The following is a 144,179-nucleotide window of genomic DNA, read 5'->3' as shown; positions in this document are numbered from 1 at the left end:
AAAGACAGTGCTGTGTACTTTATCACTACCGTGGATGTACAGGGGAAAGATTTGACTTTGACCGATCCCCGCTTTTACTGGTGAACTGTTCCTGAGTTTAGACTTTAAAATTTGCAAGGAGGGTTTCTCTTGGCCTTTTCTTCAAGCTACTGAACTTTGGGGTAGTTAGTCAGAGTCAGTCACTAGGCTGGCTATCCCGAGGCATGGAAACGAAAGGAGTATTCCGAGGTGGTTGGGTGCCGTCTCCAATTCGGGAGAGACCCAATTGTACTTCAAGCATTCCAGGGGAGTACTCTTCAGAAGAACACCACGTTTGAATTTTGTTTTCTTAACAAGAGCCTGGAAGGGCTGAAGTAACCGAGAGAATCCGGTCTTGTGGATATTGCCAAGCTGGCTGAAAGATCCAGGTATTCTACAAGTATTCTACAGCTTAGTTGTCTATGTGTTCTGCAACAATGTCGGTGACAAAGACTTTGTTCCTGAGTAAGCACCTTGTTGGCTGCTAGGCCTTGTGAGATGGACTGTCCAACCTGAGTGTTCATCCAGCTGTAAATGGCTATTCTCTGGATGCAGTCAAAGTAAGCAAGTTCCTTAATTACTTGGTGGGAGCTCTCTACTGCTGAGTGGACGTTCCTGAACGTCCATCAGAAGTAAGGGGATCGCGCGCACGATGCGCCCGTGTCACCCGGACACGGCGCATCTCGGATCGGCAGGAGGGTTCTGTGATTGGCCCTCCTGATCACATGACGACCGTGTCCAATCACAGCCGTCATATGATGTAAACAAACAGCCAGTTGCTAGGCAATCAGCTCCTCCTCTCCTCACATGTAAGTCATCGCTGAGGAGAGGAGAGCAGATCGCTGCAGTCGGCTGATGATCAGGGAGTATGAGTTGCTTTTTACAGCTTTTTACTCACTGATCACCAGTCTAGTGTAAACACACAACACACCACACAGTATAAACACAACGTCCCCACATATACCCCCAAAACACACATGTCCCCAAAACATACATGTCCCCAAATAATAAAAACACATGTCCCTAATAATAAAATCATGACCACCACATATGTCCCACTAAAATTACATGTCCCAATGATTTATCTGTACACATGTCCGTGATCACCTGCACACATATGTACATGATTATTTGAGTACATATGTCCGTGATCACACAAACCAATTATTATACATTTAACCAATTTTTTTTTACCAAAGACATGTAGCAGAATACATTTTGGCTTAAATTTATGACAAAATTTGAGTTTATTGGATTTCTTTTAAAATAGAAAGAAGAAAATATTGTTTTTTTTCCAAATTTCCGTTCTTTTTTCGCTTATATCACAAAAAATTAAAAACTGAGTCGTTAATAAATAACACCAAAATAAAGCTCTATTTGTGAAAACAAAATTATAAAAATTTAATCTGGGTACAGCGTAGCATGACCGCGCAATTGTCATTGAAATTGCGAGAGCGATCAAAGCTGAAAATTGGGCTGGGAAGGAAGGGGGCGAAAGTGCTCTGTATTGTAATGGTTAAGGTTTATAGACTTTGACATTGAGAGTACCTGAATTCCTTTCCAACCCTCTGATCCCAAGTTGAAAGACTGTTCAATGGTTGAAGTTTGCAAATAAAATCCATTCAATTGGATCTATTCTCAGTCAGTTACTGGGTCACCTACCACGGGACATCCTCTAGATGTGCAACAAGAAGAAGCAGAAGGTAATGGTAAGCCCAAAAATAACCAGCAGCTTCTTTGGGAATTAGTGCTACATAAATATAAAAGTTAAAACTGTATTGAATTAATAAATGACAAATATTTGTGCATTTAAAATTAAAAATTTTTGTGAAATGGTGAAAACTGAAGGTACTCAAAACTGTAAATAAAAAAAATTGACTCTAAAAATCTGAAGGTTGCCATTTTTCACTTACAGCTTTCAGAATTTGAAAAGACCCACGAACCATACATTTTCCGAAAGCACATGAAAGACCTGTAGAATAAAAAAAGTCCTACCGATTTTTTTGGGCCCCGCAATAATTGCGCAAATGTTCATCTAATCGCTATTTTCACAAACAATACACTAAAATCATTAATAGCACACATAAACACAACATAAGTTACAAAATTTCTGCTAAATTTCGACTAAAACATCATTCACATGTGGCATACTAAAGTGTGTGTCCATGGTGGGACATGTTTATCCACACAGGGATGCACAGGCATTCCGTGCATCCCCGTACAGGCAGTCCTGTTTTTACGTTCCTATAAACTCAGGACGTAAAAGCATATAAATTCCTGATGGACATCAGGCGTAGTGACAAAGAGAGCAGCAGTCTCTTGTGTAATGGGACCAGAACCAGGCAGGGTACCATTAATAGTTGTATCCTATCCTCTAACTGAAGGTATCCTTCCTGTAGTCTTTGGACCACTTGAGTAAGGGTAGTGGCCTGTTGGCATAAAGCCTCTATTAGGGATGCAACTCTGTTGGCCTCAGACATGGCTGGATTATACTTCCAAGTCCTGGGTGCAAGGTCGGTTTGCTGAGAGGGCGCCCCTTGCAGCTAAGTGCAGCGTACCCCTGGGAGTGAGACAGGGAGTATGGTGCCCAAAGGTGCACAGATTGCCGAATGCTGCTGCTAGGTAGCTGATAGCAGAGGGCAGCTGGGGTGTGCTGGTTAAGCTGATTGGGCAGCCGTGCAAGGAGAGATCCCAGTGGAGAAACCAGAAACAAAGTCAACAGCCAGGCCAGGGGTCATACACGATCAGTCCGAGAAGAGGTACAGCAGGAAAAACCAGGAACGGAGTCGGTAACCAGGCCAGGTCAAACACAGTGCAGACAAACAAAGGTACAGTTGCTGAGACTGGGGAATAGTCAAGTCCAAGCCGGGGGTCAATGCAGGCAGAGAGCAGGAGAGAGGCAAGCCAATTAGTGAACAAGAATCAGATGCAGATAGTAAGTACAGGAGACACAGGAAGCTGACAATAATCCAGCAACCTGCATGCATCTGCAGCAGGCTTAAATAGGCCAGAGGGTTCTAACAATTGTCACAGTGTGCGCACGGGCATTAGCGCATGTGTCTGCACACACCTGTCGTTGCGCACTTGTGCACACCTGCCGTTGCACCTGTCGTAGCGCACCTGTGTGCGCGCATGTGCATGGGGATTCGCCTTGCGTGACCATGATGGGTACTGGCAAGATTTCCAGTCCTACGGCTATTTCCCTGACACTTACATATAACACTCCAATGGACAGTAGACAGTGACAACATAACATATAACCAATAGGGATGAGCCGAACAACCCCCGGTTCAGTTTGCACCAGAACTTTCGAACGGACCGAAAATTCGTGCAAACTTTAGAACCCCATTGAAGTCTATGGGACTCGAAAGTTCGAAAAAAAAAAGTGCTAATTTTAATGGTTAATATGCAAGATATTGTCCTAAAAAGGGTTCGGGGACCTGGCTCCTGCCCCAGGGGACATGGGTCAATGGCAATTTTTTTTTTTTAAACTGACGTTTTTTAGGGAGCACTGATCTTAATGGCGATTGAAGTGAAAAAAAAGTGAAATATTCCTTTAAATATCATGTCTGGGGGGTGTCTATAGTATGCCTGTTAAGTGGCATGTGTTTCCCATTTTTAGAACAGTCCCTGCACAAATTAACATTTAAATGGAAAAAAAGTCATTTAAAACTGCTTGTGGTTTTAAAGTGGTTGTAAACCCTTACAAACCACTTTGACCTACAGGTAAGCCTAGATTAAGGCTTACCTGTAGGTCCAAGCAATATCTCCTAAACCTATATGGTTTAGGAGATATTTGCCCGAAAACGGGCACCGCTGTCTACGGCGCATGCGCCGTAGACAGCGGCGTGCAGGCGCACTGAGCGCGGCATTTCCAAAAATGGAGCTGCCGCGCGTGTCGACTCCCGTGCGCATGCGCGGGAGTGACGTCATTGCGGCTTCGCCGAATGACAGCGGCGGAGCTGCGAGACGCCACCAGCAAGATGGATACGGCGGACTACAAGGGACAGCGGCGACTTCGCTGGCTCCTGTGTCAGGTAAGTGACACATAATGGGCTACTATGCGATGCATAGTAGTCCATTATGCTTTGCCTTTGCAGGGAATGAAAGAGGAAGTAAACCCATCAGGGTTTACTTTCTCTTTAATGCAATGTGGATGAAAATCATTGAGAAAAATGGCATGGGTAGCCCCCCCTTCCCATTACCATCCCCTTTGGGTCTTGTACGTATATTAAGGGGAACCCCGTACCATATTAAAAAAAGGAAAGGCATATACAGGCGGTGCAAACAAGACAGGGACTGTGTAGGTTTGTTATGATAAGTAGAATCTGTTTGCAATTTTGAACTGGTACATTTTTAAAGTGTAGCTCCAGTAAAAAAATCTATTTCTAAGATTTTTGGAAAACATAGGGAAGGGTTTTCACCCCTGTATAATTTTTTTTGCCATCCATCTTTTTTCACCTCACTTCCTGTTGTCTCCTTCCGTTTGCAAGTAGGAGACGTTTGTAAGTTGGATGTTTGAAAGTAGGGGTGTGCCCTATATGCTCTGCAGAAATGGGGGCCTAAGGTGTTGGTGCTGCCACAACACTGTAAGCCCTCAAAGTGACTCTTGGTGGGCACTGGAGCACCCTGTTGTGAAAAATTATATCAAGAATTGTAATTACATGCCATTGTTCAACAGTGGTATAAAAATTGGGCCTTTGGTGGTTTTGGTGGTGGTGCTGGTGCCACAACACTATAAGTTCTCACAGTTACTCTCGGTGGGCGCAGGAACCGGCCCTGCTGTGAAATATTATATCAAGAATTGTAATTACATGCCCCTATTAAACAGGGGCTGAAAAATTGGGCCTTAGGCACTGCTTGCTGGTGCCACAACACTGCAACCTCTCCCAGATACTCTAGTTGGAGTGCAGAAAGCATTGCATCAAAAATTGTATTACATGCCCCTGTTAAACAGGGGCTGAAAAATTGGGCCTATACACTACAACCTCTACCATATACTCTAGTTGGAGTGCAGGAATGAGCCCTGCTGCAAAGCATTGTATCAAAAATTGTATTGCATGACCCTGTTAAACAGGGGCTGAAAAATTGGTCCTCAGGCACTGGTGCTGGTGCCACGACACTGCAACCTCTACCATATACTCTAGATGGAGTGCAGGAATGAGCCCTTCTGCAAAGCATAGCATCAAAAATTGTAATTACACGCCCCTGTTAAACAGGGGCTGAAAAATTGGGTTGGTGGCGTCACCCAGAACCAAAAATGTTCTTCCAAGATATCAGCGGGATCATTGAGGAGGAAGAGGATAGTCAGTCAACATAACAGGACAGTCACTCAGCATCGGCATAGGCAGTCTTGAAGGAATGTGACATTTCCAAAAAAAATATTCGGTTACATCAGCTTCAGGTGCTTGGTAGTTGGTGGTTATCCAAGACTGATTCATCTTTATAAAGGTCAGTAGATCAACTGAGTTGGTGGACAGGCGCATCCTGTGATTGGTTACAAAGCCACCAGCAGAACTGAAGGTGCGTTCCCGAAAAGAACGCTGGATGCAGGACAGGCCAGTAGCTTGCATACTGTGCAAGCTCTGGCCAGTGATTCATCCTCAAGACCCAGTAAGCCAGAGGATTTTTGGTGGGAAAGGTATCCAAGTCTGACCTTGCCCCTAGGTATTCTTGCACCATGTAAATCAGACGCTGGAGATGGTTGCCGGAACCGATCATACCTTGGGGCTGTGGACTAAAAAATTGTCTGAACGCATCAGTCAGACGGCCACCTTCTCCACCGTTCCCTCTGTGACTGACGAAGCCTCAGCAACACGTCGTCCAGGACCAGGAGTTTAGTAATCGCCCAGTCTCTGGGAACGCGTTGCACAGACCTTTCTGCAAGCCCTCCTGGAGATGTCTCATCCTCTGCTCCCTCTGCGATGGCAAGATAAGGTCCGCAACCTCACCCTTGTACCGTTGATCAAGGATAGTGGCCAGCCAGTAATGGTCCCTCTCCTTGATCAGAAGAATATGAGGATCCTTCCACAGGCTTTGTAGGATCAGGGAGGCCATGCAGCGTAGGTTAGCTGAGGCATTCAGTCCTGAGTCCTCGGAGTCACGAAGGACAACATGATCCGCAGCCATCTCCTCCCAGCCACGTAGAAGTCCACGGGTTTCTTGAGACTGTAAATCATCCCCAAAAGACTGCTGCTGCTGAGTGCCAGACTCCACCTCCATGCTGACATAATCCTCCTCCTCCTCCTCCTCTTCCTGTGTGATGGGTGGGACAGCAGGAAAACTGTCTAGATAAAGGGGGCATTGAGAGGCAAGGAAGTCCTCCTCTTCCTGCCTCTGTTCTGCCTCAAGTGCCCTGTCCATTATTCCACGCAGCGTATGCTCCAAGAGGTGGACAAGAGGTACAGTGTCATTGATGCATGCACTGTCACTGCTCACCATCCTTGTGGCCTCCTCAAACAGTGACAGGACAGTGCATGCATCCCTGATCATGCCCCACTGGTGTGGTGAGAAAAAAAACTCCTCTGACCCTGTCCTGGTGCCGTAGTCACACAGGTACTCATTGATAGCCCTCTGCTGCATGTGCAGTCGCTGCAGCATGGCCAACGTTGAGTTCCACCTGGTGGGCATGTCACATATAAGGCGGTTCTTGGGCAGGTTCATCCCCTTTTGGAGCTCAGCCAGCCGAGCACTGGCATTAAATGATCGGCGGAAATGCACACAGACTTTCCTGGCCTGCTTCAGGACATCCTGTAAGCCCGGGTACCTGCCCAAGAACTACTGCAACACCAGGTTAAGGACGTGAGCCACACAGGGCACATGGGTCAGTTGTCCCTGTCGGAGGGCAGAGAGGAGATTGGTGCAATTGTTGCAAACCACCATTCCTCGCTTAAGCTGGCATAGAATCAACCACCTGTCAGCCTGCCCCTGCAGAGCTGACAAAATATCTGCTCCAGTGTGGCTCCTGTCCCCCAAACAAGCCAGCCCAAGCAAGGCATGGCATCTTTTTGCCTGTGTACTTGCGTAGCCAGTTGAATGCCTATGGAGCATCACTGGTTTCCCGAGGACAGAGCACTGGAAGAGGCCATGGAGGAAAAGAAGAGGAGGGGGTGGGGGAGAGATGTGTGTCACAACCAGTAGTAGCATTTTGGAGGCGTGGTGGCGGAACAACCTCCAACAATACTGCACCTTATCCGACATCCTTCCCAGCTGCCAGAAGAGTGACCCAATGGGCCGTGAAAGATAGGTAACATCCCTGTTCATGTCTGCTGGAACATGAGTCAGCGGTAATATGCACCTTACCGCTGACTGCCCTGTCCAGTGAGACAAGGACATTGCCTTCCACATGCCGGTAAAGAGCCGGAATCGCCTTCCATGAGAAAAAGTGGCGTTTGTGGACCTGCCACTGAGGAACTGCACATTGCACAAACTCACGGAAGGGGGCCGAGTCTACTAACTGAAAAGGCAGCAGTTTAATCGCTAGCAATTTAGCCAAGCTACCATTCAACCGCTGGGCATGTGGATGGCTGAGAGCGAACATCTTTCAATGGTCCAGTAGCTGGGGCAGGGAAATTTGTCTGCTACAATTGGACGTGGGTGTACTGCTATCAGAGTGCCCGCAAGTACTTGGCTGTGACACACCTAATTCTACACCTTCATTCCTCTCAGTGCAGGTTTCAGAGAGGACTGAAGGTCTAGTGGGGTTGGAGATCCCAGCTGATGAGGAGCAAGGAGAGGTCCACTTTGTTCTTTGGTGTGGGTCTTTATGGTCTCAACAAGCTGCATGGCAGGTCAACATATGTCTGATCAAGCATGTGGTGCCCAAGTGGCTAATGTTTTGACCACGCAAGATACGCTTGAGACATATGTTGCAAATAGCAGCAGTGCGATCTGATGCACTCGTCTCAAAAAAGGCCCACACCAAAGAATTTTTGGAATAACGCGCAGAGGCATCGCCCTGCACAGGCGAAGCTCTGCAGTGTGATGCAGTCGGTGTGCTGCTCCTAAGCTGACCCCCGGAGGGCATCATGCCTCATTGGAGATGTGCCTCCTCCTTCTCTCTCCTATCAGGCACCCACGTGGAGTCAGTGACCTCATCATCCCCTCCCTCTTCATCACTGGAGCAAACCTGGCAGTATGCTGCAGCTGGTGGAACATGACTTCCAGATTGCTGTCCTTCTTGAGCATTCCCTCTCTCTGGAGGCACACAACACCCACTAACTCCTGCAGATGGCTATATTAGGGAACACCAGCAATAAAGGGTATATACAGGTGTATACTATGCTGTGCTGGAGGCACACAACACCCACTAACTTTTGCAGATGCCTTTATTAGAGAACACCAGCAATAAAGGGTAGATACAGGTATATTCTGTGCTGGAGGCACACAACATCCACTAACTCCTGCAGATGGCTGTATTAGAGAACACCAGCAATACATGGTAGATACAGGTGTATATTGTGCTGTGCTGGAGGCACACAACACCCACTAACTCCTTCAGATGGCTGTATTAGAGAACACCAGCAATAAAGGGTAGATACAGGTGTATACTGTGCTGGAGTCACACAACACCCACTAACTCCTGCAGATGCCTTTATTATAGAACACCAGCAATAAAGGGTAGATACAGGTGTATACTGTGCTGGAGTCACACAACACCCACTAACTCCTGAAAATGCCTTTATTATAGAACACCAGCAATAAAGGGTAGATACAGCAATGCACTGCAATGGCACAGTGCATTATGGGCCGTGAGCGCCACATGAATTTGGCGCGAACAGCCCATAGAGTTCTGGCTTCGCCAAACGGGTGAACAGCCAGTTTTCGAGTCAAACATGCGTTCGACTCGAACACCAAGCTCATCCCTTATAACCACCAATCAATAAAGTTTGATTAAGGGGAGTAAAATAGGTACCCTTTGTCACGAAAATTCCTTACTGATCAAGGAAGTCTGATAACTCAAATGCAAGCAAAATGCTTACCTCAGCCGGCTGATTATCAGAAATTTCTGGATCGTCTGAAGCTCCTCATTTCAGATTCTCAGGGTCATCTGTAAATCCACTCCTAGGCAAAGCTCGCCATCTAACATGGAATTGTATAGATAGGCAACTCCTATCCTCATATTGATTAGTGGTTCCAAATTAATAATAGCTACTGCAGTAGGGAACAGACACAAAAACATTGGCTTTGTTTTACTAACCTTAGTTTTATCTTGTAATATATTATACATGAAGGATGTTCCTTTGATAGATTTTGGGGGCTTTGAGAAGATAATCCTTTGGTAGATTTTGGGGGCCAAATTTTGGGTTGTATGTTAATAGTAGGTGGTGGAAAGGCAGTTAAAAAATGGTAAATATGGTATAAAGTGGTGTATTGGAGTACATACAGTATTTGGTGAAGAGGGTCTGCGGAGGGCCTAGTGAAACCCCTGAAATGAGACCTTCCAGAGAGTGGATACCAATTATTTTTTCAGCTTTCCAATGTGATGTCTGGGATAAGATGTTTTTGTGTTGCAAGCAATACTTTTATGTCAGGATAATTTGAGGGTGGATAAGGGAGATTTATGATTGTCCTCCAAGCTTGGATGGATGCCCTAGTGGAAGGTAGGCTAGCAGATAAGTCTAATGCTTTCCAAGAATCAGCATACAGTAAAGAACAGAGTTTAGAGGTTTTTTTTTTACCCACTTTTTCTATATCTAACCATAAAGGTTCTGCAGATGGGTTGAACCTATGTTTCTGGTGGTCTAGGTGAACTGTCATGAAATAGTCTTGTAAATCTATCAAACCCATACCACCCACTGCTCTGTGCTTTGTCAGGGATACATGGGACCAGCGAGCCCTCTTACCCTTCCAGATAAAGCCTCTCAATAAAGATGTAAGAGCTTTCATATATGACTGGTATGAGGGATATGGAGGGACCTAGATATGTACAGGATTTGGGGGAGGATCTGCATTGCGTAGGCCGCTAACTTGCTCACCCAGGACAGCTCTACTTGTACTAGTCTCTTCAATTCTGCCTCTGCTTTGGATATTAGAGGTTTATAGTTAGCTTCTTCTAGTGAAGCATAAGAAGGAGTGACTGTTATATAAAAGTATGAAATATTTGATTCGTCCCATGTGTACGGCATGTTCTCTTTTAATTTGGCTATGACAGGTTTGGGGATGTTTAAATCCAATATTAGAGACTTATGCCGCGTACACACGATCAAACAAACCGGTGGAAAAGTCTCAAGTCCGCCGGACAATCCGCCCGTGTGTAGGCTACGGCGGACTTTTTTTACCCAAAAGTCCGGCAGACTAAGATTGGAGTTTTGCACACCAATCTGTCCGCCGGACTCGCATTTTGGCAGACAGTACGGCCGTGTGTGTGCCAGTCCGCCGTACTTTTGAAATGAACAGACTTTTCCTGCCCGGAGAAAAGTCTGCTCATTTTGAGCGTGTCTCCAGGTAGCCGGGACCAGTGAAGGAGGCGTCACTGGCCCCATCACCTGGTATGGAGGGGGAATGAAGGGGAATCCTTACACCAAAAAAACGGAGCTTGTGAGCTTGTGGGAGAGAGGTTTGAGGATTTGTCAGCATTAGGATCATGTCGTCTGCAAAAAGATTGATAAAATGAGGTCTGTCTGTCATGTTATCAATGGGTGAGATAGAATCCTAGAGGTTTAATCATCAGATTGAAGATCATCAGGGAAAGTGGGCACCTCTGTCTTGTGCCATTGATTATGGCAAATGGTTTAGAGTGGGGGTTGGCAACCCGTCCATCGTGTTCTACTTGTGGACTGCAAGCAGGTGACAGGCAGACCATGAACAGGTTCCTGCACTGCTGATCCCCGCCTTCTAAGTGCCAGTCCTCATCTCTCCTCCCAGCCTCAAGCCTCCTCTGAGGTTCCGCTGCACCTTCTATCTCCTGGTCCTTTTCTCTCCCTCCCGCCCTCAGCCTCCTCCGCCACTGTGATCAGTGAACAGCAGAGACCGAGAGGCAGAGCACCTCAGGACAGGGGGTGGGAGGAAGAGCTGGCCAAATGAACTTTTTATGTTAAACCACAGGTGATTGTTTGCTAGGACACAGGGTGGTTCTAAGAAAATAATCACCAGCTTGTTAATATGAAAAGTCACTCTGCCAGCTCCTGCCCTCTGTGTTGCCCTCTGTCCAGAATTGTGCTGTCTCCACAGGGCAAGGGTTGTAGGGATGAGACTCTTGTCCCCATCAATATGGGGACAAGTTGCTTTGGGGAGGACCCCAAAGCACACTTCCCATGTTGAGTCACCCGTTATATAACCGGGTGACCCCACCCCCTCTGACGCCACAGTGAAACCCATAGGGAAGTCCCCATGAAGTCCCCGTGCATCAGAGGGCGAGAGGTCACCGGGTGGTGGCCCCACCCTCACTTATATAAGGAGTGTCAGAAGAGCAGAAGCGTCACACATCGGGAGACTCCCATTAAGGTGGATCATCCGAAGAACGGGGAAGATGAAGCCATGGAGGAAGATGCAGACAAGAAGACTGGAGCAAGAAAGCAGAGGATCAAAGGATGAAGCAGGGAAAGAAGCGGGGAAAGAACAAGATGGAGGAAGAAAACTGAATAAAGACCAGAAGAAGATGGAAGCGGGGGAAAGAAGAAGATATTAATAAAGCAATTGTCAAAAACTGTCTCTTGTCTTTTTTAACATTTTTGACACTCTTTTTGTGAAATGGTAGGGGTACATTTGTACCCCATTACCATTTCACACAGGGGGGCTGGGATATTGAGGTCCCCTTGTTAAAGGGGGCTTTCAGATTCCGATAAGCCCCCCGCCCGCATACCACCACAACTACCGGGCAAGGGTTGTGGGGATGAGGCCCTTGTCCCCATCAACATGGGGACATCCTCCCCATGTTGAGGGCATGTGGCCTGGTACAGTTCAGGAGGGAGGGTGTTCTCTCATCCCAACCTCTTTTCCTGTGGCCTCCCAGGTTGCGCGCTCGGATAAGGGTCTGGTATGGATTTGTAGGAGGACCCCCATGCTATTTTTTTACATTTTGGCATGGAGTTCCCCTTAAAATCCACACAAGACCTGAAGGGACCTGAAGAGTTTCACATATCAATAGACAGGCATCATTGGTGGGCACTGACAGGCATTAGTGATGGGGCCCCTGTGAAGAAAACCGCTTATCGGCTCTCCTCACATGCTGTTAGTTTTAATCACTAGTCTATTGGTAGTGAAAGTGATAGTTTTAATCACTAGTTTTCATGAATACAGAAGCTGGTGATATTGATAAAAAGTTTGTATTATGACACTTTGAATTATGGGGTGACAATGCTCTGACCACAAATCCTGCCTGTAAATCCCCCTGTTACATGCTTTCCCAAAGAATCTGTACTGATGGAACCTGCTCAGGAATCTTCTAATGTTTCCATTTATAGCGAACCTTCACCCTTAAGCCACAATTCCTGCAAAGGAGTTTTAAAAATAAAGTAGAGAACATTTTTTTAAAATTGAAATAAAAAAAAGACCTCAGTTCCGGCTTCCAAGAGGAGTGGGTGACATTACTGTGCCTCACTGCTGCCCCCTGGGATAGCTGGACACCAGAAATCCAGTGAGAATTTCCCCTACAATGGACCTCTTGCCCCCCCCCCCCCATAATCCTCTATGCTGTAAGCTTGCACAGACAGAGCTCTCTATATTACATGTATATATTGTACAGGGCCCGGGTTACAGCTGTGTTCATCATTCTACACACCCCCGGAAGAATTTGTAAGATGTGGATCTTTTTTTTAGGAAAACACATTTATTTTATTTGAACTTGGAATGAAACAATCAGACATCCCAGAATAGCTCAATCCTAATCAGTGCGGGAATCAGTAGACAGACGTCTTTATTATCATAATGCACTTCCTGACCTTTGAACTCAGGTCATCTGACTTACAAGACCAATAAGGAAGGTTTTTGGATGACCCAGCCTCCCTCTATAATAGGGTGAGGTCACAGTGGCCAGAGGGACATGTGCTTTATTTGTGATAGGGAAGATATAAGGAGTGCTGCTGACAACCAAATCCATCTGAGTAATTCTGGAAGAGGTCCGGAAGTGATGTTGCATACACACGGTTGGACTAAGTTGTCGGAAAATCCAATTGCACATAACGTGATGACGTTATTTTGTTACGAGGGGACTACATTCAGGCTAGTAGCCAATATCTTTGGTCTAGGAATTTGATCTGAGCATGCGTGGCACCTTGTCCATCGGAGTAGGCTACACATGATCGGAGTATGTCCGATCGGAGCATTTTGTCGGAAAATTTTACTGGCAAGTTGGAAAAATTGGTCCGCCAGATACTCCTACGGAAACAGTCCGATGTAGACCACACACAGTCGAAATATCCGACAAAACGGTCCGATAGGAAACATTCCGACGGAATCTCCGACCGTGTGTACAAGGGCTAAGACATGTGCGCTTCATTTCATTCCCAATCAAAATTTGGAGGAAATTTCTGTTATTTGGAGATTCGGATGTGTCTGAATTTTTGGAATTACAATAGTAACACATTTTGACCAATCCAAAATAAGGAAATACATTTTTTCTGAAATAACAAATTATTCAAATTGAATTTTAATAGAATCAAATTTGAATTGAATTGGATTTAAATTTAAAAACAAATGTGAATGCATTGCTTGCTGAATATTAGGCCGGGTTCTCACATATGTGGGTTTCCCTGCATCCAATTCACATAGTTACATAAAGACACCGTCCATCCAGTTCAACCTGAGTGAGTGTCTAAAATTGGCCCTACCCCTGTATATCACACACTCACATCGGTCCCTACCCTCAAGGAGCCCACAATCCAAGGTCCCCATTCATATACTAGGGCTAATTTTGGACAGAAGCCAATTAACCTACCTGCATGTCTTTGGAGTGTGGGAGGAAACCGGAGTACCCGGAGGAAACCCACGCAGGCACAGGGAGAACATGCAACTCCAGGCAGGTAGTGTGGTGGTAGGGATTTGTACCAGCGACCCTTTTTATTGCTAAGTGAGAGTGCTAACCACTACACCACTGTGCCACCTTCAGGAGAGTGTGACCGGCTTTCAATGGAGCTCCGGGAGGGGCCGCGCTCCACATATAAAAAGGGTCCTGTGTGTCTTCGGTTTCTGATTCAGGTGCAAATTCAGACAGAAATGTCGGATCCGATTCACACCTGAATTGGTGAGTGGAGACGCACCGCACCCCATGCCGTGCTCCGCGGCTGCAGCTTATGTGACCCAGATTACTGATCTCCTCCATAGATGGGGTGCGGATTGGTGAACCTAAAAGGTCTGAGGATGTTTTGGAGACAAAGAAGATTCAAATATTGATGTGATTTGGATTTTTCGTCTCCTCGCTCACTCTGTATTTTATAAATTGATAAAAATAAAGAAGTAAATCTGTAGATATGAAATCATTTGTACTTTACATTATTTCTTCACACCTGCCTAAAACTTTTGCACAGTTCTGAGACACAAAATGTTGAATTCGGATGTTTCTTTTAGAACTTAGAAGACGTCACATATTGGGAATAAATCTTCTTATTAATACAAATAAGGTGAACGTGTCTCGGATGAAACTGACAATTTTTCTGGTGAATGGATCATTTTCTCATCATTTGTGTGCCGATCATCATACAGATCATTCATAAATCCCCCTTCACTCCTCTCAGGGTTGTTATGTTGCCCCCGGATGATACTACAGATGTTCCATTCATTGTTTTCTCATTCATCTACACTCAGCATCCCATAATGACAAAGTGACATCACAGTATTAGGCAGAAGTCTTCACACCCTCTACATCAAGACTTGGGATTTATCTCAGGAGCCTCCCGATTCTGCATGGTCGGTGAGATGTTTCTACACCTTGATTGGAGTCCATCTGTGGGGAACCGATGATCTGGAAAGGTGCACACCTCTCTATGAAAGGGATCACAGCTGACAATGTATTCTGTATCAGAGCAAAGGCCATGAGGTCACAGGAAGTGCCTGCAGAGCTCAGAGACAGGATTATTGCAAGGCACAGATCGGGGAAGGGTACAAAACATTTCTGCAGCACTGAAGGTTCCAATGACCTCCATAATTCTCACATGGAAGACGAAGGACACAACCAGGACTCTTTCCAGAGCTGGTCACCTGACCAAACTGACCAATCGGGGGAGAAGGGCCTTGGTAAGAGAGGTGACCCCGATGGTCATTCTGACTGAGCTCCAGAGATCCTGTGTGGAGATGGGATGAAGTTCCTGAAGCCCTCCCCCTTTCTGGGCTTTATGGGGGAGGGGCCAGTAGAGATCTACACAATGGAAAGATTTGTTTTGTTTGATTTTTGGATTCGTTGATTCGATTCCTCATTTAATTTCTTCAGATTTGTTATATTAGAATCATTTGTTTTTGGAATTTGTTTTGTATATTCGCTATTTTGAAATTGATTTGGCATTCAAATTTCAAAGGTCGGCTAAATATTGTTTATATTTAATTCTGTTCTATTTAATTTGATTTCCAATTAGAATTTTGAAAGATAGCTATATTCATTCTATTCTATTTGAAATTTCTAATTTTGAACTCTAAAAGACAGTTAGAGCCTTTCTTATTGTATTCTATTCTATTCAAAGATTCAAATTCTTAATTTCAGATGACAGCTATATTATTTCTATGTTATTCTATTCTATTCAAAATGTGAAATAAAAAAAAAAAATACATTTTCGAAAAGCTGCCTATTCTATTCTATGTGAAATAAAAATTTAGGAAGGTGGCTATATTCTTTCTATTTTATTCTGTTCTTTTCTGTTAAATTTAAAATTAGAATTTCAAAATTTGAACTTTTTAAAATGGTTATATTCTTTCTATTTTATGCTATTATATTCTATTCCAAATTCTAATTTCAAAATTAAAATAATTTTATTCTGTTCTCAAATTTGAATTTCGGAAGATGTCTATATTTTTCCTATTCTATTCTATTGTATTGTGTTTTAAATTAAAAATTTAATTTCAAAATTTGAATTTTGAAAGTCGAATGCATGCTTTATTTGTTGGTTCATTTTATTCAAAATTCGAATTTTTAAATTTGACATTTTTGTAGTGCCCACCCTATTTAGGTGGGTGCTTAGTGTGTTTATGTAAATAGTGATAGGTAAATATGGCCAGGGCCTTGCACTTTTCTAGGCCTGGTTGGTTGTTTGGGAGGTGGGAGTGTTTGAATAGTGTGGCCACCTACACTATGGCTCAAGGAAGTCCCCTCAGCATTTCAGTGAAATGTTCTGGAAGGGAGGCAGGACTTGGGACATGAGTGACAGGTGGCTTATTTGGAGAGCTCTGGACCAATCATTAAATTGTATTGGCAGGGGCAGGACTTGCATATAAGCTGGGGGTCACATGCTTTCGGGGAGGTGGAGAGAATTCAAGATGTAGAGAGTGCAGCAGGAGCAGGCTTGAAGGCCTGTGGGTTCAGAGACCCCAGTGCTGGATATCGGGAGCAGACGTTGCCATGTAGACCAGAGGGGAAACTGGGCGTCCCAGTCAGGGATGCCCCGGACCATGCGGAGGAGGAAGTAGGAGTAAAGCAGATGGAGGAAACTGGGAACTTACCTTCTGTGGGTAACATGGACTGTCAATTGGGAGTGAGCAAAAGGAGTGCAACCCAGTGGTGCTTATCCGTAAACTTGCCATGTGTCAAAGGACCTAGTGAGGGACACTTTCCAGAACTGACTTGGGCTGATTGCAAGAGTCAGGGAATTAGGCGGTGAGGCCTGGGACTTTGGAATCTACACCCCACAGTATTATCCAGAGTCATGCCGGTCAGTTCACAGAAGGAGAGTACGCAGGATCAGAGACAGGAACCAGAATCAGCAGAGGTATCTCATATCTTCTATCTACTTGTTTCACCAACACAAATTCAAGAATAAAAGCTTTACAGACAATAAAGACTGTCTGATGTTTGCGAAGGATGCACGGGAAGGAAGAACGGGGGCCATTGACAGAAAAGTAATGAACAACTTTGCAGCTCCCAAGGGAGTAGTGCGCTACATTTTAATTTTGGATGACAGTTATATTCTATTTTATTTTCTTTTATTCTATTCAAAAATTTTAATTCAAACTTTGAAATTAGGATTTTGGAAGTTGGCTTGATATTTTTTTTCTATTCTATTATATTCTATTTTAATTGAAATTATGGACTTTAGAATATATCTATGTAGTTTCTATTCCATTGTATTCAAAATTTGAAACTCAAATTTCTAAATTTTAATTTCAGTAGATGGCTAAATTCTAATTTTTAAATTGAATTTTGAAAGACAGATATATTTTTTCTATTTTATTTTATTCTATTTGAAATACAAATTTTGGAAACTGGCTACATTCTTTCTACTTTATTCTATTCTATTATATTCAAATTGTGAATTTCAAAATTAAAATCGAGAAAGTTAGCTATGTATGTTTTCTATTTTATGTATTCTATTTAAAATTTGAAAATCATAAGATGGCTAGATTCCTTGTATTTTACTCTATTCTGTTCAATTGAAATTTTGAAAATCAAATTTCAAATTTAGCATGAAAGCTATATTCTTTCTATTTTATTCTATTATATTCTTAATTTGAAATTAGAATGTCAAAAGATGGATACTGTATTTGCTGGCGTATAAGACTACCTTTTACACTTAAAAAAAATGTCTAAAAATCGGGGGTCGTCTTATACGCCGGGTATACAGGTATACAATGCTGCCCGATGGATGTCAGCCCCCAAATGTCTGCTAATACTGTATGTGGCTTCAGCTACAAACTGTATACGCCGTTGAGCCTGGCTTTTAGGAATAAACTCAAGACCTTCCTCTTTTAGCAGATGATCAAAGCTCGCCACAGCGCCTAGAGGCGATTCAGTTCGCATTGTGCGCTATACAAATATTTCATTCACTCATTCATTCATTCAATCCCAGCGAGCGATGTATTCTATTAATGAATACAGAGCCTGCTTGGATTGGAGTAACAACATCTGCCAATCCGAGCAGGCTACATAGAGTAGCCTGCTCGGATTGGCTTTGAGAGAGAGAGAGGCAAGGGCTGATGATGCTACAGCCTCTGCTAATCCAAGCAGGCGTTGTATTCATTAAAATAATACACCGCTCACCATACTTCCCTGGGTAAATCCATTCACTGATCTCCTACTACTATACATCCTGCTATTTGCCTTTGAGGTCCCAGGCACCCAAGAGGGACAAGTAAATCTGGGACATATGACAGGGGGGTTATTAAATGCATTTTGGTGGACAATTCCCATAGAATGTAACCCAAAAGTGGTATAGGTTTGGTTAGTGAAAAATTCTACTTTTCAGAGTTGTGGCATTCAATAGATCTCTGTTTGTGTTATTATTGTTTGATTTACTTTATGACATAACACAGCATGGCGGATGAGTAGTTGGCATTCTTGCTTTGTCTTTTTTAATCGTTCTAATGTTTTTTTTAAATGGTGTTGCCTCAGAAGGGGGGTAGTCTTATACCGTGAGTATTGCCCAAAACCTATGTTTTCACTTGAAAAATAGGGGGTCGTCTTATACGCCCAGTCGTCTTATACGCCGGCAAATACGGTATATTCTTTCCATATTATTCTTTTCTTTTCTATGCAAAATTCATATTTGAGAATTTGAATTTTTGAAGACAGATATATATTTTAATATTTTATTTTATTATCCATTGTATTCAAACTTTGAATTTCAGAAGAATTATATATTTTTAAGTTATTAAATTATATATTATTTTCTATTCTATTATTTTCTGTTTCAAATTTTGCATTTCAGAAGAGGGCTATATGCTTTATATTTTATTCTGTTCTATTCAAAATTTGAAATTCACATTTCAGACAGCTGCATTCTTTCTTTTTTATTCTATTCTATTCTATTCTATTTAAAATTCAATTTCTTAATTTAAATTAGACAGATGTATTTTTGCCTATTTGTTTTATTCTATTTGAAATACTAATTTTGGAAACTAGCTACATTCTTTCTATTTTATCATATTCTATTATATTCAACATTCAAAATTTGAATTTCTAAATTATAATTGTGAACGTCACATAATATTTTTCTGATTTATTCTATTCTATTTAAAATGTGAATTTCGGAAGAAGGCTATATTCTTTTGATTCTATTCGAAATCTGATTTTCTAAATTAGTTTTTTGGAAGGTGGCTATATTTTTTCTCTTTTATTCTATTCTATTCAATTCAAAATTCAAACTTTGAAATTCGAAATTCAAATTTTGTTAGGGCTAGCTTAGCCCTTCCTTCTCTGGGCTGGCTGCTCAGCTGTTGGCTAATTGCCAGGTCTCATCTCTCTCCACAGTTACCAACTGTTCCTGATCCTGCTCGTCTGACCTGCCTACTTAAAGCTGTCCAGCTCACTTCATCTCTGCCTTTGCCTTGGTCACATCACAAGAAACCATCTCCTGCAGTTCTGTTTAAAGACTGGCTTGCTGACATCCCTTCTGGCCTAGCTGATTACCCGTTCTGGTTACTGGACTCTGGCTATGCTTTGACTATGCTTTCTCTATTTACTTTTTTATTTTTATTTAATAAACATGTGTGATTTAATTGTACTTCTGTCTTGGTCTGATTCATGGTTTCTGACAAATTTTGAATGAAAGCTATATTCTTTCTGTTTTTTTTTCTATTCTATTCAAAATTTTGATTTGGGAAGGTGACTATATTCTTTCTATTTTGTTCTAGTCCATTCTATTTTAATCTATTCAAATTAAATTTTTTTGAAAGATGGCTATATTCTTTCTATATAATTTAATTATATTCAAAATTTGAAATTCAATTATTGGAAGATAATATTTTTTAATTTTTCATTTTTTATTTAGTGGTATTGTGACATAAACAATGAAAAGATAACTTCACAGAATAGGCGGTCCAAATAAAATAGCATATAAATGAACAGTATCGGAATGCATCCTACCAAATATTGGGTCACTCAGGGTAATTACCAGAGAATAAAGTTGTGGGTGTGCAGGGAACCCAGGTACCTAGGATGTGTAAGAATAGGGGTCAGCATAGGAGGATTGTATAATCACTCACACTTCAATAGAGGTAAGTCTCATTATTCTTTAAAAAGAGTTATTCGTATGTGGGGGAAGTGTTATCCATTGGGGTCAAAACATAGCAATATTTTAATTAAAATGGTGAAAATAAAATAAAAGGAAGGACAAAGAAAGAAATAGAGAGAAAGAGAGATAAAAAGGGGGAAGTAGGGGGGCTATGTAGAAAAGGGAAAGGGGGTATTCTATTCTGTTGTAATCTATTGTCTATTGTATTCTATTATTTTCTATTCTAATCTATTGTTTTTTTCTATTCTTCTTTATTCTTTTATTTTTTTATATTCTGTTTTATGCTATTATTTTATATTATATTCTATTTGTTATATATTTTTATTCTATTATATCTTAACCAATCAGATTCTATTATATTCTTTTATTTTCCATTATATTCTGTTCTATTCTTTTTTATTCTATTATATGTTTGTTCTGCTTTATTCTATTCTTATATATTTTATTAAATTGTATTCTGTTTTACTCCATTATTTTCTATTTTATTCTATTCCATAAAGCAGCCCAAGTAGGAATCAGCATATTTTTCTTTTAAACCTTAATGTTATTGCTTTGAACTACAATTTTGAGAAATGATCACCCTCCGAGATAAAATGTGCTAATTCTTACATTTTTGATTAGATGAATTAGAAAACAAATGATAAAGGGACTTGTTAGCTAAAGTTTTCAGGACATTTCACAATGAAGATTTATACACAGTTGAATGTATTTTCCTACAAGGGAGGGAGGTATCTGATTGTCATGATGCCTCATAACTTCTCCACAAATTAAGGTAGAACAATGAAAATTATACCACATGGACGTATATAACCGTCACTGTGAGACTAAAGATTATTACCTGACTGTAATTTATTATATTGTTCTTTTATTACAAGGTATATTTGTCTTGGTCAGATCTACACCTCATACAGTTACATCTGGTGACTTGTGAAAATGTCATTGTCTCACATTTCCAAGGAATATTTGTGTGATATTTTCCCTCAGAAGCCAGATTAGATATGAGCAATTTGTTTGGTTGCAAATTAGTTTTTTAACAAATTTCGACAAATTCCTTATTTTGGAAATATCCACATTAATGAAAACCTGTTTAACTACTTTTTTCAAATATTCTTAAAGTTGAAAATTCAAAAATTTGTAAATTCTTAAATTCATAAATTCAAAAATTAATAAATCGGTAAATTCAAAAATTTGTAAATTTGTAAATTTGGAAGTTTGAAAATTCGGAAATTCAAAATTATCAAATCTGAAAACCTGAGAAATTGAAAAGCTGAAATAATAACTAACTAATAATAACTTACCAATTACTAACTATTAAATTATAGGTATTGGAATTTCCTTTCAAATTTGGCTGTTAGGGAAGGAAGCCAATACAAATTTATCCAAAGTTATGAATTATCCGAAACAATGAATGTTGTATCTAAACAAATGGAATGTAAGTAATTAAAAAATACTAAATAACAATAATAATAATATAAAAACATTATTATTATTATTATTATTATTGCTATTATTCATTAATAATTATTTTTGTTCCATTTGTTTAGATGCAGCATTTGTTATTTAGAATAATTCGTAAATTTGGACACATTTTTATTCACTACATTCACTAACAGCCAAAGTTGAAAGGAAATTCCAATGCCTATAATTTAATAGTTAGTTAGTTATTCTTTTGAATTTTCAGATTTTCTCTCTTATTTTCAGATTTTCAAATATTATAAATTTATAATGTACGAATTTTACATTTTTACAAATTTTTTCATTTACAAATGTATACGAATTGTGATCATGACAAATGACCTGAAAAAAAGTAATGAAATGAATGCCTCCAAACTGTGTAAACAACACAGATAACTTCTGATACATTTGTGACAATGTGACAGCAGTGGTAAAAAGACATAATAATTATATTTTGGATACAAAATAGGGGATCTGGACAAGAATCGGGGTCCTCATTATTGCTGCATAACATGTGCAACATATTTACATCATTGGTTAAAAGAAAGAAAGAATAAAGTCCATGCCTTTCACAGTCCCAATGGTGTGGAGGGAACCCACCAGTCATAGTAGTGACTGCTAGTTTTGGATGGTTCCCCTAATTGCAAAAGGGATCTCAAAAAAGAATATCCAAACATTCCATCCACATTGCGTCTTTTACCCCATGGTACATAATCGCACATCCCTTTCATAATTTAGAATTACAATTTTACCCTGAAGCTGTATCTTGGAAACTGGAGCCAATGAATACTCAGGACTTAGTTTTCCTTTATTAGTGACCCAATTCTGGTACAATTTATCTACTTTCCTTTCCTCTCTACTCTTTGTAGACCAGAGTTATTACAATATGTTTATAATTAAAATTCATTTGAAAATTTGTAGAATTCATTTTGTTATCATTTATTTCAGATTAGTTGACATTTGTTATGATTGTGGTTAGGAAATTCAGATACATCCGAATCTCCAATAATGAAAATGTTGTCTGAATTTTGATTCATAACGAAATGAATTGCACATGTCTACTGGCTGGATGGAAGCCTCTCCTCCATACAAATCACATAAAGATCCTCTTGGAGTTTGTAAAAAAATCCCCTGAAGAAATCTCAGACTGTGAGGACCAAGATTCTCTCATCTGATGAAACCAAAATGGAAGTGTTTGGCCTCAATTCTAAATGTTATGTTTGGAGAAAACCAAGCAGTGCTCATTAGACATGTGCGATTTGTTTCAGAACGAATATTGAATACCAAATACAAATTTTGGGTTTTTCAGAGATTTGGTTGTATCTGAATCTCTGAATAAAATTGTAACAAATGGTAACAAATTTTGTTGAAATTCATAAAATTTAATTTTGTTATTCCAAATTTTCTGAACAATTACAAGTCAGTTGCAACAGTCAAAAAATGATCGACCAATTCTAATTCTGTGTGAAAAATAGCTGGTTGTTAAGCAGCAGGTCATGAAGCCGGCCACCACATCCTTAACAACCGATGACTCATCAGCTGCCAGCGGGCTTCCCCATTGACAGCTGAAATGAAAACAACAAAATGTCAGCAAAACAAAAATGTCTAAAAAAATGGCATGGGGTCCCCAAAAAAACATACCAGGCCCTTATCCGATCATGCAGCCCCCAGGTGAGTAAAGAGGGGGACAAGCAAGTGCGACACCTCCTGAACCATATACCAGACTGTGACAGACCTAGCCAGGATATCGGCTTTTGGAGGGGGCTGAATGCTAGCCTCTTGTATAACCGATCATGGGCTCTGGCATTTGGGGGAACTGTGCTCTTTGTGAGCCGGCATTTGGGGGAACTGTGCTCTTTGTGAGCTGTATGCCTGGGGACCCTTGAGGTGGTGTTACTTTGGATTCAGGTCCATGTCACCCCCAAGACACACATACTCTGGGAACCGTTTATGTGCCATACTGTAAATAGTGACTGATTCATAATGTTGGGGCTCATAGAAGATGCTGATGTCATCAACACCAGCCACCTGTCTGTTGTCTGCTATAATGTGTTTATTGTGAATCAGGCTAGTGTGGGCTCTAAGAGTCTTTCACCCATTATTGTTTGTGTTTATTAACTCTGCTATTGTGAGAAGGTTTTCTTGGATTTGCCCAAAGACTATTCTTGGTTGTTAATTCTGAACAATACATGATCATTGAAAGAGCTGATCACATTGACCTCCAGAGACTGTCTGGTCACCTAGGCTGCCTTAAGTGCTGTGTTAATTAACATGTTAATTATATAATTGTCTTTTAAGTTGTTGCTAGAGGGGAGGGGGTATCCACGAGCCAGCCCTACCTCGTTATCTAACCCCTTGTGTTAAAAGTGTATAAAAAGGCTGTATTCTGTCCAATAAATCATTTAAGATTCTACAAGCTATTTTCGGCTAGACTTGTATTCATTGCAGCTAATATATCTCTCTCGTGGTCAGACTGGAGGAAGTGGTATTACTGACTGAAGCACTCAGTGGAGTGTGGGATATGATCCTTCACACCTATATGGGCTGATTGGGCATCCCATTTCAAAATGATGGTCATTAATATGAGCCGCCCCATTTCTGTGCCTATAACTGTCTCCTATTTTCTGGGAAGACTGTTCGCAAGATTTTTGAATGCATCTGTGGGGATTTGTACCCATTCAAACAAAAGAGCCTTAGTGAGCAGGGATGAGCCGAACACCTCCCAGTTCGGTTCTAACCAGAAGTTGCGAACAGGCAAACAAAATTGTGCAAACATGAGGACACCATTAAAGTCTACAGGACACGAACATGAAAAATCATAAAGGCCTTTATGCATGTTATTGCCATAAAAAGTGTTTGGGAACCTGGGTACTGCCTCAGGGGACATGTATCAATGCAAAAAAGCTTTAAAAATTGAAGTTTTTTCAGGAACAGTGACTTTAATAATAAAACAACCTGGGGGATGTCCTTAGTCTGCCTGTAAAGTAAGGCATCTGTCCCGTGTTTAGAATAGTACCACAGCAAAATTCAATTTTTAAAGGAAAAAATGGCATTTAAAACTGATTGCGGCTGCAATGAATTGTCAGATCCCGGCAATATAGATAAAAATCATTGAAAAAATTGCCATGGGTACCCCCAGTCCATTACCAGGCTCTTTGGGTCTGGCATGAATATTAAGGGTAACCCCGCACCAGAATTGTAAACAAAATGGCGTGATGGTTCCACCAAAATCCATACTAGACCTGATTTTAAGGGGAATCCTGTGTCAAAATAAAAGTAAAATGGCGTGGGGTCCCCCCAAAATCCATACCAGATCCTTCTCTGTCAATCTGGAAAAAGAGGGGGCAAGATATCTCCTCCTCCTGAACCCTTACCAGGCCACATGCCCTCAACATGGGGAGGGTGTTTTGGAGGCCCCCCAGAACACCCAGTGCAGTCACAGTACTTTTCTTGTGCATGCTAGGGGCATGTAAGAGCAAGAAGAAAGTGAAGCTCTAATATAACATCCAATCCTGTAACATCCACCTTCCATCCACTTATGTACAATAGGCAGACAGAAGGCAGTCAATGTACCCAAAAAAATCATAATGCTGATGATAATGTCATTCATAATGATGACAATGATGATGGTAGCAATCTGACTGAGTTTGTTTAATCTGATCTACAGCATTATACATTCAATCAATGTGTTACATTTACAACATTCTTTTCCCCAGCATTGTCCCTCTTGTGTTCAGTTCAGGTTTTAAAAGCAAAATGTAGAGTTTTGGAGAAAACATACACAATAATATTCCAGCACTGGAGGTCAGTATGGCGAATATCTCCACAGCCACCATGTATTTCCCTCTGGTGCTCAGATAGGCCGGGATCATGGCAATCCAGACACTGCAGAACACCAGCATGCTGAAGGTGATGTACTTGGCCTCATTAAAACTGTCCGGTAATGTCCTCACCATGAAAGCCAGAACAAAACTCACAGCTGCCAGAAACCCCATATAACCCAACATAGAGTAGAAACCGATAACTGACCCTTCATTACACTGAATGAGGATCTTCCCAGGATAGGAGTCCATGTCATACTCCTGAAATGGTGGAGAGATGGACAACCAGAGAATGCAATTCATAACTTGAATGGATGAGCAGAATAACATGACTGTATTGGGAAGTTTGACTCCCACCCATTTTCTACAAGAGCTTCCAGGTCTGGTGGCTTTAAAGGCAACACAGACCATGATGGTTTTGGCTAGGATAGAAGATGCTGAGATGGTGAAGGGAATTCCAAAAGTGACTTGTTGCAGCATACAGGTAATATCCACAGGACGGCCAAGGAACAGGAATACAGAAAGGAAGCTCAGTATGAGGGAGAGGAGCAGAATGAAGCTGAGGTTCCGGTTATTGGCTCTGACTATGGGAGTGCTCCGAAACCTAACAAATAGTCCAAGTATAAGGAAAGATGTTGTAGCAAATATGACTGAAGTTATAGAAAAAAATAAAACTAGAATATCCTCCTCATATGATAAATACTCGATGAACTTGTCAATACAAATAGTTTTAGCTTTGTTAGGCCATTCATTTTCAGGACATTTCTTGCAGAGTTTACTGTCTGTAGAGTAAAAATAAGTGGAAATAACATTAGACATGGTAGCTATTTGACAGTATTAAATATTTTTTTTCTGTATTTTTCCTTAACCACCTGACCTCCGGAAGATTTACCCCCCCCCCCCCCCCCATGACCAGGCCAATTTTTGTTTTTTGTACTTTAAACAAAAAAAGACCAACAATCTTGAACAAAAAAACATATTTCTGCTTTAAAATGTTAAGAAAAGCACATTTTTTTCATAAATGTAAGCCAATATGTATTCTGCTACATGTTTTTGGTAAAAAAAATATATATTCCAATAAGCATATATTGATTGGGTTATGTGAATTGTGGTAAACAAACTGTGGTATATATTTTTGGGATTTAATTTTAATTTTTTTTATACGCGTAATGGCCAGTAATCAGTGACTTATAGAGGGACTGTGAATGTGTGAATGTGTTTTGCGGGAACCAGTGACACTAATACAATAATCTGTGCTAAAAATATGCACAGTCACTGTATTAATGACATTGGCTGGAAAGGAGCAATAAACTGATTATCTGTGTGCCTAGCCAGTGTTTTTGTGTATTGTGTGTGCTGCTTTTACTAGGGGAAGAGATAGATTTATTCTGCGCTTTGCAGGGACACATAATTAATCCCTACTCCCTTATCAGAACAGAGATCTTCATTGTTTACATAGGCAGGTCTTGATTCTGTGTGTTTTACTGATGATCAAAGGAGGCCAGCAGACATCCAGTACCCAGCACCCGCAGATCAGCTTCTGCTGTGATCAATCACAGCAGAAGCAGACCGGTGGTGGGGAACGTGCACCCCCTGCAGGTGGAAATGCAGAATAATGTATATATACGTGATTCTGCACAGGAGGGCTGCTCTTCAGCCTGCAAAGTGTGTACAGAATCAATTTAAAGGATTTTAAATGTTTTAATTTTCTAATTAAATATCAGAGTTAAATAAACATAAAGCTTACCAGAATGGTTTGATATTTCTCCTTCTGAACATGGAGCACAATTATAACAACATGGGTGATTTCCTTCTCTTACAGATTTTCGGAACCCTGGAAGACATTCCTCAGAGCATCGACCCCTTGGGACCTGAGATAATATAGAACTATATGATCTATTCAAGAGCAAAAGTACAGATATAATAGTGTAGGTAAGCCAAGATTTCCTTGGTGGAAACACATGGACCATTCCAGAAGGTGACCCTTCATTAGTCTGGATACCACAGCACATGTTCTGACCCAGAAGACAGAAATATACATCTAGGATTACCAGCAGAATCCTTTCATTAGAAAGGTTACAGCAACAAAACTCTCAGTACAAGCATAAACACTGCTTTAAAAATCCAAAGAGAAAATCAACCACATTTGACCACATTTTAGGAGTCACTCATACAGAAATCCAGGTAGCTCCATGTTTTTTGTTTTAATGTATATACAGTAACTGCAAATTTCTGATCGGGGGAATTACTACTCTAAACTGTTTGTTTTTTTCCTTCTTTTTACAGTCATATGAATTCAGAAGTTCTGGGTAGAATCTGGCCATGGGTAATACTGGCGGTCATTCTACTCCAAAGTCTTTTTTTTTAACCACTTAAGCCCCGGACCAATTTGCAGCCAAAGGACCAGGCCCCCTTTTGCGATTCGGCACTGCGTCACTTTAACTGACAACTGCGTGGTCCTGCAACATGGCTCCCAAACAAAATTGGTGTCCTTTTTTCCGCACAAATAGAGTTTTCTTTTGGTGGTATTTGATCACCCCTGCGGTTTTTATTTTTCGTGCTATAAACAAAAATAGAGCGACAATTTTGAAAAAATGCAATATTTTTTACTTTTTGCTATAATAAATATCCCCAAAAAATATATAAAAAACATTTTTTTCCTCAGTTTAGGCCGATACATATTCTTCGATATATTTTAGTAAAAAAAAAGAGCGATTATTGATTGGTTTGCGCAAAAGTTATAGCGTTTACAAAATAGGGGATAGTTTTATAGCATTTTCATTAATTTTTTTTGCTAGTAATGGCGGCGATCAGCGATTTTTATTGTGACTGCGACATTATGGCGGACACATCGGGCATTTTTGACACACTTTTGGAACCATTGTCATTTATACAGCAATCGGTGCTATTTAAATGCACTGATTCCTGTGTAAATGACACTGGCAGTGAAGGAGTTAACCACTAGGGGGCAGCGCAGGGGTTATGCTTTCTTTTATTGTAGGGGGCGTGACCTGGCATGTGACATCACTGATCGTCCTTCCCTATAAAAGGGAAGAGACGATCGGTGACAGCCACACTGGGAAGCACGGGGAGAGGTTTGTTTATACAGACCTCTCCTCGTTCTTCAGCTCTGTGACCTGATCGCGGGTCACCAGAGGCAGTCGGGTCCGCTGGTCCCGCGGCCACGGTTATGGAGCACAGGACCGGGTAGACATAAAAATCAACTTATCTAACAGGCTAAGGTTATAGATTAGCCCGATTATTAACAGCGGTACGGGGGAAGGTAAAAGAGGTAGGAAACATAAAAAAATAAATAACAAGGGGGGGTGTTTTCCAAAGTCTTTTTTCTTCTTCTGTACACAGGAGTCTGTGTCCTTCTGTGAGTGTCTATGTCCCGGTCTGTGTGATGAGGAGGGGGAGGTAAAAGTAGTCAGTCACGTTCAGCTGGACTTGTTTTGTAATGTAGAAGATGTTTTGTAGTTTATCCACTTCTTCAGTTATAATGAGTGATGGGAACATATCCCGGCATTTATATCCACATATCTAGACCTGACACCTTCATCTAATCACCATGGAATAAGTCAGGGAAGATGTTGGCCATCTATGTACAGGATGGGGGGGGGGGGGTTGGGTTTTGTCTGGAGATGGGCTTTAGGGTTAAAACTAGTATGTTTCTTGTATAATGGAGTCCCCAGTGTAACTCACCTTGTCTCCTTTCCATGATATTCGCTCTGGCTCTAATGTAAGTTGCTGACCCTCTGAAAGGGACCCATCAAAGTGACCCACAATCATCCAATCAGTGATATTTCTACCTTTAATTCTTGTAATCCAATTTACAATTTCCATTGGGCTGGGCAGTTCTCCTTTATCATTAAAAATCATGACCTTGCCATTCGGATCCTTGTACTGGACTTCTTTTACATAGCGGGACAGCTTAAAAAATTACAGAAATGATCATAGGTAACAAATATATAGAACATTTAGTCATTTTTTTGGTTTATAGATTGTTTATCTAGTTATATAACTTATAATCAGATACATTTTATTTGGACTATTTATAAACAATTTGCTTTGCGAATGTGAATGTTGAAGAGATAAATCAATAATTCTCCCCCCTTTACAATACACTGGCTCAGCCTCATCTTGGATATACAGTTCAGTTTTGGTCACCAATCCTCAGGAAAGATGTTGATGAATTAGAAAGAGTTCAGCAAAGGGCAACATAATGAAGAAGGAGGACAGAAGATCTCAGCTATGAGGACTGATAGATTACAGGTATTCACTCCAGAGAAGAGGCACGTAATCCTTTTGCCGCCGGGTTTATATGATGTATGGACCTGACAGCAGGGGTATTGCACACAATCCGGTGGCTGCAGCCACCAGGTTTGTGTGTGAAAGTGACAGGGGGCGTCGTTGCAGCCCCGACTGCTCTCACACCCCCCAGTATCAGTGCTCCCCCCTGTCGCCATGCCCCGCCATGCTTATAGGGCTCCGCTTGCCCATCTGCAGGCCTGGGAGCTCCATGGCGGGTGCTGGTGCCTGGAGGGGAAGGAGAAGAGTGGACGCACATCCAATCTCCTCCCCTTCTTTTTGTGACCCAGAAAGCAATGTCTCTGACATCACTTCCGGGTCAGCCAGGAAATAATGTTTTGCAATGCAGATCACATTTAGTGGAGCACAGGGGAGACAACAGAGGTCTTTTAGACCCTTCATATGTCATTTAAGAGAACCTGCCACCAAAAAAAAAATCACATAGGAGATTTTTGTCCTCTATGTGAATAAAAAAAAGTTAAGTAAGAAAAATGTTTCTTTTTTTTTTCAAAAAAATAAAGTTACGGCCAAGCACATAATTCCCTCCCAAAAATAATATGTGAGGCCTCCCACCCCCACATATACATACGTACAAATGTAAACGCATACATTGGGGGCGCCTACACATAAAAACATTGATCGCAATAAATATGTTACATATTGCAGCACATGCCGGAGTGAAAGCAATAATTCTAATACAAGACCTCCTCCTTAACACTAACCTGATACCTATAGGGGGCTTTTAAAACGTTGCCTATATAAAATATAGGGTACTGAAGTTTGACGCCATTTCATGGGCTCACAATAACATAAGGTTTGGCATGTTGGGTATCTATTTACTCATGAAACCTCGTCTTTTATATTTTACAAAGGTGTTTGTTTGGCTTAAAATTCATGTTAGTGTGATTTTTACTGAAATGTTGCATTTCCTTAACCTTTGCAGTAATATTGTATGACATAAAAAGTTGGAACCACCACTATTTCATTCTCTAGGGTGTCTGCTTTCAGAAAATATATATATTATGTTTGTGTAATCTTCAGGCCTAAATATATATATTATGTTTGTTTAATCTTCAAGCCTAAAACTATTTTTTTAAACATGTGTGCAAAAAATAAAAATAAATGGTTCTGGCAGCGAAAAGGTTAAAGGGCAATTTCACTTTCATGAGAAAAAAATGAGAAAAAATAATAATAATAATAATAATCTAGTGAATAAAATAACTTAAGTCATATTGTAATCGAATGTTATTAAAAATGAAATTTTCTATTCAATCTGCAGCTCTGTAATGTTCTGTAAAATGCAATATGGCCACCTGGAGGTGTTCTTTACACAGATGATGTACAGAACGCCCCTCCCCCAGAAATATAATTTCCTGCTTGTGTAAAAGTGTCTGCTGATAGGGTGGGGGGAAAAGGGGCGGTGTGTAGACCTGTGGATTGGGTGGATCTGGAGACAGGGTTATGTAGCTGAGACTCAATTGGGGTGTAGTCTTTCAAGGGCACATACTTATATATCACATTGTGGGAATGAGAGAGATTGGTAATACAAGTTTGGGTCCAGCTTCAGGGCATTGGAAGATGATGAAGAATATATATGAGCCGGTGTTCATGCAATATAGTATTAATATTAAAGTGCAGCACGTTGAACATGAGAGGGTTTTGTTTAACAGTGTAATGAGATGGAGGCGTTTGTATATATATATATATATATATATATATATATATATATATATATATATGTAGCGGGGTCTCTTTAAGAACTATAAAACTACTGTTCCCAGAACCCCGCTGGTTCCCAGGATGCTTTGAGTTATGCCCCAGAGACTTATGGGGGAAGAAATATAAGGAGGGGGAGAGGCCTAGTTCGCTCTCTTTGGACACCCCCCTCTCTTCAAGAAAGAGGAGATCTGTGCTGAACTGCTGAGGCACAAGGCCTGAAGCCTGGGCCTTGTGCTCTTTTCCAAAGAGCTCTCTGCCAGCCTAGTTGCACCTGAGAGACATTTTCTCATTCCTTGCTGCTGTACACCAGAAGGATTGAAGACTCGGAGGTCGGTGGATTCCTGTTCCTAGACGAAAAGGCAGAGAAACCGGACTTGGACTTGTCCGGGTGGTAAGAGGTGTTTAAAGACAGATGCTTTATCTTTATTATTCGTTTGGATTACAAAGTTGTTCTTCAAGTGCACCACCGAAAGATTGCTAGCGAATATTGTTTTACTGGACTTCCATCTAGATCAGTCAGGCCTGACTGCATAGGTAGACAGTGCTGGGTGTTTACCCATGTGGGGAAGTAGCTGAAAAAGGGCAGCGCTAGAGTTGCATAGCAATACTTTATTATGCTGATTACTCTGTTTATCTTTATTACTGGTTACTGCAGGGACCTGATTATGTGTTGCAATCCAAATGTTTGATTCATGTTATTCCTTTTATAAAATCAATAAGTAAAGTCAGTTATATACTTTTAAAGATTGTCTATGAGCTTGAGTTACCCACGCACGCACACACACATATTTAGAGTATAAGTGATTTAATGTGTATTGCTAGATACTAACTGTGCCAGAGTGGGTAGTGCAGATTGCCGGGGGGTTGGCGGAGCTGTGCTCAGGACCCAAACCAAACTTGCGGCCCTCTTAAGTGAGGGTATCGCTATACGTGGGGGCTCGTAAATCCGGGATTTCTGAGACAGCGGTGAACACGCCAGAGGTACCGGCATGGACCCACAGGGAGTCAGAGCGTGGTGTGAAGCGGCTAAGGCCGACCCAAGTCAGTCAGTGGTCATTAGCCTCCCAGGGGAGAAATGGTCGACAGTGACCGTAGAAGAGTTAATGAAGTCAGTGTCCCCAGACCATGAACCATGCGTGATGGAGATAAAATCAGACCCAGACATCTCATATCAGTATGCGCTAGTGGAATACTGGGATGGGATGCCGGAGGCTTGCAAGCGCAACCGTGTACGGACACAAGACAACAGATCCTATAGGTTGGCGCACGCAACAAAGGAGGAGCCATCGCCAACGGGATCACCGCAGGCTGCGGCCCGTACCTCACCCGAGAGTCTCAGATCAGCACCGGCCACCCTTAGCGCAGAACTGTGTGCTGTCCTGGGGGAGATTGTGGCCCAGTGCAAGAAGGATCCCACAGATTACCCGATGTCGGGGTACAGAAAACTCCGGATGTTTTCAGGGAGGAAACCTGTACCTTCGGAAGAAGAGGGATTTGAAGATTGGTTAGATAGCGCAACTCAGGCACTAGAGGAATGGGAAGTTCCAGAGCGCAGAAAGAAGCAGAGGATTGTGGAAAGTCTAAAGGGGCCTGCCCTAGAGGCCGTTTGCAACCTGAAGATGAGCAGGACAGACTGTAATGCGCAGGAGTACCTAGATGTACTACAGACTGTGTTTGGTGGGACAGAGAAAATCTCTGAGCTTGCTTATCAGTTATAGCATTGCTACCAGAAGAAAGGTGAAAAACTATCAGACTACATGGGACGTTTAGATAAAATCCTGCATAGGATGATCCTAAAGGGGGATCAGCCCAGGAAAAGTAGATGAGGCCCGTGCTCAACAGGTACTGAGGGGAGCTCAACCCATGGAACCTATTGCATGGACACTGCGTGCCCGACTGGATGGGAAGAATCTGGAGTACACTGACCTCATCCGAATGATCAGAGAGGAAGAGGCCCTACTGGAAGAGAAAAGGGAAGCACATCTCACCGAGCCCGTCAACCAACCGGTAGCAATAGTTACACCGGCCATGACTCCCGCTAGAGATAAGGAGGTGGACACTTTGAAGTTACAGATGTCCCAGGTGATGGAGATGTTGACTGCTATGATGGCGAAAGGTCAAGGGGGAGCCGAGAAACCAAGTCCTAGGAGGGAGTTGTTTGCAGATACACCAACACCAAGCCCCACTCGAGACTGAGAAGAGATGCTATGCTACAACTGCAGGGGCAGTGGCCACTTCGCCAGTAGATGTTCCAGTCCCAAGAAGAAGAAGATAGATAACCGCCAGCTGGCGGGAAACTTCAGAGGGCCCCGGTGAGGGAGTCAACCGGGTGCCCATGCCTTTCAGTGAACTCCAAACTGAATAGAAGGAAGAGAGAGAGAGGAAACCAGACCCCTCAGAAGGAATGTCTACAAATAAGAGACAATAACATCCCTCAGCGGGTTTGTACTCCCATTACTGTGGGGAGGGTCAATGCATACCAGGCTCGAAAAAGAGTAAAGTCAAAAACCAACTGGATGAAGACGGGTCCCCAGAAGAGGGTGGCCTCAACCCGGCCCTTCCCAGAAGAATTAGTCGGCCCGTCCCCCACTGTCTCCATCCAGGTGGAAGGAGTCTACACGAAGGCCCTCCTGGACACTGGAGCTCAAGTGACTTTGTTGTACAGAGACTTCTATGATAGGCACTTGAGCCATTTGCCTATACAGAAGATAGAAGAGCTGGAGATATGGGGCCTGGGAACTCAGAGTTTCCCATACGATGGTTACCTGCCCATAAAGCTGACCTTCGATCCATCTGTGGCGGGGAAAACAGAGGTGTTTGACACCCTGGCAGTTGTGTGTCCTAGACCGCCCGGGGCCAGCAAGATGTCCCTCATCATAGGGACCAATACGGATCTGGTGCAAAGACTTCTGACCCCTCTAGTGGAGGCGAGTAACCATCAAGATCCCAATATCCATCCCATGCTGAAGACAGCCTACCAACGGTTGGTCCTAGAGCAGAAGACCCCAGGAGAGGGGATAGGGAAGGTGTGGAGACTTGGGAGAGAGGGAGTGGTGCTGCAGCCCGGAGAGGTAGCCTGCCTCAGGGCCACGGTGAAGCTTACCTGGGAGCAGCCTGGCCCCTTTGTCATGCTGGAATCCGATCCAAGGGAGGATCACTCAGGCCTGGAAGTGATAACGGAAGTGATTTCAATCAAGGCCCTGAAGAAGGCTCGAGGAAGAGTCCCAGTGAGTGTGAGAAACCCTACGGAGAGACCCATAGAGATCCCTGCCAGAATGCTGTTGGGGCAGGTGAGTCCTGCGGCCCCAGTCAGCTGGTCTGAAGTAAAAGGAACGGGTGAAGGAGGAGATGTTTGGGAAAAACTTTCCATGGAGAACCCGGACCTACCTGGAGCCTGGAAGGAGAGAGCCAAGGCCCAGCTGACTAGATGGGAGAGGATTTTCTCATAGGATGAGTTTGATGTGGGATGTGCCAGGAGTGCCACCCACCGAATCCGCCTCCAAGAAGACAAACCCTTCAGGGAAAGGGTTAGGCGGGTCCCTCTAGCTGATCTGGAGGATCTGAGGGAGCAGCTTTCGGAGTTGAAGAAGACTGGTGTGATTCGGGAGTCTAGAAGTCCCTACGCCTCCCCCATAGTGGTGGTCAGAAAGAAGAATGGGTCGTTGAGGCTTTGTATCGACTACAGGACTCTCAACAGGAGGACCATCCCTGACCAGTATACCACGCCGAGAATAGAGGATGCCCTACAGAGTTTGTCTGGTGCCAAGTGGTTCAGTGTAATGGACCTCAAGAGTGGGTACTATCAAATCCCCATGCACCAGGAAGATCGAGAGAAGACAGCTTTCATAACCCCAGTGGGATTCTTAGAATTCAACAGAATGCCTCAGGGCCTGTCTGGAGCCCCTGCTACCTTTCAACGCCTCATGGAGAAGACCGTTGGAGACATGAACCTCATAGAAGTCCTTGTGTACTTGGACGATGTCATTGTCTTCGGGAAGACTTTGGAAGAACATGAGGCCAGGTTGGAGAAGGTGTTGAGAAGACTCAGCGAAGAGGGACTCAAGCTTTCTCCCGAGAAGTGCCGGTTTTACCAATCCTCTGTGAACTATCTGGGACACATAGTGTCTGAAAAGGGAGTGGCTACAGACCCTGAGAAGTTGGAGGCAGTTACCTCTTGGCCAAGACCGACAAGAGTCACAGAGCTCAGATCTTTCCTGGGGTTCTGCTCCTATTATAGAAGATTTGTGGATGGGTTTGCCCGGATTGCCAAGCCACTAAACGAATTGCTCAAGACTGAAGGAGAAGAGGATGGCTTGGGACCCAGGGGGGGCGGTGAGTCGGTTCAAGATCAGTGGAGCCCAAGGTGTGAAGAGGCTTTCCGAACCTTGAAGAGGAGCCTTACCACGGCCCCAGTCCTGGCCTATGCCGACCCCACCAGACCATATGAGCTACATGTCGATGCCAGTCATGAGGGCCTAGGCGGAGTGCTCTATCAAGAGCATGAAGAGCAGCTGCGACCAGTGGCCTATGTGAGCCGGAGCCTGACTCCCTCGGAGAAGAACTACCCCACTCATAAATTGGAGTTCTTGGCCCTCAAATGGGCAGTAGTAGACAAACTGAAGGACTATCTCTATGGGGCGGAGTTTACCGTAAAGACAGATAACAATCCTCTGACCTACCTCTTCACTACTGCAAAGTTAGATGCAACCGGACACAGATGGTTGGCTGCATTATCCGGATTCAACTTCAGTCTAAAGTACAGACCAGGGGCTGGAAATAGGGATGCAGATGCCCTGTCCCGAAGATCTCATGTCATGGTCAATGACTGGGAAGACTGGACCCAGGTAGCACCGGAAGGAGTGCGAGCACTCTGTCAGGGTGCTGAGTTTCAAGCAAGAGGGGGCCCCAGAGCAGAGGAGATAGGAGTCACCGCAGTGGGAGTCCCTCGACCCTACTGTGGGGTAACTCAACTAGCAGAGGAACTCCTGCCAAAGCTGTCCAGAAAGGAGCTGAGCTATGACCAATTGGAAGACCCCATGGGGAGATTGGTCCTTGAAGCTTTGGAGAACGAGAATCCAGAGGGACTTCGACATCACCCTTCCAAGGAGGCTCGCCTGCTGAGGAAAGAGTTGGATAAGCTACAATTGCATCAGGGAGTGGTCTACCGAAGGGGCCCCTCTGATAACTCAGAAGATAAGTGGCAGTTGTTTCTCCCAGAAAAGCACTGAGAGACGGTACTAATTGCCTTACATGACCAGCATGGCCATCTAGGGGTGGAGAGAACTTTCCAGCTTGTCAGAAGCCGGTTCTATTGGCCCTGTATGAGGGCAGAAGTGGAGGAATATTGCCGTTCTTGTGCACGATGCATCCAGAGGAAGACTCTACCCCATCAAGCTGCCCCAATGGGCCACCTACAGAGTCAGGGTCCAATGGATCTGGTGTGCATTGACTTTCTCTGCCTCGAACCCGATTTGAGTGGATTGGGAAATGTTCTGGTGGTAACCGATCATTTCACCCGTTATGCCCAGGCTTTCCCCACCAAAGACCAAAAGGCCTCCACTGTGGCCAAGGTGCTCATGGAAAAATACTTTGTCCACTATGGATTACCACAGAGAATCCACTCAGACCAAGGAAGGGACTTTGAGAGTCGTCTGATCCGGAACCTACTGGACTCATTGGGAGTAGAGAAGACCAGGACTACACCTTATCATCCACAAGGAGATGCCCAACCTGAGAGGTTTAATCGGACCTTACTAAACATGCTTGGAACTCTAGAGACAGAGAAGAAGCAACACTGGAGCCAACACATATCAGCTCTGGTGCACGCTTACAACTGCACCACAAGTGATGTGATGGGTTACTCCCCCTACCGGCTCATGTTTGGGAGAGAAGCAAGATTGCCGGTGGATCTGGCCTTTGGCATTTCCCTAGACCATGCCTCTGCTACCTCCCACAAGGGATATGTGGACCGACTTAGACACAATTTGAAAGGGGCCCATGAACGAGCTTAGGCGGCCTCGGACCAAAGGGGAGCCCGCAACAAGAGGAACTTCGATCTGAAGGTTCGAGTGCAAGACCTGCAGCCTGGAGACCGTGTACTGCTACGCAATCTGGGGATCCCTGGGAAGCACAAGCTTGCTGATAGATGGAGATCGGAGCCCTATGTCATTTGCAGAAAGCTACCTGGATTGCCTGTGTATAAGCTAAAACCAGAGGGGAAAGTGGGGCCCTTGAGGACTTGGCACAGGAATCATTTGCTCCCGCTTACTGAAGCAGTCAGAATACCTCCAGTGAGAAGTCCACCTGAATCTGTTTCCATTCTGGATACCCCGGGACCTAGCACTCGGTCTCAGACATCCCGGGTTAGAGATGGACAAGATACCCAACGAGGTGAAGGTGGAAGAGGAGAGCTTGAGTGGCTGTGGCCTTCATCAACTCCAGGAAATTCTGCCATAGATCTCCCACCTACTGAGGATACACAGGATGAGACACTGAACCCAGAAGCTACAGAGTTCATTCCATCTAGTGGTGTGCCTGAAGGCTGGGAAGATATCCCTAGCATTTACTCAGAAGAGGAAGGAACCGATGTTCCAGAACCAGTGATGCTGTCAGAATATGTTCCTGAAGTAGAGCCTGTGGCACCAGAGCCTGAAGTCCCAAGAGAACAGAGAGCTCGCAGAGTTGTGAGACCCCCCAAGAAGCTAACCTACTCTCAAATGGGGGAGAGCTCTGAGGACTCTGTTGTGACTGCTAGAAGAAGTGCTGAACGCTCTAATCCTTCCACTGACCATTTGGTGGAGGGCAACCCCAGCTCACTCTCTGGCACAGTTAGGCAGGCCACTCATGTCAGTGTGACCTGTGGGACAGGGAATCCCACCTCTGAGTTCTGGTGGAAATTCCCTGTACCAACATCATACTCAGCACTTTCAAAATTGGTACAGGATATGTGTTAAAAGTTTATCTTTGGGGACCAAAGAGTTTAAGTGGGGGGAGTGTGTAGCGGGGTCTCTTTAAGAACTATAAAACTACTGTTCCCAGAACCCCGCTGGTTCCCAGGATGCTTTGAGTTATGCCCCAGAGACTTATGGGGGAGGAAATATAAGGAGGGGGAGAGGCCTAGTTCGCTCTCTTTGGACACCCCCCTCTCTTCAAGCAAGAGGAGATCTGTGCTGAACTGCTGAGGCACAAGGCCTGAAGCCTGGGCCTTGTGCTCTTTTCCAAAGAGCTCTCTGCCAGCCTAGTTGCACCTGAGAGACATTTTCTCATTCCTTGCTGCTGTACACCAGAAGGATTGAAGACTCAGAGGTCGGTGGATTCCTGTTCCTAGACGAAAAGGCAGAGAAACCGGACTTGGACTTGTCCGGGTGGTGAGAGCTGTTTAAGGACAGAGGCTTTATCTTTATTATTCGTTTGGATTACAAAGTTGTTCTTCAAGTGCACCACCGAAAGATTGCTAGCGAATATTGTTTTACTGCACTTCCATCTAGATCAGTCAGGCCTGACTGCATAGGTAGACAGTGCTGGGTGTTTACCCATGTGGGGAAGTAGCTGAAAAAGGGCAGCGCTAGAGTTGCATAGCAATACTTATTATGCTGATTACTCTGTTTATCTTTATTACTGGTTACTGCAGGGACCTGATTATGTGTTGCAATCCAAATGTTTGATTCATGTTATTCCTTTTATAAAAACAATAAGTAAAGTCAGTTATATACTTTCAAAGATTGTCTATGAGCTTGAGTTACCCACGCACGCACACACACATATTTAGAGTATAAGTGATTTAATGTGTATTGCTAGATACTAACTGTGCCAGAGTGGATAGTGCAGATTGCCGGGGGGTTGGCGGAGCTGTGCTCAGGACCCAAACCAAACTTGCGGCCCTCTTAAGTGAGGGTATCGCTATATATATATATATATATATATATATATATATATATATATATATATATATATAGAGCTCTTGTCCATACATACATATAGGGGAGGATAGATTACAACCAAAGTTACTTAGTTGGGTGATAAAGGAAGTCAAGTGCATTCAATGTTAAAAATATTGTGTACATTCAATGTTGAATGGAAAAAGTTTGGTAAAGGGGGACCACCTGCCCACAAACCTGACCCAGTAGTTGTGGGAGTCTGTGGGTGGGGGGCTTATGTTGCTCTTGGAGACTCTTTAAAAATAAAGAGAAAAAATATTATCTTCTAAAAGGGAAAAGTATGGTTGCAAGTTTTTACATGTTTGTGCTTGAGGTTTGTTATTGAAAAATGTAAAGTAATACACTTGGGGGCTAAGAATATGAACACAAGTTACTCATTAGTGAGAGAACCTCAGGAGGAATTGAGAATGCAAAAGGATCTGGAGATGCTTGTAGACCTCAGGCTCAGCAATAGCGTGCAATGCCAAGGTGCAGCAATCGAGGTCAACAAACTATGAGAATGCATTAAAAAGGGTATCTACTCAAGAGAAAACTCTGGTTCGGCCACATCTGGAGTATGCCGTCTAGTTCTGGTCACCAGTCCTCAGGAAGGATGTGCTGGGCTGTAGAGAGTCCGGAGAAGGGGAAAAAAGCCAATAAAGTGGCTGGAGGATCTCATTTATGGAGAATGACTACAAATATTAAACCTATTAAGCCTATTCTCCTTGGAGAAGCACTTAAGCAGATATGGTCTCAGTTTTTTTAAGAAGATATGCAGCCACTTAAAGAAGTTAAATGAGAAGCGGTTTAACCTTCAACTCTGTAAGGGTTTTTTTACCATTAGATTGTTAAGGATGTGGAACTCCCTTCCACAGTTGGTGTCAGAGAGTGTTGATAAAACTTTGAGATGGACATCTTAGCGAATGCAATATACAGGAATATGGTAGTGACATAAACACACACAGAGGTTTAACTGGATAGACTGGTGTCCTCATTCAACCTTATTAAATATGTAACTATGTGCTGAGGTTTATGTGTCTTTATAAGACTGTGGTTTGTGGCAAAACAATTTTGCCACAAATCTTGCCATGTTGGCAAAATTTTGCCATTTTGCCCACATTTTTGGGGTGCAAAGTACAGCAAGTAGGTTCAGGTCCTGTTTAACAATTGTCTCTTTAAAACACAGTTGGCAGTGCAAAGTTATGTGTATTGAATCATTGTGTCCCTCTGGGTGCCCCAGGTCCTTCCCAATACCAGAAATCCCCTGGCTTTCTAGAACAGAATGTGGATCTCCTGCTCTTCATTTAACATTTTTTGGTTGCCAAACTATTAACTTAACTTTTCCAGCCAGCCTACTGCATATATACATCCCGGTCAGACAAGTGTCATTCTGGAAGGATGGACCCACATGGCCCCCCAATTTGGGCATTCCTAGCAATCACAGTCAGAAGTATTGGTCACAAAACTATATGGTTCAAGGCAAATCGCAGCAAGAATGTACTATGTGATAGCTGCAGCCAATCACAGCTATCACAGTAGTAAACAATAGACATGTGCATTTGTTTTCGTCCGAATGCATTTTGGTCCGAATTTCAGCTATTTTCGTTTTCGTTTTGACAAACGCTAACGAAAGCACAGAATCCGAAAAATGAAAGATCCGACATAAATAAATGCTTTATTTTCGTTTTCATTGTTACAACAGTTCGATATAGAATAGGAGGTTCGACGTGACTCTGACAATAACAATCTGTGTCTATAGAACCTGTGGTCGAATATGCCTAACCTTACCTCTGTTAGTCCAAGATTATATAGAAAAAATATTTGACAGAGAGAAAAGATTCTGCAAGTTACTGTCCTAAAAAGTGTTTGGGGACCCGGGTCCTGCCCCAGGGAACATGTATCAATGCAAAAAAAAGTTTTAAAAACTGCCGTTTTTTCGGGAGCAGTGATTTTAATAATGATTAAAGTGAAACAATAAAAGTGTAATATTCCTTTAAATTTCGTACGAGGGGGTGTCTATTGTATGCCTGTGAAGGGGCGCATATTTCTGGTGCTTAGAACTGTCCCTGCACAAAGTGTCATTTATGCAGGAAAAAAAGTCCTTTAAAATCCCTTGCAGCTATTATGAATTGTCGGCTCCGTAATACAGAGAACACTAATTGAAAGTCATTGATAAGAAAAAAATAAAAAATACAAAAAAATGTGGGGGTCCCCCAAATTCAATTACCAGGCCCTTCAGGTCTGGTATGGTTATTAAGGGGCACCTTGCATCAAATTAAAAAAAAATTTGATGTGGGGTTCGGCCTAAATATCCATACCAGACCCTTGAGGTCTGGTATGGATATTAAGGGGAACCCTGCGTCAAATTTAAAAAAAAAATTGACGTGGGGTCCCCCTAAAAATCCATACCAGACCCTTTATTCGAGCATGCAACCTGGCAGGCCGCAGGAAAAGAGGAGGGGATGAGAGAGTGGCCCCCCTCCCTCCTGAACTGTACCAGGCCACATGCCTTCAACATTGGGAGGATGCTTTGGGGGTCTGTAGAAAACAAAAAATAAAAAGATATCCCCTGGAGTGTTTTTTTTTTTAGCAGCAATATATATCTATAAAAGCTTATATTTATACACAGTAGAAATAACTACTGAAATGTAGCAAGTAGTTTGTTATGTAAATATTTATTAATATAAAAAGAGAATTGAATAGATGACAAGGTAGTCAAGAATCGAACTCCACTTGGTGAATAAAAAATATAAATGTACATATATGGACACAACTTGATTATATCACGTGAACACTATACACCTGTATATACAGTGAAAAATTAGTAATGATAACCCTGCCACGTTTCGACCCTCCCAGGGGTCTTCTTCAGAAGTAGTGATGGACGAACTTCCGACGGGATGTTTCGCGAACGTGGACCGCGAACGGGGCTGACCGTTCGCGAAACCGAACGTTCGCGGCGGGCTCCATTGACTTCAATGGGAGGCGAACGTTTTAAACCTTTAGGGCGAATTTGCTGCCACAGGATAATTATTAGGTGGGCAAACACAGTGCCACCACATGGCCAATGACATAACACATGTATGGAGTGAATTTGGGATCTACAACCATTCTTTTTTTATATGGGAAATTGTTCTGACAATTCAGGACTGTGGAGCGCATGAAGGCAATGGAGGAGAGGGAAGGTCAGGGACCAGGGTAGGCAGAGAAGAGGGTGCAGGAGATGATCACCAGCAGCGTGACATACAGCAATGACACATGCACCGTGATAGAGGCATCTGACAACAGCACCGTGATAGAGGGCACTGACATCAGCAGCGTGACATAAAGCATTGACACCAGTACCGTGACATACAGCATGGACAGCAACACCGTGATAGAGAGCACTGACATCAGAAGCGTGACATACAGCACTGACATCAGCACCGTGATATACAGCACTGACAGCAGCACCGTGACATACAGCACTGACATCAGAAGCGTGACATACAGCACTGACATCAGCACCGTGATATACAGCACTGACAGCAGCACCGTGACAGAGAGCACTGACATCAGAAGCGTGACATTAAGCACTCACACCAGCACCGTGATATGCAGCACTGACAGCAGCACCGTAAGCAGCCCCAGGAGGAAGTCAGCACAGCACAGGGATGGTGGGAGCCCCTCATAATAAGAACCCCCAGGAGGAAGTCAGCACAGCACAGGGATGGTGTGATCCCCTCATAATAAGAACCCCCAGGAGGAAGTCAGCACAGCACAGGGATGGTGTGATCCCCTCAAAAAGCAGCCCCAGTAGAAATATGACACCGCTCAACCTCTTCAAAGAGGAGGGTAGGGGCATATAGTACGGTGTGCTTTTTTGGGACAAGGAAGTGAGCCAAATGAAGAAAGAAGGTCTCTGTGCTTGATTTAAAAAAATAGTTTATAGACATATACATGGTCTACTGGTCACATGTGTTGAATTCCTCCGAGATCCATGCCTCATTCATTTTTAGAAATGTGAGGTAGTTAACACTGTCGTGAGCTAGGCGAGTACGCTTATCGGTCACGATCCCCCCTGCTGCGCTGAACGTCCTTTCGGACAGGACACTGGATGAGGGGCAAGCCAACAGTTTGATTGCAAATTGGGCAAGCTCTGGCCAGAGGTCAAGCCTGCCCACCCAGTAGTCCAGGGGTTCATCACTCCTCAGAGCTTCCACATCGGCCGTTAACCCAATGTAGTCGGACACCTGACGGTCTAGGCGTTCCCTGATGCTGGATCCGGATGACACCTGTCGATGGGTCGGCTGAAAGAATGACCTCATATCCGAAGTCACCAACACATCTTCAAACCGGCCTCTTCTTGCAGGCGCTGTTGGATTGGTACCCGCAACTCCTTCTCTGGGAGTGGGAATTGCTCCTCTGCCAGCGCACGCAAAAGCAGAATGCAGCATTTCTCGAAGCAAGGCCTGGAAGTGCTGCATTCTGACAGCCCTCTGCGACGGCGGTAACATTTCCGCCATTTTGTGTTTGTACCGGGGGTCTAAGTACGTTGCCACCCAGTACTGGTCCTTGACCCTTATGCTTTTTATACGGGGGTCCCTATTAAAACACTGGAGCATGAAGGCCCCCATTTGCACTAAAGTGGAAGCGGTGTGGTGGCCTGGCTCCTGCTCATCATCCAGGATAATGTCGTCCTCTTCATTCTCCTCTCCCCATCCACGCACAACAGGGATCCCAGAAAGGTTTAAAGCACGCTCTTCTTGCTCCTCCTCATCCGCCCCAGCACCATCCTCCTCTGACTCCTCTTCAGACTCCTGTTGTTGACTTGTCTCAGATAGAGTAGCCCCCCCTGGGAATTCATCCAGCATTGCGACTTCCTCATCTTCCCGCTCCTGCTCCTCCACAGCCTGATCAATGACACGACGCAATGCACACTCCAGAAAGAAGGCATAAGTTACCATGTCACTGATGGCGCCATGGCTGCGACTGACCAGTTTGGTGATCTCCTCAAATGGCCGCAGAAGTCTGCATGCATCGCGCATGAGCAGCCACTGGCGCGGTGAAAAAAAACCCAGCTCCCCAGAACCGTTTCTTTCGCAGAGTTCATACAGGTAGACGTTAACTGCACGTTTCTGCTGGAGCAGCCTATCAAGCATATAGAAGGTTGAGTTCCATCGCGTTGGGCAATCGCAAATAAGACGTCTGCCGGCAGATGGTGTCGCCGCTGAATGTCAGCAAGGCGAGCCATGGCCGTGTAAGATCTTCTGAAATGGGCCGAGATTTTCCTTGCCTGCCGCAAGATGTCCTGGACCCCAGGGTATTTGACAAGGAATCGCTGCACGTCCACGTTTAAGACGTGTGCCATGCATGGCACGTGCGTGATTTTGCCCTGTTTCAATGCGCTAAGCAGATTGGCACCGTTGTCACACACCACTTTACCAACTGTCAAATTGAGCAGTGTTAGCCACTGATCTGCCTGTGAACGCAAAGCTGAAAGGAGTGCCGGGCCAGTGTGGCTCTTGGCTTCCAGGCACAACAGACGCAGCACGGCATGGCAACGTCTCACCTGGCATGTGGAATAGGTTCTGGGGAGCTTGGGTGGTGCAGCGGAAGAGACGCTAGCAGCGGAAAAGGAGGAGCCAGCTGAGGAGGAGAGGGAGGAGGATGGAGTAGGAGGAGGAGGAGAAGAAGAGTCAGGCCTGCATGCAATCCGTGGCGGTAAAACCAAATCTACACGGGTGCCACGGGTTACATGCTTGACGGCCGTCAGAAGGTTCACCCAGTGGGCAGTAAAACTGATATACCTTCCCTGCCCGTGTTTGCTAGACCACGTGTCTGTGGTCAGATGTATCTTGGCACCGACACTGTGTGCCAGAGATACATTCACTTGCCGCTGAACATGACCATATAGCTCTGGGATGCCCTTCTCCGAGAAATACTTCCTTCCTGGGACCTTCCATTGTGGTGTTCCAATGGCCACAAATTTGCGAAAGGCCTCCGAGTCCACCAGTTTATATGGCAGTAGTTGGCGGGCTATCAGTTCTGACAAGCCAGCTGTCAACTGTTGGGCAAGAGGGTTATCCGGCGTCATCATTCTTTTACGCTCGAACATTAGGCCCATGGAAGCCTGCTTTTTTGCAGAAAAACGTGAGCTTGGCGTGATGGAAGGTGGAGTGGAGGACAATTGTGAGGAGAGAGGAGAAGGAGAAGACGAGGCTGGACGGTGAGAGCCTGCAGTGTGGCTTTGAGTGTTCCGTTGCTCCCACTGGGCTCGGTGATGGCTGCTCATGTGCCTTCTTAAGGCGGTCGTCCCTAGGTGAGTGTTGGGCTTACCGCGACTAATACGTTGACTGCAAAGATTGCAGATGGCAACGCTATTGTCAGCAGCGGATACGTTAAAAAAAGCCCACACTGCGGAGCCATGTGCCGGTGTCCTGGGAGCGCCAGATATGACCGTACATGGTCGATGACTCGCTCCTGATACATTTGCAGTCTGCTTTGTCCCTCCTGTGCAATGTAAGTTAGTCCTGCTTCTCCTCCCTATCTGCTGGTCCATATCTCCCTCTGAACTCCCCTCCTCTTCCTCTCTTGTGGGCACCCACGTGACATCACTAGACACGTCATCATCAACGTCACCTTCCCCACCGCTATAAGTAGAGATCTCGGAGTAGGCAGCAACACCGGGGACCAACCTCCTCCTTGGGCTGATCTGGGTACTGTCGTCAGACTGCTGAGTAGCGGTTGTTGCTACCTCCTCTTCCTGATCCAATAACAAGAGTGGCTGCGCATCAGAAATGTCCTCTTGATATGGATCGGAAAATAATTCCAGTGACTCAAGCGGAAGGTATGTGGTGGTGGTGGGGGTGGTGGTGTTGTTGGTGATAGTGTCTTTGGGGGTGCACATAGCAGAGAGTGAAGAAGAGGGTGCAGATCGAGAGGATGAGGAGGGTGCAAAAGAGTAAGGCTGAGTGAGCCACTCAACCAAGTCTGGTGCGTCCTTTAAAGTAATTGAACGCACCTTCTGCAACTTCCCACTTTGGCTCAAGCCTGTTGCTCCTGCCCTACCCCTAGCACCCCTGCGGAAGGGCCTGCCTCTTCCTCTGCCTGTCATTTTTTAAATGACCCTGTGACAAAACTCTTAGTCCCTATACCGATGAAGGACTGCTGCAGTATAGGGCAGCGGTCAGCAGTGGTGCACCTCAACCCTATGTATTGTGGACCGATAACAGTCCTTATAGAATAGCAGACTGTACCACACTCAACCCTATGTACTGTAGCACCCTAGACCAAGTTACCAGTCCTTATAAGAACTTTTGTGGACCAAGCAGGTTGTGTGTTAGTGATTAGCAGACTGTACGTCAGTCCCTATACCGATGAAGGACTGCTGCAGTATAGGGCAGCAGTCAGCAGTGGTGCACCTCAACCCTATCTATTGTGGACCGATAGTGGTCCTTACAGAACAGCAGACTGTACCGCACTGGCGCACTCAACCCTATGTACTGTAGCACCCTAGACCAAGTTACCAGTCCTTATAAGAACTTTTGTGGACCAAGCAGGTTGTGTGTTAGTGATTAGCAGACTGTACGTCAGTCCCTATACCAATGAAGGACTGCTGCAGTATAGGGCAGCAGTCAGCAGTGAGGCACCTCAACCCTATCTATTGTGGACCGATAGCAGTCCTTACAGAACAGCAGACTGTACCGCACTGGCGCACTCAACCCTATGTACTGTAGCACCCTAGACCAAGTTACCAGTCCTTATAAGAACTTTTGTGGACCAAGCAGGTTGTGTGTTAGTGATTAGCAGACTGTACGTCAGTCCCTATACCAATGAAGGACTGCTGCAGTATAGGGCAGCAGTCAGCAGTGGTGCACCTCAACCCTATCTATTGTGGACCGATAGCGGTCCTTACAGAACAGCAGACTGTACCGCACTGGCGCACTCAACCATATGTACTGTAGCACCCTGGACCAAGTTACCAGTCCTTATAAGAACTTTTGTGGACCAAGCAGGTTGTGTGTTAGTGATTAGCAGACTGTACGTCAGTCCCTATACCAATGAAGGACTGCTGCAGTATAGGGCAGCAGTCAGCAGTGGTGCACCTCAACCCTATCTATTGTGGACCGATAGCGGTCCTTACAGAACAGCAGACTGTACCGCACTGGCGCACTCAACCCTATGTACTGTAGCACCCTACACAGACCAAGTTACCAGTCCTGATAAAGAGCTTTGTGGAACAAGTGAGTTGTGAATGTTTAGCAGACTGCAGCAGAAGGGCAGCAGTCAAGTATAATATCCTTTCTATATTTGGAAGAAAGAATATTATACGTGTACAAGCCTATTACCATACCACTGATACCAGTCCTGAAAAGAACCTTTGTGGAACTAATAGTAACAGCAAGTCTTTAATCTGACCCTCACTGCCTGACAACACTGCTTCCTTCCTGTCCCTATACAAAGTGGCAAAAAAGAGTAGACTGGAACGATTAGTGGTTACTGGAATAGCTCTTTTGTGGACCTGATAGTAACAGCTAATGATGATGATGATGATGATGAAAGACTAATCTGGCTGTCCCTGTAGCACACACCGTCCTTTCCCTTTCTCTAAACTGACAAAAGACACTCAGGCTGCTGCAAGAATCAGTAGCACAGCAAACCTATATACACCTAACACCTATACCAGTCCTGAAAATAACTTTTGTGTACCAAATAGCTAGCGTTTTATCTCTCCCTACTCCACACAGCAACCTTTCCCTATAGTGACAGAAGAAAGAATGTAAAATGGCCACCGGATCGGGTGTATTTATAGGTTAGGGGGAATGTCCAAGTGTCCATGTGCTGTCATGTCTCAATTGGCTGGCCTGTACCCCATGACAGACGTGTCATCATAGGTCAAAGTTCTTTTACACATTAAACACGTAAGTCCGCCGTGGCGAACGACGGGAAAAGGCGAGCGAACGCGCGGACCGCGAACGACCGAAATTCGCCGCAAAACGACCGCCGGGCGAACCGTTCGGCCATCACTATTCAGAAGGTTTATCTATTATAAAGGAGAAAAGACAAACATAAATAGATATCCATACAATTATTCATTGTGGTATACTGAGAGCAATCTGCTGTAAACAGAATGTATGTCTGATACAACAATGTTATATAGTTACCAATTGGTGTGCATCACAGGTGATACAGATATGGTCCACAGTGGGGTTCCTCTTTAGAGGACATAAGTAGTCTCAACCACCTCTCTCCTATCCTGTATAAATGTGCCCAGAATTGAACAGCTGGTATTAGTCGCTGTGCCCTACCAACAAGGAAGGGAAGGGAAACGGAGTCCAAACCGGGATGACTTACGAGGGATCACATCCCTAACTCCACCTCCAGTGTGATGCACGGAGGGGCATATAGACGTAGACAGCCGAGGGTCAAAGGGGACACACCTGCAGCAAGATAGAATGTAAATGCGCTAATTAACTACTGCCCGTCCCATAGGTAAGGGAGAGGGCTCCACCCTAGTAGTGTGTAAAGGGGTATTTGGAAACTAATAAACTGGTGCCAACAGAGGAGTATACTGACCAATCCCAAGTGATGCATTGAGGTGAAGGGCATAGGTAGACAATAAGTGAATGTGAATAGGGTCCTTATTAACATCACCACTTAGTGAAAAGCTGAAACCGTGAGATACAAACAAAAGAAGAGAAACCAAACAGAAACAAAAACGACCACATGCAGAAATAAGCACAAACCAAAAGTGAGTGTGCAGAGTGTTAATTAGAGATATATATATATTACCTATGTACGTCTTCCAGGTGAATAAAAATTTGCTGGAAGATAAGCCCAAAAAGAAATTGTTGATAAAATAAATAATAAAAGCTTGTAACCCCAACCTCAGGGGTCGTGCATCCCGCTTTGTGCTCCTGAGTATTATTTATTTTATCAACAATTTATTTTTGGGCTTACCTTCCAATTAATTTTTATTCACCTGGAAGACGTACATAGGTAATATATATCTATCTCTAATTAACACTCTGCACACTCACTTTTGGTTTGTGCTTATTTCTGCAGGTGGTCGTTTTTGTTTCTCTTTGGTTTCTCTTCTTTTGTTTGTATCTCACGGTTTCAGATTTTCACTAAGTGGTGATGTTAATAAGGGCCCTATTCACATTCACTTATTGTCTACCTATGCCCTTCACCTCAATGTATCACTTGGGATTGGTCAGTATGCTCCTCTGTTGGCACCAGTTTATTCGTTTCCAAATACCCCTTTACACACTACTAGGGTGGAGCCCTCTCCCTTACCTATGGGGCGGGCAGTAGTTAATTAGCGCATTTACGTTCTATCTCGCTGCAGGTGTGTCCCCTTTGACCCTCGGCTGTCTACGTCTATATCCCCCTCCGTGCATCACACTGGAAGTGGAGTTTGGGATGTAATCCCTCGTAAGTCATCTCGGTTTGGACTCCGTTTCCCTTCCCTTCCTTGTTGGTAGGGCACAGCGACTAATACCAGCTGTTCAATTCTGGGCACATTTATACAGGATAGGAGAGAGGTGGTTGAGACTACTTATGTCCTCTAAAGAGGAACTCCACTGTGGACCATATCTGTATTACCTGTGATGCACACCAATTGGTAACTATATAACATTGTTGTATCAGACATACATTCTGTTTACATCAGATTGCTCTCAGTATACCACAATTAATAATTGTATGGATATCTATTTATGTTTGTCTTTTCTCCTTTATAATAGATAAACCTTCTGAAGAAGACCCCTGGGAGGGTCGAAACGCGTCAGGGTTATCATTACTAATTTTTCACTGTATATACAGGTGTATAGTGTTCACGTGATATAATCAAGTTGTGTCCATATATGTACATTTATATTTTTTATTCACCAAGTGGAGTTCGATTCTTGACTACCTTGTCATCTATTCAATTCTCTTTTTATATTAATAAATATTTACATAACAAACTACTTGCTACATTTTAGTAGTTATTTCTACTGTGTATAAATATAAGCTTTTATAGATATATATGCTGCTAAAAAAAACACTCCAGGGGATATCTTTTTCTTTTTTGTTTTCTATATGCCAGGGGTGATCAGCGCCCTCTGACCCTTCAGTGGGGTGTTACTGTTTCTTTCTCTGCTTTGGGGATCTGTGACCCCTCAAAGCACCTTGTCCCCATGTTGATGTGGAGAAGGGCCTCATCCCCACAATCCTGAGCGGTGGTTGTGGGGGTCTGCGGGCGGGGGGCTTATCAGAATCTGGAAGCCCCCTTTAACAAGGGGACCCCCAGATCCCAGCCCCCCTGTTTGAAATGGTAAGGGGGTACAAAAGTACCCCTACCATTTCACAAAGAAAGTGTAAAAAATAGTTAAATAAGACAAACACACTTTTGAAAAATTCCTTTATTAAAAATAAAAAAATAAAAAAAAGATTCCAGCGGTGGTAATCCACTCTTGCTATCCAGCGATGGACGATCATCTCTCTGGGGTCCAGCAATGGCTGATCTGAATCAGCACAGCAAATCCATCCATCTTCTGTCTCCACGGAGGAGACACTGCGGGGATCCCGGCAGCCTGACGTTTGTTATATGTGAAGGGTGGGGCCACCTGTCACTAGACCCCGCCCCCTCTGACGCAAAAGGGAAACCCGGGCTTCCCTGTGATGTATGGGTGACCCTGCACCCCTCTGATGTAACACAGGCAGGTTTCAGTTACATCAGAGGGGAGCGGGGTCACCCATATGTCACGGGGAAGCATGGGTTTCCCCTTGCGTCAGAGGGGGGCGGGTTCAGGTGACGGCTGGCCCCGCCCTCCGCATATAACAAACGTCAGGCCACCGGAATCCCCGCAGTGTCTCCTCCGTGGAGACAGAAGATGGATGGATCCGCTGCTCTGATTCAGATCAGCCATCGCTGGACCCTGGAGAGATGATCGTGCGTCGCTGGATAGCAAGAGTGGATTACCACCACTGTAATCTTTTTTTTTATTTTTAATAAAGGAATTTTTCAAAAGTGTGTTTGTCTTATTTAACTATTTTTTACACTTTCTTTTTGAAATGGTAGGGGTACTTTTTGTACCCCCTTACCATTTCAAACAGGGGGGCGGGATCTGGGGGTCCCCTTGTTAAAAGAGGCTTCCAGATTCTGATAAGCCCCTCGCCCGCAGACCCCCACAACCACCAGCCAGGGTTGTGGGGATGAGGCCCTCCTCCGCATCAACATGGGGACAAGGTGCTTTGAGGGGTCACAGGCCCCCAAAGCATCTTCCCAATGTTGAGGGCATGTGGCCTGGTACGGTTCAGGAGGGAGGGGGACCGCTCTCTCATCCCCCCTCTTTTCCTGCGGCCTGCCAGGTTGCGTGCTCGGATAAAGGGTCTGGTATGGATATTTAAGGGGAACCCCACGTCAATTTTTTTTTTATTTGACGCAGGGTTCCCCTTAATATCCATGCCAGACCTGAAGGGCCTGGTAATTGAATTTGGGGGACCCCCACACTTTTTTTTTTTTATTTTTTTTTTTTATCAATGACTTTCAATGAGTGTTCTCTGTATTACGGAGCCGACAATTCATAATAGCTGCGAGTGATTTTTAAGGACTTTTTTTCCTGCATAAATGACACTTTGTGCAGGGACAGTTCTAAGCACGGGAAACATGCGCCCCTTCACAGGCATACTATAGACACACCCCCCGTACGAAATTGAAAGGAATATTACACTTTTATTGTTTCACTTTAATCATTATTAAAATCACTGCTCCCGAAAAAACAGCCATTTTTCAAACTTTTTTTTGCATTGATACATGTCCCCTGGGGCAGGACTCGGGTCCCCAAACACTTTTTAGGACAGTTACTTGCATATTAGCCTTTAAAATTAGCACTTTAGATTTTGAACGTTGGAGTCCCATAGACTTTAATAGGGTTCTAAAGTTCACACGAAGTATGCTATATACTAGCTCCGTCAAATCTTCTTTATACATTTGACAGACACCATAAGCCTTCAAAGACAGATTCGACCGTAATTCATGTGGATTTTTGGACGAATGCAATTTTTGAAAGAAAAACAAAATAAATAAAAACAAATTTCGGGAGTAACTAAATAAATAAATTTTTCGGACGAAAACGAAATTCCGAAACAAAATATTTTACTCTGCACATGTCTAGTAAACAATGGTATAATTAATAATGCCAAACACAGTTAGAAATGTTTGCTTATACAGCGTACATGATTGTATAAGCAATCATAATGTTAAAAGAACTCCCTATCACCACCCCCCAGGAATACAGCATTATTATTGTGATACTGCACTGCTCTGGTGACATGTTAAAAAATTTAATATTTACACACAGCCACCATAGTAAGTACAATTATGGAAAAAAAATGAACTTTTTGAAACACTCACCATGCCTCTTAGAAAATACCTTGTAGTGTTTTCTTAACAATATGTGGTGATTTTGTTGGTGATTCTCCTGTCCTGGCACTTCAGGGACTCAAGAAATGTGATAGGTAGTCAGGAAATTAGATGTGTAATTTATACTCCCTGAAAGCCCAATGGTGCTCCTTGGATTTTGTGCCTCTCTATGCATCTAAACTGTGATAATTGAAACAGCAGAATGTGTTTTGGGGTGTAATTGTAAGTATGCCTATGCTGTGTGTGAGAAATAACTTGTTAAAATTACACCTTTGTGAAAAAATATATAAATCTTTCAAAAAATTGTAACAAAAAATGCAACTTCAAAATATCACCATGTCTCTTAAACAAATACATTTGGGGGGTATTGTCCTGTCATTTCAGGGCCTCAAGGAATGAGACCATCAGTACATCAGGACTGATCAATTTCAGATCAATATCCCATAGTGTGTAGACCAGTGATTCTCAACCAGGGTTCCTCCAAAGGTTGCTAGGGGTTCTTTCAGCATTGGGCAATTTCTGCCTCTCAGATAAGTTCTCATTGACACCATTGATCTGTTTAGCTATCTGTAAGGAGGTAATTCTTCCCAATGACCATCACACTGTTGTATCATGAGTTGTAGATTTCTAATTTTTAGCAGGGGTTCCCCGAGACTGGAAAACTATTTGAAGGGTTCCTCTGTGTTGAAAAGGTTGAGAAAGGCTGGTGTAGACTTTCCCAGAGACTAAATAATATACACTTATTTGGGTTATTTTTACCCAAGAAATGTAGCAGAATACATGTTGGTCCAAATTCATGAAGAAAGATTCATTATTTGCAAAATTTTGCAACAAAAATGTTTAATCAGAATTGATTTTTTTCTCATTGATATTGCAAAACATATTAACTCAGTGGTGATTAAATCCCACCAAAATAAGTCTCTATCTGTTTAAAAAAACTTTATAAAATTAAATTTGGTTACATTGTTGGATGACTGAGTAATTATCATTCAAAGTGTGACAACACTAAAAACTGAAAATGGCCTGGGCAGGAAGGGGGAGGGGGGGACAGCCTGTTCCTGAGGTGGTTAAAATGGAATAACCAATAGAAACAAAAGTAAACCAAAACTGAGCACCACTCCTGGTCAGATCCCTCAAGACGATTTCAAATCCCCCCAATGTGCTCAGAATTAATTTTTCATCTTGACTTTTTAAAATAATCCTCAAACTTGCTGGTTAAGCACTTTTTATAGTGAACAGTGCATGACTTGTAGATACCTTGCTGTGTGTGACTTCAGGAAATCAGTGCATAAATATTTCCTGTATAACTGGAGTCAGACAACTCTGATATGAACGAAGCTGAACAGCCAAAGGACTAGCATTCTCCATAGAGAGTTCAGCAATGGCAGCCTCCGTCAGGGAGACCAGTGAATGTCTGTTTATTGATCTCCCCTATCTATTAAGAACCCAGAAGTGATTGGTAAAATGTTACTTTGGGATCCTGGGATCTGCATTTGTTTAATGGAGGACAGGGGAGACATCAGGGGTCTCATTAAAGGGAACCTGTCCAAAAACAGTATCATACATAATGTGAGCCTCCCCACCCCCACATACACACATATACAAAAATAAACACAGATGGGAGGGGTGTCTATGCACTAAAACTTAAAATTTTCTGCACATGTTATCAACACACATGCTGGAGTGAGAACAATAATTTTAGACCTGTTATCAGTTATCTGGTGTGAGTGGATCATGGGTGCAATGTCAGGCCCCTGCAGACAAGTCCTTCAGCTTTCTGCCCATACAGGCTTTTTGTTAGAAAGCTGTAGGAATTGTGAATGGAGAAGTGCACTGCTCAGCACAATCACAGTCCATTGATACTACAATTCTGTCTGCCACGATGGAAGACAGGACTTGTAGTTTATTCATTCTCAGATTCATGTGAATTAATACCATGCCTGTGTGGGCAGAGCTGGTTTTTAATGTAGCTGCAGTTTTGGGGGAAAGAAACCCCCACTGGCATGGGGGGGATGAGGGAACATGTGCTGCAACATGTTACACCCTAAATACTGATGTGCCATGTAACATGTTTCAAAAGGTGAACTTAGTCTTTAAAGCATTACCTATGGAAAAGTGAAGGTACTAAAGTTTGTCACCATTTCAGAGGTGCCGGTCATTTTAAAGCTTGACATACTGGCTATCTATTTATTCAGTGCAACCTCATCTTTTATTTTTTACCAAATAATTGGGTAATATATTACATTTGTATGCCCTAAAATGAACTTAGTGTATCTTTGGCCGCGTACACACGCGGGGACTGTTCGCCCAACTTTGTCCGCTGAACGCTCGTGTGTGGGCTTTCAGCGGACAGTTTCAGCGAACAGTCCGCTGAACAAGGTTTTTCGGAATTTCCGAAAAACTGTCCGCTGAAACTTTGTTTCAGCGAACAGTCCCCTCGTGTGTAGGCTTGTTCGTCAAACTAAGTTCCGCGCATGCTCAGAAAGGATTTACACGCCGAAAGTTATAATGCAGTGTATAGGACGTCGTATTTTTCGTCCCGTCGTACGTGCTGTTCACGTCATCGCGCACGGTTTCAGCAAACTGTTCGTTCGTCGTGTGTGGCCATGTCCGTCCATGCTAATTTTGAGCGGACTGTTCGCTGAAACTGTTTGATGGACAAAGTTGGGCGAACAGTCCCCGCGTGTGTACGCGGCCTTTTACTAAAAACTAGGCTTGTGCAATTTGTTTCGTAACGAATCGAAATTCGGCCGAATTTTGCATCTTTCGGACATTCGCATACATCTGAATGTCCGAATAAAAAATAACGAATAACAACGAATACGAAAGAAATATAACAAATGAGTTCGAATGAATTCAAATGAATTCAAATTAATTCAGTAATTCTTTAAAGATCTAATGAAATAAAAGGTCAGCTCAAAGTAAATCTTATACTCCAATCAGCTAATTAATTTTGTACCGGAGGATGGATTACTGGCAAAGTGCATTCCTGAGAACTGAGTGAGAAGGGTGTTGTATTGTATTTGAGCCGAGGAGAAGAGACGTTGTCATTGTGTGTGTTAAAAGATTCAATAAACAAACGACTTTCCAAACTACGAATCATTATCACGAATGTGTATACATACATAAATAGCGAATTTCAATGAATACGAACAAATTAATTTGACACTCTACAAATAATAACGAATTATCCGAAAACGTATTAAGGTAACATAATGAATATAACAGAACGAAAATATGTATTTTACGAATGACAACGAACCGAAACTAAATGAAATTTTCTGTTGTGCACAAGTCTACTGAAAACAAAAGATTACATTTGGTAAACCATTGCACTAATATCATGTGACAGAAAAAGATGATACAGCAAGCATTGTTACTCCAGGGTCTCGGCTTTCATAAAATATAATGTATACTGTTTAGGGGTTTTATATAATCTTCAGGCTTAAAATGATTTTTTTTAACATGGGTGCAAAAATAAAAAAAACAGTTCCAGAAGTGAAAGGGTTAAACACCTATAAACTAATCATGACCCTAAACTGGGTGTAATTTTTGTCTGGGCACATTGTGTTCCAGTACTGAACTGACCGAGTATAAAAAGATACGAGGAAACTTTCATTGGACGCTCTCACCTTATACTTTAGTGTGTGTGGATTTATTTCAGATTTTTTGTTATTTATATTAAAAGAGAAATCCATGTCATGTAATGCTTGAGCCAAAATGTAGACTGAGATATACACTTTATAGGATGTTTTCTCATCAGGATAATATAAACTAAGTGGAAGTGTCTCCAAACTGCAGTTCCTAAGAGGACGTCTAGTTGTGAATGGAATAAGGACATTTTTCATTTGTTTTTTTGAAAAGCATCCATATTGAGTTATAAGAATATCCTCCATCAGGGGGTCATTTGGGCGGCTGGATGGATAAATACTACGTAAATATTCCAGCAATCCCTTTATGTAGAGATGGGGGTATGTAAACACCAAGCTGCAGTTACTAAGAATAAAAAACATTTCACTCATTGACCAAGAATCTGGTAGAATAAATGTTTTCTCCGTGTAATAAGGGACATTATTATACAAAAACTTGTAATAAATCATACTAACTGAGCCACAAATAATAAGAACTTCCGTAGTTGAGGTCCGCAGCTCTGGAGGAATTTTATTATGATTCTTTACAGACACCAGAATCTTGAATTCAATACAAATTCCATGATTAGATAAATGTTTGCTGAGTTGTCGGATCTCCCTCTCTCCGTATTCATCATCAGATGTGAGGATCCCGACCCAGTTCCACTTCAACCTTTCCAGTAACTTTGCTATGGCCACATATTGCATCTCATCGTCCGGAACTGTCCGGAAAAAGTTTGGATACATCTTTCTATTGCTTAGTAAAGTATCTCTGGCTCCATAACTAATCTAGAAAGAGAGAAAAGTGTATAAGAAATGTGGAACTCTTAATATTCAAATGGACTGAAGAGAACCTTAGAAAAGGTTTTAATGGTTTTTAGAGAGCAACAAACATGTCATCTGAGCTGTCTACAAGAGATTTATAAGCATATTTTAGTGGTGCTTTTATTTCACTGAACCAATCAGATAAAGATATAAGAGTAAATGTATCATTTTATAAAGGATTAAAGTCATCAGTGAAAGCTGATAATATGATAATATGAAATTAAGGAGGAGCCAGAATCTGAAACAACCAATCAGCCTCTATCCTCAGCTTGTTTAGTTAAGCTTTAAAAATAAAAGATAGAAGCTGATTGGTTGTCATACACAACTGCCCCAGATTCTGGCGGCTCCAGTTTTGATAAATTCCCATCTTATGCCATGTACACACGGTCAGAACTTCCAACGGAAAATGTGCGATTGGATCATGTTGTCGGACAATCCGACCGTGTTTGGCGGCTCCTTCTGACTTTTTCCGTCGGAATTTCCGACCCACAAAGTTTGAAAGCTGGATCTCAAATTTTTCAACAACATGATCCGATAGTGTCAATTCTGATCATGTGTAGCCTAGTCCGACGGATAAAGTGCCACGCTTGCTCAGAATAAATTCTGAGACGTCTGGTAAAACTAGCATTCATCACGCTGCAATGTTAAAAATTGTTTAATGCAGCGCTTTCTCTTTTTCTTTATAATGCTAGAAGACTGAAATTGTTTTGCTGATCATATTCACGCAGACTTATCCAAAACGTATTTCTTTATTCTTTTTCCTGATTTCATGAATAGAATATTTTTATTCATCACCTCTCCCCAATCATTTTGGATTTTTATGTTTTAATTTTTTTATTTTTTTTATTTTGTGGTTGCTTCTTTAATCAAGATCTCCTTTTGTTTAAATTTTGGTCATCTTGTATTTTTTTTTTTGTGTGTTTTGTGTGTCAACTTACCACAACAACATTATTATCTTTTTATTTTATTGTTTTATTTTTTATTCTCGAGGAGGTTGTTTGGTGTTGGCGTCCCTTGTTAATTTGACTTTGTATTTTTGAAATGTACCTGCCTACTCACAAATAAACTGTCCTTTTTGAAGTAAAACACATAGGCATGTATTTTTTTAACCAAAAAAAAAACCTTTATTAGGTGTCATAATCAAATAAAGAGGGAGGCAACACTGCAGAAACTGGTGAAATTGGCAAAGCTTTTGGCCCCCAGGGCACACATCAATTATTTAAAGGCAAAAATTGGTGGCCTGAGGAGTCCATATATAAGGGAGTACAGTCTGGTCCAGATGTCCAAGAGATCAGGAACAGCAGGAGATGACATCTATGTCCCCGGGCTGTGGTTATACAAGAGCCTGCATCTTCTGTCAGACCAGACTGAACCCAGGTCATCACTCTCTGGTCTTCCTTTCACGCTTCCTTCCAAGCTATGGCTGTGGTGTTGGAGGTGTGGAAGAAGGAGGAGGAGGAGGAGGAAAAGGAGTATGGTCCAAATCACTCAGGTGAGTTTTTGGGGTGATTTTGCCCTTCACCCCCTTATTTAGTGTGAGGTAAATTAGTTCCTCATGCATGAGGAGTTGCCCCTCCTCCATTTTCTCAAGTTTGCAGGCAGTCAAGGTGGCAAAGGCCTCTTGAAGAGTGGGGTGGCTTTGAGGGCCTCAGAAGCCTCCCCAATCAGCCCCGAGCGCTGACTCCTCCATGTCCCCCCCTTTCTGGGCCTTTTGGTTGGAAGGCAGAGTGGAAGGACCAGGGATTATGTCAGGCTCCTAGACCTGCCCACCTCCTGGCTGCCACTAACCACTGCCTCCTCCTGGCTGCCACATTCCACTGCCACCTCATGGCTGCCATATTCCACACCCTCCTCCTAGCTGAGGTCTACCTCTGTATGAAAAAGGGACATACTTTTAGTTTTTGGTTCATCAATCACACATAATTTTCAGCTCATGACTGTTGTAAATTGAATGTTAACAAATAGAAAAGACTATCATTCTGAGCCCAGCATTTTTCATTCTTGCCCCAAATATTTTGGCCACAACTGTCTATTGATATGTAAAACACTTTATTAAATCAGCAATTAGTGATCAATAAGCACATCTAGTTAACCTCATTTATTTTTACTCCAAAATTATGTAGAACAATACTATAATTGGCTCATGCTGGGCTCCTCCACTTCTTCCTGGCTGGAAGGCCCAGGTTGGGCATTGGAAGCCTCAGCAGGGGTGGAAGTAAGCATAGAAGGAAGAGTGGAGAGTGATTCCCTGACCTTAGCTTGGTCTGACAGAAAATGCAGCCTGTCATAGTACCACAGCCTGGGGGCATAAACGTCATCTGCTGCAGCTGCAGATCTCATAAACTTCTGGAACTTCTTGGGCTCCCTCAGATATGTACTCCTCAGGCCACCAATTTTAGCTCATAAATAGGTGATGTCTGCCCTGGGGACAACTGGCTTCACCAACACCAGCAGTTTCTCCAGCGCTAGCTGCCCCTTGAATTTTTTGTTGTAATGCATGTGTTTCGCTTGCCATAGTCAGGGCAGCTCCCTGTACTTGTCTATGAATAGGGGGAGGAAGCTGTGGTCATTGAATCCAATTTTCTCTGCAAGACACAGCACAAGACAAACTCTAATGTCAGACTAAAATCACATAATCTTGTTCCAATATAAGCCTCAATCTAGAAGCTGTATAGGCTAGTGATGTACCAAGTTAAAATTGTACCTTTGTTCGAACGATCGATACTTCTATTACTACATCTTCCGCTCACAGATAGTACATATGACGCACGTGTATTACGTTTTATATACAGTGCACATGCGTGAAACTCTGCCCGCCCCTGATGTTCTTTCTAGTCTATTGCCCGCCCCTTCTCTTTCTGCGCAGTAGAGAGAGCACATGGCGGAGACACAGCAGGTGCGTGCTAATTATTCCATTAACGAGTAGGAGGACGACGAAAGCCCAGAGTCATAAACGTCCCGATCCTGGAGGAGAAGATTTAAGGCTTCTGATAAATGTTTTGTACAGATGTTGGAGATGGTGGACATATTGAAGGGGAACAACTATTATGGGAAGTATGGACCTTACCCAAATCCAAATATCAGAAAGGCCAAGATCATGACTAAAGTTGTGAAGAGTCTTCAGAAGAATTTTGGGGTACAACGATTCAAGTATCAACTGAGGAAACGCCGGTCAGACCTGAAACTGAGGGATTACGATCAGTACAGACAGATCAAGTGAGTTCTTCTAAAAAGCAAGTAGTTGTCATGTGTTCATATTATTATTATTGCTTGCATACTGCTCCATGTGCTTTTCTTTAGTGTTGTACAGTTTAAAATGGCCACTTTCATGTTCATGGGTTCAACAATCGTTCGTAGTAAACATTGTTTGTTTGCCCACTTAAAATACAATGTTTTTGAAAGTTGCAGTTAACTACATTTGTTCATGCCTATTTCTAGTCAAAGGAAGTTTGTTGTCTAGAGGGGTTTGTAACTAGAATGAAATGCAAACTTGTGTAAAAGAGAAGACACTCAGCAGATTTTTACACATCTTCACTCAGGAGCACTAGTGTGGGACACCAGAACACCCTTTTTATTTGGGTGTCTCACAGACGTGCTCCAGTGGATACTATAGGGGTGTCTCCATCTGTCAAACTTTCATAAAACAGGTAAGTATTCCAGCTTAAGAAAGTCTCAAAAATAATGTTTTCAACTTTAAACTCTGCCAAAAAAGACAATTGTACAACACTTCCAAGCAATGTTTCATATTCCTATTTCTGCCCTCAAATATCATTGTGCTAAGTATTCCTTTTTTACATTCTCATAGGGGAGAGAAGAATTGGGACATCTGAGGACACCAGGGGCCCCACACCTCACAAAGAAGGGGAAATCCAAAAACCAGAAGCAGAGGAGAAGGAGAAAGGAGAGGTTGTTGAAATTGGCGAAATTGGCACCACAACAGGTGAGTTTCTGAGACCATAGCTTCAGGTAATAGATGTATACCTGCATTTTTATAATACATGGTGTTTTTTGGTTTATTTTTAGGTGATGTGGATGTTGTGGAAGAAGAATCACATTTTACCAGTGACAGTGCCCAGATCCTCATCGGGGAGATAATGGGTGCAAGCACGATTTAGATAATCTCAAGAAAAACATCAATGTGGTTCAACAAGAAATGAAGAACATCATTGATGTTTTAGGGAGAATCTGAAACACCCAAAACTAGCTAGCATTGATTTTATATTTAAAAAAACAGTTTTATATTTTGACACAAGCCAAATTTGGAAGATGCACACAGTGCATCAACATGGGCCATCTGCCATCATGGCGGATCAATGTACACGTTTTGTGGGTGAAACCCCTTCCTCGCTATTAAAGTGGCTAAGATGAAGGGGTTTCACCCCCAAAACATGTGCATTGACCTCCCATGATGGGAGATAGCACATGTTGACATTAGGCATGTGATCTGAAGGAAAATGCCCAGTTTGAATCACAATTTGTGTGCATCTTCCAAATTTGGCTTTTACAGGGGTGACACCCCATGTGATGAAGGCAATATCAACACAGTTTGAACATACTCATGTCTGATATTGTCTTCAATTTTCAAAGCTGAACTTTGTAAGTTCCTCAGTTCTGTATGTTATGCTTTGATACAGTACATGCCTGTTTCCTCAAAAACGGCAAGTTAAATTAATGTTGCCAAAAATAATGTTATATACACCAAATATGGTGGTTTGTTGTAAAACCCTTTTATAAACGCACATGAGAATGTGCTTTGAGAAAAAGGTTTAATTATCAACAATGCATGGCTTCCTTTTTTAACCTCCCTGGCGGTATGATTATTTCGGATTTTAGGTGCTGAAAGCAGTACAGTTATTTTGCATGAAAATTTGACGTTTTATATTGTAGTCCTGTAATTCTTAGGAATAACTCTCTTAAATCTGTTCAAACCAGAGTCTAGCAGACATCCGGGGTATGATAAAGTTTGAAAAATGAAATCATAAATTATAATATAATAAATAACTATAAATAATTATACCAAATAATAATATAACAATAATAAAAATTATTCAATAATGTAATCAAATCAAAAACACTGAAATTTGCTCAGTTGCAGAATTGTCACTGTTATTACTTTTCAATATTTGATGACGGATCTCCCCACAAATCGCTATCGCTCAATTCTGCGAGTGATTCCAATTTATTATCGCTGTTTTCTAGCTGGTCTAAAATCATTTTTGATCTAAAGGGACAGTTTTGGTTGCTATGGACAATGTCCAGTTTCCAGGCATAAAGAACAGTTTTTATATTATAAAACTGCATGCAGGACACTGGAGAAACCACTAGGGACAAAGGGAATGTGAAATTATTACGTACAGCAATGTAATCTGTAAGATTACATTATACTGTATGTATACTGTGTGTTTCACTTTTTGAATTTGGCGCCAATCTCCATTCCCGTGCATCACAGCGCTCGCTGGCAACGGAGATCGGCTCCATGATGAATTGAGCAGAGGGTGAGCCATTCCTACAGTGGGGGAACATCGCTGGATCCAGGGGAGAAGGTAAGTAAACCTCCTCCTGCATACAGTGATGCGGTCTTGAGTCTGGCTCTGGGTTACCGCTTTTGGTATGAAACTTCCACCTGAGCCAGGGGGGGTTAATGCACAAAAGCAGTATGAGTAGTAAAGTTGTTGTTTTCTGTGGCAATGGGTGTTATTTACTAAAGGAAAATCCACTTTGCACTCAAAGTGCAGTCTCAGGTGCACTTTTGCAGTGCACTTGTAGTGCATAGTGGATTTGCCTTTAGTAAATGAGGAATATTTTTGTCAGTAATGCACTACATACATTAACAACAAAAACAGTGTGTGTGCGTGTAGCAGACCCACAACATAATAATAATATTATCTGAAGAAAAGACTGTCATCTCATCTCGCACATAAATTTGGTTTGCACTGTTGAAGAAAAAGGCCCAAAAAAGAAACAAAAAAAACTAGAAGACACCTAAAACAAACCCAAGCAGTAAATGAAAACAAATACTATTGCAGTTTGAAAGAAAAATGTATTAAAAAATGCCTCTCAGACATTGTCTGGCATATCAAAGCCCCCCACCCGCAAAGTACTCCATGTATTGGTTGCTGACCTCGCGGGTGCTTTGGGAGGGCAAGCCAGGATGGCCAGATTCAAGTGACGTCAGGTTGGAAAGTTCTGGAAAGTCTGCCTCAAGCCCAACTGAGGCCATATAGTTTAGAGAGTACTTTTTTTAAAATTGTGCAAAATGCAGAAGGAAAGCACTACATACACCACACCACATGGTTTAGTTTATATTCTGTCAAAAATAGGTGGAACCGGCTGGCCATTATCCCGAAAGAGTTCTCCCCCACTCTTCTGGCTCTGGCCAGCTGGTAATTAAAAACCCTCTGGTCCGGGGTGAGGGTCCTCTTCGGGAATGGCCGCATAAGATGGTCGCCCAGCACAAACTCTTCATCCACAACAAAGAGGAAGGGGAGTCCTTCCACATTCTCCTCTGGAGGTGGCAAGCACAAACTGCCACTCTGGACATGCCAGTAGATCTCCATCTGTGTGCACACTCCACCATCCGACATCCGGCCAATTTTCCCCATGTCCACATACAGGAACTCATAGGTAGCTGACACTACCGCCAACATCATGATACTATTATACCCCTTGTAATTATAATAGTAATAGGGGTGGGATGATGCGAACGTGTTTTCCATCAATTGCACCTCCACAATTGGGAAAGTCCCAATGGGTGGCAAAGTGAGAGGCCACAGTCTGCCATTCCTGTGGTGTTAAAGGAAACTGTGGAGTCATACAAGAAGAAAAAAAAATTAATTTTTCACACCAACATTGCAAGAAGATTAGACACAAACATTTTTGGCCAACATCAGTATAACACTTTTTGAAATGAGTATTTAAAGCCAAAAGTATAAGGTTCCCTTATCAGATTCCTCACCCCATCTGATGGCCCATTGCAAAAAATTAGGGGGCGGGATGTTTTGGACAGGTAACCCTCTACGCTTCATTGAGAGCGGAATGCATAAATAATGTGTGATACTTTGGCCAGCCCCTCCTTACTTACACTATTGGCAGCCCACTGCCCACTGGACAGGTAAGAAGTGTCATAATGCAAAAAAAAAAAAAAATGAACAAATGGAAGCATTTTTACATTCTGCTATTACCTATCAAGATAATAACAGGAGAAAAAAAAACTTAAAACAGTAGCAATTGAAAGTATTGAGGCAGGCCTTTGCATTACATGCTGTACTGGGTTTGGCAAAGTCAGCAGATAGAGTATTGCTATCAGCTGACTTAGCAGTTGGAGGAGGGGGGTTCCTAATGAGTTTGGCCCACCAAGAAAAAGCCTCTGGCACTCTGTATAAATTTAAGAACACACGTAACATTTGTACACATTTTAGGGGGAGTTTAGGGGAAAGCACTACTATGGAGCTGACAAAATACATTGCTAAGTGACTAGGCTAGAGGTTTATGGGCCCAGAAGAGCATGCTGGGGAAGTTATTGAAGTCAACTATGCACGAAGGACAAAAAAGGACGTTTAAAAGCTTCCAGCATGAGGACAAAGGGACACAGCTTATTACAGCATATTCCAATAATGGTAATTAGGGAAAGATGAAAGAAATACAATACATAAGCAAATATTAAATACATAGACCGTGATGTTAAAGGAGAAATCTTACCTTAATATAGTCCTTCTGCAGGACCTGAATAATGGCAGAACAGGTCTCTGGAATAATGTTTCCCAGAGCCTGGGAGGAGATGCCTGTAGATAACTTGAGGTCCTGCAGGCTTCTCCCTGTCGCCAAGTACCACAACGTGGCAACTAGCCTCTGCTCCGGAGTGATGGCTTGCCACATGCAGGTATCCTGGCTGCTGTCATAAAGGGTCAGCAAAGCCAACAGATGGTTAAAAACTGGGTCCGTCCTCCTGAGATAATTCCTGAAATTGTCAGGATTATTCTCCCGGATCTCACGAAGCAAAGGCATGTGCAAGAACTGGTCATGCTGGAGCAACCAATTGTTCATCCATGAACTCCTCCTCGCCCTGTTCATGGACTGGGCTTGGGTCAAAGTATTAACCCCAACACCAATCCTCCACACTGCACAAACTCGAGAACGAGTGTGTCCATGCACCATGGATTCAAAATGGTTGGCTGGTCAGAACAAACTTATATGACCGCACTAAAGAACAGCAAGGCCTGTGAAGAGTGACCTGAAGAACAGGAACAGGCGGTCCAGAACACCCTAATATACAGGTACGAACTGACCAATATGCACTAAAAACAAAATACAAACCCACAAGCACAAACTGAAACGCAGAAAAACGATCAAAATAAGCTGAAATCTTAGTCTGAGTCTGAAAAGCGAGAATTGTATCTAACCAAACTTCTACTAACACAAGATAAACACACGATTAGCAGAAGGAGCCCAAAGGGTGACGTACTGTAGCTTGAACTTCCCTTCTATAGTCTTGTCGTACATGCTGTATGTCACCGCGTTGGAAAGCAGTGATCATGTGTGGGCGAGTCCGCTCCTTTTAAAGTCCATCAGAGCTCTGTTGAAAATTCTGTCAGAAAGACTGTTAGACCTAGGCTGCCGGAAAATCTGGTCATGTGTATGTGGCATAATAGTCACTATTGTGCAATAAAAAAATGTAAAAAAAGCACAAAAAAATTGCACCATTTTTTTTTTACAAAGATGCTGTGAAAAAATGTTTTTGTTAATTACCACTGTGCTATCAGTAATAACTTAATACATATACATTCAAAATGAAAATTATGTGATAATCCCTACAGTATTGTGAACTCCCAAAAACAAAAATACGCACAAAAATCACACAAAAACTCCACAAAGATGCTGTGAAAAAAATCCAATTACTTATACCAGTGTTCCGTCAGTGATAACTTAGTACATTTACATACCAAAAAATGAAAAGTACTGTAAAAATATGCAAATTGAAGTCCTTATTCAACTGTGACCATTTCCAAGCCCTTGCACTTTAATGAAATGATTCCAATCCACCGTGTATCTTTATATGATTCCAAAAAAAAACGTGCACCACACACCACAGACTTGCCCACACATGGAGGAACATCTGTTCATTTGAAATGCGGCTCCAGGTAGCTGGGACTAATGAAGGAAGTCAATGTCGCCGCCTCCATCGGCCAGATTGACACGTCGCTAGCCCCGTCACCTAGTATGGACTTAAAGGGGAAGCCCTACGCCAGAAAAAACAGCATGGGGGTCCCCCCAAAATCCATATCAGACTCTTATCCGAGCACGGAGCCCAGCTGGTCAGGAAAGGGGGTGGAGATTAGCGAGTGCCCCCTTCCTGAGTCATACCAGGCAGTGTGCCCTCAACATGGGGGGTGCTTTGGGGAAGGGGAGCCCTGTGGCCCCCACACCCCAAAGCACCTTGTTCCCATGTTGATGAGGACAAGGGCCTCTTCCTGACAACCCTGGCCGTTGGTTGTCGGGGTTTGTGGTCAGGGGCTTATTGGAATCCAGGAGCCCCCTTTAATAAGGGGGCCCCCAGATACCGCCCCCCAACCTATGAATGAGTATGGGGTACAATGTACCCCTGCCCATTCACCTGGGGAAAAAAGTGTAAATAAAAAAACACAACACAAGTTTTTAAATTAATTTATTGGACAGCTCTGGTGATCTTCTCATCTTCTGTCTTGGGTGGTCAACATAGGGACAAAGTGCTTTGGGGTGGGGGGCCTCAGGGCCCCCCTTCCCCAAAGCAACCCCCATGGTGAGGGCACGCAGCCTGGTATGGCTCAGGAGGAGAGGCTGTCCTCTTCTCCACCCCCTTTCCTGACCAGCTGGGCTGCGTGCTCGAATAAGGGTCTGATATGGACTTTGGGGGAACCCCATGCCGTTTTTCTGGAGTAGGGCTTCCACTTTCAGTCCACACCAGGTGATGGGGCTAGCGAGGTGCCAATTTCACCGATGGAGGCGGGGACATTCACTTCTTTCCCTAGTTCCGTCTACCTGGAGTCGAGTTCAAAACTGACTTTACTCCCTGTTTGGGCAAGTCCATTCATTTCAAAATTCTGGCGGACTAGCACACAGATGGGCGGATTGTCCGCCGGACTGCATAGTCCGGCGTACAATTTTGAGTCAAAACTTCTTTCTAAGTCCGCAGAAAATTTGGGGAAAAAATGTCCGCCGGAGCCCACACACGTGTACGCCGGATAGTCTGATCGTGTGTACGTGGCATTAGAGCGGAATTTATCAAAACTGGAGCAGCCAGAATCTGGGGCAGTTGTGTATGACAACCAATCAGCTTTCATATTTCTACTTCAAAGCTTAACTAAACAAGCTGATTGGTTGCTCCAGATTCTGGCTGATCCAGTTTTGATAAATTTCCCATTAATATCATATTATGAGCTTTCACCGATGAATGTAATCATTTATGCAATAATACATTTAAAGTTCATGTAAAGGCAGGCGTCCCAATACGTTTGGTGATATAGGGTATGATCTGCAGAGGAATGGGGACAATTTCAGGCATTTGTCCAAATACAATAACAGTCAAAGATTGGACTGAACCATTGGCCCATCCCTATACAGCGCTGCCTTCTTTATTAGAACAATGTTATACTTTGCAATGCTTTGCCACAAGGAATATTTGTACCTTTTTGACCCACCACACTATAAGACAATTAGCTGCCCTAACCTTATGTAATATAGGAAATTCAACTTTTCTTACCTGGGTGTAACCATATAGATTCAGCAGCTGGGCCATTTGGAGAGAGGTGTCAGAATTGAGATCTCCAATGAAACCAGCCAGGGCACCCCGCTCCATACAGGAATAATTTGGAGCTTCCTTTGTATGTCCAGACAATATCTGTAGAACATCTTTTATAGCTTTATTCACATGTCCACAAGAATCATACACATGGTATCCCAGAGTTATGTTGGGCAGAATCTCTGGACTGCTGTTTATCTCATCAATAGCAAATATAAAAGCCAGGAGATGTCTGTATTCTCTGTCATAAACCCTGCAGAAAATGGATAGTTTTGCATTGGTCTACAGTACAAGGATTCAAACAGAAATTCTGTTGACATCTTTATCAGACCCTCATCAGGGTAAAGGGTCATTTATGCATCCTTAGGGGGAATTATACACTTTTTTGTTTTGTTATGGGGTCCACCATTAACATTTATCCTGATCCCCTCACCTGGGATAAGAGTCTGCTACAGATTAGGTGACCCCTCAGCTGATTGGTAGGTGGCTGAAGCTGCAATTTTTCATCAATTTAAACAGATTTTTTTTTCATTTGTAAATGTTAATGTTGCTGTAGTAGGTTGTATACATCATGCAGATGTGCCACTTCACTAGCAGGGTCAGGGCATCCCCAAAGGATGTTAGTTATTTTTTTATTCCTGTTCACACTGCCAATGTACTCAAGGGGTCTAATCAACCCCCCCCCCCCCCCAGCACACACAGTATTTTGGTTTTCATCTTTGACAGCAATACAACCCTCCCATGTTATAGAGTTGAGGAGAAGGGGAGACATTCTTTAGTTCACCAAAAGAAATTTGGCAGGGCTAACACAAAAAAATGCCTTGTTATTCAATTTAACAAATATCACAGTGTTGTCAGCCCACAACAAGAACAGATCGATGGGAATTTTTCTGTGATTGCGTTGCCTTTCATCCTTTTACTGTCACCTTTTGTGTGAAATATTAAAATGTGTGAAAATTAGTTAAACCCCCCAAACATTATATATTTTTATGAAAGCAAAGACCCTGCAGAATACAATGGTGGTAGTTAGATTTTTTTTATGACATTAGAGGAGCTGTTTATCAAATAAATATTTTCAGTACAAAATACACTAAAAATAATGTTTCTGCACACAAATGAGATGCATTACCCAACTTTTTTGTAAAATATAAAAATATAAAGTTGTTCCAAGTAAATACAAAACCCAACATGTAAAGCCTTAAAATTGTGCATGCCGGTGAAAGGGTAAATGCAATGCCGGTCACCAGAAACAGAATTACACTATAATGTTATTGTGGTGCCTTAAAATTCATGTCCAACCAAAACCTTTTTTTCTTTTGGACAGTCACTGTCCAGGGCTCCATGAGAGAGATTTCCCCTCACTTCCTGTCCTGCAGATAACAGTTTTCCCAGTACAGTAAGTAGATCCCAACACACAACGCACCTCTAAGCACCATAATACACAAATCAAGCACTGCAGTGTGCTGCCTTTTAAAAAAAAATGTGTTACATTGGCAGCTATTCAGAATAAATAAAATGTGAGCATTAACACCCGGCAATAGAATGGGTTGTACATGATTTTCGCTAACACATTCAAGGATATACTTTGATTTTATATAAATGCAATGTAACAGACTGATTGAGCCCTGCACATTATCACACATATCTCCTAAAGACACAGCTCTGTAGATCAGATTGAAAGATTTACATTTCATATTTCACTTACCCTGAACACATGAGATTTGTAATACGACTTCCTTCCTCAAACCACTCTGACACTCCAGAATGTACAGAGAATATTCCTCCTATAATGATGTCTCCATCCTGAGAATACTTGTACTCAAATGTATAATTCCTCATAGTCATATCACAGCGGTGATCAGAGTTCTGGGTGTCAGATGTGCAGGGGTTCACACACAAAGACAACAAATACAATATTCTAAGTGGATATCTGAAGACAACATGGCCGAGTCTCTGATAGACTCCAATGACTTCTTCCTCTTCTCCCGACCTCATCATCACTGACAGCAGCCCAGGATCCTGACACTGATTTCATGGCTCAGCTGAAGGCTGTGAGAGTGTCAGGTTTATAAAGAATCATTCTGTTATTTATTACTGAGAGACTGGAATATGAATCTGCTTTTAGAGTAGGAAAAACAGGCCAAACCTAAAATACACAGAATCCATCTTTGTCAGCACTGGAGAAAGTGAAGGTTATATAAATACCATTGTCATATATTTTACATGAAACAGTAAAAAGGTGAAGTTTGATGGCCAAGAAATCAATGTTTATTATTAACATATCATATTAATATTATTATTGTTATTACTATAATGAATAAATACAGGTGTAGGGATGGGGTTCAGCAGTTATCAAAGATTTGTGATGAATCTCTGGGATTCATAAAGTTTATGAATCACAAACTTTTGGTTGAAAATTTTACAGGTTCACCACCAAAATAGAGAACATCCTCTAATCCTCCTGTAATGAATTGTTGGGTCTCAGCAATATAGATAAAACTCATTGAAAAAAATGGCATGGGTTCCCCCCCCAGTCCATTACCAGGCCCTTTGGGTCTGGTATGAATATTAAGAGTAACCCTGAACCAAAATTTAAAAAAAGAATGTGTGGGGTTCTCCCTAAAATCCATACCAGGCCCTTCAAGTTTGATATGGAAATGAAGGGGAAGCCGGCGTCAAGTTAAAAAAAAATATATGGATTTAAAATCCATACCAAACAAGGCTCTGGTATGGATTTTAAGGGGAACCCTGTGCAAAACTAAAAAACTGGTGTAGGGGTCCCCAAAATCCATACCAGACCCTTATCTGAGCATGCAACCTGGCAGGCAGCAGGAAAAGAGGGGGGATGAGAGAGCGTCAATGTACCCGTTACCAATTCACATAGGGGGCTGTGATCTGGGGCTCCCCTTGTTAGTTCCGATAAGCCACCCACCCACATACCCACACAACCACTGGGCAAGGGTTGTGCGGATGAGGCCCTTGTCCCCATATTGGTGGCTATTCCAAAGCACCCTCCCCATGTTGAGGGCATGTGGCCTGGTATGGTTCAGGGGGGGCCGTCTCCTGCCCCCCCTCTTTTCCTGTGGCCTGCCAGGTTGTGTGCTTGGATAAGGGTCTGGTATGGATTTTGGGGGGACCTACCCCTACGCCTTTTTTTTAATTTGGCGCATGGTGTTAATTTTATTATGGGTGTTTTATAGATTGCCATCTGTCTCCCTGTGTTCGATTTAACCACTTTCAGACCGGACCAATTTGCTGGTCAAAGACCAGACCACTTTTTGCGATTCGGCACTGCGTCGCTTTATATGACAATTGCGCGGTCGTGCAACGTGGCTCCCAAACAAAATTGACGTCCTTTTTTTCCCACAAATAGAGCTTTCTTTTGGTGGTATTTGATCACCCCTGCGGTTTTTATTTTTTGCGCTATAAACAAAAATAGAGCGACAATTTAAAAAAAAACTCATTATTTTTTACTTTTTGTTATAATAAATATCCCCCAAAATATATAAAAAAAACATTTTTTTCCCTCAGTTTAGGCCGATACGTATTCTTCTACATATTTTTGGTAAAAAAAAATCGCAATAAGCGATTATTGATTGGTTTGCGCAAAAGTTATAGCGTTTACAAAATAGGGATAGTTTTATAGCATTTTTATTAATAATTTTTTATTATTTTTTTTTTTACTAGTAATGGCGGCGATCAGCGCTTTTTATTGTAACTGCGACATTGTGGGGGACCCATCGGACATTTTTGACACATTTTTGGGACCATAGTCATTTATACAGTAATCACTGCTATATACATGCAGTGATTCCTGTGTAAATGACACTGGCAGTGAAGGGGTTAACCATTGGGTGGCAGTGTAGGGGTTAAGTGTTCCTAGGGGCGTGTTACTAACTGTGGGGGGGTTGGGCTTTCATTTAGTGAACACTGATCTCTGCTCCAATCACATGGAGCAGAGATCAGCGTCACTAGTTGCTAGGCAGAATGGAGAAATGTTGTTTACAACGGCACTTCTCCATTCGGCCGCTCCGTGAGACGATCGCGGGGATGCCCGCGGCGATTGAGTCCGCGGGTCCCGCGACCGGACTCACGGGGGTCCTGACCAGCGCGGGAGCCGATGGCAGGGCGGCAAACTTAAAGGGACGTACATGTACGCCCATTTGCCTGCCCGTGCCATTCTGTCGACGTACATCATCGTGCGCTGGTCGGCAAGTGGTTAACCAAGGAGTGCTCTAGCAGAGCCCACTTGAGTTGAATCGGGACCAGCGGTAAAACCTTCAGTAAGAAAACCTTCTCATTGGCTTGGAGATGTGTTCTCTGTGTGTGTGGGCATTTGCTGGTTTGTAAATATCAAGCGCAATGCACTGGGCTTCTTGCCTTTAAATGTCCATGCACATTAGAGAAGCAAGAGAAACATATTATATCTCTGTTGTGGCTACGCTATCCCTTTTAGATACATATCTTCTTCAGAGGATGCTGGGACTGTGACATCATAATGGGTGGGGACATCATCCGGTGATGTCCCTATATAAGTCGCCGCACACTGCTTGTTCTATCATAGTGAGCGGAGAGAGCAACGAGGCAACATCTCCAGAAGAGAAGAACAGAAGATGGTGGTGGTGACGGCGACTGCGGCGGCGACAGAAAACCGAGCCACCGCTTGTAAAAGAGCTAAAAGAAGGCGCGGTGGCCCGGCAAGAAGAACCGAAGAGGGGGACAAGACCCCCGAAGTCGGAAGAAGAGGGCGGCGGCGGTGAAGAAGAAAGTCGGGCTCCTCCTAAAGTGAAAGAGCTAGCAAAAGAGCAGAAGATAGCGGAGGAGTCCGGCGAAAAGACCACCGAAAACGGAAGACCCCCGGAGCTGTGCAATAAACTATTTTAACCCTTGTGTGTTGTGTTTTTTTTTTTTACATTTTTTTTCACAGGTGAATGGGTAGGGGTACATTGTACCCCATACTCATTCACATAGGGTGGGGCTCCCGGATTCCGATATATATATAGACGGAGATCCGACTTGGAGGGGACCTCCATTGAACTCAATGGGCACCGGTCGCCTATAAGTCGGATTGAAGTAGTACAGGAACCTTTTCTGAAGTCGGAGCGACTTCAGTAGTGTGCATTAAGATGGCTCTCATTCACTTACATTGATTTTTACATGTTGTCCGACCGGAGGCGACTAGGGGTGACCTGAAGTCGGATCTGAGTTGCCCCTGTGTGAACGGACCCTAATGAGGAAATAATGCCCAATAAAATCCTGAAGGTGCTTATTGGATTTCGGGGTCCTGTACATGATTAGAATATCAAAAAGTCTCTCACGTGTGGTATCCCCGTATTCATGAAAATGTATCAGAATGTATTTGGGGTATAATTCTGCATATATCCATGGCATGTGTGAGCAATATATCATTTAAATTACAACGTTGTTTAAAAAAAAATAGTTTTTAGAATTTTCCAGAAACTTTTGGCAAAAAATAAAATCTTCCATGCACTCACTTACATGCCTCTCAGCAAATATCTTGGGGTGTCTACTTTCCAAAAAGAGGTCATTTGGGCGGTGTTTGAACTTTCCTGGTATTTTATGCCCAACATTAGAAGCTTATTCCACACATCACCCACTCTTCTAACCACTAGAAGACCAAGCCTTTCCTAACACTTTTTATTTACATTAATTTTTTATAATTATTTTACTAGAAAATTGCTTAGAAAACCCCAAACATGATATACACTTTTGTGAATATTAATGCACAAAAAACACAATATATTGTATTCCAATTGTTTGGTAAGATATAAAATATGGTCTTATCTCAAGTAAATAGATAGAAAATTGCTGAAGTTGGTGCAACGGCGACAAACTACATACATTTTTAATATCCATAGGCAATGTTTTAAAAGCCTTTACAGGTTACAAATTTACATTTATACAGGAGGTCTAGTGCTAGAATTATTGCCCTAGATCTGACATTCCATTTGATACCTCTCATGTATGGTGCAATTGCTGTTTACATACCGACACAAGACCGATGCTTGCGTTTGCCTTTGCATGCAAGTCGGGGGGACAGAGGTGCTTTTTTTTATTTATTTATTTTCATTATTTGTTTTGCTTTTTTATTGTATTTCTATACTGTTCGCTTTATTTTTTATCATTTTTATTATCGCAGGGAATGTACTGTAAATATCCCCTGTGATAGTAATAGACAGGGATAGGTACTCTTTTCTGAGAAATCAGGGGTCTATTAGACTCTAGATATCTCCTCTGTGTCACGGTACTACTTACGATGAGCCCACAGGTGAGCAGGTGACAGGGGATCCCCCAGGGCGTGGAATCTAAGAGCACGCCAGTGTTCCGCCAGGGACCCTCTCATGAAGGTTTGGACTTAGCTACGTGCTGACCCCAGGTCCCGACCCCCGGGTTCACCCTGCTCGCTAGGGAAGTACCAGAAGACACTGCTAGACAAGGATGGATGGATGAAGCAAAGGAAAGCTGGATAGAGAGCCAAGGTCAGGGCGGGCTGCAGACAACGTAATCAGAACAAGCCAGCTAGGTACCCAAGGAATCAGTTCACGAGGGGTCAGGTAAAACAGGTTACACAAGGGAGCTCAGAAACAAATGTTGTTCAAGCAATAGTAGCTGGTTAGAAAGGGATTTAAATAGACAAACACTCAGAGTAAACACTCAAAGTCCAGCGATGTACCAGTACATTGCTGGTCCTTGTTGGGCATATATGTAATGTTCTTTTTTTCATGAAACCTGTGGGCTGAATGAAAAAAATAAACTAACTGATTCATCCATTCACATTGATCAATGAAGTCATCTCTGCCAAAAAAGTGAAAAAAAATATACCAAAGCATTGGGGAGGTCCACCCACTGACCACTCCAGGCACCATGCTTTGGCATATACGGCGGTGCAGTCCGGTCCCGAGCATCCAGGATTCCCCCTTTCCTCTTTGGACCAGGTCTTCATTGACCTTGCATGGTCTTGACACCCTACATGCTCCATCATCTGGTCGGTTGTTAACCCCTCAACGCCCATGAGAATTCAGTGTGGTATCGTTGGCTGATTTTTTATACACCTTTTTATCCTTATTATCTGTTTTTTTAACAAAAAAATACAGCCTTCTAACTGTTGTGGTTTTCCACTTCATTATCTAGTCCATTGAGAGCTGTTCCCCAGGTTACTTTTTCTTATGTCACATTCTTTTTATTTTATCTGTGGTGGAGAACTCTCCTCCTACAGCGTTGCAATCACTGACATATGTATTCTGAAAGCACACCCTGCTGCTGTCAGAATAAGCAGATTAGTGCTGTAGTATGAATGCTGTTCCTGCAAAGCAAACAATGATTAAAAATAAAACACAGAAAGAACAGAATATTAACTTAATAAAGCAATATTTATCTGTGTGATTGTTTTAATTTTTTAGTTTTCTTTTTCTTTTTTTATGTTTTTTACTTTTTTTGTAACTTGTAATCTGTAAACTTTTCCGACTAGGATATCTCAAAATGCAATAGCCAGTTACCTGACTATCTAACATCTTTTGATACCCTGTGTGAATGTGTGCCCTAGATGGTGCCATGCTGTGCCCTACACTAATACTCCACTAGTGTGTGGTAGTGATGGAAGCAGTCTTTGAGGCAGATACCAGGTTGGCCAGGACAGAAGGGATAGAAAAAGTGTGTGTCTCTTCCGTGTCTGCTATAGACATGACATCTAGACATGTGCACTCAGTTTAATTCCAAATTCGTTTTTTTATGAATTTAGACTAATCCGAATAACTGAATTTTTGAATTTCCAATTTTTTCGGAATATTTGGAAATTCTAAATTTCCAAAATTTGGAGAATAGAAAATTTGAAATATCAGAAATTTGGAATTCAAAAATCTGAAAATATAAAATTTCAGAAATTCAAAAATTTGAAATGTGAAAATCCCGAAATTCTAAATTTCGGAAATTCGAAAATGCAAAAATGCATAAATCTAAAAATAAGAAAGAAAATCAGAAAATTCAATAGAACAAAAACCTGAAAATAAGATCCTTTCACATTTGGTTGTTAGTGAATGTAACTAATATGAATTCATCCAAAGTTACAAATTATCCGTAATAACGAATGCCATATCTAAACGAATGGCACTTAGTGTATTAATAATAGTAAATAACAATAATAATAATTAAAATAGAAACGTATTATTGTTATTTATTATTATTTAGCTTTGTTTCATTTGTTTAGATGTGGCATTCTTCCTTTTGGATAATTTGTAACTTCAGACAAATTTGTATTCTTTACGTTCACTAACAGCCAAATTTGAGAGAAAATTTAAATTCCTATAATTGAATGTTCATTATTATTAGTTAGTTAGTTTTTTGGTTTTGCGTTCTAATTTTCAGATTTTCCATTCTTATTTTTGGATTTTCAGATTTTTGAATTACTGAATTTTCGAATTACTGAATTTTCGAATTAACAAATCTTTGAATTTCTGAATCTTCAAATTTGCAAATTTTCGAATACAAAATTTTCAAATTGACAAATTCTGAATTTAAAAATGTCCAAATGTAAAAAAAATTAATTTCCTTATGTCCGAATGTCCAAGTCTTTGAATTCACGAATTCCGAATTTTCAAATTCAGGAATTTTTTGCATTTTCAAATTTACGAATTTTCAAATGTGCAAAAAAAACGAACGAAACGAAAACAAACACATTTTTTGGCAGTGCACATGTCTGATGACATCTCTTTTGGTCTGACTTTTGGATTAGGGTACCAGGAATGGCATCCGGAAAGTTCCCTTCCTGCAGCCGTCTCACTGCATCTGGGTTGGGAGTTTGGACCACAGCACCTCCTGGATACAAAGGGGCCTGTGATGATCTCTTCCTGACATTTTAGGAAGGATCCACTTCTTCTTGACGCTTTGTGAAGTACAAAAGTGTTGAACAGAGCCGATTGAAATAAATATGTGGACTCTTTCTTGTACCAGCATCTGGCTTTATGGAAAACTAAGTCCGACTTCATCATCTGATCGCTGAAATCTACCCCTCCCATGTTAAGGTCATAGTCGTGGACCCAGAGGGGCTTCCCAACAACACTGGTCAGGGTTGTAATTTAGACTGTTGTATCTGCGTGAATGGAGGACAGAATGAGAACTTTTCATTTATCCTTCCACCTCACTGCCAGCAATTCATTAGATCTGAAGCTGGCTTTCTCCTCCTTTCTAAGTTGAGTATTCACCATCATCCGTCAGTTCCCTCCTGAACCCCCCGTAGAAGCTCCTGAGTTCTGGTTCTTCTTGTAGAATGGTGCTGGGATGGATGGCTGCTATCTCAGTGCTGGGGGGAAATGGTGACTTGGGATGATTACATTGAAGATGAAAATGATCTCTTCCTATAATTATCTATGAGAAGTATTACTGGTCACTGTCTGGGTGACATGAAGAAAAGATAGAAAGGTGAGAGGACAAGAAGGAGGATCGCTGGTCAGTAGGGATGAGCCGAACACCCCCCGGTTCGGCTCGCACCAGAACTTTCGAACGGACCCCAAATTCGTACGAACGTTAGAACCCCATTGAAGTCTATGGGACTCGAACGTTCGAAATGAAAAGTGCTAATTTTAACGGCTAATATGCAAGATACTGTCCTAAAAAGGGTTTGGGGACCTGGCTCCTGCCCCAGGGGACATGGGTCAATGCCTAAAATGTTTTTAAAAATGGCCGTTTTGGCGGGAGCACTGATTTTAATGACGATTAAAGTGAAAAAAAAAGTGAAATATTCCTTTAACTATGGTGCCTGGGGGGTATCTGTAGTATGCCTGTGAAGTGCCACGTGTTTCCCGTGTTTAGAACAGTCCCTGCACAAAATGACATTAAACGGAAATAACACCATTTAAAACTGCTTGCGGTTTTAATGTTATATCTGGTTCCTGCAATATGGTTGAAAATCATTGAGAAAAATGGCATGGGTAGCCCTCCCTGCCCATTACCAGCCCCTTTAGGTCTTGTACGCATATTAAGGGGAACCCCGTACCCATATTAAAAAAAGGAAATGCGTGTGGCCCCCAGGCCCTATGTACTCAGAACAGCAGTATACAGGCGGTGCAAACAAGACAGGGCCTGTGTAGGTTTGTTGTGTTAAGTTGAATCTGTTTGTAATTTTCAACTGGTACATTTTTAAAGTGTAGCTCCAGTCAAAAAAACTATTTTTAAGCTTTTTGGAAAACATAGGGAAGGGTTATCACCCCTGTCTGCTGTCTCCTTCCGTTTGCAAGTAGGAGATGTTTGTAAATTGGATGTTTGAAAGTAGGGGCCTGCCCTATATGCTCTGCAGAAATGGCGGAACAAGGTGTTGGTTTTGCCACAACATTGTAAGCCCTCAAAGTGACTCTTGGTGGGCGCTGGAGCGCCCTGCTGTGAACGATTATATCAAGAATTGTAATTACATGCCATTGTTGAACAGTGGTAGAAAAATTGACCTTTGGTGGTTGTGGTGCTGGTGCCACAACACTATAAGTCCTCACCGTTACTCTGGGTCGGCACAGGAAGGGGCCCTCCTGTGAAATATTATATCAAGAATTGTAATTACATGTCCCTGTTAAACAGGGGCAGAAAAATTTGGCCTTAGGCACTGGTGCTGGTGCTGGTGCCACCACACTGCAACCTCTGCCATATACTCTAGTTTTAATGCAGGAATTAGCCCTGCTGCAAAGCATTGCATCAAAAATTGTACTTAAACGCCCCTGTTAAACAGGGGCAGAAAAATTGGGCCTTAGGCACTGGTGCTGGTGCCACCACACTGCAACCTCTGCCATATACTCTAGTTTTAATGCAGGAATTAGCCCTGCTGCAAAGCATTGCATCAAAAATTGTAATTAAACGCCCCTGTTAAACACGGGCAGAAAAATTTGGCCTTAGGCACTGGTGCCACCACACTGCAACCTCTCCCATATACTCTTGTTTGATTGCAGGAATTAGCCCTGCTGCAAAGCATTGCATCAAAAATTGTACTTAAACGCCCCTGTTAAACAGGGGCAGAAAAATTGGGCTGATGGCATCAACCAGAACCAGAAATGTTCTTCCAACATATCAGCAGAGGAGGAAGAGGATAGACAATCAACATAACAGGATAGTCACTCAGCATCAGCATAGGCAGTCTTGAAGGGATGTGATATTTCAAAAAAAATTATTCTGTTACATCAGCTTCAGGTGCTTGGTAGCTGTGGGTGATCCAAGACTGATTCATCTTGATGAAGGTCAGTCGATCAACTGATTCGGTGGACAGGCGCACCCTGTGATCGGTAACAAAGCCACCAGCAGCACTGAAGGTGCGTTCCCAAAGAACGCTGGATGCAGGACAGGCCAGTAGCTCAATTGCATACTGTGCAAGCTCTGGCCAGTGATCCATCCTCAAGACCCAGTAAGCCAGAGGATTTTCGGTGGGAAAGGTGTCCAAGTCTGACCTTGCCCCTAGGTATTCCTGCACCATGTAAATCAGACGCTGGCGATGGGTGCTGGAACCGATCATACCTTGGGGCTGCGGACTAAAAAATTGTCTGAAAGCATCAGTCAGACGGCCACCTTCTCCACCGCTCCTTCTGACCGATGCCTCAGCAACACGTTGTCCAGGACCAGGAGTTTGTAACCTCCCAGTCTCTGGGAACGCATTGCACAGACCTTTCTGCAAGGCCTCCCGGAGATGTCTCATCCTCTGCTCCCTCTGCGATGGCAAGATAAGGTCGGCAACCTTACCCTTGTACCGTGGATCAAGGAGAGTGGCCAGCCAGTAATGGTCCCTCTCCTTGATCCGAAGAATACGAGGATCCTTCCGCAGGCTTTGCAGGATCAGGGAGGCCATGCAGCGTAGGTTAGCTGAGGCATTCGGTCCGGAGTCCTCTGGGTCACTAAGGACAATATGATCCGCAGCTACCTCCTCCCAGCCACGTACAAGTCCACGTGTTTCTTGGGACTGTAAATCATCCCTACAAGACTGCTGCTGCTGCTGCTGATGCTGATGCTGAGTGCCAGCCTCCACCTCCATGCTGACACAATCATCCTCCTCCTCCTCTTCCTCCTCCTCATCCTCTTCCTGTGTGATGGGTGGCACAGCAGGAACACTGTCTGGATAAAGGGGGCCTTGAGAGGCAAGGAAGTCCTCCTCTTCCTGCCTCTGTTCTGCCTCAAGTGCCCTGTCCATTATTCCATGCAGCGTATGCTCCAAGAGGTGGACAAGAGGTACAGTGTCACTTATGCATGCACTGTCACTGCTCACCATCCTTGTGGCCTTCTCAAACGGTGACAGGACAGTGCATGCATCCCTGATCATGCCCCAGTGGCGTGGTGAAAAAAAACCAAGCTCCCCTGACCCTGTCCTGGTGCCGTAGTCGCACAGGTACTCATTGATGGCCCTCTGCTGCGTGTGCAGCCGCTGCAGCATGGCCAATGTTGAGTTCCATCTGGTGGGCATGTCACATATAAGGCGGTTCTTGGGCAGGTTCAACTCCTTTTGGAGCTCAGCCAGCCGAGCACAGGCATTAAATGATCGGCGGAAATGCACACAGACTTTCCTGGCCTGCTTCAGGACATCCTGTAAGCCGGGGTACCTGCCCAAGAACCGCTGCACCACCAGGTTAAGGACGTGAGCTACACAGGGCACATGGGTCAGTTATCCCTGTCGGAGGGCGGAGAGGAGGTTGGTGCCATTGTCGCAAACCACCATTCCTGGCTTAAGCTGGTGTGGCGTCAACCACCTCTCGGCCTGCCCCTGCAGAGCTGACAAAACATCCGCCCCAGTGTGGCTCCTGTCCCCCAAACAAACCAGCGCAAGCACGGCATGGCATCGTTTTGCCTGCGTACTTGCGTAGCCCCTGGAACGCCTACGGAGCACCACTGGTTCTGAGGACAGAGCACTGGAAGAGGCCATGGAGGAAGAAGAAGAGGAGGGGGTGGAGGAGAGAGGTGTGTCACAACCAATAGTAGCATTTTGGAGGCGTGGTGGCAGAACAACCTCCAACACTACTGCACCTTGTCCTGCATCCTTCCCAGCTGCCAGAAGAGTGACCCAATGGGCCGTGAAAGACAGGTAACGTCCCTGTCCATGCCTGCTGGACCATGAGTCAGCGGTAATATGCACCTTACCGCTGACCGCCCTGTCCAGTGAGGCAAGGACATTGCCTTCCACATGCCGGTAGAGAGCCGGAATCGCCTTCCGTGAGAAAAAGTGGCGTTTGGGGACCTGCCACTGAGGACCCACACATTGTACAAACTCACGGAAGGGGGCCGAGTCTACCAACTGAAAAGGCAGCAGTTGAAGTGCTAGCAATTTAGCCAAGCTAGCATTCAACCGCTGGGCATGTGGATGGCTGGGAGTGAACTTCTTTCGCCGGTCCAGCAGCTGGGGCAGGGACATTTGCCTGCTATAATCGGACGTGGGTGTACCGCTAGCAGAGTTCCCGGAAGCACTTGGCTGTGACACACCTAATTCTACACCTTCATTCCTCTCAGAGCAGGTTTCAGAGAGGACTGAAGGTCTAGTGGGGTTGGAGATCCCAGCTGATGAGGAGCAAGGAGAGGTCCGCTTTGTTCTTTGGTGTGGGTCTTTGAGGTACGCTTGCCAACGAGCTGCATGGCAGGTCAACATATGTCTGGTCAAGCATGTGGTGCCCAAGCGGCTGATGTTTTGGCCACGTGAGATACGCTTGAGACATACGTTGCAAATAGCAGCGGTGCGATCTGATGCACTCGTCTCAAAAAAGGCCCACACCAAAGAACTTTTAGAATAACGCGCAGAGGCAGCGCTCTGTACAGGCGGAGCTCTGCGGTGTGATTCAGTCGGTGTGCTGCCCCTAAGCTGGCCCCCGGAGGGCATCCTGCCTTGTTGGACATGTGCCTCCTCCTCCCTCCTTCCAGGCACCCACGTGGAGTCAGTGCCCTCATCATCCCCTCCCTCTTCATCGCTGTAGCAAACCTGGCAGTATGCTGCAGCTTGTGGAACATGACTGCCAGATTGCTGTCCTTCTTGAGCATCCCCTCTCTCTGCGCTCACGCTACTGCCTTCCTCTAGCTGAGTGTCATCATCAGAGCCCACAAAACACTGGGCATCCTCCTGGAGCATGTACCCAACACTGTGCTCAAAGAGTTCAGGAGACTCCTCAGGAGGACGTGGTGGGTCTAGGGAAGGAGTCACTGATGATGACATTGAGAGGAGGGAAGACGATGCGTTGGCAGCTGCTTTGCTAGTACCCTGAGACTGGGTGAGAGAGGATGAGGAGGATGAAGAGGGCTTGGTCATCCACTCTACCAAGTCGTTGGTATGTTGCGGTTCAACATGTCCAGCTGCCGAAAAGAAGGACAAGCGTGTCACATGGCCACGTGCTGATGACAATGCACCGCGTCCACGACCAGCACTGTTGTCTCTAGACACAGAGCCTGCTTGCCCTCTTTTATCGGCTCGTGCCTGTCTGCCTCTCCTTGCTGGCCTTCCAGACATGGTAATGGCCTGAAGGGAGTTGGGTAAAAAAGCAGTTGGGTAGTGTATATTGTGCTAGAGGCACACAACACCCACTAACTCCTGCAGATGCCTTTATTATAGAACACCAGAGATAAAGGGGTATATACAGATGTATACTGTGCTGTGCTGGAGGCACACACAACTTCCAATAACTCCTGCAGATGGCAAGTGGGCTCAAATAGAGAACAGCTATGTAGGTGGATATAGCGGTATGTACTGGGTACAGAGCACGCAGACAGCACACACTATCTCCTAACACTACTGGGTACAGAGCACGCAGACAATAACCAGAGAACACCAGAGATAAAGGGGTATATACAGATGTATACTGTGCTGTGCTGGAGGCACACACAACTTCCAATAACTCCTGCAGATGGTCTCAAATAGAGAAGAGCTATGTAGGTGGATATAGCGGTATGTACTGGGTACAGAGCACGCAGACAGCACGCACTATCTCCTAACACTACTGACTGCAAGCGCTATTATAAAAGATAGATCACTAGCAATATAGGTGAGGTGAATATAGCGGTGTATACTGCGGTCAGGGCACGCAGACAATAACCACTACACAACAGCAAGATCGAAAATTGGCCGAAAACGATCGGTGTGTACTGTGTTGAAGGTACACAGAACACCCACTGCTTCAGACGCCAACACACTACACGGCGGCCTTATATAGTGTGGGGCGTGCACTACACAGCCTGAGCTATGATTGGCCACAGGCATCCTGTCTGTGGCCAATCATGGCTCTCCTCGCTGCTGGCGCTGCGATTGGCCAAGCATGCGGGGTCACAGTGCATGCTTGGCCAATCATGAGCCAGCAATGCACTGCGCCATCGCAGTGCATTGTGGGCCATGAGCGCACACACGAATTTGACGCGAATGGACCAAAATGTTCGGACTTCGCCGAGCGGACGAACAGCCAATGTTCGAGTCGAACGTACGTTTGACTCGAACACGAAGCTCATCCCTACTGGTCAGATTACAGCGGCTGAACAGAACCAAAATCCCCCCTTTAATAAATCCCTCTATGATGTTTTCTTAGAGCAGAAGATACAGAAATGTGATTCCATAAACCTCCAAACAATGGATTGATGATTTCTCTATTGCTTTATTCTTCCATTCAGGAGAATGGGAAGATCTCTTCTACCCACTGAATGTAGAGCTGTAGCCAGGCCAGGAACATCCCATAATATACAGATTATTAACAAGCAGTAACCGAGATTTAACCCTTTCCCTGCCAGAGAGATTTCTTTCATTTTGCCACATTTTAGGTCTGAGGACCCCCCCAACACATGACTGTACAGTATATCCTGAGATCCTGAGACCCTATAGATGGGAAGGGGGGCCGCTGTCATTTTACATGTCAGACAATGTCACACAACTGGATATCCAACCCGTATTTTCTTTGGTGTGATTGTGTGTGGCCAAGTCCGTTCATTCGGAAAGTCCATCAGAACTCTGTCAGAACTCCGTCAGAACTCCATCGAAAGTCTGCCGGACTTAAGTCCTGTTGTGTGTACGCGGCACAAGAGTTTTTCTCACAGCGGAGTTCCTCCATAATGTGACGTCCTCGTCCTCCCGATCCGCGCTGGGCGGATCACAGACATTCCTCATTTTATTATTTTATTATATTCAGGATGGAAATTTTCCCTTCCCCCTCCCTGGAGGTGGAGCTTCTCATCTCCACTCTGCAATGCGTTCTGGGAGATTTGTGTCACCAATCGGCTTTGCCGGGCCGTACCATCCGGTATTTGTACACCGGATATGACACCATGGAAGACGGTGGCCATTTATAAAAAGGGTATCCAAGCTTTTGTTTCCATGGTTACCAAAGCTTCTTATACACAGTGATGGGAGGTGGGGAGGGGTTGGACCATCTCATCTTACATACAGAGTCAGGGGGAGGAGGAGGGGACACACCAATACTAATCATTTATAATACAGGGATAGTTTTTAAGTGGTAATATGATAGGGGCAGTTTTGAGGGAGCAATATTGATGGTGCAGTTTTGATCTTGGTAATATAATGGGGTAATTTTCATGGAGGCAGTTTTGATGGGGCAATTTTGATGGTGGCAGTATTGATGGGCCAATTTTGATGGGGGCAGTTTTGATGGTGGCATTATGATGGGGCAATTTGATGGGGCAGTTTTGATGGGGCAATTTTATGGGGCAGTTTTGATGGGGGCAATATGATGGAGCAATTTTGATGGGGACAACAGGATGGGGCAGTTTCGATTGGGCAATTTTGATTGTGGCAGTATGATGGGGCAATTTTGATGGGGGCAAGTTTGATGGGGCAGTTTTGATGGGGCCATTTTGATGGAGCAATATGATGGGGAAGTTTTGATGGGGAAATTTTGATGGTGGCAATATGATGGGGCAGTTGTGATGTGGCAGTTTTGATTGTGGCAGTATGATGGGGAAATTTTGATGGGGGCATTATAATGGGGCAATTTTGATGGTGGCAGTTAGGATGGGGCAATTTTGATGGGGACAATTTTGATGGGGACAATTTTTATTTATTTTTTATTTATTTTTATTGAAAGTTTTCAACACATTAATAACATACAAACATACCAAACGGTCTGGTATGTCCCCAAAATGTGGCAATTTAGGATTGAACCATAGAGGAGTGTCAGGAGACCAACTCCCCTCTGGCTGTTTCATCAAGGTCTGCGCTTTTTCCCATGCCTGTATCGTTGCCCGCATAGAGGCCGTCAGAGCTGGTGAAGCCCCTGAACCCCTATACACCAGATAGGACAGGCTCTAATAGGAGCCCAAAAGGGCCGCCTCCAGTACATTTGCCGAATCCCCGTCCTCCCGTGTCAGCCACCGTCCGGCGACCACCATTTGCCCAGCTAAATAATATTTAAAAATATCCGGCAATGCCAAGCCACCTTGACCCCATGGCTCTTGCAAAACCCTGAGACATATGCGGGGGTGCGTAGCGGCCCATAAAAAGGATCCAAAGAGACTATTAACCCACCGAAAAAATGAGCAGGGAGCCCAAATAGGGGAATTACGTAAAAGGTAAAGGAACACAGGCAGAACCTTCATTTTGAGCAGGTTAACCATACCGATGAGGGACAGCGGCAGATGCTTCCAAGCTTCCAGCTGCCCCTTCACCCTGGCCAGCAAGGGAAGGAGATTCAGAGACATAAAGTCGCCCACTCTTGGCGAAACTCTCACTCCCAAGTATTAAAATTCTTGCACCCAGGCAATGGGGACCCTAGTGGTCGCCAACTCCCGCGCCTCCCCGTCAATAGCCAGCACGTTGGATTTCTCCCAATTGACCCGGAGCCCGGAGAACTCAGCAAATTTGTCGAGCACCCCAAACACTGCCTCCAAAGATGGCCCTGCATCCTTCAAGAAGAGGAGCATGTCGTCTGCATATAGCGCTATACATTCCCTAATACCCCCCACCTCCAATGCTCCTACCCCAGGTGATAGCCTCAGGGCTATAGCCAGCGGTTCTATTGCCAATGCAAATAAGAACGGGGATAAAGGACACCCCTGACGCGTGCCCCTGTGAACGCCGAATTGGGGTGAAACTGAGTTAGCTATCTTGATACCCGCCTGTGTAGAACTGTAAAGCAAAGAAATCCAGGTCACATAGATCTCCCCAAAGCCCATTTTCAGCAGAACCGTCAACATGTATTGCCAGTCTACTGAATCAAAGGCCTTGGCCATATCCAGGGAAACTACCACTCTAGATCCTTTTTCTGGGTGTTCAATCTGTAGGCGGGCAAACAATCTGCGTAAATTAGTATCAGTAGATTTCTGCGGAATGAAACCCGTCTGATCTATATCCACCAGAGTCGTGATAACCTGAGAGAGTCGGGTAGCCAGCACCTTGGTTAAAATTTTTAAGTCCTGGTTCAGCAGTGCAATCAGTCGATATGACGAGCATGATAAGGGGTCCTTGCCCGGCTTCGGCAGCAAGATCACCTGTGCCTCCAGCAAAGAAGCCCGGAGACACCTGTGTTCCAAGCAGTAATCATATAGGTTTTTAAGTCTAGGAACCAATTCTTCCAAATGCTGTCTATACCACTCGATGCAGAAGCCGTCAGGCCCTGGGGATTTACGGGGAGGGAAGGACCTAATAGCTTTTTCAATTTCTTCCGTCGTTATGTCAGCCTCCAAAAAGTCCCTATCCACCTCAGACAGCCTCGGGATCTGCAACGATGCTAACTCCCCGTCTAACTCCGCCATGTCATAAGTCGGAATGGGTGCGTACAGAGTCTTGTAGTATTCCACAAATGTGTCCAGTATGTCCGTCTGGGTTGTCAAAAGGTCACCCTGAGTGTTCTTGATACAAGGGATATTAGTCTGTACCCGTTGCTCAGCCACCAGCATGGCTAACAGTTTACCGTTCTTATCCCCTTGTTCAAAGATGGATTCAGCCATTTTTGTCCTAGATGTGTGTGTTAGATCAGAGTAATGGAGTGCTAAAGCACGCCTTGCCTCCAGCAGTGCGCCATAAGTGACATCAGACTGATTATTCACGTGCTCCATAGCACACACCCTCTCCCTGTCCTGCAATTCTTGATCTATCTGATTATGGGACCTGCGGGCCTGCTTAATGGCTGAAATATAGTGCCCCCGCATGCAGGCCTTAAAGCCATCCCAAACTATGGCGGCGTCGGCAGACCCCTCGTTATCCTCCCAATAATGTGCAAAGTGTGGCGCTACGTGAGAGGACACCTCTTCCACCTCCAACCACCCCGGGTTCAATCTCCACCCCCTCCCCGTAGGACCTACGGTGGATCCAATATGAATTGACAAGGGCGAATGGTCTGAAATACACCCCGCTAAATATTGTGCCCCCCCCCCACTAATTGCAGCATAGAAGTATTTGCAAATGCTAAATCTATTCTCGAAGAGGATTTATGAGTTTTTGACAAATATGAGTAACCTCTGGTGACAGGGTTTTTCCAACGCCAAAGCTCTGTCAGGGAAGCAACCGCCGCCCAGGTAGAGAGATCGGCCGACGCCACCCTAGATGCATTGGACGAGTCCAAAGCAGTAGATAGGATAGCATTAAAGTCCCCGGCTATAAGGAGAGGGAGATGCATGTAAGGCGCCAGTTTACCCAAAAGGTCATACAGGATCTGAATCTGGAATGGGGGTGGGATATAAACATTCACCAATACCATTTTGCACGCACCAATATCCGCCACAATTACCAAAAACCTACCAGCCGGGTCTGAGATCACATGGTGGATGGTGCACGGTACCGCCTTACTGATTAAAATTGATACTCCCCTGGAGTAGGTAGAGTATGTAGCATGTAACGCTCTCTGTACCCAGGCTCTGCGTAAGGCCAGCACCCTGCTCCCATCCAGATGCGTCTCCTGCAAGAACACCACATGAGGATTTAACGTTTTTAAATATTGAAACATTAAAGCTCTACGGAATTTATCGTTAAGACCTCTAACATTCCATGAAACTACATTAAACCCCGATCCCGCCATCATTCCCCACATAACTCGTTAGTCGGTAAATACAGTACAAACGACACCCTGCTGCCGTGTAACAACACAAAAAAACATGTACACGCAGCTTATCCCCAAACTGAGTCCAAAAACAGTCCCGAAAGGCATAGCCTTGATGGGTCAAAAAGGACCACAAGACAAAAAGTAAAAAAAACCCTATAACCAAAATAAAAGAGTCAAGAGTCTAAAGTAACATGGACATAGTGTTCATGTGCCTGGAGCTCCCACTCCCTTCACAGCCCGTCCGTCCTTCGGTATGGATATCCGGAAAGCCTGTGCCGCTACGTGCCTGCCGCCAACTCGTTTATCCAGGTGGGGGTAAGCACAAAAATGATATGGGCAACCATGACAGGCCGCCACACCTGAGGCAGGGAACCTGCAGGATAATGTACAGAAGAAGCTGCCTTCGACTGCCACCACCCGCCCCCCACCCTGGCCAAAGCGCGTCAGGCTTCTTGGTAAATATCAAGTATATTCCAGCCGGGGACACATGTGCAGAGGAGGCAGGCCCTCCTGACGTGGGGCACCAACCACCCATAGCAACAACAAAGAAGAAAAAAGAGCAGGTAGCTACCAATCAATCCGCAACTTGGTGATCAGGAGTGTCATAGCAGGCCAGTTACAGTGATTGCAGCCATTGATCTGCTTCCACGGGAGACTCAAAGAATTTCACCGATCCTCCATGTTGCACCCGCAGTCGGCTAGGATAAAGCATAGAATATTTCAGCTCACGCTCACGGAGCCTCCTTCTGACGTCTGTAAATGTCTTGCGTCGTCTCTGAAGATCCGCAGAGAAATCAGGATACAGGTGCACCACCGTGTTCTCAAAAGACAGAGTCTGATGTTTGCGAGCCTCACGTAGGATCCGATCACGGTCCTGAAAATTGAGAAAGCGTACCAAGAACGGTCTGGGGGGGGCCCCCGGAGGACCCCGACTGGTCGGGACCCTGTGAGCTCTCTCGATCACATACGTTGGAGGAACATCGGTCAAGTTAAGCAACGATTTAAAGAAATCTTCAGCAAATTCAGCCGGACGGTGCCCCTCTGCCCCCTCCGGTAGGCCCAAGACCCTGACATTGTTTCTGCGCAAACGGTTTTCAGCGTCATCGGATTCGGCCACCAGAGTCTGGACCGTGCGCTGCAGCGCTTGGATGGCCGCATCGTGACGGTGAGTAGTGTCCTCCGTCGCAGAGATGCGCGATTCAGTCTCCGAGAGCCTGCCCCGGAATTTATCAAAATCTGCTCTTATAAGGTTGCATTCCTCCGCCAGGTGATCTATACGCACCAACAAGGAAGTTCTGCTTTGCTCAATCGCTGCAAGAATAACAGTGGTATCATTGGTTGGAGGTACCGTGGGTGCAGATGTGTTAGCCTCCTGTGGGGCCGCCTGCTCCATATCTGCCATGAGAGCCTTGAATTGATTTAGAAAGTCACTAGGAGTCTGCGCAGGCTGTAACGCTGCTTTCTTAGCTGCAGACTTGCCTTTGGAGGGCATGAGGATAAGATAGCGGGCAAGCTGGCTGTGAATACACTTGTGGGTAGAGAGGGTGGTGCGGCCCTTTAAGGATATGTAACCGCTGGGATGCAGCAGAGAATGATGATGATGACAAAAAGCACAATTCTGGTAGCCTACGAGCCACTCACAGCCATAAACAAAACAATACAGAATGCATACAGTCTTGCTATGTACTAGGAAGGTGGAGTATGGCCCTTTAAAATATTCAGTTCATGCAATTGATCTGTCCAGCATGTAAAGCAGCAGGGAATGGCACCAGGGCTGCTACCCTCTCCCCCTCTCCTCTCTCCACCTCTTCTGTGCAGTTATTAAAGCCCCCCAGTTAAGGACTCACCGCCCCAGCAAAGTTGGTACAGGGCCTCCACATAGCAGACAGTCCTCCCCGCAGTATATGCACCGCTGCGCGGCCGTTTGCGACGGATCGTGGCCGTCACGGCATCCGTTTTCGGCGGTATGGCCCGAGGATGGTTCTCCTTCCCCTTCGTTCCGCGCCCCGGTGTGGCCGATTCCCGCACTCGGTACTCCACAGCGGCCGGTCCGGAGGCTCTACAGGCCGCAAGATGGCGGCCGGACACCGCGAGTCAGCTAGGCCGCAAGCCTCAGGGCCGCCAGGGATACCGCTCTCCACTCCAATAACGCCTCGACGCAGCCCAGCGGAATGTCAGAAGCACAGGGGAGATAGTTTGGCCGTCCCTAAGGTCAGACAGGCGAAGGATGGCAGAGGATTATTATCAGGATGGCAGGAGCTCCAGCACCACACGTCCTCCTAGGTCTACATCCGGCCACGCCCCCCGATGGGGACAATTTTGATGAGGCAGTTTTGTTGGTGGCAATATGATGGGGTAATTTTGATGGGGGCAGGTTTGATGGTGGCAATATGATGAGGCAGTTTTGATGGAGGCAATATGATGGGGCAATTTTGATGGGGCAACAGGATGTGGCAATATGATGGGGTAGTTTTGATGGGGGCAGGTTTGATGGTGGCAATTTTTATGGGGCAGTTTTGATGTGGCAGTTTTGATGGGGCCAACAGGATAAGGCAGTTTTGATGGGGCAATTTTGATTGTAGCAGTATGATGGGGCAATTTTGATGGGGCAAGTTTGATGGGGCATATTTGATGGGGCAATTTTGATGGGGGAAGTTTTGATGGTGGCAATATGATGGGGAAGTTTTGATGTGGCAGTTTTGATGGTCGCAATATGATGGGGCAATTTTAATGGGGGCAGTATACTGGGGCAATTTTTATGGTGGCAGTTATGATGGGGCAATTTTCATGGGAACGATTTTGGTGCAGCAGTTTTGATGGTGGCAATATGATGGGGTAGTTTTGATTGGGAAGTTTTAATGGGAGCAGGTTTGATGTGGCAATATAATGAGGCAGTTTTGATGGGGGCAAAATGATGGGGCAATTTTAATGGGGCAACAGGATGTGGCAGTTTTGATGGGGCAATATGATGGAGCACTATTGATGGGGCAGTTTGATGGGGCAGCTTCAGCAAAAGGTAATTACTTTTTAAACAATGCTGATTGTAAATGATATGTGTCTCTCTGTGCAGATTTTCTCTATATATAAAGGAGGGATATCATTTACAATTATCATCTCTTATAAAGTAATTACCTTTTGCAGGAGATTTTTATATTTCTAGATTTCTAATCTTTGTAAATGTAGATTAACTTCTTAATACAACTTATTACATGGCTTGTGCTGCTCTGAGCATGTGTGAGATCTGGAGGTGCATGCTGGGTAACCATGGAGTACAGGAAGAGATACAGCCCGGCTTCAGATGCCCCCACATGAGACAGCGGCGGCCTACTGGGACTTAGTAAGAAATCACAAAGCGGACCTTGGTGTATGGCATTCCTTTACTAAAAGACATTAATCATGAGGATTATACGGGGATTATAGGGGGATTATCGGGGGATTATAGGGAGATTATCAGGATATTATTGGGGATTATAGGGGTATTTTCGGGGGATTATCGGGGATTATAGGGGGTATTTTGGGGAGATTATCAGGGGATTATAGGGGGATTATCGGGGATTATAGGGGTATTTTTGGGGGGATTATCGGGGATTATAGGGTGATTTTGGGGGATTATCGGGAATTATAGGGTGATTTTTGAGGGATTATCGGCAATTATAGGGGGGTTTTGGGGGGAATTATTGGGGGATTATAGGGGGATTATCGGGGGATTATATGGAGATTTTGGGGGGATTATCAGGGGGATTATAGGGGGATTATAGGGAGATTATCAGGGTATTATAGGGGGATTATCGGGAGATTATCAGGGGATTATTGGGGATTATTGGGGGGATTATCAGGGATTATATGGAGATTTTTGGGGGGATTATCAGGGTATTATAGGGGAATTTTTGGAGATTATATCTAATAATAACATTTCGGACTGAACGCAGCTTTCATTTAGAACTAGCAGTAGAATAATGACGTAAAGCCGAGCTTTGCCGGAAAATAATGTTATAATCCAGAAGATACAAATCCTACAGCTGATGACTATTATACACGATGTATATAGCACCAACAGTTTACGCAGCGATTTACAATGTAGAGCGGGGACAACACAATTACAATACAATACAGAAGGTACAAGAGGGCACTGCTCAGCTTACATTCTAAAGGGAGGGGGTGGTACAAAAGGCAATAGCTGCAGAGAATGATTTGATGGGGGTAATATAAGGACACTTACCTGTCCGGGGCGCCCACAGTGTCGGGGCAGATCTCTCCCTCATCTCTCAGATGCCGGCGCCGCCGTCCTTGGTGAGGGAATCAGTCGGTGAAGACGTGCGGCTTCACTTCCGGGCCCCCTACTGTGCATGCCCGAGTCACGCTGAGCGTCCTCACTGGTCCCCACTGTGTTGTGGAACCCGTGTGTCTCCCGGAATACAGCGGGGGAGGAGAGAGGAGGCACCGGAAGTGGCATAGGTCACCACGATCGCCGAGGTCATCTCTGCCAGGAAGTGGGAGCAAATACCTGGATTAGACCGGCATCTGCTCCCCCCTGAATGGTGCCAGATGTGATACTGAAGGGGGAGGGGTCTGAAAAGTGGAAGTTCCATTATAGGGTGGAAATCCGCTTTAAGAATTTTTATTTACACTCCAACAGACGTAGCAAATTGTAATATGTGTGTAATATTTATGTAATATGTATGTAATATGTGTGTAATATGTATATAATATGTGTGTAATATGTGTTTAATATGTGAATGAATGAATGAATGAAATATTTATATAGCGCAAAATGCGAACTGAATCGCCTCTAGGCGCTGTGGCGAGCTTTGATCATCTGCTAAAAGAGGAAGGTTTTGAGTTTTTTCCTAAAAGCCAGGTGATTTTCTTCCAGGTGGATGTTGATTGGTAGAGCATTCCATAGCCGAGGCCCTTGGACAGCGAATCTCCGATCACCCTTGGATTTATACCGGGCTTAGGGCACGAGGAGGAGGTTTTTGTTGGCTGATCGAAGACTGTGGTTTGGTGTGTAATGATTTATTTTCTCCATTAGGTATTGCGGAGCTTCTCTATGCACGCATTTGTGGGTGAGGCAAAGGGTCTTAAACGTGATCCGATTTTTTACGGTTAGCCAATGTAAGCTCCTCAGTGAAGGAGAAATGGATTCCCAGGGTTTTTTTCCTGTTATCAGCCTTGCCGCCGTGTTTTGGATCAGTTGTAATCGCGCAAGTTGATATTGTGGTAATCCTATGTAAAGCGAGTTTGCGTAGTCCAGTCGTGAATTAATGATTGTTCCAACTACCACTGCTTTGTCATTCTTTGGGATAAAAGGGATGAGTCTGCGAAGCATGCGCAGCAGATGGTGAGATCCACTGACTACAGATCCTATTTGCGCATCCATTGACATTTGTGCATCTAAAATAACCCCGAGACTCTTCGCTTTGGTCTTTGGGGAGATAGTCTGCCCAAAGACGGTTGGTGGAGACCAGGAGGTTTTGGTTGCGGGCTTATGATTTGGGTGTAAGATTAGAAGCTCTGTCTTTGATTGGTTCAGCTGGAGGGAGTTGGTGGTCATCCAGTCCTCTATTGATTTGAGGCAGTTTTCAAGTTGTTGTTGGTGATCTTTTTTTCCATTGATCCGGAAATAAAGTTGCGTGTCGTCAGCGTAAGAGTGGAAGCAGAGATCTGAGCATCTGATGATTTGAAGGAGTGGGCGAATGTAAATGTTGAAGAGAACGGGTGACAACGAAGAGTCTTGAGGGACTCCGCAGGTGACTGCCCGAGTTTCGGAGAAGAATTTTCCTAGTTTCACTGTCTGTGACCGATTTCCTAGGAAGGACGCGAACCAATGGAGATCTATGTCTTGGACTCCGGCTACTTCTGTGAGGCGGACCAGTAGAGTATTGTGATCTACTGTATCAAACGCTGCACTTAGGTCTAGCAGTACAAGGAGACACGGCTCTCCGTCATCTGCTGCTTCGAGGGCGTCATCCCAAATCTTGAGGAGAGCTGTTTCTGTTCCATGACCCGGGCCGAAGCCTGATTGCAGCGGGTCCAGGAGTTTGTGAGTATCCAGGTGAAGTTGTAGCTGATGTACTACAGCTTTCTCCATGATCTTAGAAATGGTGTTGAGGCTTGTAATCGGCCTACGGTTGTTTGGATCCTGAGGGTCCAGGTTTGGTTTCTTGAGTAGAGGTTTGACGATGCCTTGTTTGAGGATGCTGGGAACAATCCCTTCGTGGAATGATCGGTTTATGAGGTGGGTTATGGTTGGAGCCACGATGTCGGAGCATTCTTTCAGTAGTTTTGTGGGGATGATGTCAATAGGTGAGGTACTGTCACGCAGTTTATTAATGATGTTTTTTGCGGTGTCTACGGTAATTGGGGATAGTGAAAATTTTGGCGGTTGCGGTATGTTGGTGCGGACATCCTCTTTATGTATTTGCTGGCTGAGGTTGGATGTTTTCTTCTGACAAATTGTTTCCCTGATGGTTTTGACTTTATCGATGAAAAAATCCGACAGTTTGTCACAGTAATCCTGGGATTCGCTTTCTGGGGGTTCTAGGCACACCGGATTCATTGATTGATTAACCATTTTAAACAGTTTCCGTGGTTGGTTTGTGGCCGTTGAGATTGTATATGAGAAGTGGTCCTTTTTGGCTTTGAAGATTGCTTTCCGATAATTCTCTGTCAGACCTTTGTAGTTAAATAGGTTTTCCTCGGTGGGATTTCTTCCCCATGTTGTTTCCGCTCTTCTGCGTTCTTGCTTTAGTACGGAGAGGGAGCTATTAAACCATCCAGCATTTTTCTTCCTGATGAGAGCCCTGCGTTTTTGGGCTACCGAGTCTGCTGATTGCAGTAATGCCTTGTTCAGGGAGTTGAGTGTTTCCTCCGTAGAGTGGTTTAAGGTTATTGTAGATATTTTTTTGGACAGAGTGGTTTTGATGGCTTCGGAGTACAGTTTTTTATGCGATCTGGTCCAGTGCGTTGTTACAGGTTTCCGTTTTGCGTTGGTGATGTTGGTAGCGATTTTGAATTTGATGGCGTGGTGATCCGTCCATGGCAGAGTTATGTTGTCGAGTATGTTGACGTCGATGTTCTGTTTGAAAATGAGGTCCAGGGTGTGTCCTGACCCATGCGTGGGAGTCTTTATCAGTTGCTGTAGACCCAGTTCTTCTAGTTGATTGATGCAGGCAGTCATGATGGGGTCTTTAGGCTCGTTTGCCCAAAGGTTGAAATCTCAGAGTGCCAGGAAATTTTTGAATTTTAGGGTGTGCATTGCAAAGGATTCCGTGAGGGGTGAAAGAAGATTGGACTTTGGTCCCGGTGGTCTGTAGCACAGTAGAATATGAGTGGTGTCATGGGGTGTTGGTTGAAAATGTAGCATCAGGGTTTCCATAAAAGACACTGGGTTCTGAGATGATGGTTTAGTGAGATCCAGGTGACCTTTAAAGATCACTGCTAGGCCTCCTCCTTTTTTCCCTATCCGGTGTTCGGTTAGGATCCTGTAGTTTTCCGGCACCAATTCGGTGAGGATGGTGTTGCAGTCAGAGGTTAACCAGCTTTCGGTGATGAAGAGGCAGTCTACATTGTTCTCGATGATGAAGTCGTGTACTTCCAGTCTATGTTTGACTGCAGACCTGGCGTTAATCAAGGCGCAATCTAATTGTAGTGGTCGAGTAGATGTCTTCCTGTGGTTGGGAGCTGGTTGTCGTCTGGTTTTTAATAGTTGTTCTCTTTGAAGTATTTTTTGTATGACGATGGCAATGTGGTGTTGATGTTCCTTAGTCTGTGCAGAACTTCAGCTGAGTATTTGAAGTGGCACATGGTTTGTGGATGCTGTTGATGGTACTATGGGCCTAAGATGATGATCCTGATCAGGGTATTGATCCTGAGGTGGGGCTAGGTATCAGACTTGCCGTCGTGCTTGAGGCTATTAGCGCGCAAGTTGATCAGGGGATGCCTATATGGATGCGGAAGGAGTTGTTGTATTCGGTTGCTGGCTGTTCCAGCTGCCTTTACTTAAGGTTGAGGTCTCTGCTTATGTGTGTAATATGTGTGTAATATGTATGTAATATGTGTGTAATATGTGTGTAATATGTGTGTGTGTAATATGTGTGTAATATGTATATAATATGTGTGTAATATGTGTTTAATATGTGTGTAATATGTGTGTAATATGTGTGTAATATGTATATAATATGTGTGTAATATGTGTTTAATATGTGTGTAAAATGTATGTAATATGTGTGTAATATGTATATAATATGTGTGTAATATGTGTTTAATATGTGTGTAAAATGTATGTAATATGTGTGTAATATGTGTGTAATATGTATGTCATATGTGTGTAAAATGTATGTAATATGTGTTTAATATATGTGTGTGTAATATGTATATAATATGTGTGTAATATGTGTGCAGTATGTGTGTAATATGTGTGTAATATGTATACAATATGTGTGTAATATGTATATAATATGTGTGTAATATGTGTGTGATATGTATATAATATGTGTTTAATATGTGTGTAATATGTATATAATATATGTGTAATATGTATGTGATATGCATGTAATATGTGTAATATGTATGTAATATGTGTGTAATATGTATGTAATATACATGTAATGTGTATGTAATATGTACGTAATATGTATGTAATATGTGTATAATATGTATGTAATATATGTGTAATATGTGTGTAGTATGTGTGTAATATGTGTAATATGTGTGTAATATGTATGTAATATACATGTAATGTGTATGTAATATGTACGTAATATGTATGTAATATGTGTATAATATGTATGTAATATATGTGTAATATGTGTGTAGTATGTGTGTAATATGTGTAATATGTGTGGGGGGTCGTCAGTTTTGTACACAAAAGTTCATATGGGGCGGGACATTAAAAAGTTTCATTGTTTCTATTTGTTTTATTAAATATTACATTTTTAAAGCTTTTTTTAATGTTATTGTTATCACAAGCAGACTAACACACCCCATATGTAATAGTATAGTGCAGGGGACGTGTTCTCTTCATGGAGATCAGAGAGATGATTGGACATGGATGGTAAACCCAAAGCCGTGTTTTTTTAGAAGCTCCTAGCTGGGGGTCCGTGTTATACAACCCAACAACTTCCCAACAATCTCATTATCATCTTACTCTCTCATTCATACATTATGATTGGCCCCTATGTTGGGTGTTGCTTTGGTGACTCCTTAGTAAGTGATTTGTGGATTGCACCTTTCTAGAATTTAGACAATCAAATTGATTTATTTGGATTATGTATGTGTCCCTAATATAGGTCTGAAAATATATATCGGTGCTCTGGAGAAGACATACAGTATATTTCGTACTGATGTTTGTATAATTACTTATTCGGGGTGCGGGGCCCTGTAAGGTATTAGGGGCTTCACTTTTGAAATGTGGAATAATAAAAGTGATGTGAGGTTATTCAGTAATGCAGAGTTGTGATTTATCATTTTCTGAGTGCTCAGCTTTGGGTTCCATGTACGATAATTTCTCTGCTCTCATTTAGTGTCCTGGGATTAGAATCCAAGGCTGACATCTAATAATCAGATGTATTGTTTATGTACAGAAGACTTTGAATGAATAAGAGTTGGAAGAACTCTAGAAATGTCTTTAAGGAGACATTGGGGTCTATTAGACTCTAATGCCACGTACACACGGTCGGAATTTCCAACAACAAATGTTGGATGGGAGCTTGTTGTCGGAAAATCCGACCGTGTGTATTCTCCATCAGACATTTGCTGTCGGAATTTCCAACAACAAATGTTTGAGAGCTGGTTGTCTGATTGTGTGTACACAATTCCAACACACAAAATTCCACGCATGCTCGGAATCATGCAGAAGAGCCACACTGGCTATTGTACTTGATTTTCCTTGGCTCGTCATACGTATTGTACATCACCGCGTTCTTGACGTTCAGAATTTCCGACATTTGTGTGATCGTGTGTATGCAAGACAAGTTTGAGCCAACATCCGTCGGAAAAAAAATCCACAGTTTTGTTTTCGGAATGTCCGATCGTCTGTACGCGGCGTTAATGCACTCTGTAAGGACAAAGCGCAATCATGCTCAAACATCTTGTTCCCTGGCCATGGAGATCGGGGAATGACAACACTGAACCCAGAAGGGATCAGAGCACATCACTTCTGGGTCCATTCTTCACAGGAAGATGAGGACAATGTTCCCTCATCTGCTGTTCTCTTTTTAAATAATTTATTGAGAATGATACAATACATGTTAATAATACAAGTTTTAACATTGTATAGGGCTATCAAACTTGAATAAAGGAACTTCTCAGTTATTCATTTTGAATAACAATAGTAAAGTTACCGTATAGAGAGTAATATGGGAATCTTTTATCAGTAAATATATGTGAAGGATATAATCATAAAAATTTATAAACCTGGTATAATTTGCATAAAGGAAAATTAATAATATGTCATATATTAAAGAATTAGACCTAGAGATACAACATCGTTGGATAAATCGGTCTGTATTGGGATGTCCTAGAGAGACACCCACCCAACCAGGGCCAAGGTCCAGCTATGTGGCCCGGCTTTTCCTGGATGAATGGACATCCCACCAAAACATCCCCAACACAACTTTGGGTAGATTGTTTCTAAAGCGATCATTTACTTTCTTCCAAAGAGTTATTCAATATTAGAATGGAATAATACATTCCCACTGTTATACATATCTAAAAATGAAGTTTAATAAGTAGAAAAAAAAGGGGTGGGATCTAAAAGGAGGTTGGAGAGAATGAGGAGTCTCCAGAGGGAATCGATTGTTCAAATATACCAGTCATCATATAACATTAGTGTCCATAAAGGTGGTGAGCCTCATCAGGGTAAAAGAAGTGAGAAGTTAAAATCTGGCAGTAGAATGTGTGTTATCCATTGAAGCCATAGTGTTTCAAATTTAACAAGTTTATCAAGTATGGTTGCCTCCATTTTGGCACGGATCATAACATGTTTTACACGTTGTTTTACCGACACTTCACAGAGCTTGTCTGACTGCCAGACTTTAGCTATAGATTGTTTTGCTGCCGTGACATATAGTAGAAGTTTAAATTGGCATTGTGCTATGTTTCGTGGTTTATTATTTAGGAGAGCCACCGATGGATCAAGTTGTAAAGTAGTATCAAACATTGTGGAGAGAATATTAAATATTTTTGACCAAAAGGTCTGGACTATGGGACAAGTCCACCAAATGTGTAGATGTGTACCTGGGTCACTACAGCCTCGAAAACATTGAGGGGGGTATTGGGGAAGGAATTTCAATATTTGTGCTGGTACTAGGTACCACCTGGTAGAACTTTATCATTTGTTTCAAGGTGTGGTGTATTTTGTATTTGTGCCCAATCTAATGAGTTTGGAGGAAGATTTAAATCAGCCTCCCATTTAGAAGTATAAGACGGGGGAGAGGAGGTTGTATGTGAAAGCAGCTGGGCATATAGGTCGGAATTAAGTCCTCGTCTGTGTGGATCTGATATACAAGCTCGTTCAAAGGTAGTATAGTTTGAAGTTGTCAAGTTTGTGGGGGCATTTTGGGACAAAAAGTTTTTAATTTGTAAATATCTAAATGTTTCATTATTAGGTATATTGTGAGATTTGTTTAGTGTTGGGAATGTTATGATTTTATCAGATTCTTAGAAGTGATGTATTTGTGTTAGACCCACATTTATCCAGGCCATGAAGGAGGAAGGTAAAGTCCAAGCTGGGTAGAAGGAGGGATTGTGTAAAAAGGAAAGGAGTGGGTTAAGTGGAGATTGGAGACCAAACCGGGATTTGAGTCTATCCCAAATGGAGAGGCTATGTTTTGTGACTGGATTTGTTATTGATTGACTTTGGGATGATGAAAGCCATAATAAATTCGATGTGGAAAGAGGATCACAGTCCACCGATTCTATTGCTACTCAAAGAGAAATTTCTTTTGTGGCATGGTACTTAGCTATTTGTGCTAATTGTGAACCATAATAATATTTTGAGAAGTTAGGAACACTTAGGCCTCCACGGATTTGGGGCATAAATAGGGTAGGTTGTGGTAATCGTGGTTTAAGCTTACCCCAAATAAATTGGGCTGATTTGTGCTGAATTATACAGAAACAATTAGCAGGAACATGCATAGGGAGAACTCGGAACAGGTATAAAACTTTAGGTCGCATTGACATTTTAACCACATTGATTCTACCCATCCATGCTAATGGTAAAGAAGACCAATTTTTCATGAACTAGTTGCTGACCGCCGGCCGTCAAATGACGGCCAAGCGGCGCACCTATTGTGGTGGGAGGCCGTCATATGACAGCCTCCCGTTTAAACAGGAAATGCGCACGCATCCCTGTTTATTCGGTGGCGGCGTGTCACGGAGACACCGCTCGCCACCGAAGGGGGTGAACAGCCATTGTGGCTGTTTACCACATGATCGGCCGTGATGAAGTCACGGCCGATCACATATGGTCACTCCCCGGCTGTGCACGGCGCATGTGCACGATCGCGTCGGTGTCGGCGTGTTCCCCTGGAACACTGCTTGTCACCAACGCTGGTAAACAGCCATTGGTCGTCTGTTTACCCACGTGATCGGCTATGATCCTTTCACAGCCGATCACTAAAAGGTAAACAAACCGCGGTAACGAGATATTACCGGGTTGTTCTCCTCCTCACACACCGATCGTGTGTGAGGAGGAGATTGCGGTAACATCCCGTTACCACCCAGTGTACACCAATCACACTGATTGCCCCCCCAATAAAGAGGACCTGTCACCACCCCTCATAGTACCTGTCAATCACAGTCCATCAGAGTACCTGTCACAGTCCATCAGAGTATTTGAATACCTGTCCCAGCCCATCAGAGTACCCGAGTACCTGTCCCGGCCCATCAGAGTACCCGAGTACCTGTCACGGCACATCAGAGTACCCGAGTACCTGTCACGGCACATCAGAGTACCCGAGTACCTGTCACGGCCCATCAGAGTACCCGAGTACCTGTCACGGCCCATCAGAGTACCCGAGTACCTGTCGCGGCACATCAGAGTACCCGAGTTACTGTCACGGCCCATCAGAGTACCCGAGTACCTATCACGGCCCATCAGAGTACCCGAGTACCTGTCACGGCACATCAGGGTACCCGAGTACCTGTCACAGCACATCAGGGTACCCGAGTACCTGTCACGGCACATCAGGGTACCCGAGTACCTGTCACGGCACATCAGAATACCTGAGTACCTGTCACAGTCCATCAGGGTACCCGAGTACCTGTCACAGTCCATCAGGGTACCTGAGTATCTGTCACGGTTCAACAGTGTACCCGAGTACCTGTCACAGCCCATCAAAGTACCCGAGTACCTGTCACAGCCCATCAAAGTACCCGAGTAGCTGTCACAGCCCATCAGAGTACCTGAGTAGCTGTCACAGCCCATCAAAGTACCCGAGTACCTGTCACAGCCCATCAGAGTACCTGAGTACCTGTCACGGCCCATCAGAGTACCCGAGTACCTGTCACGGCCCATCAGAGTACCCGAGTACCTGTCACGGCCCATCAGAGTACCCGAGTTACTGTCACGGCCCATCAGAGTACCCGAGTACCTATCACGGCCCATCAGAGTACCCGAGTACCTGTCACGGCACATCAGGGTACCTGAGTACCTGTCACGGCACATCAGGGTACCCGAGTACCTGTCACGGCACATCAGGGTACCCGAGTACCTGTCACGGCACATCAGAATACCTGAGTACCTGTCACAGTCCATCAGAGTACCCGAGTACCTGTCACAGTCCATCAGGGTACCCGAGTACCTGTCACAGTCCATCAGGGTACCCGAGTATCTGTCACGGTTCAACAGTGTACCTGAGTACCTGTCACAGCCCATCAAAGTACCCGAGTACCTGTCACAGCCCATCAAAGTACCCGAGTAGCTGTCACAGCCCATCAGAGTACCCGAGTAGCTGTCACAGCCCATCAAAGTACCCGAGTACCTGTCACAGCCCATCAGAGTACCAGAGTACCTGTCACAGCCCATCAGAGTACCTGAGTACCTGTCACCAGGCCATCAGAGTACCTGTCACCAGGCCATCAGAGTACCCCAGTACCTGTGACCAGGCCATCTGAGTACCCGAGTACCTGTCACCAGGCCATCTGAGTACCCGAGTACTTGTCACAGTTCATCTGAGTACCGGAGTACCTGTCACAGTTCATCTGAGTACCCGAGTATCTGTCACAGTTCATCTGAGTACCTGTCACAGTTCATCTCAGTACCCAGGTACCTGTCACAGTCCATATGAGTACCTGTCACTGCCCTTCAGAGTACCCAAATACCAGTCACCAAGCCATCAGAGTACCTGTCACCAGGCCACCAGAGTACCCGAGTACCTGTCACCAGGCCATCAGAGTACCCCAGTACCTGTCACCAGGCCATCAGAGTACCCGAGTACCTGTCACCAGGCCATCAGAGTACCCAAGTATTTGTCACCAGGCCATCAGAGTACCCGAGTACTTGTCACCAGGCCATCAGAGTACCCGAGTACCTGTCACCAGGCCATCAGAGTAACCGAGTACCTGTCACCAGGCCATCAGAGTACCCGAGTACCTGTCACCAGGCCATCAGAGTACCCGAGTACCTGTCACCAGGCCATCAGAGTACCCGAGTACCTGTCACCAGGCCATCAGAGTACCCGAGTACCTGTCACCAGGCCATCAGAGTACCCGAGTGCCTATCTCCAGCCCATCAGAGTACCCCAGTACCTATTTGCAGGCCATGTCTCATAGAATATACGTTGGGGTGTTTGCTTTCCAAAATGGGGTCATTTTGTGGGTAATTTCACTGTCCTGGTGGTCCAGGACCTTCAAAAGTGTGATAGGTAGGAATGAAATGAGATGTGTCATTTATGCTCCTAGAATGCCTGAACGTACTACTTCAATGTTCAGCCTCTCTATGTGGCCAGGCTGTGTAAAAGTCCTACACATGTGGTATCGCCATACTCGAGAGGAGTAGCAGAATGTGTTTTGGGGTGTAATTTTTGCTATATACATGCTATGTGTTAGAAATATCTCATAAATTGACAATTTTGTGTAAAAAAAAATGCGTTTTATTTTTTTCCCACATATTCCAAAAACTTCTGGAAAAAAATTAACCATTCAAAAGACTCATTATGCCTCACAGATTATACGTTGGGGTGTTTGCTTTCCAAAATGGGGTCATTTTATGGGCAATTCCATTGTCCTGGTACTCCAGGGCCTTCAAAAGTGTAATAGGTGGTTGAGAAATGAGATGCGTCATTTTTGCTCGTAGAACATCTGAAGCTACTATATCAATGTTGGTGCTCTGTATGTGGCCAGGCTGTGTAAAAGTCTCACACTTGTGGTATTGCCGTACTCGGGAAGAGTAGCAGAATGTATTTTGGGGTGTAATTTGTTGTATGCATATGTTGTGTGTGAGAAATAAATGCTGTATAAAAGTGTAGCGCTTCTCAGAGAATTTTTAGACACCAAACATGTTTGGTGTCTAAAAATTCTCTGAGAAGCGCTACACTTTTATACAGCATTTGTTTACCTTACACTCGATACCCCAGTGATGTGTTAGCAGCTCTCTTGTGTGTTTCATATATTTCATATATTTTCAGATATCTTTTCATTTTTTAAAGATTAGCGCAGTGTTTTGTTACAAAAATATTTTCGTTGTGTGTGAGAAATAACCTGATAATATGACAATTTTGTAAAAAAAAAAATAATAATAAAAAAAATCTTCATTTTGCAAAGAATTGTGGGAAAAAATGACAACTTAAAAAAACTCATCATGCTACTTACTTATTACCTTGGAATGTCTACTTTGTAAAAAGGGGTCATTTGGGGGGTATTTGTACTTTCCTGACTTGTTAGTGTCTCAAGAAATGAGACTCACCTGATGTACTGAAGGCCTGATCAGAAGTGATCAATTTTCAGCGATTGGCACCATAGTTTGTAGACTCTCTAACTTTCCCAAAGACCAAATAATATACACTAATGTGGGTTATTTTTACCAAAGATATGTAGCAGTATACATTTTGGCCAAAATGTATGAAGAAAAATTACTAATTAGCAAAAATGTATGACAAAAACAAAGAAAAAGGCATTTTTTTCACAAAATGTATGTTTTATTTTATTTATAGCACAAAAAATAAAAAACTCACTAGTGATTAAATACCACTAAAAGAAAGCTCTATTTGTGTGGAAAAAAGGACGCAAGTTTCATATGGGTACAGTGTTGCATGACTGAGTAATTGTCATTCAAACTGTGAGAGCGCTGAAAGCTGAAAATTGGTCTGGTCAGGAAGGGGGTGTAACTGCACTGTATTGAGGTGGTTAAGGCAGTTAGTTGAGTTAGCATGGGTGGATAATTTGCAGAGTATAAGTCAGCTGGATTAGCAGTTAATGAGATCCCTAAGTATGATATATGTTTTGTCGACCATTTAAATGGAAGGGAGTCTTGTAATTGTTTTTGTAATTCAGGTGATAATGAAATATTTAGGGCTTGTGATTTATGTTGGTTAATTTTGAGGCCAGATAATTTACTGAATTTTACTATGTATTTCAATGAGGTTTGGGGCTGATAGTAGGGCGAGGTTAGAAATACTAAGACATCGTCGGCAAACATAAATAATTTGTGCTGGTGACCACCTAGTTCAAGGCCTTTTATATTTATATTGGATCTAATGAGTTGGGCTAGGGGTTCAATTGCTAAGGAGAATAGAAGATGGGATAATGGTCAGCCCTGCCAGGTTCCTCTTTCAATGTTGAAGGGGTCGGAGCGGTAACCCGAGTAGGATACATATAAATAGAAAGATCCCCTAACAAGGAGATCACAGTACCCCCCAGTACAGCGGGACTTTTAAGGCAGACCAAAATATAAGTAAAAAATATATTTCAAATGTATTCACAAAAATTATACACAAAATTCTCTTTTACAGAACAGTATAAAATCCATACATACAGTGGTGTGAAAAAGTGTTTGCCCCCTTCCTCATTTCCTGTTCCTTTGCATGTTTGTCACACTTAAGTGTTTCGGAACATCAAACCAATTTAAACAATAGTCAAGGACAACACAAGTAAACACAAAATGCAATTTGTAAATGAAGGTGTTTATTATTAAAGGTGAAAAAAAAAATCCAAACCATCATGGCCCTGTGTGAAAAAGTGATTGCCCCCCTTGTTAAAACATACTATAACTGTGGTTGTCCACACCTGAGTTCAATTTCTCTAGCCACACCCAGGCCTGATTATTGCCACACCTGTTCACAATCAAGGCATCACTTAAATAGGAGCTGCTTGACACAGTAAGGTCCACCAGAAGATCCTTAAAAGCTACACATCATGCCGAGACCCAAAAAAATTCAGGAACAATTGGGAAAGAAAGTAATTGAGATCTATCAGTCTGGAAAGGGTTATAAAGCCATTTCCAAAGCTTTGGGAATCCAGCGAACCACAGTGAGAGCCATTATCCACAAATGGCGAAGACATGGAACAGTGGTGAACCTTCCCAGGAGTGGCCGGCCGCCCAAAATTACCCCAAGAGCGCAGCGACGACTCATCCAAGAGGTCACAAAAGACCCCACAACAACGTCCAAGGAACTGCAGGCCTCACTTGCCTCAGTTAAGGTCAGCGTTCATGCCTCCACCATCAGAAAAAGACTGGGCAAAAATGGCCTGCATGGCAGAGTTCCAAGGAGAAAACCACTGCTGAGCAAAAAGAACATCAAAGCTCGTCTCAATTTCTCCACAACACATCTTGATGATCCCCAAGACTTTTGGGACAACATTCTGTGGACCGATGAGACAAAAGTGGAACTCTTTGGAAGGTGTGTGTCCAAGTATATCTGGCGTAGAAGGAACACTGCATTTCATAAAAAGAACATTATACCAACAGTAAAATATGGTGGTGGTAGTGTGATGGTCTGGGGCTGTTTTGCTGCTTCAGGACCTGGAAGACTTGCCGTGATAAAAGGAACTATGAATTCTGCTGTCTACCAAGAGATCCTGAAGGAGAATGTCCGACCATCTGTTCGTGTACTCAAGCTGAAACGAACTTGGGTTCTGCAGCAGGACAATGATCCTAAACACACCAGCAAGTCCACCACTGAATGGCTAAAGAAAAACAAAATGAAGACTTTGGAGTGGCCTAGCCAAAGTCCTGACCTGAATCCTATTGAGATGTTGTGGTATGACCTTAAAAAGGCTGTTCATGCTCGAAAACCCTCTAATGTAACTGAATTAGGACAATTCTGCAAAGATGAGTGGGCCAAAATTCCTCCAGGACGCTGTAAAAGCCTCATTGCACGTTATCGCAAACGCTTGGTTGCAGTTGTTGCTGCTAAGGGTGGCCCAACCAGTTATTAGGTTTAGGGGGCAATCACTTTTTCACACAGGGCCATGATGGTTTGGATTTTTTTTCACCTTTAATAATAAACACCTTCATTTACAAATTGCATTTTGTGTTTACTTGTGTTGTCCTTGACTATTGTTTAAATTGGTTTGATGTTCCGAAACACTTAAGTGTGACAAACATGCAAAGGAACAGGAAATGAGGAAGGGGGCAAACACTTTTTCACACCACTGTATATCAATGCGTGGAATCATACATATAAATATATAGTCTGCACAGCATCAAAGGTTTCATATATGGTTTTATAATGTGAACTCCAAAACGCCTGACATGTTTCAGGAAAACATTCCCTTCTTCAGAGGAATATCTAAGGAGAACAAATAGCTGTAGTCATTTATTTGTAAATGAATAAAACAACTGAGAATAAATCTCATATCAAGAGTAAATAGTTGTGTGTGAGTATATATATAAGTCCGTTTTTTAAACGGATTAGAGATCATATGCTACCATTATCCAAACGACTTTGCACTACAGCATTAAACAGACACATAGGCACGTCTCATAATTTTGATTCTAACGGAGTGCATTTTTCGGCCCTCGAGCATGTACCCCTTCATGCTCGAGGGGGTGAAATTGACACCCGTTTACTGCAATTGGAAACACAGTGGATATACACCTTATGCCCCGTACACACGAGCAGACTTTTCAACATCCAAAGTCCGAAGGACTGAGTCCGTCAGACTATCCGATCGTGTGTGGGCTGCAACGGACTTTTGACTCGCCAAAGTCCGAAGGACTTTAGAATATGGAACATGCCTCAAATTTTCCTGAAGGAACTCCGCCGGACCCGGTCCCCTTCGAAAACTCCGCTTGTGTGTATGCTACTCCGATGGACTAAAACCGACGCTAGGGCAGCTATTGGCTACTGGCTATGAACTTCCTTATTCGAGTCGGGTCATACGTCATCACGTTCGAATCCGTCGGAGTTTAGTGTGATTGTGTGTGGCCAAGTCCGTTCGGCCGAAAAGTCTGTCAGAACTCTGTCGGAATTCCAGCAGAACTCCGACGGAACTCCTTTGGAAGTCTGTCGGACATAAGTCCGCTCGTGTGTACGGGGCTTTAGAGGCAACAAGTTATCCAGGTTTAAATGAATACATAACTTATAAGCATTTTCTTTAATCACTTCGTCCTAGATTAAGTTTAAAAATGCATAATTTAAATACAAATTGGATAAAAAAATTTACATAAAGAACCATACTTCATATATCCAGACACCAACTTTTCATAAAATGCCATATCTCCGACTGTCTTTCCCATTCCCCCCTTTTTTTTTTTTTCTTTTCCCCTCCCTCCCCTTTCCCCTCTCATTGTTTGTTTGTCTGTCTGGTTGATTATTTCTTTGTTTGTCTGTCTGTTTGTCTACTTGTTTGTTTGGTGGTATGTTTGTCTGTTTGTTTGTGTGATTGTTTGCTTGGTTGTTTGCTTGTTCGTTTGTTTCTTTGTATGCATGTTGTCTGATGTTTGGTTGAATGTGAATGTCGATGTTGGTGTGAGTCCATTTTTAATTATTCTTAATAAGTTAAACTTTTCATTTTCTATATAAATATCTGATGTATTTTTGATTGTTTCATAAGATGTAATTGCTGTAAGAGTTGCTTAAAGGACAAATTCAATGAATCAGGTTATACATCTTCTTTGCCCTATTCTTTTTGCTTCTTCCAAATGTGGTGTATCATAATCTAAACAATGTATTAATCTCTGCATATGTATAACTGATTCTCATTACAACATGTACTTCTGTCTTATTCACACCATTATCGTAACTTTATTTTATGTTTAAATGAATCTCTTTACTATTGTGGATTCGGCCTATGAACACAGCCCCCTCTTTCTTTTCGCTCGCCTATTCATTGCCCTAACATCTTCTGAATAGCCATTTAACCAATGTGCTTTCACTCTGTACAATTGCCTTAATTCGTTCTCGCTCATATGATTTTTTCGAGCCCATCTCCTGGGTGGGAACCCCTCTGTGGGAGCACACTTGTTCCCTTTATCTCAGGCATCGGTGCCTGTATGGACACACGGGTCGAGCTATGTGGAAGCCCGACCTATGAGTATGCAGACTGCTTCACCAGCACAATGCGTCCCGCGTCTGTTGCTGATGGGCAGGGTCTCGATAGGTTCAACGAACCTTTACACTGCCTCTCCATGATCCCCGTATGCGCCTGTGGTGGCGTTCGAGTCTCCGTGGTTACGGAGCCGCCGCCGCAGTGCACTATGGGGACTGTAGGCGCATTCACTCGGAACGCATGCGCAGTCCTGCATTTGCCGTCCGCTCACATCCGACGTCGTTGAGATGACGCCGGATGTGTGGGGGATAAAAGGACACATCCACCTTGCAGGTGTGTCGGCCCTGCAATTGACACTATAGTGGTGATCTTGTCGGAAAGGTTAGTCTACTGAGAAGTATATGGCCTGTCCACACAGCCCATGTCTCTTCTCCTATTTTTCAACTATACCCCTTTTTTTTTCTTCTCCTTATGCTTACGGAGGCTGTTTGCCCCTTGTTTTCCATCCTTCAGATTCACATCTTTAGGCGCTGCATATATCGGCTGATTGATCCATCTGTTGCAGCTCTGTACCCAAACCCTCTATCATAGAGTGAATCTATATCCATTCTAGTGGAGTACAGCAACACCTGTCTCTGCTTTTTTCCGTCTATGGTAAGCATACTTTTCTCAGTGATCCATTTGAACAACTTGAGCATAATGCCATTTACTATTACACTGTATTCATTTTTCGCTATTTCATCTATCTATTCTGTTATTCATTTACTAGCCTTACTCAGAGAAACCTTTGATCTGTTTAATCACAATCCTAGGTCATTACCATGATATTAGATCATCCTATGAATCCGCTCATCTGCAGCCTTTAGCTCCCCTTTTGAGACATACTTTACACCAATTCACCCAGGTAGGTCCTTTTTACCATCCAACTATGCAATACATTGAAAAAAATCTTTCTTTCTTTTCTCTAAACTGCCTACGGGAGCCTCCCTTTGGCCCCATAATTTCCAACAAAAGTGGACTTTTTGTCTGTTCCTTTTGTCTCCTGCAGTCACCTTCTGGGGTTTTAGGGACTGGTGTGCTCTCCACGTTTTAGAGGCGTCCTCACTCTAATATGCAGACAGGGCCCGCATTCTAAGTTTGGTAGGTATAACCAATTATTTTTTATTACTACAATGATATATATTCCTGGCTCTGTGAGCTTAGCAACTTTTTGAAATTGGCGGGCGCATCCAAAGTCTGGGCTGTTTTCTTTATTATGACCGGATCCACTAACCCTGTTGTATTTTGTTTACAGTGAATTTTCTTTCTTTTTTTCTTTTAAAACTATCCTCTGTCAACCATTGGCTCCCCTGAAGAAGCCTTTGTAGGCGAAACATGTCGGGATTTCATCTAAGTAGCCAAGAACCCCTTCATCTAAACTAATTGACGGACTGTGATTATTGTCTGTATGGATATCAGTGTTTGTAGCTTCAAAATTTTGAATTTACCCTATTATTGTGGCTGTTTTTATTATATCTAATAAAATTATTTTTTTACTTTTATACCATACTTCTTTCTTATCTTTATGAGCACCGCAATAATCCCATCTATCCCTCTTTCTCTCTCTCCGTATATAAAAGATGTTATCTGCCAAAATTATTGATAGATCGCCCCACGGAGATGCACAGCCAGAAAGTGCTAGGGAAGTAAAGGAGGATGATATGGCACTCACTGGGAGTTAATTTATAATGCAATGAGTTAAAATATTCAAATATTAAGTGAACAATGAATCGTGTCTATATAGCAAGCATATATAGATTTGTTTGTGTGGGTTTAAAATATATCCACGCGCCAGTGTCCACGATAGCGGGTTCAAAGTCTATGTAGATCATCAAGGTGGTCCATATGGAGGGTCTATAGTACAAGCTGTACCTTAATGTGCTGCCAGTCTTAAAGCAAGAAGTAGCTCTATGAAACAATAAATAGAGAAAGAGACAGCGCCCTGCATAAAATGGAATGCATTTAAAGGTCATCGTTATCAAATATTCCAGGACCTTTCACAACAGACTCTCCTCAAGAGAAAAGAGATGAAACCACATCTAGAGATACTACAATACCACCACATCCCATATCGTCGGTGTTTTCCATTTGCTCTTTGATTCACTCATAAATGTACTACACACACCTGCAAGAAAATTTACAACCTTCTAACTGCAATCCATGAACTTCGATTGACAATTCCAGAAAACACAACCGAAGGATCCATACGCCGAGCATCATCAAACTCACCCAATACTCAACAAGAAAATCCTATTCAACAAGCCCTCTCCAGTACTAACAAGCGGAGTCGGTTTGCATCACCTCCACCAAATCCTGAAGAACAAATGGACTGAAATCTTCTATGATGATATTGCACATATGAAACGTCTTAAGCCCCATACACACTATCAGTTTTTCTGCTGAGTTTTTCCTTCAGATTTACCAAAACCATATAATATGAGGTCAAACCTTAGGAGTTTCAATGTGTATGCAATCAGGCAGGCCCTTCTACTACATGGTTTTGGTAAACCTGAAGGAAAAACTCAGCAGAAAAACTGATAGTGTTTATGGGGCTTAACTCTCTAAAGGTAATCTCAAAGGATACGATCAAACAATCTTTCCCCTGATGAGAGCTTTATCCTTACAAATTCATAAATATATAAGTTTATTAAGTTTATTGTAATATTCCACAGATTACCTATCTTTAGTGCACCAACACCATTCTTTAGGTTTATTAAGTTTAATAAACTGCCTTTGCTTATAGTGTATGAAATAATGCAGTTACAGGTACACACTCCTATTAAATGTTCCTAATAATCACAAATGTATTATTAGTGACTCATATTGTTTTATAATTGTGTGTATAACCTTTGAGGAGGTTGCCTTTGTCCCAGAGACAATCTACTGCACCTCTCACTTGATCCTTGAGTAGCTGGACTTACTGACCGGACACTCTTTGGACTATTTTTACCCACCGGCTGGTGATATTTTACCACCCCTTGGATACTAGCTCCACCTTTTGGGTGGAAGGCGGAGGGGAGGTACCTGTAATTCAGTCGGGCTCCTAGGCCTGCCCACATCTTGGCTGCAACTTACCCCCGCCACCTCCTGGCTGCCGCATTCCTCGCCCTCCTCATGGCTGAGGTCTTCCTGTGTATGAAAAATTAACATAGTTTTAGTTTTTGGTTCATCAAACACACACAACTTTCAGCTCTTGACTGTTGCAAATTGTTAACAAATAGAAACGACTAACATTCTGAGCCCAGCATTTTTCATTCTTGGCCCAAATATTTTGGCCACTACTGTCTATTGATATGTAAAACACTTTATAAAATCAGCAATTAGTGAGCAAAAATCAAGTTAACATCATTCATTTTTACTGCAAAAATATGTAGAACAATACTATACCTGGCTAAAGCTGGGCTCCTCCAGTTCTTCCTCAGTGGAAGGCCCAGGTTGGGCATCGGAACCCTCAGCAGGAGTAGAATGAAGCATAGAAGGAAGTGTGGAAGGATGAGTGGAGAGGGATTCCCTGACCTCAGTTTGGTCTGCCAGAAAATGCAGCCTCTCATAGTACCACAGCCTGGGGACATAAACATCATCTGCTGCAGCTCCAGATCTCATGGACTCCTGCACCTTCTTGTGCTCCCTCAGATATGTACTCCTCTGGTCACTAATTTTCATTTTTAAATAGTTGATGTTTGCCCTGGGGACCACCGGCTTCACAAACTCCAGCAGTTTCTCCAGTGCTGCCTGCCTATTTAATTTGTTGCTGTAATGCGGGTGTTTAGATTGCCACAGACAGGGCAACTCCCTGTACTTGTTGATTAACAGGGGGAGGAAACTGTGGTCATTGAACCCAACCATATTCTCTGCAAGACACAACACAAGACAAACCCTAATGTCAGGCTAAACTCTTCTAATCTTATCCCAATATAAGCCTCAATCTAGAAGCAGTATAGGCTAGTAATGTACCAAGTTAAAATTGTACCTTAGTTCGAATGATCGGTGCTTCAGCTCTTTCCTCCGCTCACAGATCATATGTAGGACACACGCATGTTGCGTTTTATATACAGTGCGCATGCGTGAAAGTCCGCCCGCCCCTGACGTTCTTTATAGTCTATTCCCCGCCCCTTCTCTTTCGGCACAGTGGGGAGAGCACATGGCGGAGACACAGCAGGGGCACACTAATTATACCAGTAATGAGGAGGAGAAGGAGGACAAGGAAAGCCCGAAGTCAGAAACGTCCCGATCCCGGAGGAGAAGATTTAAGGCTTCAAATATGTCTTTTGGAGAGATGTTGGAGATGGTGGACATATTGAAGAGGAACGACTATGATTGGAAGTATGGACCTTACCCAAACCCCAATGTCAGAAAGGCCAAGATCATGACTAAAGTTGTGAAGAGTCTTCAGAAAAATTTTGGGGTATGACGATCCAAGGATCAACAAACAAAACGCTGGTCAGACCTGAAACTGAGGGAGCACGTTCAGTACAGAAGGATCAAGCGAGTTCTTCAACAAAGTAAGTAGTTGTCATGTGCTCATATTATTAATATTATTGCTTGCATACTGCTCCATGTGCTTTTCTTTAATGTTGTACAGTTTAAAATGGCCACTTTCATGTTCATGAGTTCATTAGTTCACAATAAACATTGTGCGTTCACCCACTTCAAATATGATGTTTTGGCAAGTTGCAATTAACTACATTTGTTCAGGCCTATTTCTAGTCAAAGGAAGTTTGTTGTCTAGAGGGGTTTGTAGTAGATTGAAATTCAAACTTGATTCAGTGTAAAGGAGAGGACACTCAGTAGCTGTTAACACATCTGGACTCAGGAGCACTAGTGTGGGACACCAGAACACCCTTTTTATTAGGGTGTCTCACACATGTGGATACTATAAGGGTGCCTCCATCTGTCAAACTTTCACAAAACAGGTAAGTATTTCAGCTTTAGAAAGTGTCAAAAATAATGTTTTCAGCTTTGAACTCTGCAAAAAAACACAATTGTGCGACACTTCCAAGCAATGTTTCATATTCCTATTTCTGCCCTCAAATATCTGTGTGCTAAGCATTCCTTTTTTACATTCTCATAGGGGAGAGAAGACTCAGGACGTCTGAGGACACCAGGGACCCCACACCTCCCAAAGAACGGGAAACACCAACACCAGAAGCAGAGGAGGAGGAGGAAGGAGAGATTGTAGAAATTGGCGAAATTGGCACCACAACAGGTGAGTGTCTGAGACCACAGCTTCAGGTAAGGTAATCAATGTATGCCTGCATATTTATAATACACAATGCTTTTTTTTTCGTTTATTTTTAGGTGATGTGGATATTGTGGTCAAAGAATCGCATTTTACCAGTGAAAGTGCCCAGATCATCATCGGGGAGATAATGGGATGCAATCGCAATTTAGATACTCTCAAGAAAAACATCAATGATGTTAAACAAAAAATGAAGAACATCATTGATGTTTTAGGGAGAATCTGAAACACCCAAAACTAGCTAGCATCCATTTTCATTTTTAAAAACCTGTTTTATATTTTTAGAATAGCCAAATTTGGAAGATGCACACAGTGTGTCAACATGTGCTATCTCCTATCACGGGAGATCAATGTTTGCATATTGTGGGTGCAACCCCTTCCTTGCTACTAGGGATGAGCTTTGAGTTCAAGTCAAACTCATGTTTGACTCGAACATTGCCTGTTCGCCCGTTCAGCGAACAGTGAACAATTTGGGCTGTTCGCAGCAAATTCAAAAAACCAGAACACCCTATACAAGTCTATGGGAGAAATCTAAAGTGCTAATTTTAAAGGCTAATATGCAAGTTACTGTCCCAAAAAGTGTTTGGGGACCCGGGTCCTGCCCCAGGGGACATGTATCAATGCAAAAAAAGTTTTAAAAACTGGCGTTTTTTCAGGAGCAGTGATTTTAATAATGATTAAAGTAAAACAATAAAAGTGTAATATTCCTTTAAATTTCGTACCTGGGGGGTGTCTATAGTATGCCTGTGAAGGGGCGCATGTTTCCCCGTGCTTAGAACTGTCCCTGCACAAAGTGTAATTTAGCAAGGAAAAAAAGTCTTTTAAAATCACTTTGAATAGTCTGCTCCCGTAATACAGAGAACACTCAATGAGTGTTCTCTGTATTACAGAGCCGTCAATTCATTCATTGATTAAAAAAAATTAAAAATAAATAAAAAAGTGTGGGGTTCCCCTAAATTCAATTACCAGGCCCTTCAGGTCTGGTATGGATATTAAGGGGAACCCCGCGTCAAATAAAAAAAAAAATTGATGCTTGATTCCGAACACGCATGGAACTTTGTGCTTCAGAATTGTTTACACACGATCGGAATTTCCGACATCGGATTTAGTTGCCGGAAAATTTGTGAACCAGCTCTCAAATTTTGTTGGTTGGAAATTCCGCCAAAAAATGTCCGATGGAGCCTACACACGGTCGGAATTTCTGACAACAAGCTCCCATGGAGCATTTGATGTCGGAATGTGCGATCGTGTGTACGTGGCACACGTTTTGTAAAGACGAGCGTAGAACTCTGATTTGTATGATCATCATCACTTCAGCTCTAATGGTGTAACGTGTCTATTCATTGTTCAATGGATTGTCTTCAATCTACACATACAAAGATTGTGATGACTGTACAAGTGTTACATTTTTGATTCTGCAATAAAAACATTTATTGACAAAAAAAATTAAGCTTTGACAAAAAAAATGGAATTTGATTGGTTTCTATGAAGAGCGGCTCCAGATTTTACACTCTCCATTTTTATTAACCCCTTCAGCCCCGGAAGGATTTGCCCCCTTCCTGACTGGGCCAATTTGTGTGATATGGCACTGCGTCGTTTTAACTGACAATTGTGCGGTCATGCGATGCTGCACCCAAATAAAATGAATGTCCTTTTTTTCCCCCAAAAACATATCTATCTTTTGGTGGTATTTTATCACCTCTGTGGTTTTTATTTTTTGCACTATAAACAAAAAAAGCGACAATTTTGTGAAAAACACAAATTTTTTAATTTTTGCTATAGTAAATATCCCAATAAAAAATAAAATAATAATAATTGTTTTCCTCAATTTAGGCCGATATGTATTCTTCTATATATTTTTGGAGACATCAGGGGACTATTACTATTTACTAAAGCCCCAGTAATCCATATGTGGAGTGTATTGCATGGATCCTGCGTAAACATAAAAACATAAACATAAACATTCATTTGTTTTTTTTTTTGTTTTTTTTTCTATGACATCATAGCATACAAAATTAGTTTCCGACATGTCATTTAGCTTAGTGCAGAATTTACTACACAGAAAGCCACTCACATTGTTTTATGTATTTGTTTATTTATTGATGAATTCATTTGAACTAAAATGTTGATCTGCATTTTGTACTGCATCTTATAGGGGGAAAATGTCCAAAATCACCAACAATTGGAATTGCAATGTTAATAGCAAACCAGAGCTGCAATTTACAGACTAAGTAGCACCACACAATTCATTAATAAATTGAATAATAATAATAATAATAAGAATAAGAATAATAAGAATAATAATTTAATAACAATTATTTGCATAGAGCTAGTTATTAAAAAAGTACAACAAATAATAATAATAATAATAATAATAATAATAATAATAATAATAATAATAATAATAATAATAATAATAATAATGTTACTAAAATGTTATTGTTTTAATTTATATTAGTTAAATTGCATGTTAATTTAAGTAATTTAATTATGATTTAAATGCTTTAATATATTATTATTATTATTATTATTATTATTATTATTATTATTATTATTATTATTATTATTATTATCATCATTTTTTGTTGCATTTTATTACTATTCACATAAACCACTGTATATAGGTCAATGGAGAGTTAAGGTAAAGGAGACATACTAAGACATAGTAAGTAACAGTTTGTCATATTTTTTCATCATGCTGAAAATTAAAAACCTTTTGCCAGACAAATTTCTTAAAAATAATCCTGTCTATCACTAGAGGAGATTGTAAAAAAAGTAATTAGTAAAAAAAAAAAACTCTAGTAAACCATACATGGAGTGTATTGAGCAGCTCATGTATGAATATTTGTGCTATACCCTGGATAATGCAAGATAAACAGGTATACAGTGGTGTGAAAAAGTGTTTGCCCCCTTCCTCATTTCCTGTTCCTTTGCATGTTTGTCACACTTAAGTGTTTCGGAACATCAAACCAATTTAAACAATAGTCAAGGACAACACAAGTAAACACAAAATGCAATTTGTAAATGAAGGTGTTTATTATTAAAGGTGAAAAAAAATCCAAACCATCATGGCCCTGTGTGAAAAAGTGATTGCCCCCCTTGTTAAAACATACTATAACTGTGGTTGTCCACACCTGAGTTCAATTTCTATAGCCACACCCAGGCCTGATTATTGCCACACCTGTTCACAATCAAGGCATCACTTAAATAGGAGCTGCTTGACACAGTAAGGTCCACCAGAAGATCCTTAAAAGCTACACGTCATGCCGAGACCCAAAGAAATTCAGGAACAATTGAGAAAGAAAGTAATTGAGATCTATCAGTCTGGAAAGGGTTATAAAGCCATTTCCAAAGCTTTGGGAATCCAGCGAACCACAGTGAGAGCCATTATCCACAAATGGCGAAGACATGGAACAGTGGTGAACCTTTCCAGGAGTGGCCGGCCGCCCCATATTACCCCAAGAGCGCAGCGACGACTCATCCAAGAGGTCACAAAAGACCCCACAACAACGTCCAAGGAACTGCAGGCCTCACTTGCCTCAGTTAAGGTCAGCGTTCATGCCTCCACCATCAGGAAAAGACTGGGCAAAAATGGCCTGCATGGCAGAGTTCCAATGAGAAAACCATTGCTGAGCAAAAAGAACATCAAAGCTCGTCTCAATTTCTCCACAACACATCTTGATGATCCCCAAGACTTTTGGGACAACATTCTGTGGACCGATGAGACAAAAGTGGAACTCTTTGGAAGGTGTGTGTCCAAGTATATCTGGCGTAGAAGGAACACTGCATTTCATAAAAAGAACATTATACCAACAGTAAAATATGGTGGTGGTAGTGTGATGGTATGGTGCTGTTTTGCTTCTTCAGGACCTGGAAGACTTGCCGTGATAAAAGGAACTATGAATTCTGCTGTCTACCAAGAGATCCTGAAGGAGAATGTCCGACCATCTGTTCGTGTACTCAAGCTGAAACGAACTTGGGTTCTGCAGCAGGACAACGATCCTAAACACACCAGCAAGTCCACCACCGAATGGCTGAAGAAAAACAAAATGAAGACTTTGGAGTGGCCTAGCCAAAGTCCTAACCTGAATCCTATTGAGATGTTGTGGTATGACCTTAAAAAGGCCGTTCATGCTCGAAAACCCTCTAATGTAACTGAATTAGGACAATTCTGCAAAGAGTGGGCCAAAATTCCTCCAGGATGCTGTAAAAGCCTCATTGCACATTATCGCAAACGCTTGGTGGCAGTTGTTGCTGCTAAGGGTGGCCCAACCAGTTATTAGGTTTAGGGGGCAATCACTTTTTCACACAGGGCCATGATGGTTTGGATTTTTTTTCACCTTTAATAATAAACACCTTCATTTACAAATTGCATTTTGTGTTTACTTGTGTTGTCCTTGACTATTGTTTAAATTGGTTTGATGTTCCGAAACACTTAAGTGTGACAAACATGCAAAGGAACAGGAAATGAGGAAGGGGGCAAACACTTTTTCACACCACTGTACATTTTTCTGTTTATTTTTTTCCATGACAGCACAGTGTACAGGATTTTTTCTGACATGTCATTTGACTTACTCTATCCACAATTTCTTAAACAGAAAGTCACTGACAGTGTTATATTTATTTATTTATGTATTGATGAATTTATCTTAAAAGCAAAATGTTGATCTGCATTATGTTCTGCATCTTATAGGGGAATCCAAAAGCATCAATAATTGATATTTCAAAAATAATAACAAATTAGAGCTGCAATGTACACACTAAACAGCACTGTACAATGTATTAATTATTTGTATAGTGCTAGTTACTAGAAAAAAATAAAATAAAAATAAAATAATAATACTAATAATAATAATAATAATAATAATAATAATAATAATAATAATAATAATGTTGTTACTAAAATGTTATTTTCAATTTAATTTATATTAATTTAATTATACTTAAATTAATTAAATTATAATTAAATTAAATAAATTAATCTTATTTTTATTTACATTTTTATTTGTGTTTTATTACTATTCACCTGAACTAGGTGGGTGAATGAATAGTTAAAGTGAAGAGACATAGTAAGACTTGTATGATGACAGTCTGTATTGGAAAGCAGATGGTGATCGGTAAATTCAGCGTCTGTTTCCTGGGGGAATCCGGCAGAAACTTTCATCCAATAAAATCTCAGGTTTGTTGTTCTTTGGTGACTTTTGTTGTATTGTGAATGGAGCGGTCCCACCACTGTAATCATGTGCCGGTCTTGTGGTGTCTCTAGGGGGCGCTCAGCTCAGGTGTCAGTAGTCCTGGGAGAACGGCACACAGAAGGTTTACAATCGCTCTAATAATGAAGAATGATGTCACCAGCTTTACTATTCTCTACAATCTGCTGCCATGTGTGAGATATTGTCACACCATTCTAAATGTGACTCCAAACTTTCATCCAATAGAACAAACTCCGGCTGTTCCCTGAAGAAGATGTCTAATAATACTTTACTAAAGAACTGCTTTCCAGCATCAGCAATGCCGAGGAATAAAAGTTATAAAGTTTAATAGTTTATTTTGCTGGATATTCAGGATATATTACATGTAAAATATAGATGCAAGATTACAAAATAATATAATTTGTATTAGAATGTCAAATATTAAGAAAAATGTATATTATAATTAAAGATTAAATGTACTGTTCAATAAAATATCAATAATAATAATAATAATAATAATAATAATAATAATAATAATAATAATGATAATAATAATAATAATAATTATTATTATTATTATTATTATTATTATTTGTGAAGAAATGTTATGTTACATAGTTATATAGTAGGTGAGGTTGAAAAAAGACAGAAGCCCATCAAGTCCAACCTATGTGTGTGATTATATGTCAGAATTACATTGTATATCCCTGTATGTTGTGGTAGTTCGGGTGCTTATCTAATCGTTTTTTGAAACTATCGATACCCCCCACTGAAACCACCACCTGTGGAAGGAAATTCCACATCCTTGCCACTCTTATGCCATGTATACACGGCTGCATTTTCCGACGGGAAATGTTGGATGTGAGCTTGTTGGCTTAAAGTCTGACCGTGTGTAAGCTTCATTAGACATTTTCTGTCAGAATGTCTGCCAACAAATGTTTGAGAGCAGGTTCTCAAATTTTCTGCCAACAAAACATTGTTGTCGGAAAGTCTGATCGTGTGTACACAAGTCAGTCGCACAAAAGTTCCCTCATGCTCAGAATCAAGTACGAGCTGGAAGCTTGTAAAACTAGCTGTAATTATGAAATCTCTCAATGCAGAGCATTCTCTTCTTTTTTATAATGCTAGAATAATGAAGTTGCTTTGCTGCTGATATTCACAGAGTTCTGACAAACTTATTTTTTATTATTTCTCGTGATCTCCTGAATAATATTTGTTTTTGTTGTTTTTTTGTTTTTTTTCTCGTGATCTCCAGAATAATCATTTTTTTCTTTTTTTTCCCTGTTGATCTCCTTAATATTTTTTTTAGTTTTGTGTGTCACGTTACCACAACACCTTTATTATCTTGTATTTTTTAACCTCAAAGATACAACTATGTTGGTGTCCCTTGTTAATTTGACATTGTATTTTTTGAAATGTACCTGCCTACTCACAAACAAACTGTCCTTTTTGAAGTAAAACACATAGCAAAGTATTTGCCATAATCAAAATTTATAATTCAATAGGGGTCATAACAAAATAAAGAGGAAGGCTATGCCGGAGAAAAAAGTTGGAATTGGTGAAGCATTTGCACCTCAGGGCAGATATCAATTATTTGCTTGTCAAAATTGGTAACCTGAGGAGTCCATTTAATAAGGAGCACAATACAGTCCAGGACTCCGAGAGATCGGGAGCAGCAGCAGATGGCATATATGTCCTGACTTGCATATTTTGACAGACCACACCAAACCCAGGCCATCACTTTCAACACTTCCTTCCATGCTGCTGTGGTGGGTTGGGTGGCTGTGGTGTTGGTGGTGTTGCTGAAGAAGGTGGAGGAGTATGGCCCAACTCACACAGGGGGATTTGAATTTTTAGTTCGTCCCCTTGTTTAGGGCCTTCCAAATGAGTTCTTCACAGATTGTGCATTGACCCTCCTCCATGTTTTCTAGTTTGCTTGCAGTGACAAGTCCAAATGCCTCATGTACACCAGAGGTCATGTTAAGTGCTGCAGTAGCCTGCTAGCCTGCAGTAGCCTGTAACATCTGTGGACTACTCAAGATTGCTTGCCTTCCTGGTCCTTATGGTTGTAGGGTGGAGGGGAAGAACCTGAGATTCCGTCAGGCCGCTTGCCATGGCCTCCTCCTGGCTGAGACTTTCTTGTGCATAAAAATGGTACTTTGTTTTTTGGTTTTGGTCATTAATCACACACAATTTTGAGCTAATTCAAATTGAATGTTAACAAATAGAAAAGACTATCATGCTGACCCCAGCATTTTTCATTCTTGTTCCAATCATTTTTTGCTACTACTAGTTTCGAGGAAGGGGTTGCACCCACAAAACACGCACATAGATATCCCATGATGGCAGATAGCACATGTTGACACTCTGTGTGTTTTGTGGCTTTAGAAAAATAGATGTAGGGAAAAGACACACATTTTAGGCATGGTATCATGAGGGAAATCCTCATTTTGAGTCCCAATTTGTATGCATCTTCAAAATTTGGCTTTTGCAGGGGTGAGATCACCTTATCTGCTGAAGGCAAAATCAACACAGTTTTGACATACTAATATCTCATGTGGCCTTCATTTTATCAAAGTTGAACTTTGTAAGTTCCTGAGTGGGGGACACCTCTGGCTGGGCAGCAGGCACGGACACCTCTGGCTGGGCAGCAGACAGGAACACATCAGGCTGGGAAGCTGGCACATCAGACTGGAAGCTGGCACATCAGGCTGGGAAGCTGGCACGGGCACATCAAGCTGGGCAGCAGGCAGGAACAGCTCTGGCTGGGCAGCAGGCAGGAATACATCTGGCCGGGCAGTAGGAATAATCACCTCTGGCTGGGCAGCAGGCAGAAACACCTCTGGCTGGGAATCTGGCACATCGGCTTGGGAAGCTGGCACATCAGGCTGGGAAGCTGGCACATCAGGCTGGACAGCAGGCATGGGCACTTCAAGCTGGGCAGCAGGCACATCAAGCTGGGCAGCAGGCAGGAACACCTCTGGCTGGGAAGCAGGCAGGAACACCTCTGGCTGGGCAGCAGACAGGAACACCTCTGGCTGGGCAGCAGACAGGAACACCTCTGGCTGGGCAGCAGACAGGAACACCTCAGGCTAGGCAGCTGGCATAAACACCTCTGGCTGGGAAGCTGGAACATCGGCCTGGGAAGCTGGCACATCAGGCTGGGAAGCTGGCACATCAGGCTGGACAGCAGGCATGGGCACTTCAAGCTGGGCAGCAGGCACATCAAGCTGGGCAGCAGGCAGGAACACCTCTGGCTGGGCAGCAGGCAGGAACACCTCTGGCTGGGCAGCAGACAGGAACACCTCTGGCTGGGCAGCAGACAGGAACACCTCTGGCTGGGCAGCAGACAGGAACACCTCAGGCTAGGCAGCAGGCAGAAACACCTCTGGCTGGGAAGCTGGAACATCGGCCTGGGAAGCTGGCACATCAGGCTGGGAAGCTGGCACATCAGGCTGGACAGCAGGCATGGGCACTTCAAGCTGGGCAGCAGGCACATCAAGTTGGGCAGCAGGCAGGAACACCTATGGCTGGGCAGCAGGCAGGAACACCTCAGGCTGAGCAGCAGACAGAAACACCTCAGGCTGGGCAGCAGACAGGAACACCTCAGGCTGGGAAGGCAGGCAGCAGGACATCAGACTGGAAGGCCGGCAGCAGGACGTCAGGCTGGAAGGCTGGGACATCAGGCTGGGACTGGGCCATCAGGCTGGAGAGGATTAACTGGTGTGGAGGCAGGAGTGGGTGATGACAGAATAGTATGGGTTGGGAAAAACTTCCCCTTCTTTATGGTTCTAGCAACTAAAGATTTGTATGTGGGTACAGGGCTATAGGTAGTGGATGTGGCTGGTAAAAGCTAAGAGCGGAAGGATGGTAAAAGGGAGCAGATTTTGAAGGGAGATTTAGTGGAGCTGCAAGAGGCAGCTGAGGAGAAGCAGGGGGGGTTAAAGGCAGAATAGGGGCAGCAGGAGGAAACAGGGTACTGGTACTTCATTGGTAGGAAGGTATATTGGGAGCTGACAGAGGCTAGGTGCCACAGACTTGACCAGGCCTGTAATAATGATTGCACCAAATCAGGTTTGCACATTGCTTGTCTGACCAGAGACTGCATTGATTCAATACAACTTGCAAGCAGCTGTTGAGGACAGGCTGAACATTGTTCAAAGAAAAAGGCTGAGTGGTCCTAAAACAGCCAAACCAAAGATTCCACCTGGGCTGCACTAAAAGGGGGTGTATAGTCATCACCTCCCCCAGTGACATCAGACAGGGCCAACTCTGCACAGATCTTAATTAATGGTTGCACATCTTCAAACAAAAAACTGCCTTGATCAATAAAAACATGGAGCTAGGTGGATGCGTTCTAACAATTGTTCCCTAGTGTATTCAGCCAAAGTCTGATAACAGAAATCTTTGTCATCAGTTGCCAGGAACGATAAATACAAAATGTTTTTAAAATCCATCATAAAACAATAGCAAACGCTCAGGCCCAATTCCCAAGGTGCAGCCGATCTGACTGTATGGCCTCCAGAATTCTGTCACGGATGTTATACATAAACATCTAAGCAGGTAGTCAGCTCGCTGGGCTGCACCAAGGAATAGGGACAACAAGTAAAAGGAAATATATATATATATTTATTAAAGATAAAGACACACGCGCACCACCAATAAACAGCAACCATAAGCAAGCAAAGAAAATACAAGGCAAACCCCAAAACCACCAAACTATCTAATTAACTAATATTATACATAATCAAGGAAACAAACAAGAAATAATAAAGCTGGGACAAAAGCAACAAGGGGACAGAAAGCAGGGATAAGGAAGCAGACCAAGGAGCAGGGAAACAAGGAACAGGACTGGATGATAGGATAACAAATGGGGTGCTGGAACAAGAGCCGGTTCTGGCAGGAACAAGGGCTAGCAGAGGAATTCTGAAGCACTGAGCATAGTTCAGGGCGGGTCTATATAGTCCAGCAGACCCATGACAGGTGTGCTTGATGGCAAGTCTGAAGTCCGAGCAGGGAGACACCCTCTGGTGGCCACTGGAATTACACCTTTTGGTGAAGAACGTAATAGTGCCACCTGCAGGTGAAACCAGAAATGACATCGTTCCTGACACCTAAACATACGACCAGAGCTACAACAGAATAGTTTCGATCAAAGCATATCCACATGTTACATTGGCCCAGTCAAAATCCAGACCTAATTCCAATTGAGAATTTATGGCAAGACTTGCAAATTGCTGTTCAGACACTCTCCATCCAATCTGACAGAGCTTGAGCTATTTTGCAAAGAAGAATGCGCAATCATTTTACTCTTGATGTGCAAAGCCGATAGAGACATCCCCAAAAAGACTTGCAGATAAAAGTGGTTCTACAAAGTATTGACTCAGGGGGGTGCCATACAATATTGAAAACCATTTATCATTTTCCTTCCACTTCACATTAATGTGCCACTTTGTGTTGGTCTATTACAAAAAATCCCAAATAAAATACATTTACTTTTTAGGTTGTAACATGACAAAATGTGGAAAATGTCAAGGGGTATGAATACTTTTTTCAAGGCACTGTATGCCTCTACTAGGACCACAGTATAGTTTGAGGTAATTAAAGACAGTGGAGCATTTAAGTTTATCACAGATTCTACAAACATTCCACATAAGAAACTTTTATGGGGGCCATGGGATAAGCAAGATCAAGACTGCCCTGCCAAAGGTAGTGATCAGGAGATTCTCTAGAAAGGTAGCAGGGTCGGGACATTCTGAGCCCTCAGGGAGGCCAATAAAGCAAAAAATTGCAGCACCAGGCTCGTTTCTCCAGGTCAACTGGTTTCTGAGTGAGTTGCTGGATCTCATGTTGCATGGCTTCCAAGGTGTGCTGCTGAAGGTGTCCTCAGTTTGACTGATCCTGGCCTCCACCTCTGTGATATGATCCCACAGTTTGTGCGTATACTGTTTTCTGAGGGATATGTCCACTTTCACCTCCTCTATCTTAGTCGTCAGAGTTGCCTGGCAGGTGGAAATAGCCTTCAGTACTTAAGCAATGTCAGCCGTGGCAGGATCTAGAGTGGTCAGAGCAGCGGTGCCATCTTCCTTCGAGAGATTACAATCTTGCCTCCGATATTTGTCCAGAGAAGGCATAGCAGTAGCGGCTTTATGGGGCGGAGACATGTGGAGAAGGGTTGACAGTACACTAAACTAAGATAAAAATGCCAAAAGTGGGCACTCGGGATCTCAGGAACAGGATAGACCGGAAGCAGGGCTCAGCACACGTGTACCCTACTCCATTGTCGTGCAAGCCATGCCCTCACCCATCACCTCCCATTTAAATTATTTTGTCTCAGTATTTAGACATGTACTGTAACTGAGCATGCTGAAATGTTTCACAATATTTAAAAAAAAATGTTAGGGATGAAGTTTGACTTCACCACAACAATTGATTTGCAGCAATTCCCGGCATTCACAAAGTTTGCACAGTTTAGACTTTTAGCTGATAAGTTTGCAGGTTCAGCAACAGAAATAAGGGGCAACCTATAATGCAGTATTTACTTCTTGCCCCTAGTTATCTGAGTCCCAAGAGCCAATATTGTAAAGGAATGAATAACCCAGACCTTGTTTTATATAAGGGTGGCCTTACAGCAGCCATACTGTCAGTGTGTGACAGAATTGTTACAGACGGCTGACAATTCTGTGGAGGGAAAGCTTTTTTATGTTTCAATGGTTTTTATTAGGTTTTTTCCCCAAAAATAAATGCAGAAGTATAAGACGCAACATCAATAGTAGTTACACATTTGAACATATGTCAGATAATCACTTGAGTGATTATATTAACATAACTCGGGTTGCTCCTAAACTAGAACAGTGAGTAAGTATTATGCCTTTTACACACAGTCGCACATTCCGACAACAAAATCCGTCAGATTTTTTCCGACGGATTTTGTCCTAAACTGGTGTTGCATACACACAGTCAAACAAAGTTGACGAAAAATCTGGTTGTTCAGAGCATGATGACGTTTGTTCATTACGACGGGACTACATTGAGGCTAGTAGCCAATTTCTTTGGTCTCGTAATTTGATCTGAGCATGCGTGGCACTTTGTTCGATCGGAATTCTCTACAAACGATTGGAAAAAGTCTGATCGGATTTTTTTTTAGAAAATTTGAGATCCTGCTCTCAAATATTTTCCGCCAGAATTTAGAGCCCACACACGATCGGATTTTCCGACAATATAATCTGATCTGACCATTTCTTTTGGAATTTCCGACAGTGTGTACAAGGCATAAGTATTAAGCAATCTGAATGGGTGTTATGCCCACACCCAGACACCCCATCTGGGAGCAATCTGTGTTGGGAGGTGGGGGCAACACGGCCAACCTTAATTTTAGTTTCAATAGATTATTATTATTGTAAGATTATTGTAAAATTGAACATAGTACAAATGGTTTAATGAAATAACCCAATTATATTAATGTTAGAAGAAGAAGCAAGTGGGGGGGGGGCATAGAGGGGGGAGAAAAATGAGGTAAGGTAAGTGTGATCGGGTACGGTGATAAACAATATTTAGATACATAGACAGCATGTGTGGTATAGTTCTTCCTACATTCATCCCTTGGGGGATGTAAGCCTATGTAGTATACATCATAGAAGATATTGTAACATCATTCAGTTAGGGTGCATCAGGAAAGCTTTGTAGTTCAAAGTTGTAGAGTACAGAGTGGATGATTTTGCCACAAATGCCAGTTGCATAAGAATTTATCTTGGGATAGTTGAGCATTGGCAAAGAAGTATTCATGTTGAGCGTGTTCATTCAGGATGTGAATTACTCTGTTATTATCTGGTGGTGTTGGTGAGTTCCAGTTTTGCAATGGACTGTCTCCCAACAATGAAGAAGTGAGTAAGCAGGGTATGAAATTTGTAAGGCCAGGAGTCCATGCTTATGCCCAGTAGAGCCATTTGAGGATCTGTAAGTATGTCCATTTTGAGGGTTGCAGATATTAGTTGAAACAGATGGGCCCAAAATGGTTGGATAATAGGGTATTGTCTCCAGATATGAAGGAGTGATCCTAAATGTCCACATTGTCTCCAACACAGAGTGTATTCGTTGGGGTAGATCTTGGCTAACTTTGTGGGGTAGGATACCAATAGTAGATTTGTTTTGTGAGTAATGCAATGGGAATATTTCAGTGGGTAGGTTTGCGCTTGTTGCCATTGTTAAGGTGTAGAGAAAAAGTTAATAGATCATTCCCAGGTTAACAGTAGTTTAGTTATGTCCTGTTGATGTGGGGTAGACAGGAGCAGGTATATGGGGGCTAGTCCTTTGTGTAGATTTGGAGGAGATACGAAAATGTCGAAAATCCTCTCTACCGAACTGCAAATGCTGATGTTTCTCAAGAGATGACGGATCTGTAGGTATTTGAAGAATGATGAACGTCAAGTTGGGAAGGATAAGCACAGTTTTTGAAAGGATCGTAAGCGGTCTTAGATGTTGTGGAGCTGGGTCTCCACCAGGAGCGTAAGTGGTTTAAAATTGTAGCTTTATAATACACAGTAATGTTAGGAGCTCCCAGACCTGTAAGTTTAATAGGACGGAGGAGAATAGTGGCTTTAATTCAAGGACGTTTGCCACACCAGATTAGCTTATTCGAAATGGATTGCAATTTTTTTGGGTTGAAAGGGTATCGAAAGGGCTCTACATACATATAAAATATGGGGAAGTACAACACGTCCTGCCCAGGATGGGGTTGAGTTCTGGAGAGAAGAGGTAAGTTGAGTAATTTTGGAGATGAGAATGGAGAAGTTATTATGTAGTAGTTTGGAGCTGGGAGAGGATAATTGGATTCCTAAATATTGTATGGAAGATAGTGGACCCCATGATGAAGGCGGTTCAGTTGCAATGTGATGTTTGGTAGTAGGAGTGAGGCCAATGGGGAGCATTTGACATTTGCCATAATTTCATTTGTATAAGGAGAGGGTGTAAAAATGATCAAGCAATTGGCAGAGAGGAGGTAATGAGCAATAGAAAAAGGATGACGTAGTCTGCATAGAGACCAATTTTATGTCGGGCATCACCAACTTTTATTCCAGATATTAAAGGGCTGGTAAGGATGTGTTTGGTTAGTGGTTCCATAAGGAAAGAAAAGATAATAGGGGAGAGAGGACAGCCTTGCCTCATTCCATTTGTAATGGAAATGGAGATTAGAGGAATCTGGAGGTCCAGAACTGGCTGTTGGGCATGTGTATAGGGTGGTGATGGCAGATAGGATTCATCCCTGGAAGCCAAACCTTCGTAACACATCAGTCATTTATGTCCAATGTACTCTAAAGAATGCTTTTTCAGCATCATGAGATATCATTAAAGAAGGGATATTGTGATGTTAGGCCCATTGTATAAAGTTGATAGAGATTCTGGTGCCATAAGAGGTCAGGCGACCTGGGACAAATTGCATCTGGTAAGGATAGATAAGAGCTGGTGTGAATTGGGATATATACGGTTGGCTAGAATTTTTAAATATAGTTTGGTATCCGTATTAAGGAGGGAGATAGGGCGGTAATTTGTGGGGTTGTCTGAGGGTTTAATAAAAATTACCGGCACTCAAATTATAATGTGTAATGGTATGCTGCAATAAAAAAAGGGTTTGCCTGGTATGGGTAAGGTCACAATAGTGGATTCTAAGAATCCTTGGAGGCAGAATCCATAATCAATGATGCTATTGAATGTGTAAATTAGGTAAGGAGTTAAATGTTCTTGGAACTGTATGTAGTATTTGTTTACAAAGCTGTCAGGGCCAGTGGATTTGTGTAAGGGGAGGGATGTGATAGCTTTTGACACTTCTGATTCAGTAAATGGAGAGGAGAGTTCTGTAAATTGGGTGTTGGATATGGTTCGGAGGTCAAATAGAGTCCAAGAATAGTCGGAGTGAGTCTGGATTTAATAGAAATGAGGTGGGGGTGTCACTTAGATTATAAAGTGCAGAGTAGAACTCACAAAATTGGTCTGCAATTTCAGAGGGGTTAAAGATTTTATGGTTGTTATTATTCGTTAAAAAAGCTTAGTTGCTGCTATTCTGCATTAATGTTGTTTTGCTAAGAATGCACCCGGTTTATTGTGTAGTGTATAAACGGAATGACGGAGACATTTTATGTAGTATTCAAAGGATCAATGAAAGAGTGCGAAAAGTTGAGATCCTAAGTCTCTTAGTTTGTCAGTAGTAGTGGGGTTAGTGTTTTGCTTATTTTGGGATTCTAGAAGATGTTTTTGAGAGGTGAGTTGGGTAATGGACCTTAAGCATTGGTGCTTCTTGTGATCTGAGGATTTGAGAAATATACCTCTCATAGAGGCTTTATGGCTATTCCATAAGATCGTGGGGTCATCAACTGAGCCAGAGTTGATTGCAAAGAAGTTTTCAAGAGTAGAGTCATTCTGTTTTTGGTAGTTAGGGTTGGTGAGAAGGGAGAAGTTAAGGCTCCATGGAGAGGGGGTGTTGCTTTTTTTAAAATAGAAAGTTCCAAGGTTACAAGGGCATGATTGGACCAAGTGATTCATCCAATGGAGGTTAAAGATACTCATTATACAGTAAATTTGTCTACCAGAAGTAGATCGAGCCTGGAATATACGTTATGAGCAGAGGAGTAGAAAGTGAAATATTTTTCTCGTTTCCATGCATACATCGCCATGGATAGAAAAGATACTCCTGGGATATTAGAGAGTGTAGAGAAGTTTGTCTGCATTTAGTGTTGGTTAAGTCCATAAAAGGATCAAGAACTTCATTAAAATCACCACATATGACTTTGGGCGTGGACTTGGAGTTTAGTTAAGGTAGATTTAAAAAAGGATTTTTGGTGAGTGTTGGGTGCATATAGGTTCACTAAGGTTATTCAAAAGTTAATTGTAGCTGTGAGTAGTCAACCGTACTGTTAGGGTCAACATCTAAAGGAGTGGAGGGTAAAAGATACTGAGTCACAGACAGCTATCATAACTCCTGTTTGTTTGGAGTCCGCATTGGCAAAAAAAATGGGGGAATTTTCTAAATTGAGCATTTAGGTGGTTTAGAAGCCATAAAATGTGTCTCTTGGATGCAGATTATGTCACATTTAGCTGAGAGTGCTTCTTTCCACAAAAGTAACCCTTTAAAGGGGCTATTAAGCCCTTTTTCATTCAAAGATAATAATTTAAATAATATAAGTATATATTTATTTTTTTCAGGTACTTATATAGTGCCGTCAATTTACACAGCACTTTCCATATACATTGTACATTCTCATCAGTCCCTACCCTCAAGGATCTTACACTCTATTGTCCCTAACTCACATTCATACATGCTAGGGACAATTTAGACAGGATCCAATTAGCCAACTGGCATATCTTTGGAGTGTGGGAGGAAAACTGGAGTACCCGCAGGAAACCCACACAGGCACAGGGAGAACATGCAAACTCCAGGCAGGTAGTGTTGTGGTTGGGGTTCGAAACAGCAACCCTTCTTACTGCTAGGTGAAAGTGCTATCCACTACACCACTGTGCCACCCCTTATATATGAGGGGGTTATAAATGTATCAAATGTTATCATTAGAAATCAGTAAGACATGACCCTCTTTGATACTACTAGGTACATGGAGATTACTATACCAGATGTTACAGTATAAAGAAAATGTTACAGCAAAATATCAATACCAGCTCAAAGGAAGGAGGGAATAGAGAGGGAAAGAAGATGAGTGAGATAGTAGGTTATAAAGGTAGAAAATCAGAACTGTGTGCATAGCACAATACTCTGGGTGAAGGACAGCAAATATAAAACCAGAAAGTAATAACAAATATCAAACATCAGGTGGTTTGAAACATTAGGAGCCCAGCACAGGGAAACAGCTTTGTTAACTGTGCAGACTGTAAAGACCATTCAGAATGGCAGGATTAGGTGTTGTCTGCTCATTGTCATGCATCTGATATGTATTGTGTATTGGTAGGTAACAATAAGCTTGGTTGGGAATCCCCATTTGTATATGATGTGTTGCGCTCTCAAGGCAGATGTGATAAACGCAGGTTCTTTGCATGTTTGGGCAATGGCAGCAGATATGTTTCCGGAGAGTGCTAAAGCTGCATATGGCTCTGTGAATGCCAACGTATTTTTGGCTGATAGGGGAATGTATTCCTTAGATTGGAAAAAGTGGAGTCTTGCCCTACATTGCAAGGTTTTTCTGCTGGTATATGCTCAAGTTTGAAAATCCTGCGTGCCCTGTTGATCGTGAGATCCAGGGTGGTCAGTGAAGGGATCAGTATTTTAAATAATTGTTGCAGGTAGGGGGTCAACTCTGCAGGTGTGATGGTTTCAGGGATAACTCTAATTTTGGGGTTGTTTCTGCAAGAGCGATCCTCTAAATCTGTCTTTTTTGTGGTGATTGTAGCTCTTCAGCTTGATGTTGGTGAGCATCAATCAATTCATTGTATGCGGTGGCATCTTTACTCAGTTGGTGTTCCAGGGTATCTGTGTGTTCCCCTAGTCCATCAATTTGAGATTGCAAGTGGGAGATGGATTTATTGATATATTTTCTGAGATCTTTTTATAGGGAGAGGAGCATATGTTTTAGCAAGTTTTCAGAAACAGGGTTATCAGTGGTTAGGTGGTTGCTCTATCAATGGCAAGGCAAAAAGGGTGACTGTTTGATCTTGGTCACAGTCAGGGTCATCATCATCATCATCTGATGCCTGCTGATAAATGAAGGTTTTTTTTTGCTTACCAGGCCCTGGTGAGATGGTGAGGAGTGTGGAGAAGATGATGCATGCTTGGTGCTGTCTCTTGCGAGGCTTTGGCGGGTGATTTTTCTTCCCTGTCATGCCCTACATGGTTTCCAGGAACTGGGTTACCATTCTTTGTCTGTGAATTGCAGCTGTGGCGGGGGTACTTGGTGAATTCTTCCCCATGCTGGCAGAGAGGAAGCTCTATACGGCCATTACAGTGTACAGCCATGCTCCGCCCTCATAGGGAGAGCTTTTTTATTTTTGTCATTAATACATCCTTTTACCTGTGCAGCAGAAAATTAGACCTTGCCTTATCCCACTACACAATATGATCTCAATTAAAAAACAGGTCTACAATACCATCTGCTGGATCACAGATTTATTGTCAAAGTAGAAGGCACAAAAAGTCAGACATCAATATAGAGACCTTGGCTTGCCTCACATGGAAAGGTTTCTATACTGATTTCAAATTGTCAAATTTTCATTGGGAATTAGGATACTGCACAGCAAACAGCAATGTAAAATTGTCCAGCAGCAGGATAGTTTTAATCAGGGATAATAGGTCTAACTGGTGTATGCCAACTTATATCTTATCAGTTGGGATAGGGGGTTTGGTGAATGATGGGCGGTGGTTTATGTGCACACTGATCTTGCACTTATTCTTTCAAATTATCTAATTGCATGTTTCAAACAAAAGGCAGCTTAAAGAGCAGATATTGCTAATACATGCTAATATTCTGAAATATGCACTGCCATGGGGGACAGGAACAAATGAAAAAAATAAAATAATAATAATAGTAACCTCTCTCTACAAAGAATTGTCAGCTGTCCCTAACAACACTGACAATAAAGCTGCTGTGACCCAACCTTTTCATCAATAGGTCACCCATTCCTTCATCCATTCCTTGTGCACTGCATTCAAGGTTGTTCTCTATTTTGGTGGTGAACCTGCAAACTTTTCAGCCAAAAGTCACAAACTTTAAAAATCCCAGAGATTCACCCAAAATCTATTATTTTTTTATTTATTTATATAATCTTTATCCATTTTCTTCATTGCTATATAAAATACATTCTTATAAATATATATCTCATAATCAATAAAAGAAAGACATTTTCTCACAGTTTACTATTGTCTCCTTTTATCACCCTATTTATTTTCTTCTTTTTCCCTCCCCCCCATTCTTCTCCTATTATATGTTTTATATTTCACTCACTTTTTTAACTAGTTTGTTTCTATAGGGGCATTCCTTCTTACTCTCCTCTCTTTCCTTCCCTTCCCCTCCATTCCTTCCTTAATTATCTTCTACACAGGTTATCCCATACTATCCAACCATGGTTTCCACATTTTTTCCTTAAGATTTCCTCTCCTTGTGTATACTACCTTTTTCTTCCACGCTGTTTCTGTAATTAATTTAGCCCAGTCTCCTACCGAGGGGGGTTTCTCTGCTTGCCATCTCTGCACTATTAATTTTCTTGCTTGGAACAGACACCTCATCACTATTTTAATTGTGCAGGTCGCTCCTCTTGTTCTCTCCCCCAGACCTAGAATACAAAATCTAGGGTCCATGTCTAGCCTTGAGTCAAATGTCATATTTAAGTTATTGAGGATCTCTGACCAGTAACGGAACAGTTTTGGACACTTCCAGATCACATGTACCAAATCCCCAGTATCCTGACACCTAGGACACTTGGCATCTACTCTCCACCCAAACTCGATCAGTCTCTTAGGTGTATAATATGTCCTATGTAGCAACATCAAATATGAGACCTGTGTGGGCAAAACTGATACCAAATGTCCTCTCTCTAATATTCTCTTCCACTGCTCATCCGATATTGCTCCTAAATCTTCTTCCCATTTCCCCCTCCTTTTAAGCCATTCTGGATCCTCAATACTCCCTCCACGTATATGTGGATAGATTTCTGCTATAAATCCCTTAATCCTACCCAGCCCTGCCTATTCTCTGATAAATAGGGGAATTACTCCAGACTGGACTTTGTTTCTCAAATTGAATATTTAAAACATGTCTAATTTGTAAATATTTGTAGAATGAGTGTTTAGGTATGTCATATTTCTTTCTCAGTTCTGTAAATGTTTTTTAACATACTTCCATCACACATCTGGGCCAACCTATCTATCCCCTAATTTCCCACTCTGTATTCTTCAATATCATCTCCAGTTCCTGCAGGTTCCTGTTGTTCCAAAGGGGGGCATATTTTGTCACACCACCTAATCCCCTTAGTGTCTTCACTGCCTTCCACACCTTTAGGGCTAGCCCTATCGTAGGGGTTCTATTAATGAATGAGTTTGTCTCCAGTACTTCCACTATTGTCTTATGGGGTGCCCCTACTATCATTAATCCCTCATTTATACCTCCTCCTGAGTCGTTACTTGCTCCTAGATGTTGTAATTGAGCTGCTAGAAAATAACTCCATGAATGTGGCACTGCCAGACCCCCCTCCCTAGTTGTTAACTGTAGAGTTTGTAAACCTATCCTAGACTGGCCTCCTTTCCATATGAATTCTCTAAATAATATATCAATTTTTTAAACCATTTTTTATCTATCCATATCGGAGAGTTATGCAACAAGTATAGTAATTGCAGCATCCACAGCATTTTAATCTTGCATCTCCCTGCGACCGATAGTTTGAGAAGCCTCCAGATCTCAATTTTACTATAAAATTTGGCTAAAAGTGGGGCTATGTTGTTGTTTATGTATTTATTTTGATCTCTTGTTATATATATATATACCTAGGTATTTCATTATCTTAACCACTTCCAACTGTGGAATCTCCGATGACATTTGATTCCCGAAGGGGCCACTGGCATAAGGGCTGATTTTTCCCAGTTTATAACCAGTCCCGAGAGTCTTCCAAATTACATGAGGATATTCATTGCCTGCCTAAAGGATTGCTCTGTATCCCCCAGGAAGAGGAGGACGTCATCCGCATATAATGCGATTTTCTCCTCGCCAATCGCTCTCCTGAAGTTTATATTTGATCTTATTGCAATGGCCAATGGCTCCATTGCAAGTGCAAAGAGCAGGGGTTACAGTGGTCACCCCTGTCTTGTCCCCCTCTCTAATCATTGTTAACTCTAATTGTAATCAGTAATCATTGTTAACTCTAATGTTAGCACTGGGACTGTTATAAAGTGTTTTTATCCAGCTAATAAATGAGGGGCCAAATACAAATTCTCCCAACACTCATCTGATATATCCCCATTCTAAGCTATCAAAAGCTTTAACCACATCTAGGGACATAATTGCCCTTGTACTCATAGTCTCAGTTGGTATCTGCAAATTAAGATATACCCTCCTAATATTCATGCTGGTAGATCTGTTGGGGATGAATCATGTTTGTTCAGGGGGTATTAGTCTAGAAATGACTTTATTTAACCTAGCTGCCATTACTTTAGCCAATATTTTAGCATAAGTACACAGTAGGGAAATAGGTCTATAAGACTTTGTTTCATGTCTTTCCCTTATTTGTGTAGAACTATAATCTTTGCCTCTGTCATTGACATGGGCAATTTCCCCTCCTCCTTCGCCCAATTTAATACTTTAAGGAGCTCCGGAAGCAGTCCTTTCCCATAATATTTATAGGTTTCTACTGTCAATTACATTTTCCGTGACTATCTGGACCTGTATGTCATGGTGTACCTGGATGACACCCTGATTTTCTCCTCCATAGTAGATGACCACAGTAGGCATGTCCGAAATGTGCTAACCCAACTTCAGCACCATGGCCTCTGCGTCAAACCGGAGAAGTGCGAATTTGAACGTCAGTGTATCCAGTTCTTAGGGCTGATAATCTCTGTTTAAGGCATCAAGATGGACCCCCAGAAAGTCACCGCCATCTTAGATTGGCCAGCCCCTTGGGGACAAAAAGGGTGTACAGTGCTTGCTCGGGTTTGCCAACTTCTACTGGAAGTTTATTAAGGGGTTCTCTGTTATTATTGCCCCTATTACTGAGCTAACTAAACAAGGAAACCAAATTCCTCTGGTCTCCCAAAGAGCAATTGGTATTTGAAGCCCTCAAAAAACTGTTCACTTAAGCCTCCATCTTGAAGCACCCTGACTTACCGTTTGTTCTTGAAGTTGACACCTCGGAAGTTGCAGTAGGGACTGTGCTGTCTCAACGGCAAGGAGCTAAAGCCCTACTCTACCCAGTTGCTTTCTTTTCCCGCAATTTATTTACAGCGGAAAGAAATTAGGATGTGGGAGACCGTGAGCTTTTGGCCATCAAGGCCACATTAGATGAATGGTGTTACTTACTTGAAGGTGCAGCATATTCCATTCTGGTCTATACGGACCACAAGAATTTGATATATCTGAGAACGGCTAATGCCATGTACACAAGATCAGACTATGCAGAGGACTTTGCAGCAGAGGTCCGCTGGACTCTGCAAACCACATATAACATTACACAACCGGACTTTTCTGGTGCACTAGGTCAGGCGGACAATCCACCGGACTTTTGGCGGAGGTCCGTCGGACTTTCAAATGAATGGACTTGCCCACACACTGAGTAAAGTCCGTTCATTTTAAAAGTGACTCCAGGTAGATGGGACTAGCAAAGGAAGTCAATGTCGCCGCCTCCATCGGCAAGATTGACACCTTGCTAGCCCCGTCGCCTGGTGTGGATTTAAAGGGGAACCCCTATGCCAAAAAAATGGCAATTTCCATACCAGACCTTTATCCGAGCACGCAGCCCAGCCGGTCAGTAAAGGGGGTGGGGATGAGCGAGTGCCCCCCCTCCTGAGCCATACCAGGCCATGTGCCCTCAACATGGTGGGAGGGTGCTTTGGGGAAGGGGGCACCCTGCGGGCCCCCCACCCCAAAGTACCTTGTCCCCATGTTGATGAGGATAAGGGCCTGGACAACCCTGGCCGTTGGTTGTTGGGGTCTGCGGGCAGTGGGCTTATATAAATCTGGGAGCCCCCTTTAAAAAGGGGGCCCAGATCCCAGCCCCCCCCCATGTGAATGAGTATGGGGTACATCATACCCCTACCCATCAACATGGGGACAAGGTGCTTTTGGGTAGGGGTCCCACAGGGCGCCCCCCTCCCCAAAGCATCCACCCCCATGTTAAGGGCATGCAGCCTGGTATGGCTCAGGAAGGGGGGCACTCGCTCGTCCCCACCCCCTTTCCTGACCGGCCGGGCTGCGTGCTTGGATAAGGGTCTGGTATGGACCTTGGGGGGACTCCCACGCCATTTTTTTGGCGTAGGGCTTCCCCTTTAAATCCATACCTAGCGAGGTGTCAATCTTGCCGATGTAGGTGGCAACATTCACTTCCTGCACTAGTCCCGTCTACCTGGAGCCACGTTCAAAATTAATGGACTTTACTCCTTGTGTGGGCAAGTCCATTCATTTCAAGTCTGGCGGACAATTTTGAGTCAAAACTTCTTTCTAAGTCTGATAGACTTTTGGGAACAAAAAGTCCACCGGAGCCCAAGTACGGGCAGATTGTCTGCCAGATAATCCGATCGTGTGTACGTGGCATGAGAGATCCACACTTCCGGACGCCATCCTTCCCTCAGGAAACTTTCTCTTACTACAGGAGAATCTGATATCCCAAATCAAATAGGCTTCTGCTTAGGTTGCTTCGTCTTCTGAAACCAGCTTAGAGGCACAGTTTGGCCTACTGTGGCATGAAGTTCAAATTGTTGTACCTAAGGACTTAAGGGTGGCAGTACTGGAGCTCGGTCATGACCACAAGCTGGCCGGGCACTTTGGTGCCCTGAAGACAGCCAAACTGGAACAACGCAGATTCTAGGGGCCTCAGGTAGTATGCGATTGTAAGAGTTATGTGGAGTCTTGTACTACTTTCTCCCGAAGCAAGAACAGCAGGGTAAACTGAAGTCATTGCCCGTTCCAGAGAGACCCTGGAAAATGATCTTAATGGACTTCATTGTGGAACGCTCTCCGGCAGAGGGTTTTTCTACCATCTTCGTGGTGGTGGACAGGCTGTCCAAAATGGCCCATTTTGCCCATGAAAGGAACATCTTCGGCTGTGGAAACTGCAAAAATATTCATCAAAGAAATTGGAAAGGCTCCATGGAGTCCCAGCCAACATCGTGTCCGACCGGGGTGTCCAGTTCACCTCCAGGTTCTGAAAAGCTCTGTGTGGGTCCCTAGAGATCAAATTGGCCTTCTCCTCTGCATACTACCCTTAGATAAATAGGCAAAGGGAAAGAACCAATCAGACTCTGGAGCAGTACCTCCGTTGCTTTTCTTCATTCTCACAAGATGACTGGGTCGCTTTACTCCCCATTGCCAAGTTTGCTTATAATAACTCTTCCCATTCTGCCATCAAAAAAACTAAATTTTTTGCTAATTACGGCTTTCACCCATTCTTCCTGCCTAGTACCATACCTGAATGCTCAATCCCTGCAGTCTCTGAAATGTTAGATTTCTTCTCTAAAAACAACAAACTATTACAAGAGACCATGACAAAACACAAGAGTACAATAAAAAGATCTTTGACAGAAAAAAAGGAGGAGAACTAATTCTGGAACCCGGCAGCCTACAGTGGACTTGAAAATGGCTTGCCCTTCAAGAAAATTGGGCCCTGAGTTTGTGCGCACCCTCCCTGTAAAGAGAAAGATCATTGACGCAGCTTATGAGCTGGAATTACCCGATTGACTTAAAGTTCACCCCGTCTTCCATGTGACTCTTTTGAAACCTGCTGTTCCAAATCCCTTCCCTGAACAAAGTATTGGTCCACTGGATCCTGTAATAGTCAATGGAGAAGAGGAATTTGAGGTGGAGGCAATCTTGGATTGTAGAAGGAGGTACAATCAGGTTCAGTTTCTAATTAAATGGAAGGGGTATGGGCCGGAAAATAACTCTTGGGAGCCTAAAAGAAATATTCATGCTAAAGAACTAACACAATCCTTCAAGAGATCCCATGCTGTGAAGTTGGCCGAATTGGGTATCTGGAGGCTGCCCTTTAAGAAGGGGCAATGTGATGGATCTGCCACCTAAGGGTTAACTTGCTGTGTCCTTGCTGTCTGATCTGCAGCTCTATGTATGTATTTCCTGAAGATCTGATACCTGCTCCTGTTTTACCCAGCTTGTTTTGAGACTGTTCCTGTTATCTGCCTGCATCTGACCTTTGGCTTGTTTGACAATTCCTTCTGCCTGCTCCTCTTGTACCTCCGCTACCAGCCTGATTACCGACCCGGCCTGCCTGACGTTCCAAGACTCTCCTCCAGTCTGCCATACTTACCTACTGCAGCTATCCAGCTCCAGTCCCGGTTTGCCTCACCTGTCTGCTGAACCATCCAGTCTGCTCACCTGTCTGCTGAACCATTCAGTCTGCTCACCTGTCTGCTCATCCATTCTGTCTGCTCACCTGTCTGCTGAACCATCCCGCCTGCTGGTCCTGTCTGCTGTGCCAGCCATCTGACCCATCAGCTGTTGATCCTGCCAGGCACTTATACCATTCTGCACTCCCATGCCACTTGTCTGCTCTACCAGGGGCTGCTAGTCAGATAAGTAAGGGAGGCCTTCCTCTGCACTATCAGGCTCATTAGTCAGGTAAGTGAGAATGTTTATCATAATATTCTCTAAAAGTGTCTGTAATCACTGACACCTGTGATTCAATTTCTCCTTTCTCTGTTCTAATTGCAGAGACCACGGTGGGGGAGGAGTTATTTATCACTAAATGAGCCAGCATCCTTCCAACTTTTCCCCCTCCCCATAGGCAACTTGCTTCTGAAACAATCTCTTATTCTCTAATTTCCTGGTCATGACAACTTTATGTTCTTGTTGCTTGTTTAACCTTGTTTCTCTGGGGTTGGGTCTTCCACATATTCCATTTCTGCTTTCACTAGCTCCATCCTAATCCTGTTCTCCCATTCCCTTGATGTCTTCTTAATTTTTTCCACTTGTTGGATGAGTATGCCCCTGAGGTAGGCCTTAAATGTAGCCCACATCACTCCCCGCGTCACTGTATCTTTATTAAACTCTATGAACTATTTTAGCTTAATTAACACCTCATCCGATTCCCCCATTATTTCAAACCACAGTGGATTCATCTTCCATACCCTAAGAGATCTTTTCCCTTCCAAGTTTACTGAGACGGTCATCGGTGAGTGGTCCGATACCCCCAGGTTGATATGCTATGTCCCTTACTATTTGACATGCATCTCCGTTACCCAAGGCAAGGTCTATCCTTGAGAGTGTGGAATAAGAGTTTGAAAAGCATGAGTATTGTAACACATCCAGGTTCCGCACTCTCTACATGTCAAATAGCTCCACTTCTGGTAGGAACTGATACAACCGACTCTTAGATGCCCTCTGTTCCTGCATTCCTGCGGGGAACCTATCCAATTTTTTACTAATGATGTTGTTAAAGTCCCCCACTGCTATAACTGGTATCCCAGTTTTATCCATTATGAATTCCATTAGACTATACATAACTTCGAATTTAAAAGGTGGAGGAATATAAATATTTTCTAGAACATACTCCCAATATTCTATTATGCAATGAAGAAAAATATACTCCCCTTCCTCATCTATACTGACCTGCCTGCAAGTGAACACCACCTCTCTTCTTACTAAGACAGACACTCCCCTTGAATAAGAGGTGTAAACTGAGTGATATTGGTATTTCTTATTTCAAATTTGTAAATTAGTGTCTTTAGTTAAGTGTGTCTCTTGCAGGCAGATCAGTCCAACTTCATATATTTCTAATGTATCAAATGCAGCCTCTCTCTTGGCTGGGGTACCCATCCCTCGAACATTCCGGGAGCCTATGTTCAGTACCCTAGACTGCATGGGTGATTAAAAAAAATGGGAAGAAAAAAAGAGTTAAATACAAGGGTACAAAAGGTAAAAAAAATGCGAAGGTAGGACAGATGGAACCCCCAACTCTTCAGCTCTTTAGGCTGGAACGCCCATCCTCCAGACACCAAGTGCCCATATTTAGTTACATAAAGGGTTGAAAAAGCATAGAAGGGCAAATAGAATCCTGAGAGAAACAACTAAACCCTTATATATAAAAAAATATATATAAAAAAAGAAAAAGGGAAACCCCTATGATCAAAAATCATCCTAAATATAATCTTCTCCTTATATAAACACAGTGCCCACCAGTTCTTGTTTTCCCTTCTGGGTTAAAGGTGTGAATTTTTCTCCTACTTGTATTTTGAGTGTTTGTTTTATCAGTAAATTTCACCTTACTATCATGTGAGTTATACCCAGGGCTCATGTCCTGCGGGGGTACATGGGAACGGAGTTCTTGTACTTTTTCCAGAACAGGAACTCAGTTCCCATTAGCAGCCGTGTCCTGCAAGACTTTGAAGTATGTGAGCTGTGTGGCAGGCGCTACACCAGCATCTGCCGACACAGCTCGCAATAGTAAGTGCCGCACACCTGACCATTCAGGCATTGCCAGTAGGGGGCCCCATGGCAGCTTCTGCTTCGATCTACCTGTCAATCACAGCTAGCTGACGGGTAGATCAGGTCCCTGCTGCTAAGGGATTGTATTTAGTCAGACCTCTCGTGATGCGCTCCTCCCCGCCGGCCCCTCCTGATTTTCTGTCTCCTCATCCCCCCCCCAGTCTCCTGCAGACTTGCTCTGTGTGTCCCGCTGAATCCCCCCTCCTCTATCTTCAGTGTCATATGATGAGAGAACCCAGAGGAGGAGCACGGCTAATCTGCTCACAGAACATGCAGGGAGAGAGGTGAGCTGAGGGAGGAACATCAGTTTGGGGTGGTAAGCTGAGCACAATACCTGGCAAAGTTTAATGCCAGGAGGGAAGTTTATGTGGAAATATGTGAAGGGTTGGAATAGCAGCGAGTGTGTGTTGGAGCCCTGCAGAGTTTGCAGCCCCCCCAAGCTAACATACATCTCCTAAGCAGGAACACATCACTATCTCCCTAAGCATTCTGTCCAGATAATGTGCAGTTCATTTATGACCTTTCCATTTAACCCTGTGTTATCCAAACTCTGTTCAATGAAAAGTGTAAACTCACCACATAAACACTCTGCATGGAAGAATTACCGTATTTATGTTTATTGAGGATTGTTTTTTTTTATGTACTAACAGTTAAGCTTCATACACACAATATGAAAATTGGATGAAAAATACCACTTTTGAAGCATTTGTGCATATGAGCATATAATTTCTATTTTTCTGGTGGGTGAGTTGATCTTGGGTAGTTCCCACACTTTTTTCCCCAGGACCTGACCCCTGGTTATATGTTTATTCTGACCTTTCTGCATTTTATGTGCCATCACCCTGCTGTATCCTTCCCCCCTCCCCCTTCTCAAATGTCCTTGATCCTCCCTCCCTGTACCATTCTAGGTTAACCCTAAGGGCTTTTTTTGCGATTGGTACATACCTCCTCACACTCACCTCCCACTCTACCACCTCCTCCCTCCCTACCCCCCTCCCCTCTTATGTGCAAACAAATTTTGTTTTCATCCTTTGCTCACACGTTCATCGATCTTCTATTTTACAATGCGTCTCCCACCACCCTCCAATCTATATGCATATTATTCTTTAAAATGAGTCCCAATGTGTCCCATCTTCATTCCGATCGTCCCCTCACTTTATGGTCAACAGATCCTTTTTGTCCTCCAACCATGCTATCACACTCGCAGGGGAGTCAAAGAACTCCCAGTGCTACCACACGTAGCCGAGCTGGATAAAGCAAAGCATATGTAACATTCCATTTTTGAAGTCTGCGTTTGATTTCCGTAAATTCAACCCTGCACTATTGCAGGTCAGGTGAGAAGTTGGGGTACATCGAGATCTTAACTCCATTATAAGAAATATTCCCCAACTCTTTTGCCCCACGGAGGAGTATTACTTTGTCTTTATAATTAAAAAATTTCAATAACATAGATCTAGGATATCCTCCTTGTGGTGGGGGCCTAAACGGGACTCTGTGCGCTCTTTCTCTTGAAAACTGTTGTGAGAAAGTCTCTCTTCCAAATACCTCAATAAACCAATTTTCTAAAAATAAAATTGGGTTGGACCCTTCACTCTTTTTGAGCAATCCCACCACCCTCACATTGTCCTGCAGAGCCTATTTTCCATTTCATCCAATTTTCCCACAAACTTGCCCATTTGATCTTTCAGACCCTTAACCTCTTGCTTCATTTGGGTACATATGGTCCTATATCTGGCTAATTCCCCTTTTAGCTGGTGTATGGTCTGGGGTATGAGCATACCTCTCCAGTTTAGCTGCTGCTGTTGTCCATGTTGTTACTATGGGATGAGAACCCTTTTCCTTATCCTTATCTTTTGTGGAACCCAATGATTGTATCCCAACATTCTCCCCAAATCTATAGCAACTGCTGAACCTTATCCTTACACCTGTATTTATACAATATAATAATAATACAAAATAATAATAATAATAAACTTAATTATTGCCCATCAAACTTCTCAGTTTTACTGTTTCATGTACAATATGTCATAATAGTAATTTTATAACCTTCTCTTTCTATGGTGCTGACAAAGATGGATTCTGTGTATTTTATGTTTGCCCTTTTTTTTCCTACTCTATAAGCAGATTCATATTCCAGTCTATCAGTAATAAATAACAGAATTATTCTTTATAAACCCGACACTCTCACAGCCTTCAGCTGAGCCATGAAATCAGTGTCAGGATCCTGGGCTGATGTCAGTGATGATGAGGTCGGGAGAAAAGGAAGAAGTCATTGGAGTCTATCAGAGACTCGGCCATGTTGTCTTCAGATATCCACTTAGAATATTGTGGTTGTTGTATTTGTGTGTGACCCCCTGCACATCTGACACCCAGAACTCTGATCACCGCTGTGATATGACTATGAGGAATTATACATTTGAGTACAAGTATTCTCAGGATGGAGACATCATTATAGGAGGGATATTCTCTGTACATTCTGCAGTGTCACAGTGGACCAAGAAGGGTTTTTTATTGAAAAACTCATGTGTTCAGCGTAAGTGAAATATGAAGTGTAAGAAATGGAGATGGGGTGATGGTCTGAGATAAACATAGGTTCTATGATGGCTTTGGTCAGGAGTTGTAGGTCCTGTTGTGAGATGAACAGATAGTCGATTCTGGAGTACCTCTGGTGAGGAGGCGAGAAAAATGTGTAGTCCCTTCCATCAGGGTTAAGAGTACGCCAAGAGTCGTGTAAGAGTAGGCTATGTATTTGTGATTGAATCTGACGTAAGACTCTATATGGGATCGAAGAGGTCCCTGTTGAAGAGTCGAGTACGGGGTTAAGGGGTGCATTGAAGTCCCCGCCTAGAATAATCATTCCTGATTGGAAAGAAGATAGAAGAGAAGCCAATTTGCGGAAGAAAGGGACATGTTTCACATTAGGCGCATATACATTGGCCAGGGTGACCGGCCTGTTATGTACATGCCCCTTGACTAAGAGGTATCGGCCTTCTGGGTCTGATAAGGAGTCTGTAATCTCTAAAGGGCAGTTTTTCGCTACTAATATGGATACACCTTTCGACTTAGCTAGGGGATTTGTTGCGTGGAATGCTGTAGGGTACTGATAATTTTCTAGTTTTGGAATGTTATTAGATCTGAAGTGCGTTTCTTGCAAGTACCCCATTATATTATGTACATTTAGGAAAGTATCCAGGCCTTACTTAA

At 43.0% G+C, this 144,179-nt stretch overlaps 1 protein-coding gene across 1 annotated transcript; it reads right to left on the bottom strand.

The window, feature by feature from the left end:
* Positions 1–24,566: 24,566 nt before the first annotated feature.
* On the bottom strand, positions 24,567–86,848 carry LOC143958236 (vomeronasal type-2 receptor 26-like). Its single transcript, XM_077467753.1, has 3 exons — positions 86,600–86,848; positions 29,197–29,317; positions 24,567–26,166 (listed from the first exon to the last, which is right to left on the bottom strand). Exons 1-3 carry the CDS (start codon positions 86,846–86,848, stop codon positions 25,259–25,261), a joined length of 1,278 nt encoding a protein of 425 aa, XP_077323879.1. The 3' UTR covers positions 24,567–25,258.
* Positions 86,849–144,179: the final 57,331 nt, after the last annotated feature.

This window comes from Lithobates pipiens, unplaced genomic scaffold (assembly GCF_037356315.1).
Source record: "Lithobates pipiens isolate NorthernLeopardFrog02 unplaced genomic scaffold, aLitPip1_a1.2 Scaffold_6, whole genome shotgun sequence".
Lineage (NCBI taxonomy): Eukaryota > Metazoa > Chordata > Amphibia > Anura > Ranidae > Lithobates > Lithobates pipiens.
Note: the sequence above shows the minus strand (reverse complement) of the source record. Positions and strands in the feature narration are given on the sequence as shown.

Bases quoted from the DNA above. Each gene is read 5' to 3' on its own strand.
- LOC143958236 (XM_077467753.1), bottom strand. From the start codon at position 86,848: ATGGCTGAATCCATCTTTGAACAAGGGGATAAGAACGGTAAACTGTTA. The intron at 29,318-86,599 runs GTGGATAGGGAC...TAATTTTTTAAG, and splicing joins AGATCCCGAGGCTGTCTGAG to CTGTCCCGCTATGTAAAAGA. The intron at 26,167-29,196 runs GTAGAAATATCA...TTTACTCTACAG, and splicing joins TTGGATTACAAGAATTAAAG to ACAGTAAACTCTGCAAGAAA.